The 144,179-nt window shown below is 44.4% G+C and overlaps 1 protein-coding gene across 3 annotated transcripts; it reads left to right on the forward strand.

The window, feature by feature from the left end:
- Positions 1 to 13,473: 13,473 nt before the first annotated feature.
- LOC138299196 (stonustoxin subunit alpha-like) lies at positions 13,474 to 94,463 on the forward strand. 3 transcript variants are annotated; one of them, XM_069237300.1, is made up of 5 exons: positions 13,474 to 13,627; positions 25,906 to 26,020; positions 29,846 to 31,885; positions 75,934 to 76,262; positions 93,033 to 93,161. In XM_069237300.1, exons 2-5 carry the CDS (start codon positions 25,918 to 25,920, stop codon positions 93,036 to 93,038), a joined length of 2,478 nt encoding a protein of 825 aa, XP_069093401.1. In that variant the 5' UTR covers positions 13,474 to 13,627; positions 25,906 to 25,917; the 3' UTR covers positions 93,039 to 93,161. The 3 variants fall into 3 exon arrangements, with proteins under 3 accessions (XP_069093401.1, XP_069093399.1, XP_069093400.1); XM_069237298.1 differs by having other exon boundaries at positions 13,476 to 13,627; positions 75,934 to 76,137; positions 93,033 to 94,463; XM_069237299.1 differs by lacking the exon at positions 75,934 to 76,262 and having other exon boundaries at positions 13,476 to 13,627; positions 93,033 to 94,463.
- The last annotated feature ends 49,716 nt before the right edge of the window (positions 94,464 to 144,179 follow it).

The following is a 144,179-nucleotide window of genomic DNA, read 5'->3' on the forward strand; positions in this document are numbered from 1 at the left end:
TCCGTCAAAGGCAATGTGATTGCAAGAATAGGAACATCAAAAACAGTATAATTAGTATGCTCAGGAACTAGAGTGTTGGAATCTTCTTCCCACGGACCATCACATAGTCAATCTATCTCCGAGACTGACAGTGATGGATGTCTAAAACCAAGAGCAGGGCTGGACAGTGTCTCAGTGTCACGGGGAACTTTCTGAAACAATAATGGATGCCTATTCATGGGTGGCCGTGCTAATGGATAGAATGCTTGAAGTCTGCACAGAGAGACCATACCGATTTCTGGATACGGTCTATCTGCATTTAGCGCGAGCTGCCGTACAAGGGCAGGGGAATCAAAATTGATGACAATACAATCCCCTGTGCCGATCTTTTCTAGAAAACCCACCCACCCAACCCTTCTCACCATTAGGATCGAGGATGACATGGAGAATGCGAACCCCGCATTAAGATGCAACCAATGGATAACCTTATTTTTTAGCTCAGTGAAAGATTCCGGGGATTTGGTTTTGAGTACGGGCACATTAGAAATAACCAAAACGTATGGGCATGACTCCAGGGGGAGTTGCAATGCTCTTATTTCAGCTGGGCCGGTGGACTGGGTCCTCTGCCAGGAACCAGAGGGGACATGATAACAGGTAGAAGTAAAAGTGCCAGTGCTAGAAGCTGGGTTTAACGGAAGGGATATCCTTTCTGGGGGATGGACTGGAGCCATCAGCGGAGAATTAATCGGGGTATTTGATACTCTGGCAGAACTGGATGGTTGGTTCAAAAAAGAAAGGCTCTTGCTCGTTAGGGCAGGTCGTCCATTAACACTAACCTGCTCATAGGTGAGGTGAGAATGGAGCGACGAAGGTTGGGTATCTGAAGTAGTAGAGGGTGCAGGCTTCTGGGTCTTAACAAAAACTTCAAGTCTCTCCTCTATTGCTTGAAGGCGGGTAGCGATTGGAAGAAGCAACTTAGAGATCTCTTCTCTTATGAGAACCCTAATGGACTCATTGGACTGTTGGTCGCTGGTAAGAGGCGAGGAGGATAGATCTGTGACCTTAATGGGGAGCTGAGTCGGATGGAGGGGACTCAGAATCCTGGTACGTTTATTTAAAATGGCGGGCTCCCTACGTTTCCTTTTACCCTTGGGATTGGAAGCGATGGTAGTGGGGAGCTCACTCTTTGGAGGGCACCTAGTAGGCGAAATCAGCAAGGCAGGTGGAATAGGGTCATTTGGCACTTCACCCTGAGACTTCAGGAAAGTACTTACTGGGGAAAGGGTAGGGGAAGGGGGGGACACTATAGGTAGAGATCCTAAGTGCGAGATGGACTGTATAGAGAGGTCGTCATGGGCTACAGAAATAGCTGGGGAAGGTGGGACTGCTAGACGACGCTGCACCAGCTCTATTTCTTTCTCTAGAGCCCCGACGGCCTTTTGTAAGAAGCCGTCTAGGGTTTTATTAGATCCAGGCTTCTCTTCGCCCCCGCCGACGACGCATCTTTCTTGCTAAAGTCTAAGAGCCTTGAGGTGAGACCCAAACTATAGGGAAAGAAACGAGACCCTCTTAATACTGTTAAGAACCCCACACCATATGATGGTTTGTACACTCCACAACCCCTGCTGCGGATGGCGGGCAAACAGAGGAACCCCCAAGTGCAGGAAGAAAGGGGGATGGCCCGGCCCGGACGCCAATAGTCACTGCAGAAACGTTTTAATGGGGCTGTCCCCGCCCCAGATACCAAGGACCAGTGAGCGAGGGGGGCTGGTTCCTGCCCTTACCTCACAAAAAGTCAGCAGGATCCTCTGGCCACAGAACCGGCTCAGCAGCAGGGAACAAACCTCTCCTTACAGCCCTTCGTGAATGGGGCATCAGGGGGGTGGCCCAGCCCAGCCTCTGTCAGGCGCTGCCGGGCGCAGGACGGGCCCGCCCTTGGCCCGGGCGCTGCCCGCGCGCGTCCCGCGGTAGCGGGAGCGCAAAATGGAATTTAAAGGGCTCCTGCCCTTTAGCCTCCCAGCGGTACCTCCTCCAGGAACAGGGAGCGCTTCCCGCGGCAGCGGGGGCGCAAAATGAAATTTAAAGGGCTCCTGCCCTTTATCCTCCCAGCGGCACCTCCTCCAGGAACAGGGCGCGCTTCCCGCGGCAGCGGGGGCGCTAAATGAAATTTAAAGGGCTCCTGCCCTTTAGCCTCCCAGCGGCACCTCCTCCCAAAACAGGGCGCGCTTCCCGCAGCAGCGGGAGCGCAAAATGGAATTTAAAGGGCTCCTGCCCTTTAGCCTCCCAGCGGCACCTCCTCCAAAAACAGGGCGCGCTTCCCGCGGCAGCGGGAGCGCAAAATGGAATTTAAAGGGCTCCTGCCCTTTAGCCTCCCAGCGGCACCTCCTCCAGGAACAGGGCGCGCTTCCCCCTCACTAATGGTGATGGAAGTAATTGTACAGCACATTACATAAATCTAAGAAGTGCTTTACAAATGGTTCACTCAGAATGGTATGTGTGACAACAAGATGAAGTTGATGATTGCAACAATGTATGTAAGGATATACCAGTTTAATCTTCTCTGTATCACAGCCTGAACACTCCCTTGCATCCCCTCACTGACACTCAATCATAGCACTGACTTAAAATGTCTTTTGGTTTAAAATCAAAGGCAACTATATGGCTTAAAATCCAATCAGGATATGTTCATCAGCTAGTTGCATCATCCATAAAAGACCATTTAAATGCTCCTCCAATTTAGCTTTACTCAGAAAATGCACCATGAGATGCATTTTGAGAGTGAATATTGCAACAGCGAAGCAATCCCTTTTAATACAAAAAACACTCAGTCTTTTATTTAAGAGAATTATACAAGTTACAGCATCTATTACTTTGTTTTGGATCAATTTACGAGTATATTTTGCAATTAGGTGAATAGAGTATATAACTACTTCTATTGCTTTATCTTGTTTTAAAGCATATGTGAAAATCTTGAAAAATAATACACTTTCTGATTCAAAAACACTTTCTATGTAGCCACGTAGGGGAGCTACATTTACAATAAGAAATGTAATTACTTCCCAAAAGCTCTCCAAGCACTATAGATTATTTTCTTTTACTTTTGTGTCTAATAGAAATGATATCTCCCGTTTCCACCCTCTGTGATGTCTTTGCTACAGCTAGTACATTAGGTTATGTATAAATGGACAAATCTACCAACATCTGTGACAGATGTCAGAGCATTTTTCCATTTCCAGAAACGATTTCTCATATAAACCGCATCCTTGTCATTTCTACCTTTAGTAAGCATGCAACACAGGAAATATAATCAAGCATCCAGCCATGGTCAGGTTTTGTACAAGTTTGAACTGAATGATATCTGACAGTTACCCAACCTACTTCGTTGATAAGATTTAAGAAAATATTGGGGAGGTTTATCCATATTTAAATCATGAGCACTGCTGCCAAAACCTCTGATGCTTTTCTTTGTCAACAAAGTCTTTATTCATGTAATACCAGCTGGGAAGATAGTTTTATGTCTTTTTCGCCAGGCATGGGGGGGTGCTGGTAAAATACATGAATTCACATACAACAAATTGTGGGTGGGGTTTAAAGAACCTCTCAGTATGTTGAATTTGTCCATGATGCCAGTTTTGTTTCGCAGCAACTAAAAAAAGAAAACAAGAAAAAAACATTGATTAAATATAATTGATCCATGAAACATCATGTCAAAATGCTTCAAGTAAAATTCCTTAACATAGAAAGGGTTACAGAATGTTCGCAATATAGCTACTACTATGATTAAAAAAATTCCTGAAGAGTGTGTGTATTTTGTATTGTCCCTAGAGAATTCTTCAAAAAGCAGTAATAAATTTCAGCTTTTTACAACTTAGGCATTATAAAATTATCTGAATACACATCACAGAACAGGCCCCTTTTTTTCTAGAGAAACAAGCCTGCCTTGAGTCACACATTTTCTTCAACATAAACAATATAATTCACCCAATTATGGTGCTATGCTGCTCAGACAATTATTTGAATATGCTATACATCAGACTCATTTCAACTCTCGCCTCCATCCAAGATATTCTGGGTTAGCAATATGTAAATGCATTGAGCTATACACAACTCTTTACAGATGAATGAGACAAACTGTCTGAGGTGTGTTTGTTCACTCCCATCTATGCCCTATTTATGGTCGAGCCTGCAAGAGCATACACTAGCACGTGTCTCACTTGCGAGACTACTGTTTACAAAAAGGGCTTGGAGCCCGCCCATTGCTTACCATTTATTGGCTACAATGTTGTTCTTACGTGCAGCTTCCTTAATTGGCCAGCGCTGGGCAAACGTCACTTCGGATCCCTTCAGTGGAGCAGGGACCAAGCACAAATTTGTCAAACTCAATCGGTGCCCGTCTACAGCTACCGACATGACTCAGGTGCTATTTTTTCCCGCTCCCACTCATGCTGCCTGCTGCTCCCTCAATATCGTTTTTTTCTTGTTTAACATACTGCACAGCAGTGTGACCTGCTGTGCAACATGGTTTTAAAAAAAAAAAGGCGTTATGACGCAGTCATGATATCACTTTTTTTCTTGTTTTTTTGGGGGGAGTGAGATATTAATACCTGCTTATTTTGACCGCCTGCCCTCTGCTTTTCAAGACACTTTTTTGTTGACTTAAGTTTCAATGCTTTTTTCCCTTCAACAACTATACCATAGCTCCCTGTCAGAGGATGCAGATTGTACGACAAGATTCTTAATTACTACCGATTTCACTAATGATTGATTTCTGGAAGGAAGCATTTTACTGTGAAGGTAATCCAAAGTTTCCCATTAGAGATGGTGAGTGGAGTATCTGTTGAACAAAATTTGCAAGGGATGGCTTGGTCACATTGAATCACAGGAACAGTGTTACAAGGATCGCTTTGTTCTTGTCCATTAAAAGGTATGGAACCAGGTAACACATTATCTCTGAACTGGTCGAAAAGCAAAGAATGCAGCGAAATAAACAGGAATATCATGGCAGGGATAAGAAGAAACCAATCGTATTACAAGGAGAGATCTGATTACAATCATAGTGTGACTTTCCTCTGGTCTGTAGCCGGAGTCTAGGTAGAAGTGAAAACCTCAAAATCTCCAAAATCAAAGGTCAGTGCTTTCTCAATGCCTCAAAGGGTCCGTGGTGTAGGTCGCAATGTAACTGCCTTACAGAATGGTTATATGTGGATCGGTGACAGAGTGATCAAGTGTTCTCTTGTCTAAAGTGGGCTGATTGTGACCCGTTGTCTGAGAGTACAAGAAACAAGCATTTGCAATGTAATGGGTCTCGCATTTGCTCGAATTGGAGCTATTAGTGCTGTAAATTCCTAAAATTCCTAACTGGACTTTTCTTTGCCTCTTAAATAAAAAATTAAAAGTAAAACAGTTGACATAAGCAAGACGATTCAAAGCGCCATGAGCGCGAAGGAGAGAGACAATAGAAAAAAGGAGGTCGCTTGCAGTCAAACGTATCAGCAATCGTGCAATTATATATGTAACGGGGCAGTCTGCAAGGTGGTAACAAAACCGCCCTAAGGAAGGACAAATGTAAAGCACTTACTAATGATAACAAAGGATTTTTGAAAGGCAAGCCCACGAACAAGTGAAAGTGAAGGGCGCGTGGTGGGCCCGGTTAAAAGCCCACAATACTTCCAACAGGTCAAAGCACTTGCACGCTCGGCCTAAAAATGGCACATACTGGCAAAGCCAATGGGTCTCATCCATGTGAGAGCTATTGCCTTTGTCAATGTCTTTTACCCATGGGGTACATCCGCGTGGTTGCTGCTCAGTATGGCTAAAAGTTAGTAGCATAGAGAAGAGCAGAGTACAGTAGGGTGGACTGGAGTTAAATAGAGTGGCATAGACTGTAGTGGTGTAGAGACATGGTGTAGTGTATATTGGCGTAGAGTAGAATAGAGTGGCAGAGTGGAGTGACGTACAGTGGCATGGTGTAGTGTAGAGTGGCGTGAATTGGAGTGCCGTAGAGTATGGTGCTGTACAGTGGCATTGTGTGGAGTGGAGAGGCATTGCATGAAGTGGCACGGAATGTGAGAATTACATTGGTATAGACTCACATGGTGTAGTGGCGTAGAGCAGAGTGGCACAGAATAGAGCAGAATGAAGTGGTATAGAGTGGCATAGAAAGAAGTGGGGTAGAGTGGCGTAAAATGGCATTGTGCTGAGTAGATTAGCCTGGAGTGTGTGTAGAGTACAGTGGAATGGCGTAGAGTGGGGTGGAATAGAGTTGAGTGAAATTTAGTACACTGGAGTGGCATAGAGTAGGGTGGGGTCAAGTGAAGTAGAGTGGCATTGTGTGGAGTGGACTTGCGTGGAATGCAGTGGCACACAGTGGCATAGACTGGAGTGGCGTGGAGTAGGATAGAGTGGCATAAACTGGAGTGGCATAGAGTGACAGAACAGAGGAGAGGCAGAGAGTAGTACTGCGTAGAGTGGTGTAGAATAGAGTGAAGTGGTGTAGACAGGAGTGGGAGAGTGGGGTGGAGTGGCATACACTAGAGTGGTGTCGAGTGCAGAGGACTGACAGAGTAGACTGGTGGAGAATGGCATTGCGTGGAGTGAACCAAGTACGTGTTCTTCTTCATCTTTGTTCTTCCTTGTCTTTTTGCAGTGCGCTATTTTTTATTTTAGAAGTGTTCCAGTATTATTCCTGGATGTGCAATGTGCTTTACAACTTTTAACATAGTCACACTGCTCCTTATGTCCTTTCACCCGATTAGCCGTCCCTACTGACGCTTTAGTTATGTACACGCACAACTGTACTATTCTAAGCCACTCCACTCTATGCTACTCCACTCCACTGCACACCATTCCACTCTACTCCACACAGTGCCACGCTACGGCACTCTGCACCACTATGTTCTACATCATTCTATTCCACTCCACGCAATGCCATTGTACACCAGTCTACTCTGTCAGTCCTCTGCACTCGACACCACTCTAGTGTATCCCATTAACTCCTTAGAATAGGTCTAAGGAGTTAATGGAAGCATTAAAGCTGCTTTAGCAATAATTTTGAAGTCCCCGGTGCTGGCAGAAGCAGATGCACTAATTTAGCTCTGGTGTATGTCTGAGCCCCCAGTACATGTCTGAGCCCTTGGGGCTGCCAGGGTGATAAGAGAAGGAGCCACACAGTGTCCTGCAGACGTACATAGGAGCTGACCTATTGCTTCTCTTACACTTAAGAATTTTAAAAAAACATTTTACTTGAGCTTTTTCACACTCTCAGGCTGTACATGATGTCCACAATACCCAATATTGCCTCAGGCAATTCTCAGTAAAGCATAGCGGCTACACATGTGTACAAATACAGAGTGCATGCAGTGTGATAAACAATTCATGAGTACATCTCAGTGTGGCTCCAGCTCTCCGCAAGAGCTGGATCCACAACCACTGAGAGGAAAGAGGAGCAATCAGAAAATAAAGTCTCTGAAAACGGAAGAGGGTAAATGAGACAAAGGCTTCCTGGGGCAAAAAGGAAGCTGGATGGAAGGGAGTTAATATAAGAAAGAAAGGACGCAAAATAAGGCAATTGATGGGAGTTTAGTTTGGTGTATGGATCAGGAAAGGAGGCTGGAAAAGTACCGTCGATGGGAGGTAAGGCTGCTGGAGTGAAAAGAAGGAGCAAGGTATTAAAAGACTGAGACAGGGGTCCAGGAAAATAGACGGGTCTGAGGAAGACAGTGGCTTGAGGCGGATGAAAGCTCATATACCCATGGCGAAAATAGATGGGTTTTAAAGAAGGATGGGGATATGTGGAGAAAGGGATAGCAGAGAGATGCGGGGACTATATTTGGAATGGGAGTTAAGCGCTGCACTCACCTTGGTTCCCGAAGATGGCCATAAGCCAGCTGAATAACCTTGGTTCCCGAAGATGGCCATAAGCCAGCTGAATAGTTGACCTATGCCTCTTTTCTCTACACCCTCACAAAGCCTAGGCCACAGAGGAGAGCTCCCTGAAAACGTTTAGAACTCCACCTTCAGCACCACCAACCAAGGTGCATGTTTTAAAGGAGCAGTCCAGCCCTCCATGGAAAAGTGTGGCAGGCCATGCCCACTTATGTGGAGATGGACATCAGAAGAGTCGTGGCTGGAGAATAAAGGTGAAATCGTGGGGATAAAATGTGTTTAATGCATTTAATCATTCATCTGAAGAGCTCGATTGTAAACAAAAAGCGGACATACGGAACTGTGTGAAAGGCATGCATGCAGGAAGAGCTGACGCTTGGCTCAGAGTCGCATGAATTCTAAAACACTGCATACAAGCATAAACATAAAACAAAGTTCCATAAAACTGGAGGACACTGATTATCATAGCCAGAGCAGTATCTTTGTTTAACAACCACAGCGCAGGCACTGTGTAAGCAAACAAAAACAAAAAAGTTCCACATGCCGATGAAAACAGTACTTGGTCCTCTGGAGACTGATAAGAGAAGCACACAAGGAACAACAGGCTACAGCCAATAGAAACAGAGGAAAAGCAAGTGGCATGCATGCGAACCAATGAAAAGCAAGGGTGTGATGCAAGCTCTGTTTAAGATTTATATTGAATGCAATAGATTTCACAAGCACAGCGTAGTGCTGTGCTAGCGAAATCTGAAAAAGGGATATATAAATATCTTGGGCAAGTGATGTGGTTTATATTGCAGCAAGCACTCTTTAATAGCTCAGCTATGCTTTGGGGGAGTTTCTTACTTTACTGTAGGTATATGAATATAGTCCTATCTTTGTGACTCCGTAGCCTGGCAGGAGCCCAACAACAAATACAGACCACTTTTAAAGTTCTCCCTTCAGCATTGCTCATTTTGTCTATCTGCTTCTGTATTATGCTCCAATAATGCTGCTGCTGAGGCAGGAGATGTCCGAATAACCTTAAATTATACAGACTTGCAGTGGAACAAACAGGCATGAGGCGTACATCACAGGCACTGTGTAGGAAAGTACCATCTTGCCTGGCATGTTACCCCCATTTTCACTGTATGTATGTTTGTTTTTGCCCATGTGTCACTGGGATCCTGTTAGGCAGGACCCCAGTGCTCATAATGTATGCCCTGTATGTGTTCCCTGTCTGGTGCCTAACTGTATCACTGAGGCTCTGCTAACCAGAACCTCAGTGTTTATCCTCTCTCTGCTTTCTAAAATTGTCACTGCAGGCTAGTGACTAATTTTACAATTCTCATTGGCACACTGGAACACCCTTATAATTCCCTTGTATATGATACCTAGGTACCCAGGGTATTGGGGTTCCAGGAGATCCCTATGGGCTGCAGCATTTCTTTTGCCAACCATAGGGAGCTCAGACAATTCTTACACAGGGCTGCCACTGCAGCCTGAGTGAAATAACGTTGATGTTATTTCACTGCCATTTTCACTGCATATAAGTAACTAATAAGTCACCTATATGTCTAACCCTCACTTGGTGAAGGTTAGGTGCCAAGTTTCTTAGTGTGTGGGCACCCTGGCACTAGCCAAGGTGCCCCCACATTGTTCAGGACAAAGTGCCCGGACTTTGTGAGTGCGGGGACACCATTACACGTGTGCACTACTTATAGGTCACTATACTCGTTTTGGGTTTGTGTACATATAATTTATGTATATTACCTCCTAGGTGAGGGTATCCTCTGAGATACTTTTGGCATATTGTAAACATTAGTAGGGCATATTTCACTCCTAGAGGCCAGGTTACTAGGATCCAGCCAGTTAGGGACAGGTCCCTCTCTGACAATTCCCAAATCTCCTCTGTGTCCAAACATTCCCAAGCCTCCCACCCTGAGGATAACTTAATGGAAAGGGAACTCAGAAAGCTGAGGTTGGAAGAGATCAGACTGAAGCTTAAACAGCAGCAGCTGGCCTTAGACAGGGAATCCCTGGATACAGAGAGGGAAAGACAGAGATTGGGGTTAGTTCCCCATGGTGGCAGCAGCAGTGTTTCAGATAGTAATCCTGTTAGAGAGCAAGATTCCAGAAACCTGCATAAGATAGTCCCCCCTTACAAGGAGGGGGATGACATTAATAAGTGGTTTGCTGCACTTGAGAGGGCCTGTATGGTACAGTTGGTCCCATAAAGGCTGTGGGCTGCTATCTTGTGGCTATCTTTCACTGGAAAGGGAAGGGATAGGCTCCTTACTGTCAGAGAAAGTGATGCCAATACCTACAAAGTTTTGAAGGATGCACTCTTGGATGGATTTGGCTTAACCACTGAACAATACAGGATTAAGTTCAGAGACACCAGAAAAGAGTCCCCTCAAGACTGGACAGATTTTGTTGACTGTTCAGTGAAGGCCTTGGAGGGTTGGTTGCATGGCAGTAAGTTATCTGACTATGAAAGCCTGTATAATCTGATCCTGAGAGAGCATATTCTTAACAATTGTGTGTCTGATTTGTTGCACCAGTACTTGGTAGACTCAGATCTGACCTCTCCCCAGGAATTGGGAAAGAAGGCAGACAAATGGGTCAGAACAAGAGTGAACAGAAAAGTTCATACAGGGGGTGACAAAGATGGCAAGAAGAAGGATGGTAAGTCTTCTGACAAGGGTGGGGACAAAAGTAAACATTCTGAGTCTTCATCAGGCCCACAAAAATCCTCTGGGGGTAGTGGGTCCAAATCCTCTTCAAACAATCAAAAAAAGCCTTGGTGTTATTTATGTAAAGTAAAAGGCAATTGGGCAAGTGATTCCACTTGTCCAAAGAAGAACACCAAACCTCCCACCACCACAACCCCAACTGCAACCTCTAGTGCCCCTAGTAATAGCAGTGGTGGTGGGAAGTCTACTACTAATAGCCAATCCAAGGGTGTAGCTGGGCTCACTATTGGTAATGTAGTTGGGGTTGGTCTTGTTAGGGAGACTACAGAGGCTGTTTTAGGCTCTGATGGTGGCACTGACTGCCACCCTGGTTGCTTGTCCCCTTAATATGGGTAAGTACAAGCAACTACCCATAATCAACGGTGTTCAGGTTGAGGCCTACAGGGACACAGGAGCCAGTGTGAGTATGGTGATAGAAAAACTGGTCTACCCTGATCAACACCTACTTGGTCAGCAGTACCAAGTGACTGATGCTCATAACAACACTCTTAGCCACCCCATGGCTGTTGTGAATCTCAACTGTGGGGAGGGGGGTTACTGGTCCAAAGACAGTGGGGGTAGCCACTGAATTACCTGTAGATTGCTTACTGGGGAATGATTTGGAGACATCAGCTTGGGCAGAAGTGGAGTTGGAGGCTCATGCAGCAATGCTGGGCCTTCCTGGGCATATTTTTGCTTTAACAAGGGCTCAGGCCAAGAAGCAAAAAAGGACAGGGAAACTTGGATCATGGAACAATGGACCAAGTGCTCCCAAAAGCTAGGGGTAGAAAGGGTAAATACCTGCCCACTATCCCTCCCTCTACAGAAGATTCCCCTTTCGAGGAAGAGGAATCCTCTCCCTGTGCAGAACCTACACCAGAGGAGCTGGCAGCAAAACTGCTGAGCTTTTGGGTGCAGGGGGGCCTGCTAGGGAAGAGCTGAGTGTGGCACAGCAAACCTGTGCCACATTAGAGAGTTTAAGACAGCAAGCTGTCAAACAGCAGAATGGGGATGTCAGTGATAGCCATAGGGTGTATTGGGAAGACAACCTCTTGTACACAGAGTCAAGGGACCCTAAACCTGGAGCTGCCTGGAGATTGGTCATTCCCTTGCAGTACAGAGAGTTTCTTCCTACCCTGGGACATTACATTCCTTTGGCTGGGCATTTGGGCCAGACGAAAACTTGAGAGAGACTTGTCCCCCTGTTTCACTGGCCTCATATGTCAGAGGACACTAAAGAGTTTAGTCGCTCTTGTGTGACCTGCCAAGCCAGTGGCAAGATTGGTGGCACTTCAAATGCCCCCTTAATTCCACTTCCAGAGGTTGGGGTGCCCTTTGAAAGGGTAGGGGTTGACATAGTTGGCCCCCTTGACCCTCCAACAGCTTCAGGCAATAGATTCATCCTTGTGGTAGTGGACCATGCTGCGATGTATGTTCTTTCTGGAGAGAGAACATACATTTGTATAGGGGAAGCTAGGAGTCAGCATAAGGTAGCACAGAGGGTTAATGTGTTTGCTGCAAAGAACGTGTAGTTGGCAAATCACAAGGTGCATGCATGCAATGTAAAAACGTCAAAATAACTCTAGAGAGAACATACTTGGGGGAGAGACAAAAGAAGTGACTCTCATTAGGCAACAGTGCTAACAATGTGACCAGCGTTCTTTCTGCGATGTGTGCACCAAGAGTGAGAAGTGGAGAGACAAAAGGAAAACGTAGTTCGCCCTTGCTGAAGTTTATCAGCAATTGTGCAATAATCCATGTAACAGGGTCAGTCTGCAAGGAGGTAACAAAACCGCCCCAACGCAGGACAATTTACCAATGACATCAAGGGATTTTTGAAAGGCAAGCCCACACACAAGTGAAAGTGATGGGCTTGGTTAATAGTCCACAATACTTCTAACAGGTCAGAAAGCACTTTTGCGCTTCATCTAAAAACGTCACAAAAAGGAAAAAACAAAGCAGTACCATAAAACAAATAGATACCCATTTAGGGGCTGATTTGAACAAAGTGAAATCAGATTCAGCTTAAAATTGTGTGATCTAATGTAAATATTTCATTTCACCAAAACTAATTTTCTTCTTTATACCATATGAAAGCACTTTCAAATATGTGGGTTCAGAATACCACAATACTTTGGGTCACCTACAGGGTTTACATGACAACTGTCTTGACGTTTAGTTCAATAATGGTTCAAGTTTAAAAAACTATCATGTTTAATAAATGCTTCTCAGTGCAGTGTTACAATGTGACATATTGTAACTATATAGTTAGGCATCGCAGTGCTTTTCGGCGAGTAGCACGCTACTCCGGCACCCAAAAAGATCAGTGGTGGATTAGTATGAATGAGTACAGTGTTAGTATTGGGAGGTGTGGGTGAGTTTGAGTTGAAGACATGTATGTCACAACTTCCATGTGTTAAAGAAATACACTTTTTTGAATTATGAACAGGCTTTACCATATTCTACGTGATGTTTGCCGTATGATTTACGTGTCAAACATATTCAGGACTCGGCTCATGCACGGGCTCTAAGCGCCGAGCCAGACCAGCATCCTTGACTTGTTTCTTTTTGGCTCGCCCACGTCTGCTTGTTTTCTGATCTGTGTACGCTCAAACAATCCCGACGTCTAGTGGCCACTTACCTACGGTAGTAATTAAGGAAAATTCGTAAATTGTCGGTATTTTTTAAGGGAGACAAATGCAGCTTCCCGAGATTTAGGTGAAACGTATGTGATTACAGCACCCATAATCACAAACCACGGGACAACTCTAGTATACATCCGGCTAAGTACAGTCCCACTCCCTGACTTTTCCCCACCTCCAGCTCCTGCACGTAAACTGTACGCTTGAGTCCTGCACAGACCAGCAGGAAGTGCTGATCCGTACGTATTACGTGATGACGAGTGGCAATGAAGGGTTATTGCTCCAATGAGGAGTATTCACACAGCTTCCTGGCAGGCTGTCTTTAAGAAACTAAGTTCTGCCTGAAGGCAGACACAGCTTCAAGAGGTGGGCGGAACCCTCCTGTCCGAGGGGACTCACCTCGCGCAGGTAAGTACTGGGTCGAGGAAGAGCATGAGTGTAACCCAGACTGGAAATACTGTTACTACTTCCGGGAAGTTGAAATGGGGCGGGACTCTTAACAGCGTCACGGTGACTGCTAGTAGTAGTGAGTTGAATACCCTGCATGGAGGGTGAGACTGAACCTGGGGGTGACTCTGCTCTGGCACATTGTTACCTCTGCAGCCTGTGAACGATTTCTCATACACCCCGTCGTCACAGATCAGGGATGGGAACCTGGCTTTAAATGGGATGAAAAAAGTGGGCGTCCCTAAAAGAGGAGTAGCCAAACATGTGGGAGCAGGAATGCTTCCTAAGAGGCGTGGCCACTGTAACTAAGGGCGTGTCGTCAACCAGAATCCTGTGCTTCCATACCCTATCCAAGCTGTATTTTGCTGTCTTTTTGGGAGCTTTACTATTGCAGCCAGAACAATGAGATAACTGGCATATTCTTAAAACAAGCCAGAATTATTGGCTTTGCCACTGCTTGGTATGATTTTGTTGTGATTAATAAGAATTATAAATGTTTCAATTATGAAATTATCACACGGTGAATTAAATATTATTATGGTCTGGAAGGTGCAGCGGTCTTCGGAGTGTTTCAGCCTGTTCCGTTCTTCCCTTAACACCACTTTCCTCTGCTGTGTCTTTGTGTTAATAATTGCGCTGTCTTTTTTCCTCACATCTTTCTGGAATCCCCTCCTGCATATCTCATCCCTTAACGCGTTCCTGTTCAACACCTTTTCACGCCTGCACACACCTCCTCGAATCACCTTCACTCACACAGAAAATACATCCACTCACATTTAAGCACCACATTTTCTTTTTACATTTTCTTTTTACATTCTCCCTCTCAATATTTCAACAGCTGTGTACATTCTTCACGTCTTAAATATTTGGCAGTTGTTACACATGATAATTACTATAGATGCACTCCTTAGTCAGACACAGGTTTGGATGGACATGGATTCTGGACACCTTTACGATTCTCCTTCGCCAGGTACTGTGAGAAACTTTCACTGCCTTCAGCCTCAGTTCCAGAGCTCTCTATTGTGTCCCATTGAAGACACCCACCCACAATCACAGAGTCTCAGTTTATACAATAATTTTATGCTGCATGACAAAATATAGAGACGCACAACATCCTGGAAAAAGCAAACACTCTTAGGGAATGTAAGGAACTGAATCGCTGACATAGATTACCTTAATGTTTTTTTACAGTTATTTTTCAGAAGTTGATTAGTATTGTTGCCTGCAAAGGGGATGAATATAGAGCCTGATAGGGACCTATTTCAATGTCAACTTTTAATTACTGCTAGGTCCTGCCCCACTTAAAGCCCTGAATGAGTAACTCACCCCCTTGTGTTCCTAGGATCTTTGCCTTTAGGGTCCCTTGCTAAGCAGAGCTGCAGGTTACTCCTACCCCATACACCTGATGTGCTCTGGATATTTGCAGCCTGTGGGTCTTACACCACATTTTGTGAGCAGAATTCCCTAAAACTATCTTTTCCCGGACACATCGTGTGCTGGACATCTGTGCAGTTGAACATCTTTAATACTGCTGTCACCAAAGGAAGCAGGTAGTGTATCTTCGCCTGGTCCCACAGTGTGTTTGGAATCCCTGCAGGACGGTTGGTCCACTAGAGGTGGGTGAGCAGAAAAAATACCAGGGAGAGCCAAGCCAGAGGCAAGTCAAGTCAAGCCAAGCCCGTGTATGAGATGAGCAATGAAACTGTTTTTCATGTAAATTGTGTAATACACAGTTATTTAAATGTAAGTATGGAAGTGCAGGTACTCACTACTTCAGGGTTCCTAAGAATTTCCGGAATTCTTTACACAGTGATTTAAATGTAAGTGTGAAAGTGCAGGTACGTACTACCTCAGTGTTCCTAAGAAGTTCCGGTATTCTTCCTTTAACAGTATTGCAGCAGTGCTAGGAAGACCAGGTACTCTCCCTTTCAAATTAAAGAAGTGCAGGTTCCCATTACCTGACAGTACATACTCAGTGAAAGCACCAGTAATACACGATATAAAAATGATAACATCTCTTCAACAAATGTTGTTCTTTAACATGAGAAAGTGTTCCACCTTGGCACATCAGATTATATAACTGCATTGATAGTTTTTACACATGAACTTAGAAACATTCATGTTAGAAATGGGGTCTCTAGTTGGCAGTGGTTTGCACCCTGTCCAAGTAGGGGCTCTCACTCTAGTCGAGTTAAGGGAGCCACACAGCTAAGATAACACCTGCTCACTCCCTTGGCAGCTTGGCACGAGCAGTCAGGCTTGTCTCAGAGGAAATGTGTAACATACATTGCCTCTGAGACACAGTAACAGAGTGAAAACACCATAAAAGTACTCCACACCAGATTAGAAAAATAGCCAATATTTATCTGAGTAAAACAAGACCAAAACAACAAAAATCCAATAGTAGTATAGCACTTAGAAACACAATTGCTCCAACTTATCACGACGTCTTGACGGAGTTGTTCCCAACAGTCCGATCCTACTTGCGAGGGAGTGTGGGTCAGTCACTGTCCTTCACAGACCCCGGGTACAGTACCTTGAAAAACGAGGAAACAAAGATGTTGGGGAGGTAAGGCGCTGCTGGAACCAGTGCTGCATTGGTTCCTTACTTCTACCAAGGAGGTGAGGCATTGGTTCCTTACTACTAGGCAGGGAAGGTGAGGCGTTGGTTCCTCATGGTTGAAGGGGTGGTGATGAAGCTTTGGTGGCGAGACGTCGGTGCCTTACAACAAGGCGGGGTCGATGACTCTAGCAGGTCAAGACGCAAGGCGTCAACTTCACAGTGTCTCAATCACACCACGGAGCCACAGGTGCTGTGGTGGAGCCAGAGTCATATGTCACGGACATCAGTGACACAGCACTCAGGGCTCAAGCTGTGGTGGGACTTCGGAGGCGCCTCAGCGGCGTCGTACCTGCAGCGTCAGTCACAGTAATTACACACAGCGGTGATCGCCGCTCCGGTGCAGGCAGCGGCACAGAGTCCGACAGCACCAGTTCTGAAGTCACTCTGGAGTCGATGTGCCTTTTTCTTCTAGGTTACACCGGAACACATGCCGAAGAGTCCAGGAACTGGATTTGGCACCACTTGGCAAGTCAGTACTCCCAGGAAGAGAACCCAGGCACTGGTAGAGGAAGTATTTGATGTCCTTGAGGAGGCAACTTCAGTCCAAGCCCTTGGAGAACCTTTGGAAGCAGGGTGTAGAAAGCCAAGTCCAGTACTTTCACTCCCATGACCGAAGCAGCACGCAGCAGGCCAGCACCGCAGAGTAACAGGCAGAGTGGCAGTTCCTCCTAAAGCATCCAGTTCTTCTTTGCAGATTGTCCTCAGTCCAGAAGGATTCTAACTTTGTGGGGTCAGAGATCCTGTACGTATACCCATTTCTGTCTTTGAAGTAGGCAAACTTCAAAGATAAGTTTTTGTAGTGCACAAGACTCTGCCTTTCCCTGTCCTGGCCCCAGACACACTCCAGTGGGTCGTAGACTGCTTTGTGTGCAGACAGGTACAGCCCTTTCAGGTGCAAGTGTCAGCTCCTCACCCCACTCAAGCTCAGGAAGCCCCATCAGCCTGGTGATGGGACATCAGGATAAGCAGGGCACACTTCAGCTCCCTTTGTGTGACTGTCTAGAGTAAATGCACAAACTGCCCAACTGTCATCCTGACCCAGACGTGTATTCCACAGACAGACAGAGGCACAGAATGGTTAAGCAAGAAAATGCCCACTTTCTAAAAGTGGCATTTTCAAATTTACAATAAAAAAAAAACAACTTCAACGAAAGCTGCATTTTTAAATTGTGAGTTAAGAGACCCTAAACTCTGCATCTCAATCTGCTCCCAATGGACATTTACACATAAAAGATACTTCAAGGCAATCCCTATGTTACCGTATGGGAGAGATAGGCCTTGCAATAGTGAAAAACAAATTTAGCAGTATTTCACTATCAGGACATGTGAAACACACCAGGTCATGTCCTTCCTTTTAAATGCACACTGTACCCTGCCCTTGGGCCTACCTTAAGGGTGACTTACATGTAGTAAAAGGGGAGGTTTGGGCCTGGAAGTGGGTGCACTTGCCAAGTCAAAATGGCAGTCTAAAACTGCACACATAGACTGCAGTAGCAGGTCTGAGACATATTTACAGGGCTACTCATGTAGGTGGCACAATCAGTGCTGCAGGCACACTAGAAGCATTTGATTTACAGGCCCTGGGCACATATAGTGCACTTTACTAGGGACTTACTAGTAAATCAAATATGCCAGACATGGATAAACCAGTCACCAATACAATTTAGACACAGAGTCTGTGCACTTTAGCACTGGTTAGCAGTGGTAAAGTGCCCAGAGTCCTAAAGCCAACAAAAACATATAGGAAATAGCAGGAGGAAGAAGGCAAAAAGTTTGGGTATAATCCTGCAGAAAGGGCCAGGTCCAACAATTAATGCTTCCCCCCAATCTAGACGACAATGCCATTACTGAAATAAGAGACAAGTCAGTTTTCAGATGCACTCTATGTGTGGCCTAGATTTTTATTGTACACCAAGTGACAGTATAGTCAATTAAATGAAACATGAGAGGTTTTTGTATCGCTTATGTTGATTTGTATTGCGCACTAAACACCCAAGAAGGTATCCATGTTTCACACTGTACTATTCAACCAATAGAGGGGTATCTCTGTCTCTCTACTGTTTCACATCAAATACTAATGTTTGTTGTTAATTCTTGGCCCACAAGGATGAAATGTTAGTTGCAAGCCGAAACCACATGAAAGCTCAACTCGTTTCAGGCTCTATGGTTCAAGAGGACTGCAAGCTCACCCAGAGCAAGGCATGTGAATCACACATTCAGTGCCCTGGCCACCCCTATATCCCACAAACATAATGTCCTGCAGGTGTCTCCTCTCTTGTGACATAATGTGTGAATGTTTCAAACACAGCTCTGGCAATGAGGAGAGGTGGAAGTGTCTCCTCAGGCCAGTCACACACTGGTTGCTGGGTGGTCTTTGCAGACCGTTGATCTCACTACAGGGCAATTGGAAAAACTGCAGTCCTCTTTTCTCTTCCGGCACAATTTGTGCTGTACTTTTGCAGATCATGATTCTTGGTTTGTGCTTTCGTGGCTCATATGGTTTAGATACACTTCTCCTTGTTTTGGTTTTAGGGAATCTTAAGTTGTACTCTGGTCATGGGGAAATATATATACACAAGGATTGCTTATTCTAACTACTTTACTACTCTACTATGAGCTCAGGGTTATTTACAGATGCTTCAACATGAACATTTCACACACATAAAACAGCAGTGCATATGAAGGATCATAAGCTGGAAGAAACTGCAATTATTAACTCAAACTTCTTGAAATTTGGCATCAAAATAGCAAGCATTACTTTGGTAACAAATAGCAATTTGTGAGAATTAGCAACGCCTTTATAGCACATTAAGTCATCAACTAAATGCAATACTCAAGACAAAACACAGTTGCATTAAAATTATCAGCACCACAATATCAAAAAATGCATCCAGTTACAATTACAATAAAAAGAAGAAAGAAAAGAAACTGGCAGCAAAATATTTTCCCTAACAACCGAATTACACCCTGTATCACGCCAAGGGGTCATGCACACCATCTGTGTCCCGCCCAGCGGTCCAAGCGAAGAACACCTCTCACTTCTTTCAGATACCAACAGTGTTAAGAAACCGATAGCATTGAGAAACCCTTTTAGACTAAAAATAAGATTGAGGTGTTGGCCCTACATCACACCCAGAGCCCATGCGTAGCATCTGTGTCACGCCCAGCGGTCCAAGCAATCAACCCCATATCACACACAAGCTCTCCTGACCACGTATCTTAGATTCAGGGTTGATGGAGAGTTCTTGTTGGGTGGATTAGCTAATAGTGATGTGATTTCATTAGTATATGTGGTCATGTCATAGTGCACACCGACATCGATGTTCCCAGTCAGTATTAACAAATACATAACAGCCATAGTTGCGAACCTGATGGCACAAAGGCAATCATAATAGTAGTAATAAGTCTCACAAAGAACACATAATTTATCGCTGAAATATCAGGATTACAGTATTTTGGAAATTCAGTCATTTTTCTCTAAACATCAGTTTACAAGTTCTAAAAATAGATTTTCGTCTCAAATACACACTTCTCAATTTTGGTATAAATATATTCTGCCAAACAAAAGCTTCTAATTTTATAGGCTGGGACGCATACAGGAGAGGTAATTACAGGCAGCTAGAGAGACTACAGTGGCCCATGAGCTACATGTAGAAGCGCAGCTACAGTCATATATATATATATATATTTTTTTGTTTAGCTTTTCTCATATAGGATCACATCTTGTCAAACTCCCTTTGGGCGTCAACATTGCACATACTTCCCTTACTTATTGCAATTTTATTCCTGAATTACTAGAGACATAGCTTAAAAATGGGTTGTCTACCCTTCTCAAGAGAAATAGACTCACACCGTTAACAGAATTTGGGGATATTCTGTAAAACCATAATCCCTCCCTCTCAGTGTGAATTACCGATCTGTGAATAGAAAGAGCTAAATGAACGCTGTTCTTCAAATAACAGTCACAGTAAGGATTGTGTTAAGCAGTGATTACATAAGATATGCCACATGGCCATTCAAGTTCACTTGTTTCTTGAGATCTCAATTGCATGCCATTGTCTATAAAAATAGTTTCAGGATAACCTTCTTTGCTAAAAACCTATATAAGGAAGTTGATGACAATACAAGTGGTGATATTCTCAGCAAACTTCAGGCTATTTTGAGTGGCTATCAATGAAAAAGAGGACACATCTCATTGAAGGGGATAGATTCCTAAATGGTCTAACTGCATCAAGCCCAACCTTCTCCCAGAGAGTCTGTGATCATTTAATGGACTGTATAGGCTAATTATTACATTTCACATATTTGTCACTATTCAAACAAACTTCACAGTCCCTACAAATGGTCTGCCTCAGAATCTATGTGTGGGCACCAAAAATGTGACCTGATGATACTTCGATGCAGACATACCCATGTGGCTGTGATGACTAGGCTTGAGGATGGAAGGTGATTCCTTTCTGGGGGAATACATATTCCTTTTCGGAACACCAAACCATTTTTGCACTATATTCCTCAGACAGTTGGTGATAAGAGTGTAAGGAGGCCTGTAAAGATTGTTTAGGCGGTAAACCATAATTAATATACTTCCTTCCCAATTGCAAAATGCAATTCTTAGCATCGGCTATCTTCCATATACCTTCAGTCATTAGTGGAATGAGGATAGCACATTCATCAAGAACACTTGCTACCACATCCACCTCCCACTCACTTTCCTCCTCACTCTGATCATTGTCACTAGCGCATGGAAGGCAAGACACTCAGCCATACAGTTCATTTTTCCAGGAACATACCTAACAATAAAACAGTACTCCTGCAAGCCTTCCCTCCTGGACAAGCTATAAACAGGGGGTTTGTTGTGAGTCTGCAAAATACATTTATTTCCTCATTGAAAAATGTCAAAATAGTTTACTGCCCAGACACATGCAAGTAGCTCGTTCTCTATGATTGCATATCATCTCTCAGCTCCATTTAAGGTTCTGGATGCATTTGCAAAAACCCAGGTGTCCTTGTTAGCAGATCTCTGGGAAAGAACAGATCCCAGATCATATGAGCTGGATCAACTATAATAATCCATTCTTTTCCCACAGAAACAGGTTTTACAGTGGGTACAGAAACAATTTGTTCCTCAACATCTTTGAAAGCGTTTTGGCTGTCTGCACCTTACTGGTAGTGATAAAAGAAGATCCCCAGGGGGAACATGAGATTATCCACCACTCAACACACTATGTCAACCACTCATTCACTCCAGTGATCAGTCTCAATAAAGGAATATACTAGAAAATTATTTAATAAAATCATCCCATATAATTATACGATAAAAATCACCATTAAAAAAACAAGCAAAAACGTGCTGCAAAAAATAATTAATAAAAACAATACATCTGCGAGACAGAACACAACATGAGGGAGACAAAACACAAGACATCAATCCTAGTCTATTATATTTGAGCTGTCCCAATTTTGGTATGTACAGGCTAATTGATTTTTGCACATAATCCCTATTCAACTAAATGCCCGTTGCAATGGGTCCAGCACTCCAGTTTGCATCAACGCAGTTCGGTGTTCTTTCAGAGTCCTTCAACTATCTTCTTCAGGACAATTGAATATCCTCCCAGCATATAATTTTCAAATCTGCATCCAATATAAGTCAAACAGACATGAGCTCGCTAATTATCACAAATCTGTATCCTTAGCCAAACATTGTCTTTTGCTTCACAATAGTCCAAAAACGGACCACTTCATGGAGTCCACTTGTTTTTCAAATTCACCTAAATAATTGGGAAGAGCCCTATGCGATCAAATTGACTACCAGTCTCTGATCTGCATTCATAATGAGTTATACAACACTTTAGTCCAGTTATTATAACTCCGTATACATATCCAAAGAGAGTTTTGTACTTCTTTTCTTTTATTAAAATGTTATTTCATTTAAAAGGAGCAGCATTCCCTTCTCAGCTTCCTTCTACAATGGATCCATTTTCTGTTTGACTTCCACCCGCCAACGCCTTCCGTATGTGGGGTACGGTGGCTAGTGCTTGTTGAGAGAAGCAGAGAGGTCTGGTGGGGGAGTAGGAGGTGATGCAGTGGTTGAGGTAGCAGGCCTTAGGTCGTGGAGGGCCTTATAAGCATGGTCGAGGAGCTTGAAATTAATTATTTTCTCAATGGGAAGCAGCTGGAGGTTTCTTAGGTGGTTGGAGATATGTTCGCAGCAGGGAATGTCCAGGATGAGTCTGGCGGAGGCGTTTTGGATGTGCTGTAATTTCTTCAGGTTCTTCTGGGTGGTAAGGCATTTAGGGCGTTGCCATAGTCGAGTCTGCTGGTAACCAGGGCAAGTGTTACTATTTTGCGCCAGTCCTTTGGAATCCATTTGTAGATCTTCCGGTGAAGTCAGAGTATGTGAAAGTAGGAGGATGCGACTGAGTTGACTTGGCGGATCATGGTGAGCGAAAAGTCCAAAAGGAAGCCAAGGTTGCGTTCTTGGTTTGTTAGGGTAGGGAGGGGTGCTGAGGATCGATGGCCACCAGGAGTTGTCCCAGGCTGATGTGGATGTTTCCAGGATGAGTATCCCGGTCTTGTAGTAAGCCCAATTTGCAGAGCCGTAGTAGCACGGGCCCTCGGACACCAGTGGCAGGTGACCTCAACCATCACACTTTGGGTACAAAAGCCCCTGTCTGCCCAGTTGTTCCACTAACGGAGTCTGACAGTAGTCTATAACAAACATTTTCTCATTGGTTAGGTATCACTCACTATGTGATATTGTCCACCTCAGGGTCCCAAGTGGCATTACATCCAACAAGATGTTCATGCCATCAGTGGAAAATAACCATGTTGCTGATACATTCCCGTGTATACTTCTGTGTGTACTTTATGCAGTAGACAATACAACAATACAATAGCAAAGCATCTGGCTTTGTAGTCACCCTTAAGTTTGATGTACTAAACCTTCTTATACGATCTTAACCCCTTCGCTGCCAGGCCTTTTTTTGGCTATTCGGGGCAGTTCGCGCTTAGGCCCTCATAACTTTTTGTCCACATAAGCTACCCACTCCAAATTTGCCTCCTTTTTTTCCAACTTCCTAGGGGTTATAAAGGTACTCAGAGTTTGTGGGTTCCCCCTTGAGGAGACCAAGAAATTAGCCAAAATACAGCAAACATTTTGTTTAAAAAAAAAAAGGGAAATAAGGGCTGCAGAAGAAGGCTTGTGTTTTTTTCCCCTGAAAATGGCATCAACAAAACATTTGCGGTGCTAAAATGACCATCTTCCCAGCTTTCAGGAATAGGCAGACTTGAATCAGAAACCACATTTCTCAACACAATTGTAGCATTTTACTGGGGCATACTCCATTTAAAAAAAAGTTTGTGCTTTTATCCTCCTTCCAGTTAGTTATAGAACTGGGTGTGAAACCAATTCTGGATCCCGGAAAGCTAAACATTTCTGAAAAGTAGACAACATTCTGAATTCACCCAAGGGTCATTTGTGTAGATCCTACAAGGTTTTCCTACAGAAAATAACAGCTGTAATAAAAAGATATTGAAATTGAGGAGGAAAAAAAGCAATTTTTCTCCACATTTTACACTGTAACTTTTTCCTGCCATGTCAGATTTTCAAAAGTAATATACTGTTACGTCTGCTGAACTTGTCTGGTTGCAGGGATATATTGGACTTGTAGGTTCATCAAGAACCCTAGGTACCCAGAGCCAATAAAGGAGCTGCACCTTGCAATGGGTTTTCATTGTGTACCTGGTACACAGCAATTCATTTGGTGAAATATAAAGAGTGAAAAATAGGTATCAAGGAAACCTATGTTCTTCCAAAATGGGCACAAGATAAGGTGTTGAGCAACAGTGGTTGTTTGCACATCTCTGAATTCTGGGGTTCCCATACTAGCATGTGAATTACAGGACATTTCTCAACTAGAGAACACTGTCTTGCATTTGGAAGGAAAAAATGTAGAGAAACACAAGGGGCAATAACACTTATGCTATTCTGGGTTCCCCCAAGTCTCCCGATAAAAATGGTACCTCACTTGCGTGAGTAGGCCTAATGCCTGCAACAGGAAACACAACATGGACACATCACATTTTTGCATTGAAAACTGACGTGTTTTTTGGAAAGTGACAAGCTATTGATTTTAGCCTCTAGCTCAGCCGGCACCTTGGAAAACCTACCAAACCTGTGCATTTTTGAAAACTAGACACCTAGGAGAATCCAAGATGGGGTGACATGTGGGGCTCTCACCAGGTTCTGTTACAGAGAATCCTTTGCAAGCCTCAAGATTTGGCACAAAAAAAACACTTTTCCCACACATTTCGATGACAGAAAGTTCTGGAATCCGAGAGGAGCCACAAAGTTCCTTCCACCCAGCGCTCCCCCAAGTCTCCCGATAAAAATGGTACCTCACTGGTGTGGGTAGTCCTAGTGCCCGCAACAGAAAATGCCACAAAACACAACATGGACACATCACATTTTCCCAAAGAAAACAGACCTGTTTTTCACAAAGTGCCTAGCTGCTAATTTTGGCCTCTAGCTCAGCTGGCACTTAGGAAAACCTACAAATTCTGTGCATTTTTGAAAACTAGACACCAGGGGAATCCAAGATGGGGTGATGTGGGTCTTTCACCAGGTTGCCTAAGCGGTCGCTATCCTTGCGTGAAATTTGCACAAAAAAAATCCTTGGTGTCTAGTGGTTTCTGCCTCCCCTGGGGGCAGATTGGCCTAAGAAAAATAGGCCGATCTGCCCCAGGGAAGGGGGTGGGGCAGAAAAGGCTTAATAGTTAAATGCCCCCCAGGAGAGCGACCCCTGGGGGCAAATTGGCCTAAGAAAAATAGGCCGATCTGCCCCCATAGATGGCCTAACTACTATTTGCCCCCAGGGGAACTACCCTTTCATAAGGGGCCGCTCCACACGTCTAAAATAATAAAAAAGAAAAGGTTTTATCCCTTGTGTCTAGTGGCTTCTGCCCCCCTGGGGGCAGATCGGCCTAATTTAAATAGGCCGATCTGACCCTGAGGGGCAGAAAAGGCCTAATAATTAAATGCCCCCAGGGGAGTGACCCTTTATTATAAACATAAAAAAAATCTCTGGTGTCTAGTGGGCATTTCTGCAGCCCAGCAGAAATGCTAAGAAAGAAATTAAAGAAAAGGAAAGGCCTTTCCTTTCCATTGATGCCTTTCCCGCCCCCACCTCCCGCACGGAAGAGAAATGCTTAGGCGATTCCCCTTCCATCCCTGCCCTGGGGGGGTGTGTGGGAGGCTCCAGTGCAGGGCAAGCTGGTTTCGTCCTGGGCACACTGGAACCGTGGCCGAGGATGCAGCCACCTCGCCTCAGCTACCTTTGGGATTAATTACAAAAAAATAAATTCAAAACCAACTATTATTCCAATGTGGAAGGATGGCATCCTTCTGTATGCATCTAAAGCTAATTGGGACCCTTCAGTGATCTCAGCACTGATAACTGTATTGCAGGCTTAAGAAGCAGCAGGGCTCTCCAGTGGTCAGGCAGATATGTTGGTGTCAGCAATGACAGCCCATTTAACCCCTCAGTGATTGTCTGTTAGCGTATGTACAGTTAAAGGAGATGTTTGTAATATTTACATATTTTCTTCTGATTGTTAGTCTGTTGAAAACATGGCACTGGGAGATCTACCTTCCATTGAGATTCTACCAGCCCTTGGTCGACCTTTTCAGCTTGGGATGTTATACGACTGTCGCAACCATGCTGTGATTCCAGGTAAAAAAACTGAATATGCTTCTGCTTGATATTTTCTAAATGCAAATAACTCATCCTCATGCAATCTCTCACCCTCTATAATGATAAGAATTCCCTGTCTTTTTTAAACACCACTTCATCAACTTTTGAAATGTACCAAAAACCACTCTTCTCCTGGCACTAACACTGTCAATAGGCAAATGCCTTACTTTCAGTACAAACTTTAAATAATTCCTATAAATCAGAATATGGTTCAGAAGTGCACAAAGGTTAGAAACAAAGTGATTTGTTGTAGTGGGTGAACCATGGTTTGAGAGACCTAGGAAAGTCTCATGCAGTAGTTTGTAAGACCTACCTTTTTCTGCAGCTATTCTTATTGTCCAAGACCTCCCTTTATTTTGAATTCTTTTGCATCTCTTTCACAGTAACCCAAGCTCTGTTTCATTCCTCTGTTCGCATCAAACCATATGTTAATTAGTTTGATGTCTGTAATGACTATCTTTGTTTCCATACTTCTCTCAGGATTAATGTGACACGCGCAGTAATAATCATTGCACTGATCAGGAAGTATAAATAACTTTATTTAACCTTTTCTCTGAATACCAGAATCTTTTCACTCATTTCGTTTTTCTGCATTTACTGTATAATGGGCACAAGAATATGATATGTTCCAGGCTTGTACTGAATGTGAGAAGAAAACAAATCTGAAAGGAAAGCGGTCAAGTTTAGTGGAGGGAAAATTGTTGAGATGGGGAACTCTCTCACCCTTGTGTTAATGTCAGGGCATGAATTAGAATAGCACATACTGTTTGTAGCGCTGCTGATGTGTGTGAGTGGAGTGTAAATCAAATGAGTCTGTGAATGCTTGGACCACAATGTCTCCTGCTTGGTATACTGCCATCTTCTCCTGCCCTGTGTGCCCAAAAGTGTGTGTCTCTGATATCCTGACTTATTTTGACCCTAGCTTCACTCTAATCTAGTGTGTGCACATAGGCTTAGGCCTATGTCTGACTATGTGAGGTCCTGGACCAAGAGTGCCCTCATTGCGGTCAGAGAACTACTTTCCAGTCTTGACTTTAGCATATAAAGCAGTGGTGGCAGCATGCCATGTTCTGGAGGGATCAATAGTGTGAACAGACCTTTTTACCTTGGTTACTAGCCTACAGGCTCAGTCTCATGTAAATTCCTACTGTTGTGTATATGCCGAGGATTTGTCTGTAGTACATGTATGGGTGGGTGTGTGTGTGTGTGGGTGTGTCTGTCTTACCACTGAAGCCAATGGGCCCCATTGTCAACACCCTTAGCCTGGCATAGGATACGATAGAGGTTGAGGGCTGTTATCCCAGACAGTGAAATTGTACAGTATGCATTTCCATGGCTAGAGGCGGGTGATCTGGACACAAAAGTGAGCAGAATGGAAACAGTGTTTCCTTTAGAAATTCCAACAGACTTTTTGTTATCAAGGAGCTGCTGATTAGTTCAGTCTGAGGTCTGCAATTTGGTTATGAAAGGTTAGATAGGTTGTAGGCCAGGCCTGACCTTTTCTCTAGCCCTGATTACTGTTTCAGGTGGGTTGATGACAGCCAAATACAGAAATATCACACTTCATTGTATTCATGTTGTGGGTGCTCTAGTCTGAAGACAACTTCAGTGCTACGTGCTGTGAGAAGCAACATTTCACATTCATCCTATGTCTGGAGACCAGTCTGAGGAGAATTCTTAAAAGTAGAACAACCCAAAGTCGGCTCTGCAGTTTGAAACAGTGGATCAACATCCTGTGACCAGAAAATGTGTATAAAAAGTAGGACCCACCCCACTGTATTCCAGTTCCAAGTCCTTCAGGGAAAGGGCGCTCCAAGGAGTACTCATAGGTGCTGTGCAGTGAGGGCTGGTGCCTGCCTGTCAGAGACCGTCTCAGAGGTGAGTGGACATAACCTGAAGTCTTCACTTTCTCCTTGAGAAGATGCTCATATGCCTGAAGTGCCTAGTAGCCACTCTGCCTGCTAAGAGAGGGAAGGAGTCTATCTGTTCTCTGTAGGTGAAGAGACTGTCCTGGAAGAGAGAGGCCCAGCATGTGCCAGGAACTGAGAGACATCAAGTGAGGTCTGACTATGTGAAAGTGGGCTAGGAGTGATCCATGCTGCAGTGCTGTCTGGCAAATGGTTCTTGGTGGGAACCGCTTAAAGTACTTATGACAGGGCTTGTGCCATGATCATCACATTGACCCGGTTGGAGCTTCATCTGCCATGATCATGGAAATGTCCTGATCAGGGTTGCAATGGCCACCATTGAAACAGTTGGGCTGCATCTGTTGGGCACTTAGCAATCGGCCTAATCAGGCCTGCTACTGTCCATGTCGGCCTGGGCAGAGCCTGCACCCTAACTGGTTCTGAAGGAATCCGCAGTAACCAAGGCCGCTGCACCACAGGACTAAGCTGGGTAGGGATGTAAATTGAGAAATGGCCCTCTCATTGCCTACCAGATGGAACTGGACTATCTTAATTGTGCATGGCCACTGCCTACCAGTCTGTACGGAGAAACTACCTGAGTCACTATCTTCTATCCACTACACCACGAGGTGGTAACAACTGCGAAAACTTTTAACTTAGTACACATTTGAATAGTAGAGAACTTAAGATTGCACCTGAGACTGATTCATGTTTTTACTTGACTGCAAGAGTAGGCACTAGCCTAAGAGGGGTCAGCGAGGTGGGACTAGCAAGGGAACTCAATGGTTAAAGTGCCACAAGAGAAGATTGTACCCAGGGTCACTGCCATGCATACTAAGTTGGACTGTGTCTGATTAATAGTACTTTCTTTTTCTTTAAAATGACAAGCTCTGTGCTTCATGTTGAAGTTTCTGTGGCTGGTAGTTGATTGTTGAGTGCTGAACCTGAGCCCCCCACACTACCTTCCTGGGAACACTGTAGCAGCTCACCCATGGTACCTTGAGAATCAAGTGCAGAAGGTGTTGTACTGGGACCAGTTTGTACAGCCATAATAGGATGAACCCCAGTACACCAGTAGCAAATTACCCCAACCCTCACAGGCCCAGTATCCCCTGTCTGCCTTCTGGCCCACTTCCATAGCAAATCTTCACAATAAAATGGGGACTGAGAGCGGGGAAATATGTTTTGCAAGATACAATGGTTGACAGACTGGTGGGTTGTCTAGCACTTGCTGGATTCCCAGTCATATGGGAAAGATGAGGTTGCGTGGCAGCATTTTTTTCTTTACAATCATTAGCTTGCGTCCTTGCGAGGTGAGATGTAGAGTAACCTGAGTGACAACATAGGCCATGGGCTTTTGGGATGAGGAGGCAAGTGAGGATGAGGATCATGGTTGAGAATTTAGGACCGGTACACAACTTGGACATCACATTCTTTCAGATGTGCCTTCAAGTAAGAACACCCACATATATTTGTGACATCTACTCAAGGATTCTGCCTGTATTTAAGGGCAAACCTTCCTCTAAGCAGTGGTTGTTGATGCTACTCTGATCCTGGCTCTCTACAAATAATCTTCAGTTAATACATTGTACTTAAGGAGATCATATTGCTTGTTTGTGTTTACTAGTGTATTGTCAAACGTTCTGATATCCAGTCACCTTATTTATCATCTGTGCCATTTAAGAACCATTAAAATAGTAAATGAATAATAGTGTCATGCATGAAGTTGTCTCATGACCACGTCTTAGAATCTTGTTTGAGAAGTTCTATATTGTCATAGTTGAACTTAGGGTTGGACTGAGTTAAGGTCTGAAATAGTTTTATAATTTTTGAAGCTGTAATTTCATGAAAATGGAATGCCGATCTTTTAGTGACCAGGTACTTGTTTGTGTTTCAGGAGTCAGTCTCTGGGACATTGAGTCCATACGTAAAGATGTGCGTGTCACACAGCAGCTAAAATCAGAATTCAAAATCATAGCCTCTGATAATATTGAAGACAAAACATCTGCACTCGGTGTTTCCGCCTCCTTAAAGGCAAGTTTTCTGGGAGGTTTGGTTGATGTGGATGGAGCAGCAAAATATTTGAAGGAAACAAAGACCTCCAAGCACCATGCCCGTGTTACTCTACAGTATTCTACAACAACAAAGTTTGAACAACTGACTATGAAGCATTTAGGACCTCACAATATTGCCTATCCAGGGATATTTGAACAGGATATCGGAACTCATGTGGTGACTGGTTTATTGTACGGGGCAAATGCATTCTTTGTTTTTGACTGTGAGGTATCTTCCTCAGAGAGCATGCAAGATATACATAGGGGTTTAATGGAAAATGTAAAGAATCTACAAATGTTTTCCATTAAAGAGACTGGAAAAGGCAGCCTAAATGAAAGGGGGAAGGTGAAATCTCAGAAGATCAAATGCACATTCTGTGGAGACTTTTCTTATCAAAACACCATGACTACATTTGAAGAGGCCATTATGATATATAATAGCCTCCCTTCGCTTCTTGGTACAAATGGTGAAAATGCAGTTCCTGTAAAGGTCTGGTTGTATCCACTAATCAACCTGGACTCCCGAGCCTCTCGGCTGGTGCGCAGTATTAGTCCTGTTCTTTTACAAGATGTCCAGGTTGTCATTGAAGAGCTAAGTGATATTGATATTCAGTGTAGTGACTTGATGACCAATTCAGCTGTTCTACACATCCCTCATATCAATAGTAAAATCCAGCTATTCAGAAATCTCTGCAGGCAGTTCACACTTGCCTTCCAGAAAGACCTTGCTAGAGTCCTTCCGGCTGTCCATGGAGGTAGAGAAGATGAGACTCTAATGTTGAACATTTTAACTGCCAAAGATGAATCCCCGTTCAGTAGCCAACAACTCAATAAATTTATTGAATCAAAACAGGAAGAGATCACCTTTGCCAGCTCATATCTTAATGTGCTAAAGGAAGTGAAGGAAGTTAAAGTTCTATTCTCTCAGTGGGAAAGAAACCAAGTGTTACAGGATCCGAAAGTTGAGTTAGTCGTCTCATTTACATTCACTTCATTACAAGAAGAGGACCCGCATTTATCAGACCTTAAACACTGGCTTCTTGTACAATATATGAATAAAAGTCCTCAGCCAACCTCCCCTAGTCCTGAGCTGGAGAAGACGAGGTCTAGGAGGTGGTTCAACAATGAAATCATCAATCAAGAAACAAGAACAAATGTCAAAGAGTTTATTGATTTTGCATGGGTTAATATCTTGAATAAGAAGATATGTTTTATTGTATCCTCAGTTCCAGATCTTCAGAATCCCGGGACTTCAATTTACTTGTATGACCACGGTGTTCTGATGAACACAGCTTTTCACCCCCCACGACTAGAGGCCCCTACAATTGATAGAATATCTCATGACAGTGTATGGATCACATGTACTCCAGGCCCTGATGGGCGTGATCCAATACTGAGCTATTGTGTGGAGTACAGACTAATGAGTGAACAAAGCTGGAATATCATTGAAGGAAAAGACACCAGTAAAGGGTTCACGGTGACAGGTCTTCATCCCAACTCTTTGTACCAATTTAGGCAATCAGTAGTAACAGCTCGTTGGGTCACCTTACCTAGTGATGCCACAGATATGGTACAGACTCTCCCTTGTAGTCCACCATGGAACTTGACAGGCCTGAATGAAACCCCAAATTCCATCATCCTCACGTGGCAGGAGCCCGACAGCATTGGTGTTGGGACACGGATAAATCACTACAAAATTGAATACTTAGAAGAGCCTAAAAACAACAACATCTGGCTGGAAGAATTGACTGGAAAAAAGACCGAGTCCTACACTATTGAGAGGCTCAAGCTTGACTTTTTGTACAGATTCCGTGTATCGGCGATCTGTGAAAATGCTGGAAGCAGTGCACCAAGTGTGGAGCATGTCTTTTCCACTTCTCTGGGTAAGAATTTGCAGTGGACGTCCTTGAATAAAATGTGCTTAGTTCTGTCAATATTCTTTTTTTTTTTTTTTTTTTTTTTTTACAAGGTAGGAGTTAATGTATAATAGCAGAAGGTATAAACATTTCAATAGGCATACTGGCAAGAATGTTCTCAGAACAACGTTTAGGAATAGGAAACACAAGGCAAAGGTATCAACTTCCCAGTCAGAAAGTACACTATTTAAAATATCCTAGATGACAATAGATCTATCAAGCTAAATATGTGCCCAGTTTAAAGATGCATTCTTAATTTAATCTGCATCAAAGATAACATAAAAATGTTAATTCTTTAGATGTATAATTATTTTATTGTAAGTTAGTGTGTATGCTAATAAGAAAAGATGACTGCCTGCAAGATAATTGCATGTAAACTGTTCATGTAGCTTCATGTTAATAGCAACAGGTCAAGAGGGTAACAAGTCATTAATACCTCTCTGAAAGCTGAGAGGATGGATTGGTTCCTTATGCATGTTCTCAAGGCATTCCAAAATAGGGAGAAGCTCTCTAAAGGTTTAGATACTGCACTTGGGATTCTGTAGGTTCAGTCAGACTCTTTCTGTTTGATTCTGTGCACCTGTAGCTAAAGCTTCTGAATTGTTTTACTTGGTGTTACAAAACGTACTACATAACAGCAGTTTAGCAGAGGAAGGATGAAAGCCCTTGTGCATTTTACAAGGTGGCTCTATTGGGGAAGTGACATTCTAACCACCGCCAAAGGTGCAAAGCCTTCTGGCAGGGGACCCAGGACCCCACTCTGCCCTGCTTGTTGCAGTATCATATGGCTGTGGTGTTGCCCTGTACCCACCTAATCTTGATGGGCGATAGGAAGGCCTTAAATGACTGACAAATGGCCCACAACTCCAAAAGATTAATATAGAGCCAGGTTTCCTCAGAAAAACTCCACTGATCTCCACTTCTCCCAGATGGCATCCTGAATAGTGCGGCCAGACATCTGTCATCACCGTTAGCTCTGGGTGTGGAAGGGAGAGGGGTCTGGTTCAAGTTTCATTGAGCAACCACCATGCAGATCACAAGCAACCTTCTCTGAAACCTGGATGACACCCAGCAGGTTTCCTTGGGGCTGGGCCCACAGACTTCAGTTCCCACTGCAGAGCCCGCACATGCCACCTGGCGAAGTGGACCAACAGGATGCATGAGGTGAACATGACAAAAAGCATCAGAGCTGCTTTCCTCATGATCCAGGACCAAAATTAAAACATTGGGAGCATAGCCTTAATGTCCAGGACTTGATATGACAGAGGCACTGCACCATGTCCAAGACAGGTCCTGTAAAATGAAGTCTCCTCAAAGGTGTCCCGTGTTACTTTGGCTCATTGATTGAGAACCCCCAACAATGTCAGGATGTTTGTGGTCATCCTGTGATGTTTTGTAACAAGCCCAGTTTTAGTAGCCAGTTGTCAAGTTGGGAGAAACTAGTAATTCCAACCTTCGAAAATAGGGGGTGACCACCACCATCACGTTTGAGAATATCAGAGGGGCACTGGTAAGGCTGAAAGGGAGCATAGCAAACTGAAAATGCTCTTGGCCAGCCTTGAAATACAGGTAGTGTCTGATTTGATCGCTTGAAGTATTAAAAAAAAGTGATGGATGGAATGCTTGACTCAACCTCAGCCACTGTTAGCTCTCTCGCTCTTCCTAAGTGCCAAGAAGTTAAGTTTAGTCCAATTCCCATCTGATTGTTTAATACTTTCTGTATTATCAACAAATCTGAGCAACCAAGAGAATAATCGTAAGGGCCACTTCTAATTTTAGACAAGCCATCCGGATGGCTTTATTAAAGGTAGTTTCCTTGCTAACCCAGATTGAAACCGTCCTAAGTAAAGGGCGATTAGCAAGAGTATCTGAGATGTAAGCCAATCCAAGTTCCTCAGGGGCCATAAAGGCCACATTATGCTGAGGAAAGGACCACAGACCACAGCTGCCTCAAGACGTTATTCTCAATGGTCTGTAAACTTGATGTATCAAAATAACCCCAGATGTCCACCCCATATGATGCAACAACTTAACACCTGATAGAGCTTAACTATAATTTTAAGTGTCTTTGAACCCAATCTAAATGCAAAATTCATAAGTCCTGAGGCAACTGAACCATTCATACTTTCATATTTTTGAGAAGACAAAGAAGTAGCCCAGGAGCCATTCTGATCAAATAGGTCACCTTGATAAGGGAAAGCAGAGACCTTAATAATTTCAACCACTTTGAGGACCTCTCTTACAGATTTAGTGGCCATTGACGTACAACCATAACATGAGATATTTTTAAATTTGTGGAAATATCCACTGAAAGTCACAAAAGCAATAATTAGACATTGTAAGCCAAGAGAAGTATGTGCTAACAAAACAGCATCGTCAGCATATAATAATGCCAAAATTAACCTGTCATCCACTCGGGAAAGTGGTGAGGGGGGGGTTACTTCTAATTGATTAATATGTAAAGTAAATAAAAAGGGAGCTACAATGCAACCTTGTCTGACGCCCATCAAAAAAGTCTGTAAATTGGCCCTCTGAAACATATTGCACAGCAGTTAAGGTGTCCTTGTGCAGGGTCCATACGAAACTGTTTTACCTTCTTAGTGAGGGTCTTTCTTATGGGAAAGAGTGGCGCTCAAGACTACGAGGTGAATATAAGTTTAGAGCAGTTATGACACGGTGCACTCTAAGAGGACCACACCCCTGATCCCCAACTTTGTGGTGAACCAAACAGCTACAATTAGTAAACAAACAAGAGGCACTCGTTGAATCAACATTAGTATACCAAATAGTACAATAATATATGCCAAAGTTACTGCAAATGTCCTTTGTAATATGGCCCCATGCCAAGTAACATAGAAGTGGTGTGGAGTACCAATATACAAATTGAGAGGTGAAGCAGTCTCCAATATGTTCCACAATTCTTATAATTTAATGTCAGTGTCTCCTTCCAATGTAATCAGTTTAATCAGCGAAAATTTGCCATGGGCGATGCTCCAATCCATGGGTACTCACAAACATTATTCCAGGGGCCAAAAGGTATTGTCTGTGATGTGACAGAGAGCCGCATTGATGCCAGCAGGGTGGCTGTACATAGGATGCACTGATATAATATAATGTGATGTACTAAGGTGACACAGTTCTGCATGTTAACCCCTTAGCTGCTGGGCCTTTTCCCCCCCAGTGCTGAGCCCTTTTTTGGCTATTTGGGGTAGTTCGGGCTTAGGGCTTCATAACTTTTTGTCCACATAAGCTAACCACGCCACATTTGCGTCCTTTTTTTCCAACATCCTAGGGATTCTAATGGTACCCAGAGTTTGTGGTTTCCCCTGGAGGAGACCAAGAAAATATCCAAAATACAGTGAAAATTTCGTTTTTTCCAAAAAAATGGGGAAAAAGGGCTGCCGAAGAAGGCTTGTGGTTTTTTCCCTGAAAATGCCATCAACAAAGGGTTTCTGGTGCTGAAATCACTATGTTCCCACCTTTCAGGAACGGGCAGACTTGAATCAGAAAACCACATTTTCCAACACAAATTTGGCATTTTACTGGGACATACCCCATTTTTACTATTTTTGGTGCTTTCAACCTCCTTCCAGTTAGTGACAGGAATGGGTGTGAAACCAATGCTGGATCCCGGAAAGCTAAACATTTCTGAAAACTAGACAAAATTCTGAATTCAGCAAGGGGTCATTTGTGTAGATCCTACAAGGTTTTCCTACAGAAAATAACAGCTGAAATAAATAAATATTGAAATTGAGCTGAAAACAACAGCCATTTTTCTTTATGTTTTACTCTGTAACTTTTTCCTGCGATGTCAGATTTCTGAAAGCAATATACCGTTTTGTCTGCTGGACTCTTCTGGTTGCGGGGATATAAAGGGCTTGTAGGTTCATCAAGAACCCTAGGTACCCAGAGCCAATAAATGAGCTGCACCCTGCAGTTGGTTTTCATTCTATACTGGGTATACAGCAATTCATTTGCTGAAATATGAAGAGTGAAAAAGAGGTATCAAGAAAAACTTTGCATTTCCAAAATGGGATCAAGATAAGGTTTTGAGAAGCAGTGGTTATTTGCACATCTCTGAATTCCGAGGTGTCCATACTAGCATGTGAATTGCAGGGCATTTCTCAAATAGACGTCTTTTTTACACATACTCTTATATTTGGAAGGAAAAAATGTAGAGAAGGATAAGGGGCAATAACACTTGTTTTGCTATTCTATGTTCCCCCAAGTCTCCCGATAAAAATGATACCTCACTTGTGTGGGTAGGCCTAGCGCCCGCCACAGGAAATGCCCCAAAACACAACGTGGACACATCCCATTTTTTGACAAAATACAGAGCTGTTTTTTGCAAAGTGCCTACCTGTAGATTTTGGCCTCTAGCTCAGCCGGCACATAGGGAAACCTACCAAACCTGTGCATTTTTGAAAACTAAAGACCTAGGGGAATCCAAGATGGGGTGACTTGTGGGGCTCTGACCAGGTTCTGTTACCCAGAATCCTTTGCAAACCTCAAAATTTGGCTAAAAATACACATGTTCCTCACATCTCTGTGGCAGAAAGTTCCGGAATCTGAGAGGAGCCACAAATTTCCTTCCACCCAGCGTTCCCCCAAGTCTCCCGATAAATATGATACCTCACTTGTGTGGTTAGGCCTGGTGCCCGCGACAGGAATAGATCACACAACGGTCAATGATGGTCCTTACGTGAGGCAGCTGTTGACCCTGGGGTGATCCATTCCTGACACAGGCACTAGGTTTAGGCACTCAAGTGGGGTAGTGTTTTTATCAGGACAGGTGAGGAGTCACTGGGTGGTAGGAATGTTGTGGATCCCAGCATATTCCTGTAGTTTGTGTGACAGAAATGCAAGAAAAATTTAGTTTTTTTCCCAACATTTCAGCTTTGCAGGGTATTCTGGGTAAGAAAACTTTGGGGAATCCACACAAGTCACACCTCTGTGGACTCCCCCGAATGTCTAGTTTCCAGAAATGTTTGGGTTTAGTGTGTTTCTCTATATGGCCGCCGAATCCAGGACCAAAAACACAGGTGCCTGCCTTACAAAACCAGTTTGTTTTGCCATAGATAATTTTGATGTCTCCACAATATGATTTGGGTGGTGGAATTTGGGGCTGAACTAAATTGGGGAGCTCCCAAGAGAGCACTCTCTCTCTCTCTCTCTGCTTGCCGCCGCATTCACCTGCTCTCTGGGTTGGCCTAACCCACTATTACCCAGTTGCACGAACAGCTTGCGAAGGGACAGCAGGACTGTCCTCATCACCTCCCTCATAATGTACTGGAAGAGGAGTTATCGAATGGGACTCCTCTGACTGAAAAATCACTCCCAGAGTCTGCACCATTGTCCTATCCCTCAGATGCTGTCTCAGTATCTGATGTCTCAGTCTCTGATCCTATGTCAGAGCGGTCCTCTATAACCCGAGTGCAGGCAGCAGTCATCCATCAAGATGCCATCTCTGCTATTGGCTAAACTGTTGCTCTAAAACACTAGCCTACGTAGACAGTCACAAAATCGATGGTGTGTGTGAGATACGTGCAACAGTAGAGGCCACCTTACCTGTGCTTCTTCCCTCAATCAGCACGTACTTTCAAGATACTCAAAAACACCTTGTCACATACCATTCGTCACAGTCTTTAGCACCTCCTGCGCCCAGTCCAACAATCATTATTGGTGCTCCCACTCCCTCCTCCTCGGATTCCCTCATTACCACCCAGCAAAAGTGCCCTTCATCTCTCCATAGCCGCCCTCCACCCCGCACATACATTTCATTGGTATTATAGCGCAGGTAATGGCTGACTTTACTAATGTACTCAGCTATTTACATAAAATACAGATTTGCTCTTTGCAGTAGGCATATAAACCTTCTGCGCTTCTTTATGGCACTAAAACTGCCACTAGACAAGTCGGACCCTTTTCCCCCCAGGGAAACCACACACATATTGACAAAAGTGATATATATATGACAGCCAACCACCTGAAACTCAACTCAAGCAAAACCGAAAGAATCCTCTTTGGCCCACACAAAAATACCTGGGACCCCTCATGGTGGCCCACCACGCTAGGCCCTGCACCCACCCCGCCAACCACGCACGCAACCTCAGCATCATCCTAGACTCCTCCCTCTCGATGACCCAACAAATCAACGCTCTCACCTCCTCATGCTTCAACACACTCCGTATACTGAAAAACATTCAAATGGATCCCCACAGAGACCAGAAAAACTGTCACTCACGCACTCATCAGCAGCATGTTTGATTTCGGAAACGCCCTCTACGCCGGCACCACTCTAAAACTCAAGCGCAAACTACGCGCATCCAGAACTCAGCAGCACGACTCCTCCTCGACCTCCCCCGACACGAACACATCTCTCCACACCTCAGATCCCTCCACTGGCTCCCCACTGACAAAAGGATCACCTTCAAGATCCTCATCCTCGCACACAAATCACTCCACAACACAGGCCCTGCCTACCTCAACGAGAGTCACCTTCCACACCCCCACACGAAACGTCCGCTCAGCTGACCTCTCTCTCGCCTCTGTCCCCCGCATCAAACACACCACCACTGGGGGCAGATCCTTCTCCTACCTTGCACCCAAAACCTGGAACGCCCTCACAACCCACCTTCACAAGACCTAAAACCTACTTCTTTTCAGGAAGGGCCTCAAAACCTAGCTTTTCGAACAGTGAACCTCCCAGCCCCTTTCCCTCCCCCGTCCCCCCCTCCAGTGCCTTGAGACCCTCACGGGGGAGTAGCGCGCTTTATAAATCTTTGATATATATATATAGATCTACCTCTATATATATATATATATATATCTACCTACATAGATATATCTATAGATATATATCAATGTAGATAGATATATCTATCTACATAGATATATATATATAGATCTATATATATATATATATTTTTTAGTTGTTGTATGGTTTCCTTGGGGGCCAAAATGTCCCCCAGGGAAACCCTACAACATCTAAAAAAAAATATTGCCACAGGGGGTCACCCTGCCCACGGGCGACCCCCTGTCATTTTATTTGTATTTTATTTGTTTTTATTTTTTTGGGGGGGAAAAAATAAAAAATTCCCCTGGGGGCACCTACCTTTTTTTTAAATAAAAAAATATGCCGGGGGGGGGGGTGGCCCGTTTTCCGAGGGGGCCGCCCCCCCAAAGTGAAATCCCTGGCGTCTAGTGGTGTTTCCTGGCTCGGGGGCCAGGAAACACTTTCAGAAGGCCTCGTAAGAAAGGGGAGACTCTCCCCTTTCTTACGAGGCCTTCCCGAACGTGGGAAAGGCCGTTTTCCCCATCAAAGCAGGAAGCGGCCGCAAGGCTTCTTCCTGCTTTGATGGGGAAAACACCTTTGAAACGTCAGCGCGCCGTCACAAAGGGGCGGGTGGGGGGCGGGGGGAGACACGGAAGCTTCTGTGTCTCCCGGGGGAAGGTTTAAAAAAAAAATCCTCGGGTGCGTTTTATTAATACCCTTCCTGGTGTCGGCCACTGGTCGTGACCCGCACCAGGGAGGGTGTGTGGGCGTCGGCCAGTGGCCGACGCCCGCATCTAACAGGTTAATGAAATACTCTTTGGAATTTTAAATACCTTTATTACATTTTTGCTGCAGGATGCCTTTAGAAACACACTTATTTTTAAAGTCGGCTGGTGCGGGATAACTTAGTTGCTTCCCTTTTTTAACTTCAATTAACCTTTAAATTAAGGCTTGTCTTTTTAGTTAACTTCCTTCTCAGTGTTAGTGCTGAGATAAGAAAGCAGCAGGCCAGTGCTCCTGACCAGGGGCCGCATGTAAAGGTCACGAAGGCCGCATGCGGCCCCCGGGCCGTACTTTGAGTATCACTGCTCCAATCCGACCCCGCAGTCAAATGTCAATGTCCAAATTTAGTCCAATAAGTTCTTCTGCGACAAATTGCCAGAAATTATGATCCAACCTGATTACACAGCCAACACGTGTTTCATCTGGGGGATACTCCAATGACTTCGTCAGGGCTGCAATTGTATCAAAAAATGAGCCTAATAACCAATTTAGAATAGTTATCATATGCTAGAATAATGTATAAACCCATAACCATATAAAAAAACGTGGGATGGATAGATAGTAAAATAGAGTTGTTTAAAATAGAATAGAAACCCTTCTCTGTGTGAGCCCGTGAAGGTGTCATCAAAACGTGAATAGTCTCTACACGTTTTCCAAAAAGAAAACCCAAAAGTGTAAAAACAGTTATGTTTGTGATGTGAGCTAAAACATTTTTGAGTGTATGAAGGTGATCCAAAGGTAGAAAGAAAAGGCCTAATAGGAAGTATAGTCTGTACACAAAACATACAGACTGACAACTGTAGAGGTTAAAATAGAAAAAATAGTAGCGTAATTACCTGTATACACAATTTTCGCATGTTTCAACAGGCATCAGTACGTGTAGACATAGTTCATCTATGGATCAGCCAAAGTATACCTCCGCTTCACAAATCAATCTCACTCATATTATGAGTGAATCTGCTAAATGAATAAACATGTACCACTACTATTAGTATGTGCTATACAGCTCCATCTATGCTATTTTTACCGCAATGCATGGAAAGCCACCAAAAAGCCTAAATCACTGGACAGATGCCGTCAGCAACAGAACCCATCTGTATCTGTAGCAAAGAATGGACCGTATCCATACCGAACGCAAATATGCGTCGGAAATGCTTCCCGCCGATAGTTTTATCTTAACTGCTGAAAGTGAAAAGAGGACTAACGAGCTCCTCTCTGTTATAAAAAGTCCCCACGTAAGCGGAACGTACGCGTGATGCCGAAACAGTGAAAGGACTTTCTTACTAAGTGAAAGGACGTTCTAACTAAGCGCGGCCATCGTGCAAGGAGTATCCTTAGTGTGAATCGAAACAAAGCACTCGTATTCATGTTAGCGCGACCATCTTATAGAGTGTTTATATAGGCATTAATCCAAAATTCAGCCCTTAATAAACATACAAAAATGGAAAGTACTACTCTGTGCCTTCATGGTACCATGATGAATTGGTGAATGCCAGAAAAGATTAAATATGTGAAAAGATAATAATTTGTGTGAACAAGCTGTTAGTACTATCCCTACACCCAAAAGAACAAGTTCTAATGAAAGATATTTGCCTTAAACAAGCTTATTTTGAATAGTTAAAGAAAAGAAAGGTGTCCACCCTAGAGAATGATGTTGCATAATGTTCTTGTCATACTTAAATTGTTAATAATAGATAACAGAAGTAGAAGATAAGATAAGAAAGTATTAAACCATGCACATCACAAAAGAAGTATTCAATGGCTCAATCAGTTTGTCAAAGCCAATATGTAGACCCATCATAATCTAACACAACAATGCAGAGTTATCAGATTCAGATTATTTCAAACTAGATAACAAATGGCCGTATTTGTCAGCATGATTAATATGACATATCTTTCCAAATATATTAGTACATCTAATTCACTCGTTAACAATAGCAGAGCATTAATACACATAGCTATACTGGTCAGGCTATTTCGCCAATAATCGTAAATTGGTCATGTGTAATTCCAGTAACCCAGGGTTTCATACTCATTCTTAGTATGATTGGTGACATGTCTCATATCTTAATCTCCTAAAAAGTATTCTAATTCCCTTTCCGTATTGAGACCTGTTTCTACCGCTCTGAGGTGTAGTATCCATAGTGCTTCCTTTCTGCGTAGAGCTAGTTCTCTGTTGCCCCCTCTGGGGTCCATAGTTACGTGTTCAATACCAAAAAATTCAATGGTTTTACGGATACCTTGTGATTCACATGACATTATGTGTGCTCTCAGTCGGTATCTATAATCTTCATGTATAAGAGCCCTAGCATGTTCTCCAATCCTCACTCTGAGCGGACAAATTGTACTCTCTACAAAAACGGTTACATTTGCAGGAAACAATGTACACCACAAATGGAGTACTGCAATTAATGATAGATCTGATCTTGAAGGTCTGACCTGTATTGCCAGTATATTCCTTTTTGCCATGGCAGGCCCATTTACATAGTCCACAGTGTCCACAATTGTAAAAGTCCATCCTATAGGTAGATAACCAATCCTCTCTATTACGCATTGTTGGAAAACTGGGGCTAATAATACTCCTGAGGGATTTATCCCTACGATATGTAATTTCAGGTTTATCGTTAATAATATCCCTCAAAATATCATCCTGTTGTAGGATATGCCAGTGCTTGTGGACATATTTCCGCAACTGCTTTGAAGTTTCGGTATAGTCTGTCACCAGTCTCACTTTATCACAATCATCCCGTGTTGGGTGCTCTCTAGGTTTAAGTGTATCATCCCTGAGAATAAGTCTAATTCGGCGCTGTGCTTTGTCAATGATATGCCTTTTGTAGTCTTGCTGTTCAAATCATTGACTCATTTCAACAATGCATGTATCAAATTCATCATTTTTACTGCAGTTATGTCTTGCCCTAACCATTTCTCCAAAGGGTATTGAAGTAATTTGATGTGGGTGGGCACTTTCAGCATGTAAAATCGAATTGCACGCAGTAGACTTTCTGTATAATCTACTATGTATTCTGTTATTTTCTGTGAACAATTGTACACCAAGAAATTCTATAAGATTGGCACTATATTGGTAAGTAAATCTCACATTCAAGGCACCCCCTACCGCCATCCTGTTCATGGCGGGTTTCCCGCCATGAACAGGATGGCGGTAGGGGCTGTCAGAATCCTCATGGCGGCGGAGCGCGCTCCGCCGCCATGAAGGATTCCCCCGAGCAGCGGTAAGTCGGCGGGAGCCCGCCGACTTGCTGCTTCTGACCGCGGCTGAACCGCCGCGGTCAGAATGCTCGTGGGAGCACCGCCAGCCTGTTGGCGGTGCTCCCGTGGTCGGTGGCCCTGGCGGCCACCGGCCGCCAGGGTCAGAATGACCCCCTTAATCTTTTCTGGCATTCACCAATTCATCATGGTACCATGAAGGCACAGAGTAGTACTTTCCGTTTTTGTACGTTTATTAAGGGCTGAATTTTGGATTAATGCCTATATAAACACCATATAAAATGGTCGCGCTAACATGAATACAAGCACTTTGTTTCAATTCACACTAAGGATACTCCTTGCAAGATGGCCGCGCTTAGTAAGAACGAGTCCTTTCAGTGTTTCGGCATCCCGAGTTCGTCCCGCTTACGTGGGGACTTTTTATAACAGAGAGGAGCTCATTAGTCCTCTTTTCACTTTCAGCAGTTAAGATAAAACTATCGGCGGGAAGCATTTCTGACGCGTTCGGTATGGATATGATCCATTCTTTGCTACAGATACAGATTGTTTCTGTTGCTGACAGCATGTGTCCAGTGATTTAGGCTTTTTGGTGGCTTTCCATGCATGGCGGTAAAAATAGCATAGATGGAGCTGTACAGCACATACTAATAGTAGTGGTACATGTTTATTCATTTAGCAGATTCACAAATAATATGAGTGAAATTGATTTGTGAAGCGGAGGTATACTTTGGCTGATTCATAGATGAACTATGTCTACACGTACAAATACCTGTTGAAACATGCCAAAATTGTGTATACAGGTAATTAGGCTACTATTTTTCTATTTTAATCTCTACAGTTGTCAGCCCGCATGTTTTGTGTACAGACTATACTTCTTTTTAGGCCTTTTCTTTCTACCTATGGATCACCTTCATACACTCAAAAATATTTTAGCTCACATCACAAACATAACTGTTTTTACACTTTTGGGAATTCTTTTTAGGAAACTTGCAGAGACTATTCACGTTTTGATGACACCTTCACGGGCTCACACAGAGAAGGGTGTGTTTCTATTCTATTTTAAACACTTTTATTTTACTATCTATCCATCCCAAGTTTTTTGATATGGTTATGGGTTTATACATTATTCTAGCCTATGATAACTGTTCTAAATTGGTTATTAGGCTCATTTTTTTATACAATTGCAGCCCTGACTAAGTCATTGGAGTATCCCCCAAATGAAACACGTGTTGGCTGTGGAATCAGGTTGGATCATCATTTCTGGCAATTTGTCGCAGAAGAACTTATTGGACTATATTTGAACATTGACATTTGAATGTGGGATGAGATTGGAGCATCGCCCATGGCAAATTTTCACTGATTAAACTGATTACATTGGATGGAGACACTGACATTAAATTATAAGAAATGTGGGACACATTGGAGACTGCCTCGCCTCTCAATTTGTATATTGGTACTCCACACCACTTCTATGTTACTTGGCATGGGGCCATATTACAAAGGGCATTTGCAGTAACTTTGGCATATATTATTGTACTATTTGGTATACTAATGTTGATTCAACGAGTGCCTCTTCTTTGTTTACTCCATACGAAACTGAATAAAATTATCCTCCACACTGATAGGGACAAACTGTGGGCTTTGTTAACCTCTATTTACCCTCTCAAATGCAGAGATAAGTTCTATAAATGCCATATGCAGACTCCCTTCTTTGACTCAAACATATTTGTTGATAATTAAATGCAGATTTAAACATTAGTCGAGAGTGCTCTGCCCAGGTCTAAAGCCAAATTGAAGGTCACAAAAGATTGCATTGTCCTCAGCTCAAGACATAAGACGAGACAACACAACACTACCGACCACCTTTACTGGTGAATCTATCACAAGAGGTCACAAGATCAGGGAATACCTGTTCCAGCAGCAACTTTAAAATTGTGGCTAAGTAGGGGGGCCCATAGGGCTGTTTCCATGGTATAACTGTCCAAAGGGACCCTATGAGAACCGAAGGCTTTTTTGTTGCACAACTATTTAAGAGCATCAGAAACCTCATCAGTATTGTAAAGGATGCTTGCGGAACCCCTACAGGGGCAGCGTCCAAAGTCACCTGGTGGTCGCCAGGTGACAGACCTATATAAGCCCTTGAAATGCGAGAGCCAGTAGCTCGAAAATATGAGAGCAAACAACTTTCCTCTCCCCTGGTGAATATAATGGACTGTTTGCTCTTTCTCAAAACAGTGCACACTGGTGGAGCGTATTAGCCTGCAATTCCTCCCTTAAAAATATCTTCCTCTTCTTTAAAGCTGACATATCTTAGAATGCAAGCTGCCACTACGGCTTTACCTGTAGGGGCTGCTTTTAATGATTTCTGAAGCTCTCTGTAAGCCTTAGAACACGTTAAATCAAACGATCTGCAGGAGGAAGCGGTTGACCTTGGACTACTGCATGTTACATTTTTTCAGGTTTTGTTACAAACAACCTGTAATGCTTCCAGAATGGATCTGTCAGAAGACTCTTCCAAAAGACATACAGCAAACTCCAGAGTACAGAAAGTTATCAGGTTTTACTGAAAATATCAGGGACTACTTTAGACCACTTGATCCTGTGGCCCTGATCTACTGGTGTTAGTCTGCCAGCAGCATAGTGGAGGAGCTCCTGAAGTTAGGTAATCCAACCCCCCTCCTTATTCTCCCACTCAGCAAAAGAGATAAAGTATTATGATCTCTAAAATTTTACACAGAAGTCTTAAAAAGCTTAATCAAAGGGACAAGGGGAGCAGATACAAAATATAATCAATAATTGTTGAAGATCCCACCACCGTAAAATAAGGGTGTCTGCTGCTAAGCCAAGTTATCTCCTCTTGTTGGCAGTGAACTCTTAAGTTAAACTCATTCAAGATAAAATTCAGAAGCTCTCCCTGTTGAGTGTTCCATATTTTCTGTTCTGCAGGGAACCCCCCCCATTAGACTGCACCAAACCCTGCAGCCAGCCACTAACATACAGATGAAGATTAAAATTACCTGCGAGAACAACTGAGATGTAGCCACTGGAGTCAGCTCTAATACTCTCCAGCAATGCCCGAAGGGGGTGCAAATGCTCTTAGAAGTAAGAAACAGATAGTTATATTAGTTCATCAGTAGCAAGCTATGCAACCTTGAAAAATAGTGAACAACGGGTTGAGTATGGGGAGAACCATAGTCCAGTTGTCTTGGCTCACAGTAAGCTTCAAGGAAGTAACAATAATTAAACTCCGTTTAGCTCGCCCTAAAGGATCCTGGCTTGCAGTTAAGGTAAAAAGATATAAAACCATACATATGTTATAACTGCATACAGAATGAAGACAACACATATAACTGACTTTGCGACCTAGTCCAGCAATGTCCATACTTAAAGGGTCCTAAGAAATCAGATCCCCCGGTGATCAACCTCTAGACAACTCTCCACAGTTATACGCTCAGTAGAAGCCATTAATTATCCCAGTCAGACCTGTTGTAAGTATTGTGGGCTTTTAACCACGCCCACCCCACGCCCATCACTTTCACTCTTTCCTGGGCTTGCCTTTAAAAAGTTCCTTCTTATGATTGATAAATGCTTTACTTTTGTCCCTCCGAGGGGCAGTTTTGTTACCGCCTTGCAGACTACCCCTGTTACATGGATAATTACACAACTGCTGATAAGTTCGACTGCGAGCGAACTTCTTTTTCTTTTTGTGTCTCTCCTTTGTGCTCATGGCGGCCATGGCACTATGTCAATTGTTTTACTTTTCAATTTCAATTTAAGTGGCAAGAAAAGTCCAGTTGGGAATTTACAATGCTAATAGCTCTAACTCGGGCAAACGTGAGACCCATTGCATTACAAATGCTTGTCCAGTCTTCCTATTTCGCTATAAGAATTGGACTATATTTGGTACTAAAAAAAAAAAAAAATCCTACGTTGCAGCTCAGTTGTTTGTTCTTCATACCTTGGATTCTTGGAGAACCTGCAACCCCTACATATCTCGGCACCCAGAAGTGTTTAGCGAACGTTATGGTGTTCTGCTTTTGTCAATCAGCCATTGTGAAAAAAGGTTACAGGTGAAAATGTTGTCACAAATGCCAATTGTTTTCCTACTCATTTTCGATATTTCTTTATTTCAACAGTTATTTTACTTAGGAACAATCTTGAGGGAGCTACACATACGACCACTTACTAAATTCAGAATTTTGTCTACTTTTCAGAAATGTATAGCTTCTCAGGGTCACCCATGGGTTTCACACTGGTTTCCACCACAAACTGGAAGCAGATGGTAAGCACAAAAATAGGGCAAATAGGATACCCCTAAGAAAAATGCTAAAACTGGGTACAAAGTTAGGTTTCTTGATTCAGCTCTGCTTGTTCCTGAAAGCTGGGCAGATGGTGACTTTAGTACAGCAAACCCTTCATGGATGCCATTGTTAGGGAAAAACGGACACTTTTATCTGGAGCAGTTTTTCCCAATCAAAAAACTCAAACCCAGCATCCCATATCTGTCATTCCTTCCAGCATAAAAATGAGCAAGCAAATATTGCTTTTAAGCTTGTAAATGACAAGTGCCGTTTTATAGTGAAGGCTTTGCTGTTCTCAACCAAACTTTGGACCATACTTCTTAAATTTCAATATTTAAATCCTCTGCCAGTTATCCAGGATATATGTGTGGTTTTCTAGTAACTCATAGAGGTATAAAGTGTCTGACTGAATGTTTCATTAAGTGTTTTTTACCATATCTCTTTCTCCTTAGCTTCCGTGATCTGACTGATGCATCAATTGTATTAAGCAATAATTATCATTGGCCAAGCTTTGATGCATGATTCATTGATCTGTATGACACTATTGGTGAAAGGTTCATGCAAAAATTGTGGTTTTCCAGTATCATCTCTTGAAATGTATGTTTACACATTGTAGTCATTATGGTTAATGGATAAGTTGCTACATTTCAGTTCCTAAACACGATTTTCAAGTGTACCACAAGTATCGACAAAGAAGTCAGCAGCTTGTGAACCAATAGTCTCTTGCTATGAGGCAACTAATAAACAAGGTGTATAGTGATTCCCAGCTTATAAGAACAACCAACATCTAAAGAGCTATATTCAGCGATTGCACCATTTCCATTGCAGGAAGGTAACTTTGTTACATAAATATATATTTCGACATTGGGAAACCCCAAACCTCCTTCCGACATTTTAATTTCTATATTGCGTTCCCGGCCAGCTTAGTCTTTTGTTTTTCCATTGTTTTTCCATTTGTTGTATGTATTAATTGTTCAGTAGTTTTTCTTGCCTCTTCCTTCTCCTCCTGTATTTCTCAAGGGTCTTTACACAGAGGTCATCTATTTCCCGGACATCTTTGCAGAGGAACTTAAGATTTGACAGACTGCTGGTGAAATTAGTCTTCCCAAAACCTTGGCCTCTTAGGTCATGGCTAGGATGTTAAATCAAGACCCACGAGATCTAGAAATTTATCTTGACATGGGCACCAGGACTTGTGATCTCTAACAAATCACGCTAACCATGTGGCAGTTCTTGTGTCAGTCTCTGGTTCTGTGGCTACTTTGTCCTCTAATGAGGGTTGTGGACGCTTCTTTAGTGTTTCCCTAAACTACTTGTCTATATGTTTTTCAGCCTTCTGGCCACATGCTGGTTCGCCTTTTCTGCAGGACCTGAGTATTAGATTTCCTGGGGGTCCAGCATGTTGGAGTGTGGTGCTCCTTTTCATTCTTCTGACATAGCCTTTTGTCTAGTTTTAGCAATTAATTTCCTGAGATGGCAACCAAGACCTGCTACCAATGGATCTTCATATAATCCTCCTAGGGAAGTATACCTGTCATATCCATCATTGTCCCATGCCAGAGGCGTGTCTATAAGGAGCAAGGTATCCCAGTTAACCATGTCACCATAAGCACTGGTTCTCTCAGGCTCCCATGTGGAGGGTATTGGTTGCACGGATAATTATTAGTTAGGAATGCTTCTCCGAGCCTCTCAAAAGGATTTTTCATTCTTATAGTGCTTTGTAGGTATATGCCAGGGCCCTGGGTTGTTGAAGCCTCAGGGATGACGTTAGTATAGTGACTCATGTAAATGGGTTCTGGATGACTGTCTACCAGCTTCAGGATCTGCCTTGCTAAAGGGCTCAATGTGTCCTATGCCACCCTGTGCACCAACCACAGTAGGGTTTCTGCCGAGCCTTTCAGCATCAGGTAAAAAGTGTGCCCCTCCTCATAATCACTTCATCCATAACCAGGCCCACTGAGTCTACCTACCCCTGTTAATCAGCTATGGAAAAGAGGGTAGTATGACACTCCTCGCTTTATATCTATGGGGGTGCTGCCTATGCCAAGTCGCTCAAAATCTTGTAATACATGCCTTTGTGGGCTGCATGCTTCCATGATGGGGTTATTCTATGGGCTGTACACACAGCACTTAGCAATAGATCTGGGTGCAACAGTATGTGAGCGGGTGACACGATGTAAGACTGGAATAGCACAATTGCAACTGCTCTCAAAGTGAGAGACCATGCACTGACTTGACTCTTTCTGTCTGATAGGAAACAAGCAGTTCCTCTATCCACTTATCAGTATGGATTTTGTCAGGTTGCTTCTCTAGTCCCTTAATGGTCCTTACTCCTAAGTTAGCCATATATTGTTAAACACATACATGATAGCTGGCTAACTCATCTAATGAGTAGGAATGTGTATTGATTTTACTGTAACATTGATGATTCTCAGCTGGTTCTTTGTCTTCATTCTGAATCTTCTATCTTTTTGCCCCTTTTCCAAAGTTGCCTTAAGGACATTGTCACCTTGGTGAATACGTATCTTAAACTATACTTTAGCAAGATCAAGACTATTGTTTTTGGTTCTTTAGCAACAGTTCTGTCGAAACAATGATGACCTCACTGTATGGGAAAGCCCTCCATTTCTATTCAGATGGTTTGGAATCTTCGAAATATGTTTAACCATGTGGTATCCTTCAAACTGCAGCTCTGGGAATTGATATCAGTTTGCTCCTTGGCTCAGAGGACACCATATCTTGCCGAAAGACTGTCACTCCTGACTTTATGTTTTCATGTTATGCTCACACTAACACAGTTTATCTGGCCTTTCTCAAGGGTAGCATCCTGCCCCTACAGTTGCCACAGAACATGACCACTTGTCTCATCCTCTTAGAGCAGTACCATATTTCTAGCTATTTCGGACCATTGCTGTGGCTTCCTGTAGCTCATCACATTCTATTTAAATCTTAACACGCCTTACACAAAATAGTGTACAGTTCAGGCCTTGACTTTTTGTCTCACGCATTCTTTGTTATTCTTCCTCATGTGTTCTTCAATCCTGTTCATCTAACCTCTTGTTAATCCATGCTTTCCTTAAGATTGGCCAGTAAAGCCTTCTCAGTCATTGTTGCGCAAACTCAGAACTCTTTCTACCACCTTATATTCTGAAAGGCATTGACAACTTGGTAATTCCATAAAAGTACCTACATTTTGGTTCTAAGGTCGAGCTAGGCAGCTGTTAGAAATGTGGTCTTTGGTTGGCAGTCAGGTTACCCCCTGTCCAAGCAACGACCCACACTCTAGTCACGGTAAGTCACACACAATCCAAATTATTCTGTGCCCACCCTCTGGTAGCTTGGCACTGAGCAGTCAGGCTTAACTTAGAAAGCAATGTGTAAAGTATTTGTGCAGTAAATCATACAATAATACCATATAGCACCACAAAAATACACCACACAGTGTTTAGAAAAATATATAATACTTATCTGGATATTTGCAGGTCAAAACGATAAAAGATGCAATTAGAAAATGTAAAGATATCACTGGGAACTGATATAAGGTGTCTTAAGTCTTTTTAAAAGCAAACAAAGTCTCTCTCAAGCACAAAGTACCTGGTTTGAGTGAAAAAATCTCTGCAAAGGGCCGCAGAGGAGGAGATGCATGGAAAATAGTGTGTGTGTCGGTTTCGCCCCTTAACACACGGACTTGCGTTGTTATTTTCCACGCGGGGAAGACGTTGCATCGATTTCCGGCGTGCGGATGGGCCTCCTCTTTGGGTTGCAGGGTTTTCATACGCCCCGGGGTCTGTGCGTGGAATCCTGGGCTTGTTGGCAAGCTCTGCGTCATTTCCGGTGGGCGATGCAGGGAAATTTCTCCCTCACGGCAGGTGCTGTGTCGATTTCCCCTCTGGGATTCGGGCGGCGTCGTTCCAGGTCGGCTGTGCGTCGATCTGGTGGGCCATGCGTCGAAGTTGCGGGCACGCCGCAGGCGCCGCGCCGATCTTTTCCTTGTGAAGTCGAGCGGCGTTGTCCCGGGTCAGCGCGCAGTGAATTTTTCACTGCGTAACAGGCTGTGCGTCGTTTTTAGCAAGCTGTGCGTTGCATTTTCGCCGCACAAGGAGTCCAGTTGCAAGAGAGAAGTCTTTTTGGTCCTGAGACTTCAGGGAACAGGAGGCAAGCTCTATCCAAGCCCTTGGAGAGCACTTCTGAAGCAAAGCAAGAGAGCAGCAAGACAGCAGGGCAACAGCAAGGCAGCAGTCCTCTATAGAAAGCAGTCAGGTGAGTCCTTTAGGCAGCCAGGCAGTTCTTCTTGTCAGGGTGCAGGTTCTGGTTCAGGTTTCTTCTCCAGGAAGTGTCTGAGGTGGTAGGGCAGAGGCCCTGTTTTATACCCAAATGTGCCTTTGAAGTGGGTGGACTTCAAAGAGTGGCTTAGAAGTGCACCGGGTCCCCTTTCAGTTCAATCTTGTCTGCCAGGGTCCCAGTAGGGGGTGTGGCAGTCCTTTGTGTGCGAGCAGGCCCTCCACCTTCCCAGCCCAGGAAGACCCATTCAAAATGCAGATGGATGCAAGTGAGGCTGAGTACCCTGTATTTGGGGTGTGTCTGAGTGAATGCACAAGGAGCTGTCAATTAAACCCAGTCAGATGTGGATTGTAAGGCACAGAAAGATTTAAGTGCAGAGAAATGCTCACTTTCTAAAAGTGGCATTTCTAAAATAGTAATATTAAATCCAACTTCTCCAGTCAGCAGGATTTCGTATTACCATTCTGGCCATACTAAATATGAGCTCTCTACTCCTTTCAGATCAGCAGCTACCACATCAACAATGTATGAGGGCAGCCCAAATGCTGCCTATGAAGGGAGCAGGCCTCACAGTAGTGTAAAAACGAATTTAGGAGTTTTACACTACCAGGACATGTGCACTACACAGGTACATGTCCTGCCTTTTACCCACACAGCACCCTGCTGTAGGGGTTACCTAGGGCTCACCTTAGGGGTGACTTATATGTAGAAAAAGAGGAGTTTTAGGCTTGGCAAGTACTTTTAAATGCCAAGTCGAAGTGACAGTGAAACTGCACACACAGGCCTGAGACACGGTTAAGGGGCTACTGAAGTGGGTGGCACAACCAGTGCTGCAGGCCCACTAGTAGCATTTAATCTACAGGCCCTGGGCACATACAGTGCACCTTACTAGGGACTTATAGGTAAATTAAATAGTCCAATTGGAGATGATCCAATGTTACCATGTTTAAAGGGAGAGAGCATATGCCCTTTAGCACTGGTTAGCAGTGGTAAAGTGCGCAGAGTCTAAAAACCAGCAAAAATGAGGTCAGAAAAAGAAAAGGAGGAAGGCAAAAAGTCTGGGGATAATCCTGCAAAAGGGCCATTTCCAACAGGAGCGCACAATTGTTGTCTTCGACATCTTGTAATCTACATCCTGAAATCATGTATTTCGAGGTCCTCGTCTGTGATAATGAAGAAAAAAGAGGAAACGTGAAATTAAACAATTGCCTAGACTCACGCAATTTGGTAAAGTGGGGAAGCCAGAATTAATCACAAGTTTTCTGGTTTCACATTGTGTAATTCCGCAACTAGATGTAAACGCTTTGCTTCCCCTACACCCACCTTACGGCCTACCCCCTCCCAGCCTGACCGCACCCTGCTGGCATCAATGCGGCCCTCTGTCACATCACAGACCAAACGTTTTGCCCCCTGGGAAAATATTTGTGATTACCCATGTCCTAGAATAACTGCTTGATATGCTGCTCTTAAACTCTGTGTGAGTTTTGCAGTCACTTCTGTAAACAATTAAAATTGCTGTGTTCCATGAAATGAAAGCATTACATCAGACCTCGGTGAAACGGATACCCATGCCAAATGTGAAATTGGAGATATGGACGCAAAGAAACTATCATCTCGAAGGCCCATCATACTATCTGAGTCCGCAAATTTACCTAACGTTTTGATCAAATGAAACTACTTTGCTGTAGTGCTCCCAAATGCAAGTGAGCATTTCCTGTTTGCGTACAAGGGATGGTGCTCTGTATATTTGAGGGTTAGCCTACAGCTGTGGTGCCCAAACTAAGTCCAGGAGGGCTGGATCGATGCATATGAGAAGGTATTCCAGTTAGATTTATTGTGTTTACTTGTGTTTTATGTCGTTCACCTGGAATTCTGGTAAGGTCCTAGGTTGGGCAGCCCTGGACTAGACTGGCCAACCAAGTTCACAGGTAAGTAATGCCCGACACCAGACTTACACTGACCAACTTGGGAACCGACTTGAGGCCACCTCCCATCTCCATAATACTCACCCAGTTCCAAAATCTACACAGTAACAGCATATATTTAGTAAATAAAACCGCAGCCCTCTATGAAAATCTAGTATAAATGCAGCAAGCCAGGAGCACCACTTTTCAGCATCAACGTGCTGTCCAAGCTAAGAGATGCTGCACAGTGGGATAAATGCATGGGTCTGAATCTCACAAAATCCTTAAAGTATTTGGAGCTGTGTTAAAATATGCCTTGGAAGCGGAGATAGGTGTATTGATAAGTTCATGTGACTTGTGCGTAGGCATTTTCCCTGTACGTAACTATACACATGGTGCAATTTGGCTTTGGGGAGAGACAGTACTGATGTCTAATTGCACATCCGCAAAGAAAATATTTTTCCTGTGGTGAGATCTCTTTCCTTCCACCCATGCGAACTTTGGGGTGTTTGCTGCCTCCTTCCAACCCTGGTAAGAATCATACTCCAGCCCTGCACTGCTATAATTCTCTGCCTGTTTCTCCTATACTCTAGCCCTGCACTGCTATAATTCTCTGCCTGTTTCTCCTATACTCAAGCCCTGCACAGCTATAAGTCTCTGCCTATTTCTCCTATACTCCTTTACTGCAGCCCTGCACTGCTATAATCCTCTGCTTATTTCTCCTATACTCCAGCCTTGCACTTCTGTAATCTTCTGCCTATTTCTATGGTGGGAACAGTTCAAAGGTGAGCTGCGAAGGTTTACTGTGCTAGTGAGTGTTCATAAACCTGCAAGAATAGCCATGGATAGTAACGTCTACTACTTTGCAGGATTTACTCTTGCACAATTGTGCATAATTGGAAGCAGTCATGGGGTGAAATTATGTAGAAGTAAATGGATTTATGATGGCTAACTATTCTTTCTTTAAGCCCCCCTCAACCTGTATTTTCAATTACCCAACCTACAATAGGCAGGGCTAGGCACACTCACCTGCTCAGCACCAGAATACCCTCGCGAGTGACAGTGCACTTTACAAATACACATAACATTTTATGAGTAATGTATGAGGCATAAATCCAGCCCATTTTATTAAGAAAAGTAGGTATACAACCAAGAAGCATTTTTTTTTTTTTTACATAGAGCATAGGCAAGCAAGCGCTCTTTCAACATGTAATCTACATATGTGGGCTTGCACCACGCCCATCACTTATTCCTTCCTTGGCATACCTTTCAAAATTCCCTTGATTTTGTAGGTAAATGTTTTACGTTTGTCCCGCTTTGAGGCTGGTTTGTTACCGCCTTGGAGACTGACCCTGTCGGCCGGTCAGCCATATGCTTTAGTGTGGCTCACTACTTTTTTCTTTTGCCTCGCTGCTTCGCGCTATGTGGCTGTATGTTATTTCTTCCTCTTCATTGTTTTGGCCATGCCATTGTTTCTTTGTGGTGTCTGCACACAAAAACTGCAAGCTAGAGGGGTGCTCTTTTTTTATTGATTGATTTTTTTTTTTTTAAAGATTTATGCAGCGCAGACCCGATAGGAAGAGCACTTTACATTAGGATGTGAAGTTTTATATAGAACAAAGTCGATCAGAGGAGTACTTAACAGGACTATGTGAAGTTTCATACAGCGCGACCTCAATCTGAGGAGCGCTTTACATGAGTAAAAGTTAACACGTTTAGCAGGTGAAAAATATACGAACTGGAGCATTCAACATAGAAAAAAACATAGAAATCCTCAAAGCGGCTCTCCCAGAACAGCGGCAGAGTCGATACTACAATATTCACTGCACTCGGGAAACTTGTCCCATAATACTTTACGCGGCATTTCTTTTTCAAAACATTTTTGCCCATAACTCATCCTTTGGTGGTCCTACGACAATGGGATCATCACCAAACCTTTCAGCATGATGCTTCTGTCTAGGCCATCTCTGGGGCCCCACATTGGGTTGGGGGAGGGCAAAGTAGTAGCCTCTCCCAGCATTCAAAGTCCTTTTAAGCTCTCTCATGGCTGGAACTTTTGTTTTACAGTTGAGAGAAGTTTGTGTTTTAAGGGTCTTAATTGTAATAGTATTGCAGTACGCCTGCCAGGCGTGAAAATGTGTAAGGCACTACACCCTCTAATGGTTACATATATGGTTATACTTCATTACTTTCTGTCAATCTGTTTTCATGTTTTTATGCCCTCTAGGGTCTGACTATATGTTTACATGACCATGTTTCTTACAAATCCTATATTTATTATTGTGTCCTCTAGGGGCTGTTCTGAGCATTACAATTATGATATTACAATATCTGATGCACTCAGAAACTTGCCCCATAATGCTTTGCAGGGCATTCCTTTTACAAAACATTTTTGCCCATAACTAGCCGTGTGGTGGTCTTAGGGCAATGGTGCCACCATCAAAATGTTCAGCAGGACCCACCCTTTCTTTCATTGCTGGGCCCCCACACTAGGTTGGGGAGGGAAAAATAACATTCCATCCCACCAGTCTGTTTCTTTTTAAGTTCTCTTATGGCTGGAACTTTAGTTTTACAGCTGGGAGTAGTTTGTGTTTTAAGGGCCTTGTTTGTAATATTATTCTAGTAGGCCTGAAAAGCCTGCACATGTGTAATGCACTACACCCTTTAGGGACTAAATACATTTTGCTGTTCTGTTTAAATGTGGTTATGCTCTCTGGGGCTGAGTATATGGTTATATGACCATGTTTCTTACAAATGTTATTTTTATAGGGGTTCCCTAGGGGCATTCTGAGTATTACAGTCAGGATACTACAGTATTTGCTGCACTTTGCTGGGCATTCCTTTTAAAAAACATGTTTGCCCATAACTCACTACACAACGTGCTTTTTCTGTCTTGGTCATCTCTGGGTCCACAAACGAGGTCGGTGGGGGGAGCAGGGGGGGACCCAAAGTAATAATATAAAAAATATAATAAATAATGCCAATATTTTCATTTTTTACTGCTGATAGAGGAAGGAGGTAAATGGAAGTGCTTTAGTTATATGGAAGACCACTGAAATTATGCGGCAGAGAGGACCAAATTATGCGGCAGGTTTGACCAATTTATGTGGCAAGAAAAGTCCAGATATGCATGTACAGCGCCAATAACTCTAACCCAAGCAGATGCAAGACCTATTGCATTACAAATGCTTGTTTCTACTGTGATTCGCTCATGGACTCTTGATACCTCGATGAGGCCACCCTGCCTTTTGAAAAACTCATTTAATCATGCATTTATTCACCAACACAAAGATAGATTCAATGTCCTAAGTATGAGGGCATGTTATTATGTTAAATGCTGACAAGTTGCGGAGGTCAGAAGAGAAGGTGGTTTGGGGATTTTGAGCTTGGTAGACAACTTCTCACAAGCACGAGGAAGCGTTATGATTTTATACTTGACTTCAATTCATGTTGGAGTCTATCTCTCCTCCCGGCACCCATGTCACAGTTCAAGTGGAGTATGCGGTCATTGGTGGGTATCAAACCACTGAGGTTATGTCAGTTATGTGAGTTATGTCATGACCATTGGGGATTGGAGAGTCAACTAAGAGCTAAATATCAATCTATGCTAGGAAATGAGCCGAATTGTTGTTATTTAAACTATGGCTATTTTGAAACCTTGTGGTACTGACTTAACATAACAAACCCGATTTCTTGTTGGAAATTCGGATACTTTTCCACATCAAATCTGCACACACAAGATATCCTCACTGTTATTTTTTAAGGCTTTACTTTAAGCCAATTTTAGTGCAGCAGAAATTTTACAAAATAAGTACAGAAATCAATAATATTGTAGTAAGAGCACAAAATGTATAATGAAATCGGTCAACATATTGTACGGTGCATATTTAAGGATCCCTGCATGCTTAATCAAGGCTTAATGAGGATTATTGTGTTTATAAAGCTAACAAATATTCATACCTGAACTGTTTTCCAGTCTCTTGGCCTTTCTCTGACACTTTGCAGATGAAAAGCTTTGTGACAAATGGCCCAGATGGTATTGGAAAGCATGAGCTCGGAGCTACCCCGCTCTGTGAACAGCTCATTTACAGGGGTTGTGATGCTGTCTAGCTAGGGGGCTGTGTTTCTGCTGTGCTCTGCTCCTTCCTGCAAATATTTAAATATTTGTGAATGCTTTTTGAGTGGTGCTTGCCTGTAAGATACATGATCAGGCAGTGAAGGCAACCCTGACCATTTTATGGGAATAAATGACAAGAAGCACAGAAACATTTAGGATTTTTCAGTAGAAAAGAGAAGCCATCCTATGCAGCTACCTCCTGACAAAATATCCGACCATATGGGTGAAACTGCTCAGTCCCATGGAACTTGACTCTCTGCTAAAATGGCTAAACTGCTGACTGAAATTTTGATAAATAGGCTCTTATTGGTATAAAACTACGTTGGATGCAAAAAACATTTGAATAAGGTCTCGGTGAGACTTACTGAAATGGAGGGCAGAGTGAAGGAAGCTGAAGATTCATTGCATGTACTTGAAGGGAGCTCAAGACTTGAGGGCTGCTCAGGTTAAACTTGAGGAGAGTGCCTGGAAGAGTAATGTACACATGTGGGGTACCCTTTATGAAGCAGGTAATTAACAGTCTATTTCCGAAACCTGCTCTCAGATGAATCTGGTTGAGAGAGCGCATCATTTCTTGGGTATCAGACTGAAGCCAGGGGACAACACTAGATTCACTGTTGCCAAGGTTTTGAATGACATGAACAGGAACTCAATATTGAGGTCACCCAAGTATGCTGGAGACCTGTACTTTGAAACATCAAGGTGTAAATAAACATCCTCACCTCACTGTGGCGGTTCACTGTGCCTGAAAGCATTTTGGTCAAATGTAGGATGTAGTTCAGACTAAGGAAGTAAAGTATGTTGTGTTGCACCCCTCCAAATATAAAATTATAGTTAAGGACAGATGACACTTCGAAGATGCGGAGCCTGCGCCCACTTTTGCGGAGCAGTTTGCCTAAAGATACGTTGTGGGTATATTTGGACTAATTAAGTGAATCCATGTTTGTGGATTTATTGATGCTTTTATGGTACACTTAATTCTGGATTGTTGGTTCATCTGGCTTCTATGCACCTATTGGTTACATTTTGTAAAATACATCTTGAGGAGATGACACTATTGTATGCTGCTCACAGTGCAACCATTATAATGTAACCTTGCTCTTTTACATGTCTTGATGGTGCAGGGTGCCAAGCCACCACAGCTACTGCTTACTGCCCTTGCGATGATTAACAACATATATAGGTCGAGATAATGAGGCAGGACCTTATCAGGGGTGGCTCCTTCACAATGGCGAAGGAGGGTCCCCCACCCCCCCCCCCCACCCCACCCCTCGGCTGACCCAGGAACTGAAAGATAAAACAATATTTCTTAATAGTTTTAACTTTCAGCTGCTGGCTCAGCCAGGAGCATGGGAAGGGATGGCCGGGCTAGGCCATGGGAGGTGGGAGGGGGGTGGAGGAGAGAGCGCATCCATGTGTGTTCGGCCAGCAGTCTTAGGCCGGCCAAACGCACATGCACACTTAAAATTCTCCAACCCAGCTGTGTTGAACAGCCTGGCTGAAGAAACTGCTCAGACCCCACGGTTGTGTCTGAGCGGCAGTCCAAGCTGCTCAGACCAATCCTGACGCTGCTTTCATGCTAGGTTTAGCATGAAAGCGGCATCAGGATTGCTGGGGAGCCTGTGCTGGTGTCTCAGTGAATGCAAAATGTAGGAGGTGGCGGCGGCGGCGGCAGCGACAGGAAGAGGTACGTTTAAAAAAAATATATAATTTTTTTTATTTTATTTCCCGTCCCTGCCCCTCTCCCCGCCTGCCCCTCCCCTTAAGATTTGCGTCCGCTGCCGCAGGACCTTACAGTGTCCTGTGGGATGCTTCCCTCTGTTTGCCCTTGGAGAGGCACTTCCGGCCGTACAGAAAGTGCCTCGCTATGGTTGCCTGCTGACTCCAGCAGTGACGTTGGGAAGGGGCCAGGCCTACGCTGGAAGCAGGAAGCATCTATACAACAACCAAAACTCCCTCGATTGTATGGACTTTGTAGTCTTGCACCATTAGGCAATCTGGATAAGAAGGAAAACTTTTGTGGATTACTAGACAGAGCGAGCTGGATTGTGGTAGGTGTTATGTCATAATGCTTGATGTGGGAAATAAGACTTTCTACGCAGTGGAGCCTTCCATATTCTGTATACATTGAGTTGTTCATAAGATATTTGAACTGTTAGAAAGTCATTTTATGATGCTGGATGTTTTACTACGTAATATAAGGGTCAGCATATGTTGGCGGTGTTTTCAACAAATGGTTTCTAGAAATACTGTTAGAGACCTCAACAAGTGCACCAGCTCTTCTGGATGATACATGTACAACAGTGATGCAGAATAGTCACTCGTCTTGGTCATCCACAGTACAAATGCTGATGTCGCAGCTGTAGAGATGAGCTTTGACATAGAGAAGGTGTTAGTTTCTGTCAAACATCATTTTCCGTCCGAGTAGTAGTGCGGACATTGAGGGTTGGAAACTATTTTCTTTCCTTTGTAAAATGTGCTACATAGTGAGGTCTCCCAATACATTCTGGGGAACTGGGTGATATTTGATGACTCACTGCTTGGTCATGGCACTAGGAAGGGATACCCACTTTAAACACTTCTTTTCGCTTTGGGGACAGAGCCCCTGCATGCTTTATTCTTGACAAATACCCTGATAGTGGGATTAAGTTATTTTCCCACCCAGAAGTCATCAGTGTTTTAATTGGGGTACTCAGAGTTATTTCCAAATAAACCCAGCCACAAAACTAATCCAGTGTGGTTTCCCTTTTCAGGGGTTTCCTTAGTCAGTACTCCACTTAGGAGTAACAATCTCTCGAGATGACATGGTTCAGTTTGACTTGAATTATTGAAGATTTGTTGCATATGTCTCACCAACTTGGTGGTTTTGCCTAAGCTTCCTTATATATCTTATGACATCCTAATTCTAGTACCCAAGAGCTACATTAAGCATTTGTGTTCTGTGATGATGTGCCTCATTTGGGCAGAGAGTTATGAGTGTCCTACAAAATCTTATGTGGTTCCAGACCTACTTTCGAAAATGAATAACACACCCAAATAGCACTAACAAATAGGGCATGTATGTTATGTGTTAATGTTAAGCCTGCCAGGTTTCACAGGATAAACTCAACAGTCCTTGATAGGCTTTGGCAGCAGATTTCTTACACATAGCGTGACCTTACCCTCCTATATACGATTTCTGGCTTTCTGAGGTGAGCCCAAATACGAGAAAGTGTTTTATATTTTATGTAGCTGTCAACACTAATTAAAATAATTAAGAGGTGTTGAGACGTAGGATCGGGACTGTTTGAGGTTTCATAAGACTTAGTCCAAGCCAAACAAGCCTACATGAGACAGAATTCCAAGTTAAACTTTATAGGTTTAGTCAAAATTATTATCCTTACAGACAACACAAAGATAGTTAATCAGTTATGAGTTAGCTCAAATAAAATAGTCAAATTCATATGGGCAGTGTTCGAAGCAAGTCAATAGCCAGAACCAAATATAATGCAAATGAACAAACTCACAGAGTTTGCTAGGTTAGAAAGCCCAAAATGCCCGAAGCATAAATCAACAAAGAGGCTAGTGCAGCGTCTATCAAGTCTACAATTCAAAGGAATTCCGGCAAATATCCCAAAAAACCTAATCTTTTATATGGTTTTGACAGAAAAGCCACACACATTCAGTGGTGAGTTATGACACAGTAGGGTTGAACTAGCAATGTATCATTCTATTAAGCCAATGGAAATTCTAATACATAGAATATATTCAATCAGATGCATCTAAAAACACCAACTTTACTTCATATTAATGAATGAGTGTTTGCATAGGGTGTGAAGGAAATGACAAGGCGTTTAAATAATACAGTAGGGTAGACAGTTCAACTGAGGACCTTGACAGGAACATCCGGAACATGATTTACATGTAAGGAAAACAAGTTAACACAAGTTAATAATTTATGAAGACAGAGTTCATGGATTAGGTGTCTATTTCTTCGATTTTCTGAAATGGAAAAGCACACAGCAGATATGCCAGTGGGAAAGTTAATTAATATACAATAAAAGTGCTCATTTCATCCTGCAAATAAAAACAGATGTCAATGCAAGCTGGCTGGGGACATTTTTAGGAATTATTTCTCTAATTAATACAATCACTATAACATAGTGAGTGGTTTTATGTTGGCTGCAGGGCCCAATTCATGAACTATCAGATTGGTTTAAGAATTTAACATACCTAATTGACATTGAAGGTACCCATTGCCCTTTACTTATTAGGGCTTTGAGACCAAATATCTGGCCCGATTCTACGGACCCATATTATACGTAGAGCTTTGGGTGTTGGAGTGAATGCGGATGTTTACATTTACAGGCCACAATGGTTATAATGTGAGATAAAGATCGTAAAGAATTTGTTTAATTCAATTAAATGTTAATACTGTAATTATTGAGTAATTACATCTGAGCGTGTGTCATACCTCTTTGTGTACAACTTTAGTTGGTTTACTTTGTTAAACAGCTCTTTTATAGCATCCACAGCATTTATTTTGAGAAAAATAAACCTTGTGATTGTGATGTGATATGAGAGAAATAGCATGATAAATCTCTTATTTGTACAAACTAATGCTATATATTCATGATAAGCCTAAATCTCTTTTGCGTTCCCCGAAGCACCACATGTTAAAATACATGCATTAATACATGAACTAGAAGCAAAACACAAACAAAAAACTATAGCATGCTGCTGGGCGATGATGAAAATAAATACATTAGCTATCTACTTAGATGGCCCAAAGCCTCTATGAACAACTAAATACAAACATGGTCTAGAAGAACATTTAATAAACATATAACAGCAGTGAACAACAGCGAGTAGGAGTTCCATCATGCCTTAAAAATAGAAGAGATCTGAAATGGTGATTTGTTCTCTGTTATCCGTTGCTGCGTTAAGTCTAAAAGCATTGGTAGGGCCAATAGATCTCGATTAGCAAAATCAAAAGGTCAGCCCTATTGGTTTTGACAGCACTTTTTAGAAGGATGCAGATCATCATCATCTGGGTCTGAAATTTTCCTTGGAGGGCTCATACATCTCTACCATTCCCAATTAGCATGTGAACACTGTAATGGTTTCTGAAGAGATCAAATTTCTGACTGATTGTGGTTCATTTGAATGTATTTATTTATTGTGGTATGGTAGGATTTTTGTAGCGTACTACAACCTGCTTTGAAGGCATTCTGGAGCACGGTACTTCTGTATTCTGCGGCTCTGTTTTCTGTCCTGTACCCGTCTTGTAAACATTTTCTGTGTGTTGTAAAGAGGAATGGGATGTGAGTTTGTAGGGATTTCACCTGCTGCTTTTGGAAGCCTCAGACCAAAGAGGATTTCCAGGTGCAGTCTGGTTAATTCCCACACTAACTTGATTGTTTTCCCAAGAGTTTTATTGTGCTAAAAGCACTAACAAAGAAAAACTGTTATTACTGTGCTAAAAGCGTAGCAAGTAAATAGTAGACAGTGACCCAACTGGTGTAAAATGCACCTTCACACCTTAAATTGCTATTCCAGGTTACTCCGTAATCGCGAAACTAGAATACAAATATTTTTCACCACTTTTTTCATTTGTCTCAGCAGTACACGCTTATAAAAATGTGGCTGTTGGACTTTGGCTTATGCAGGGTCATCCCCAGACCTTTTTGCCTCCTGCCTCCTATTTTTTTCTGACCTGTTGCTGTTGGCTTTTCAACTCTGAGCACTTTACCACTGCTAACCAGTGCTAAAGTGCATATGCTCCCTGTTTAAAATGTGTACGTAATTGGTTCTCCATGATTGGCATATTTGTTTTACTGTTAAGTCCCTAGTAAAGTGCACTAGAGGTGCCCAGGGCCTGTAAATCAAATGTTACTAGTGGGCCTGCAGCACTGGTTGTGCCACCCACACAAGTAACCCTGTAATCATGTCTCAGACCTGCCACTGCAGTGTCTGTAAGTGTATTTTTACACTATAAATTCGACTTGGCAAGTGTACCCACTTGCCAGGCCTAAACCTTCCCTTTTCTTACATGTAAGGCACCCCTAAGGTAGGCCCTAGGTAGCCCCAAGGGCAGGGTGCAGTGTATGGATAAGGTGGGACATATAGTAATGTGGTTTATATGTCCTGACAGTGAAATACTGCCAATTTCGTTTTTCACTGTTGCAAGGCCTGTCTCTCTCATAGGATAACATGGGGGCTACCTTTAAATATGATTAAAGTGTAGATTCCCCTAGAGAGTAGATGGACATGTGGAGTTTGGGGTCCCTGAACTCACAATTTAAAAATACATCTTTTAGTAAAGTTGATTTTAAGATTGTGCGTTTGAAAATGCCACTTTTAGAAAGTGAGCATTTTCTTGCTTAAACCATTCTGTGACTCTGCCTTGTTTGTGGATTCCCTGTCTGGGTCAGTTTGACAGTTGGGTTGTTTTTCACCTCGCACTAGACAGTGACACAAAGGCGGCTGGGGTGTAACCTGCATTTCCTGATTAGCCATCTCTGCTAGGAGGGGGGGGGGGGGTGGAGTGGTCACTCTCATCTGAAAGGACTGCGCCTGCCTCTGACAATGCCGGCTCCAACCCCCTGCTGTGTGTCTGATGCCTTGCCTGGGCAAGGCAGGATTTCACAAGTAGGTGTGAGTCCCCTTTGAAGAAAGGTGACTTCAAAGACTAAAATGGGTATAAGAAGGGCACCCAAATCTACAGACTTTAGAAACACTTCTGGAACCAAGAGGAACCTTTGCCTGGAGAAGAGCTGATAGCTGAGGAAGAAGTGCTGCCCTGCCTGTGACTGTGCTTTGTGGAGCTTTCCTGCAGTGCTGCTTCTGCCAGAGTAAGAGGGCAAAGACTGGACTTTGTGTGCCTTCCATCTTGTGAAGAAATCTCCAAGGGCTTGATTTAGAGCTTGCCTCCTGTTGTTTGAAGTCTCAGGGACAGCAGAGACTTCTCTCTGCCAGCACCTGGAGTCTCTGGAGAGACTCCTGCTCTGACAAGTGGTGCCCTATCCAGTCCCTGGGCCCTTGGAAGGAAAGCTGGTGGAAACCCAAGGAAATCGACTTCGGACGACTCCGGACCGACGCCGCTGCTGAATCCGGTAACGCCGCCTGCACCTGACGCCGTGACCTTCACTGGAACGCGACGCTCTTCGCAGGCCCGACACCACTGCACCCCCGCTGAAGTCCGCGACTCCGTGGAAGTCGCCGCACCACGTCGTGACCGACGCCGATGGAAGTGCAGGGATTCAATGTTTCGCACAGACGCCACGATCCCCGACTTCACGCATCGGCTTGTTTTCTCTCTTCACCAAAGGTACTGTACTTGGGGGTCTACACGACTCCGTGTCCGGCGCCGCTGGTGTCGGCTTGTTGGGAACAACTACGTCACAACACAGTGTTAACATCTCATCGAAGCATTTTTGTTTCTAAGCGCTATTTTCGAGTTTAATCTTTAAAAATTCATAACTTGACTTGTGTATGTCGGATTTTTGGCGTTTTGGTCTTGTTTTGTTTAGATAAATATTTCCTATTGTTCTAAACCGGTGTTGTGTCATTTTGTAGTGTTTTCATTAAGTTACTGAGTGTGTTGGTACAAATACTTTACACCTAGCACTCTGAGGTTAAGCCTACTGCTCTGCCAAGCTACCAAGGGGGTAAGCAGGGGTTAGCTGAGGGTGATTCTCTTTTACCCTGACTAGAGTGAGGGTCCTTGCTTGAACAGTTGGTAACCTGACTGTCAACCAAAGACCTCATTTCTAACATTGGTGATCAGCGGTTGGGATTTGGACTTGTATTTGTACTTGACATACAGTGATTAAGTGTACACTACTGTTTTGAGTTCAGACCACTACGTGACCACATACTACTTGTCTTGTGATTCTGCTTTTTGTTCTCTGATGTCCTCCTGGAAGTATTGCTAATATTTTTGGACTTTGGTTTTTGGTTGTGAAGCTTTTGCAGAATGGAAGTCAATTTCTGGCACCTATTTATGTATAAAAAGTGGCAGCTTAAAGCATTCTGCATGGAACGGGGACTGGCTGTGAACAAGAAATCCAGAAGGGAGGATCTTGAGTCAGCCCTGTTTCAGTATGAATTGAAACGTTGTTTGGCAACACCACCAAATGAGTCTGAGGAGGATAACTACTCTGAGGAGGAGGACTACTCTGAGGAGGAGGGCAGTGGCCCTGAGAAGGGAACAGAAAGAGATGATTGGCTCCTAGCTCGAATCCAGAGTCTGGAAGAGCTAGATGCAGAGCTTGAGAGGGCTGAGGAGAAAAGAGCCTTAGTCCGTGAAAAAGAAAGGATTGCAGCTCAAGAGCTGAGCTGTGAAGAGCTGAAGCTGGAGGCCATGAGGGCTGAGTCCAGTTCAGATGGTGGCAGCAAAAATCTTGTATCCAGTACTGCTGAAGAAGTGCACATGCCCAGAGATGTGGTGCCCTACTTGAAGGAGGGAGTTAACACACGCCAGGAGGTTCAGGGGTATGAGGTAGCTCCAGTGATGCACAGGGTCCCTGAGGTGGATTGGGGAACTGGCATGGGGAGTCATATTCCTACTGGTGGGAGGAACACTCTACTGACTCTAGCTGAGAGTGACAGGGAGAGGGGTTCCCCCCAGGTAGAAGTCCTGGTTATGGAGTGTGAAGACATCCCAGAAGAGTGTGGGTTGAGTGTCAGGGACAGTCAGGTACTGTCTCACCAGTCTCAGGAGGGTGATGTGGGGTGCTTTTTCAAAGCAGAGTCACTGGATGGTTGGGTGAAGGGTACTTTGGTTAATTCATGTAAGGGGCTGAGTGATGTAATTGCTGGAGAGCATATGTCTAGTCCTTATTTTCCAGAGCTACGCCAACACCAGGTGGGGTGTGAGTTCACTGACCCCAGGGAGCTTACAATGGAGGCAGACCTCTTGGTGAGTACCAGAGGGTCTTAAGAGGCATTTGGGGGGCTCCTGAGAGGAGTGGTCTAGGTATTTCCCAACCAGGTGAGGTAGGGAAGGATTGTAGTGTCCCAGGTAGGTCCCAGTGTAGTGGGATGGGTGAGGGACCCCATGTCCAGTCTCTGAGGAGAGGGAATGGGGATGGGCTGAGGTCCAAGGTGCCCGAGATCCGGTCCCAGGTCCTGGAGGGTTCCATGAGGGAACACCAGGAGGGGAGCCTAGCCTGTACCATAGGGCCATCTGTTGAGGGAGATCCTACAGTGTCAGGAGAACTTGGGGGGGGGCGTCTGTAGCCAGCGTCCCACCAGTTCTGGTGTCTGGCAGTACCACTCCTAGTGAGGGGGTGCACAAGTCCAGACTGAGGGTTGAGAGGCGGTTGCGGACCCCAGTGGAGAACCTGGAGGATCAGGGGTCAGCTCTGAGAGCAGAGCCCCCCAGGAATGACCTTGGTAAGACCATTTCTGGGTTGGGGGGAATTCAGACTCTGTCAGATGGGCAGAGGTCAGGAGATCCGCACCAGCCAGACTCTTGTGTGGCCCTTGGGGACAGTGTGTCCCTTGAGGGGGGTAAGTGTGCCCCCCTGGAAGTCCTGGTGTGCCAGGCAGTGGTTCAACCGCAGGGTGGTGACTCTGGGTTGAATGATCAGGTTCAGGAGGTAAACTCTGACCTGGTGGGGGGTAAGTGTGCTCCCAAGGAAGTCCTGGTGCGCCAGGCAGTGGTTCAACCGCAGGGTGGTGACCCTGGGTTGGATGACCAGGTTCAGAGGGTAAACTCTGACATGGTGGGGGGTAGGTATGCCCCCCAGGAATTCCTGGGTTGCCAGGCAGTAGTCCAGTCTGTGGGTACAGACCCTGGACTGGAGGATCAGGTGCAGGGGATAAACCCTGAGCTGAAGGGGGGGGGCTGTTTGCCCAATCAGCCCCCCTGGTGTGATTTCAAGGGGTACTCTCCCTGAGGGGTGGGTGTAGAACCCTGATAGTAGGGGAAGGGGAGAGAAAGACTCACTTCTGACCCCAGAGCAATCTAAGGGTACAGACCCTAGATTGGAAGGCCAGGTTCAGGGTGTCCCCCCTGACCAGGAGGAAGGGGCTACTGCTAACAGTGCCCCTACCATGTTGTCTTCTGGGGGGGCCACTCCTAGTTGGGTGGTTCAGGACCCCAGAAGAGAGGGCAGGGGAGGGAAGCCTCACTCCTGGCCCAACCTGAAGGTACAGACCCCAGGTTGGAGGATCAGTTGCAGGTTAACATCCCTGCACTGGTGGAAGAATTGTGCAGGACTGCTTCTACAAGCACCCTGACAATTTTTTACTCTGGGGGTGCCGCTCCTGGAGGGAGGGTACAGAGCCCCAGAGGGGAGGACCAGGGTCAGGTTATCTTCTCTGACCTGGTGGAAGGGAGAGTGGTCAAAGGGTGTCAGGCACCTGGGGCTACCGCCCCCCACTCTCCACAGTCACAGTGGGTGGAGAGGCCTGAGGTCAGGCTCTCATCCCTGACAGTCATCAGGGGTCACTGTGGCTTGCTGTCCTGGTGGACAGAGTTGCCCCTGGGTGTGGGACGAGAGTCACACCCCAGGGGTGGAGTGGGCAACACCACTGTGTTGGCCCTGGTGGTACTATCTGCCCATTGCAATACATCTGTGAGCAAAGTAAAGTTAGGTGCTGCACAGATGGTGTCTGCAGATGTGGAGAAGGGTTCCCCATGGGTTAGCTTAGTGGGCCCTGAGGGTATGGACAGAGGGATCCAACTGGAGTCAGGAAGGCGTAGAACTGGAACATGCCCCTGCTGTTGTGGGCCTGGTTCCTTGTTCTTTCGCCCCAATCAGGGAAGTACATCAAGGTATTGATTGTTCTCCCCTGGCTTTAGGCTGGTAGGGGGTCGTGTTGGACTTTTGCTTATGCAGGGTCATCCCCAGTCTTTTTGCCTCCTGCCTCCTGTTTTTTTCTGACCTGTTGCTGTTGGCTTTTCAACTCTGAGCACTTTACCACTGCTAACCAGTGCTAAAGTGCCTATGCTCTCCGTGTAAAATGTGTACGTAATTGGTTCTCCATGATTGGCATATTTGTTTTACTGTTAAGTCCCTAGTAAAGTGCACTAGAGGTGCCCAGGGACTGTAAATCAAATGTTACTAGTGGGCCTGCAGCACCGGTTGTGCCACCCACAAAAGTAACCCTGTAATCATGTCTTAGACCTGCCACTGCAGTGTCTGTAAGTGTATTTTTACACTGTAAATTCGACTTGGCAAGTGAACCCACTTGCCAGGCCTAAACCTTCCCTTTTCTTACATGTAAGGCACCCCTAAGGTAGGCCTTAGGTAGCCCCAAGGGCAGGGTGCAGTGTATGGATTAGGTGGGACATATAGTAATGTGGTTTATATGTCCTGACAGTGAAATACTGCCAATTTCGTTTTTCACTGTTGCAAGGCCTGTCTCTCAAATAGGATAACATGGGGGCTACCTATAAATATGATTAAAGTGTAGATTCCCCTAGAGAGTAGATGGACATGTGGAGTTTGGGGTCCCTGAACTCACAATTTAAAAATACATCTTTTAGTAAAGTTGATTTTAAGATTGTGCGTTTGAAAATGCCACTTTTAGAAAGTGAGCATTTTCTTGCTTAAACCATTCTGTGACTCTGCCTTGTTTGTGGATTCCCTGTCTGGGTCAGTTTGACAGTTGGGTTGTTTTTCACCTCGCACTAGACAGTGACACAAAGGGGGCTGGGGTGTAACCTGCATTTCCTGATTAGCCATCTCTGCTAGGAGGGAGGGGTGGAGTGGTCACTCTCATCTGAAAGGACTGTGCCTGCCTCTGACAATGCCGGCTCCAACCCCCTGCTGTGTGTCTGATGCCTTGCCTGGGCAAGGCAGGATTTCACAAGTAGGTGTGAGTCCCCTTTGAAGAAAGGTGACTTCAAAGACTAAAATGGGTATAAGAAGGGCACCCAAATCTACAGACTTTAGAAACACTTCTGGAACCAAGAGGAACCTCTCCCTGGAGAAGAGCTGATAGCTGAGGAAGAAGTGCTGTCCTGCCTGTGACTGTGCTTTGTGGAGCTTTCCTGCAGTGCTGCTTCTGCCAGAGTAAGAGGGCAAAGACTGGACTTGGTGTGCCTTCATCATGTGAAGAAATCTCCAAGGGCTTGATTTAGAACTTGCCTCCTGTTGTCTGAAGTCTCAGGGACAGCAAAGACTTCTCTCTGCCAGCACCTGGAGTCTCTGGAGAGACTCCTGCTCTGACAAGTGGTGCCCTATCCAGTCCCTGGGCCCTTGAAAGGAAAGCTGATGGAAACCCAAGGAAATCGACTTCGGCCGACTCCGGACCGACGCCGCTGCTGAATCCGGTAACGCCGCCTGCACCTGACGCCGTGACCTTCGCTGGAACGCGACGCTCTTCGCAGGCCTGACGCCGCTGCAGCCCCGCTGAAGTCTGCGACTCCGTGGAAGTCGCCGCACCACGTCGTGACCGACGCCGCTCGAAGTACACAGATTCAACGTTTCACACAGACGCCGCGATCCCCGACTTCGCGCATCGGCTTGTTTTCTCTCTTCACCAAAGGTACTGTACTTGGGGGTCTACACGTCTCCGTGTCCGGCGCCGCTGGTGTCGGCTTGTTGGAAACAACTCCGTCACGACGCCGTGTTAACATCTCATCGAAGCATTTTTGTTTCTAAGCGCTATTTTCGAGTTTAATCTTTAAAAATTCATAACTTGACTTGTGTATGTCGGATTTTTGTCGTTTTGGTCTTGTTTTGTTTAGATAAATATTTCCTATTTTTCTAAACCGGTGTTGTGTCATTTTGTAGTGTTTTCATTAAGTTACTGTGGGGGTCATTCCGACCCTGGCGGTAAAAACCGCCAGGGCCGTGACCGACGGAAAGCACCGCCAACAGGCTGGCGGTGCTTTCCTGCCCATTCTGACCGCGGTCAGAAAAGGGGATCCGGCGGTTTCCCGCCGGATTACCCCTGGCTGGGCTGAATCTCAAGCAGCGCCGCCATGGAGATTCCGACCCCCTTCCCGCCATCCTGTTTCTGGCGGTTTTTACCGCCAGGAACAGGATGGCGGGAGCGGGTGTCGTGGGGCCCCCTAACAGGGCCCCAGCATGATTTTCACTGTCTGCTTAGCAGACAGTGAAAATCGCGATGGGTGCAACTGCACCCGTCGCACCCCTGCAACACCGCCGGCTCCATTCGGAGCCGGCTCCTGTGTTGCAGGGCCTTTCCCGCTGGGCCGGCGGGCGCTTCCTTGGCGGGCGCCCGCCGGCCCAGCGGGAAAGTCAGAATGGCCCCTGCGGTCTTTTGACAGCGGGGCGGCCATTTGGCAGTTCCCGCCAGGCGGGCGGCGACCCTCTGTGTGTGTTGGTACAAATACTTTACACCTAGCACTCTGAGGTTAAGCCTACTGCTCTGCCAAGCTACCAAGGGGGTAAGCAGGGGTTAGCTGAAGGTGATTCTCTTTTACCCTGACTAGAGTGAGGGTCCTTGCTTGAACAGGGGGTAACCTGACTGTCAACCAAAGACCCCATTTCTAACAGTGGCCTTCTCTGTTTATTGTGAAATGGTGTACTATGCACCTAAACATAGCTGAGCGTGAGTGAAGATTGTATATGTGTGTTTAGATGCGGGCCAGCTTTAAAATCAGTAGCCTTGTTGGTTCTTCGTATGACCTCTTTTGTCCTTGAAGTTATGCCTTGTTTAAGGTGATGTCAGTACCCTGATTGCAAGGAATGACAGTCATCCTTAGGACAGGCAGTGCATAGTGGAAAAAGAAAACAAATGCACTGAACACTGAGAGGGGGGACTACGAGTCCCAGACTGCATTTGGCCCCAGGAGGCGGGCATTTGTTTGCTCCAGCTGCCCCACTCACCTGCCAGCAAGCGCTATAAAGTGACAGAGGGACATCGCAGCGCGGGACACGCTGAACACTGAGAGGGGGACTACGAATCCCAGACTGCTTTTGGTCCCAGGAGGCGGACATTTTCTTGCTTCAGCTGCCCCTACTCACCTGCCAGCAAGCACTATAAAGCGCCCGGGGGACATCACAGCATGGGACCTGCCCGGGCCATGGACGGGCCTGTCCCTACCTGTCGGAGCCAGAAGGAGGCAGGGCTGGGCCACCCCTTTAACATCTATCATCAAGCAGTCCTCGGTACTCTACATTACTTTACATTGTATTGCTGTATTCTTCCTCTGGGTTCTATTGCACTCAAGTCAAAATGGGCAAACAAAAGGTGAGCGCTATGACTTCCTCTAAAGATACTAGCCGCACAGCTACCATAGTACCATACCTTACCATGCCCATGTCCGCATTAAACACCGAAATTGAATCGGTCGAAGAAAGACTGGGGGTATCAAGGAAAACACCTGCTTCCCTGCCCCCTCCGATGTCCAAGACAAGTAAGACCATAACTATGGGAGGGGAGGAGGGCGGGAACCCCCTGGAGGCTAGTAAGGCAAAGGGGCGCAAGATATCAAGCATACAAAAGGGGTGTGTCCTGTAGGACGAACTAAACATCTCCTCTAGTAGAGAACACAACCTGTCCATTAAAGATAAAGACACCATTGTGTGTGTGGAAGATACTGCTTCTCCCCTATAAAACTTTCCCGCTTAGTTTCACACTGCTTAAGTATCCATTCTAACTGTTGTGGATTTTTTTTAATGTACTACAACACAATCACCTATGAGACGTTTCTTACTGTTACCCAGCCAAAGTACCCTCCTTACTCCAATAATACCACTCCAAAGGCACTCACTGCCCCCCCCAGTGTTTTATTTAGCCAATGGACTACTTTATTTTTGAGTTGGTCATCCTGCTCATTACTATTGAGTGACAGGGTTGGGACATTTTCCAACACAATTACGAAAGGGGTACATTGAGGGGGAAGTTGGAGAATTTTGTAGGTTCTTTCCCATAGGCGAATTGTGTGCTCTAAACTCCATCAGCCCTGTACTCCCAGGGGCCTGTCCTCTCCCATTATTCCCTAGAGGTGGAGATCAGGATTTAGCTGGAATTCTATTGCAATTGGTGGACTGTTCCATAGGAATGTTTATCAGCTTATTCGATCCTCCTAATCTAAGATGTTGGCCCTTATGACGTACTGCAGCACAATATTCTGGTGCTGGGCCTCAGGAACAGACCACCATGTCCGGCTCTGTGTTTGGGGTAAGGGTTAGGCTACACCTCGTGGATTCTAGTAGGTGTTTTAGTGTGGGGTCTATACTCTGCAACAAGTTTACTATAGGTTTAAGGGCTTTCTCTAACAAGGATTCCATGTAGGCTTTGCCCCCACAATTGGCCTCAGGATCTTGGGGACCCACAGGTTCCACCCTCTGTTTTTTCCCAGCTATAGGTGGCTTACAGGCCAGGGAATTGCCCGACTTAGACCCGTTAGATTTGGAGACATTTGGCTTGGACATGCTCAGATTCCCAGGGGTGGACTTCAACCTTTGTCCTCCCTCCTTCAAGGTCCAGTGCCATTAATGTCCCGATTTTTAAGAAGGGAGACTGTAATGATCCTGCTTGTTTATCATCTAATTTGTGTGATTGACGCCACCGCAAAGACTTTTGGGAGAATCCTCCTGGACCATTTGGAAGCCTGGGCTCTTGACAATAACATAATTTCCAAGTCTATGATGTGGAAGCTAAGGTCAGATTTGGGCAAGAGGGGTAATGCACCAGCCCCTTTGATGATAGGAAAGGGGTAAGACAGGGTTGTGTTCTTGCACCCTTCCTCTTCACGTTCTATATAAATGGTCTAGAGGAAGCTCTGATTGACGAAAAGGCAGATCCTCCTAAGATTGCCGACAGACCATAACCGGTATTAATGTATACCGATGATTGTGTCCTGATGGCATGAACTGGAAGGGGCTTCCAAAACCTTTTAAACAGATTTGTGGATTTCATGACGGCCTTGGGATTGTCTGCCCAAGAACTGAGCTCCTCAGGTTTATATTGAAGGCATCCAACCGAGCAGTGTGAATACCTTCACGTATTTGGGGATTCCCTTTGATAATGGGTCTAACTGGAAGCACCTTAGAGAAATGAGGGTCACACAATACAACCAAGCAGTGGCAGCTTTATGCAAATTCATTATCAAACTAGGCTGTGCACCACTAAAGCCCATCACCACCATCTATAAGGCAAGGCATAGTTCGATTGTCAGATATGGTGCTGGGGTATGGGGCTGTACGGGCGCATCATCTCTGCAAATAAGAGAAAACACATTTCTGAGAAGTTTACTCACACTCTCACAGAGCTTCCCGCTACAATTCCACATGGAGAATTAGGTCTCCCTTTCCTGGAGGACTTGATTAAGTTAGCCCCTTTAGCCCTCTGGATGTCTGTTTGGACTAGGCCGGAATCAGCTCTCACTCAGACACTGCCTGTGGACTGCATGAGGCTGGATGGAGTACAGAGATGTCCTTTGATTATGTATATTAAAGAGTCCCTGAGCAACCTTAACAGATCAGACTTATTCTTTAACCCTGGGGCCATAGTCAAGCAGGACATCCCAGTAGTAAAAAACTAATTTCAAGAGAAATTGGCTACTGGTAGAGGCACAATTTGGGGAAAGGCATGGTGATAGCTTATCTTCCCTTATGTACCCCATATAAAATCGAACCCTATCTTTTAACTGTCCCGCAGCACCATAGGTTTTTCCTGACAAGGTTTTGCCTGGACCTGGCCCATTTTTTAATGGCTTACTCCCCTAAGGTGTACCACAATAGGGTCCTAATATCCTGTCCATGTGATATGCATACAGAACAATCACAAATGCATATGTTTTTATTCTGTAAGCTGTACAAAGAGCAGAGGAAGGTCTTTTTAATGCCACTTTAAATCACTAAATATCAGGAGGTGTAAGGAAGCTATTTTTCATCTGCAGTTACTCCAGTCTGATTTGATATGTATGGTTATTTATCGCTTTATTGCTGCAGCGATAAAAGAAAGGAAATAATTTGCACAGTTCGGCAAATAATATTTAGATGACCAAATGACTATTTGATCAGGTATGCACATTTTTAGAGGTTCCAATTATGGTAATGATCATCTTATGTACATATAGCCTTTTGCTATTTATTGATGTTTCTTTTTATCTTTTTAACTTATTAATTAACTTTGTGCACATGCTCATTTATGGATATCCCAGAAAGCACATAAATAACACAATCCTTGAAAGCTTTGCCAACGAAAAAGGAAAAAAGCCTTCCCCATCCATAAATACAGCACAATGTGAAACACGTTTTAAAGTTTCACCAAAGACAACAACAGAGAAAGCTTTGCTGGCAATGAACGAACAAAGTAGCTTACAGAAACACATGTAGAAAGCAACGAAAAAAATTGTGCTAAAAAACAAACATACAAGCTCAAAAGTGTAAGGTTAGTAATTGGGCCGTGCTCATTGGGAGGTAAGAACACACCAAATGGAGGGACTTTTACGAAAGATTCACCACATGCAAACAAGCATTTTTAAAGGACACTCGGACAAACACATGAAAAGAAATGGGTGGGCTGAAGCCCACAGATTGAACACAACACGTCTCAAAGAGGCAGCACATGCACTGTCTAGGTGAGACCTAAAAAGGCAAAATGTTGTCCTATTATAGTATCTGATTGAATTCCATGAGTACTGGAAACCTATGACTGTCTGAATTATTCCCTACATAATATTTGCTGATGCTGAGCTTTTACCAGGTAAAAATACAGTATACAGAAATAAAATCCAATTGAGCATTAGCATATGCATTAGTATTAGAAACTTAGCTTTAGTTTTTATAATTTCCATGCATGGATAATGTACTCTACTAGTCTTGATTCTGTAAATTCATGTATGAACATTCATCCTCATGAATCAGTTTTTTTGTGTAGATAAGTTAGGGGGAAAGATCATTTTTTAAAATTGGGCCCATATTTATTGGTGGGTGAAAAGTCCTGCACCACAGGCAGAGTTCGCAGAGCTTTGCCCACTCCACAAACTGCCATGTAGTGGAGTTTTTTTCTCACGTGTGGCTCGCCAACATTAAGTTGGCAAGCGTGAGCGAGAATTTGCGGCCCCTAGTGAGATTTTCTGGCGCTTAAATGCCTCCCGGCGAGATTTCTCAACATGGGTGGTTGTGGCAGGTCGAAACCGCTAAGGATGAGAAAGCTGCGACTTGACTAGAAAATCTACTCGAGTGGCAGAAAGAAGCATCATCCTGTGGTGCTACGTTGTGCAGTTCACTCCACTTTTACAGTGTGGAAGAAGCTCCCATTGCTGAAAATCAGCAAGAGCAGCGCAGCATGACCGGTTTACCCACTTGCGAAGCTCTGTAGAATCTCGCAGAGTTTTTATGTAACTCTGTGGAATTTCACAGAGTGAAACTTCGCGAGTTCCACCCAGGCCTACCCATAATATTGTTAATAATTCAATCACTGGATGTCTTATGTTTGTTATTAAAGATAAACGGTTATAAATATTGGTGCATGTCAAGAAGTATTTGAATGGGCAGCTACTTAGTAGAAATGTCTATTGTGTACATTTCTTTGTTCAGGTGTAGCTTAAGTAAAACTAAAGTAGTTAATGTTATATAAAAGTGTTGTATAGGCATTTTAAAGCACTATTGGTCGCCCTGATTGCTAGTAATGTTAGATAAAGGGGGTATTGCTTTTCAGATTTTCTTGAATCTTAACTTCTTTTAATGATGCCTTTCTTGTTTTCTTAGGTTTTGACCGGAATCGTCACATATATTGTTTTTTATCCCATTTCATTGATAATCTTCACCCACCCGAATGGGTAATTTGTACTCAAAAGGGAGTCTCTTTCAGGATGGACAATGGCATGTACTGGAGTTCAACACCACATGGGATCAAAGGTCAAAATGAGAGAGATGACACCTGCCGGTTCCAAGTGAACCTGCAGAAGTCCGGTAAAGTTGAAATCCTAGATTACAAGGACGAGTACCTACATCCCGATATAGGTTATTGTGTCCAGACAGTCAAGGACAGGAGTAAACCCTTCACAGATTATGAAGTTGATTATAAAAATGAGAAGGTGATTTTTAGGGCCTCCAATGGATTTTTTTTGTCAAGAATTTACTACACTGGTATTGAACATACTGTAGAAGCTCGAAAAGAAAGACTTGATGTGTTCTGTCTTTTCCAGCTGATTGTTGCTGATATCTAGGACTTGGCTTTAATGATGTTATAATAATTTTACAGACAACAACTATGAAAATGCATTGGGTAAACTTTAAAATACAACACAGTATATGCAAATTAGATGAATCATTATCAGATGGTTTGAACTTTAGAAGTAACATTAGATAGGAGCCTCCAAAAATGGTGTCAGGTTCTCTAAAATGGTTCATAGGGCCGTACAAAGTGATTTATCAGTGCAAGCTCCTTAATGCAATATAAATAAGGCACACGTCTTTAATCTTTTTCCATTTTGTATAGTAGTCTTCTTTATTCTCTCTTTTCACTTCAACTTCAGCCAAGCCAACACGTGTTTCATCAGTTATGTAACCCAATGACTGCCTCAGGGCTGTGAAAAACATACATATACAACACTGTAACATCCGTTTTAAATATGTCCCATTATTTTATTTACGTTATTTCATCAAGTCAGTGCTTGTTAACTTGAAAGGCTCTAAATCTTTCACTCATTACATATCCACGTGTTCAAATTTCGCACTTCCATATTAAGTCCCCATATCCCCAAATATATCCCCTCTGTGCATATTATTGAAAAAATACATAAAAATGTCTCCCCATCATCACCCATTATATCTCTATATACATATTGTGTCCTTGCATGCACGCACATTTGGAACTGATCCCTAATAAGGGACACCCTTGTCTGTTGTCCTTATTTCCCAGTTCATTTTTCATTAACCTTTAAATCTGTACCTTATCGCTTTATGAGTTAGAATCTGTCTTTCTGCTCTTTATTCAATGTACCCAAATGCTGTTCTTCGAACTTCCAGGTTTGTTATAGTATTAAGTATCTACTGTGCAAAGAAAAGCCATAGTAATTGGAATGTTTTTTTTTAAATATTAGTTTATCCTCCACTCCAATAGGAATTTTGGGGGTCATTATGACACTGGCGGAAGGCGGAGAACCGGCGGTAAGACCGCCAACAGGCTGGCGGTCTTACTTTGTGGAATTATGACCATGGCGTCATCCGCCGGTTCTCCGTTCCGCCCACCAGGGCGGAGACGACCACTGGACTGGAGACCTGGGTCTCCAGCCCGGCAGCCGTCACTAGACCGCCGGCGGTATTTGGACCCGGCTTACCGCCATGGATTTCCAGCGGTTTGAACCGCCATAAAATCCATGGCGGTAAGCACTATCAGTGCCAGGGAATTCCTTCCCTGGCACTGATAGGGGTCTCCCCCACCCCCACCCGACTCCCTCCCCTACCCCTCCACCACCCCGGCCACCCCCCAAAGGTGTCAGGGCCCCCCTCCCCACCCTGACCCCCAACATCACATCCCCCATACGACACGCACGCAGGCACCACCTACACACTTACACGCACACACGCTGACATACATGTCTACATCCACACACAGTCAGACACGCACACCCACATTCAAACATACACGCACACATCCATACAGACATACCCACAGACATACACGCCTTCATTCCCATACACACAACACCCCCGCAAGCATACACGCACTCACACACCCCCTCTACATACACACATGCACACCCCCATGCACCCACACAACAACCCCTCCTCCCCCCTCCCCTCACGGACGATCAACTTACCTGGTCCAACGATCCTCCGGGAGGGGACGGGAGCCATGGGGGCAGCTCCGCCGACACCACACCGCCACGGCGAATCACAGGACGTGATTCGCTGGGCGGTGTTCTGTTGGCGTGGTGGTGGAGGTGGAGCAACCTCCACTTCCCCGCCTCCCGCCAGTATGGTTGTTGGCGGCTCTCCGTCCGTAAAAGGACGGAGAGCTGCCAACGGTCATAATAGGCCGAGCGGAAAACCGCCACCACTGGCGGTCTTCCGCACGGCGGTCCCTCGGCGGTCTTCAAAAAAGACCGCCACGGTCAAAATGACCCCCTTAGTTATTAATTGCCCTCCATAATATGCTTACTCCTTAATGGTAACATATTTTTAATCAGTTAAGGTCCCCATAGGTCTAACACTAGGAACTTATTTTTCGCTGGTTACTCCCACTGTTCTTAGAAGAATTGTCTTGCCTAATATCCTTTTGGAATATCCTGGCTTATCTGATCATTCACCCACCTTATGTCCAACTTGTGCTTTATGGTACTGATCTTGTCCCAGCTCTTCCACAGGTACCGCAGACAATAGAGCAATATAATCTAGTGCCACCTAGACTAAAACTATGTTAGACCTAGTCAGCTATCTCTCCTAACCAAATAAACAAATATATGGTTCCAAGTCAAGTGGTGCAAAGTGGGTTAAATATCAGTGACTTAGATGAAAATGTAGTTTCATGTAACCTTTAATAGCTCAACTCATGGTTGTCTTGGAATATTGCTGTGTTGTCACAGCTGTGTGACCCTAAATCCCATAATTATGCTTAACAATCTACAGGAAGGTAATCTGGAGCTGGTTGAAATTTATAGCTCACATGTGGATGCAGTCAAATCTGGGCACCGGCCAAAACGGTGGTTATGCCATTGATGTCAATAAATGTTTATGGTTCAAGGCCACAGAGTTGTAAAGAAATTGTGCAGTGTGCCTTGACATCCATGCAGTGCTCATGTTAAGATTTTGAGCTGTATTATATTTATTTGTAAGTAAAAAGTTAAAATAAGTTCTTCAGTGCATGTGAGTGCTTACCCAATACATATGCTTCTTTACGATACCAATAAGAATCTAGAATAGGAATCTGTGTATGTAGTGTTCATGAGCAGTGTTGCCATTTAATGACGAAAAGAAAATATTTATATTTTTTTACGGCTCATTTTAGCCCAAGGCACTCCTAAACAGTTTTTAGAAGTTGCAGTAGTAATTAGTACATCACATTGTGGGGGTGATTCTGACCCCGGCGGTACAAGACCGCCGGGGCCAGGGTCGGCGGGAGCACCGCCGACAGGCCGGCGGTGCCCCGCAGGGCATTCTGACCGTGGCGGTTCAGAAGGGGTAAACCGGCGGTCTCCCGCCGGTTTACCGCTGCCCTTAGAATCCCCCATGGCGGCGCAGCTTGCTGCGCCGCCATGGGGGATTCTGACACCCCCTACCGCCATCCTGTTCCTGGCGGTTCGCCCGCCAGGAACAGGATGGCGGTAGGGGGTGCCACGGGGCCCCTGGGGGCCCCTGCCGTGCCCATGCCAATGGCATGGGCACGGCAGGGGCCCCCGTAAGAGGGCCCCACAAAGTATTTCAGTGTCTGCCTAGCAGACACTGAAATACGCGACGGGTGCAACTGCACCCGTCGCACCTTCCCACTCCGCCGGCTCAATTCTGAGCCGGCATCCTAGTGGGAAGGTTGATTTGCCCTGGGCTGGCGGGCGGCCTTTTGGCGGCCGCCCGCCAGCCCAGGGCAAATGTCAGAATCACCGCAGCGGTCTTTCGACCGCGGTGCGGTGTTCTGACGGCGGTACCTTGGCGGATGGCCTTCGCCGTCCGCCAAGGTTAGTATTAGGGCCTGTGTGTTTGGTCTTTCACATACACTACATTACTGATGCATCTAATGTTAAAATGGGTGTAAAGGACTTGATACTCCATATATCTAGGGAGCTGCATCTGTATGATCCACATGAGTGTGGGAAAGGTAAAATAGTGTCTTGACGTTAACACTTACCTCGACTAGATGGCAGTGATGCTTTGCCTCTCCTTTTCACATATATGAAATTAATTGCTATCATAAGGCAGCAGTAGCTTATTGGCTAAAATATGTAAGGCTTATACATAGTACCATTCTACATAGAGGAGGAGGTGGTGTTTTCAATAAATAGTTATGTATCTTGTATATTGCCATGACAAAGGGTGTGACTGTTGAAGGGTTGAAGTCAGTTCCAACTAGGATCAAGAGCCAACATACTTTTGGTGAATGGATTACCATGGACTTCACCTTTATTATATTTATTATATGAGAATGATTTGCAATCCACACAGGACACATTGTGGGTTGTAAATTACTTTCTGACTCAAAGAATATCCTTTCCAACTGATTGCAATAAATAGGAGGAGGGAGTTTTAATGGGGCGTCCCCTCATCCAAACAAATTCCAATTTAGTGTATCAACAGTTTCAACCCATTGATCTGATACTGACAACCATCAAGGCAAATGCATTTAATCTGCATCTTGGAAACTGCCCCAGTGGCACAGCTTCCACCTTGTGAATGTGTGCATATTGTATTAAGGGGAGCATGTATACTGTTCCCTCCACTCTTGCCCTCATTATCTTTCAGTGAATACCAACAGTTTATTTTTGAATTCAGCCTGTGTCTCTTTAAAAGACAGGGCTGCTTTAAACAAATGGTAATTACGTCCTGCAGTGTTCCATCCGTGCATTTGAAGCCATTTGCAGTGAGTCACAAAAAGTTGCTTTATCAATATTATTAATAATGTAGGCATCTTTATAACTCTAAATGGATTTTTGTGATGCCACTTGATCAGTCTACTTACAAAATAAAGAAGGAGGGGTCATATACCAGTCATTGTCCATAAAACGCACACTGCTTTGCAACTCAACTTTAGTTAATTGTGCCCTTACTTATAGCTTTCACAGATGCTTTATGTATAAATGAGTAGGTTAACAACTAGATTTTCTGATCCCATTTTAGGCATTATGGGGTCATTCTGACCCTGGCGGTCTATGACCACCAGGGTCGCGGATGACGGAAGCACTGCCAACAGGCTGGCGGTGCTTCATAGCCCATTCTGACCGCAGCGGTAAAGCAGCGGTCAGAAAACCGGGGCCGGCGGTTTCCCGCCGTTTTTGCCCCGGCTGGGCGAATCCGCCATGGCAGCGCTGCAAGCAGCACTGCCATGGGGATTCTGACCCCCTTACCGACAGCCTGTTTCTGCCGGTTGTCACCGCCAGGAAGAGGCTGGCGGTAACGGGTGTCTTGGGGCCCCTGGGGGCCCCTGCACCGCCCATGCCACTGGCATGGGCAGTGCAGGGGCCCCCTAACAAGGCCCCGGACGGCTTTTCACTGTCTGCCTAGCAGACAGTGAAAAGCGCGACGGGTGCTACTGCACCCGTCGCACGGCCGCAACACCGCCGGCTCCATTCGGAGCCGGCTTCTGTGTTGCAGGCCTCCTTCCCGCTGGGCCGGCGGGCGCTAACATGGTTAGCGCCCGCCGGCCCAGCGGGAAGGTTGGAATGCCGGCAGCGGTCTTTTGGCCGCATAGCGGCCAAATGGCGGTTCCCGCCTGGCGGGCGGCTACTGCCGCCCGCCAGACTTGGAATGACCCCCTATATGTATTGATATCGTGGAGGATGCTTCTCAGCCTACAGACGTGACCAGCTGGGCATCACAGCCGATAATCGCATTAAACAGACTAGCCAAGCAACAGCACCCAGGACCTGAAATGTAAAGAAGGGAAAATGAATCACTTAGATAAACACAAAAACAATCATGTAGCTGCAGTTAAGAAGTATCTTAAATGTAGCAAATACAGTCTTTGATGTAAATTTCCATTCTGAGGCAATATAAGTACTTGTGTAGATATAAAAACTGATGTGGTACAGGGAAGTTTTGGAAATTGATACAAAGAACACTGGACTTGAAGATGGGCTAGGAGACCTTGTGCCATTTTTGCTAGTGACCGATGTAGGGCAAAGATGTGTTATTGAAGCACATGAAAACATAAATGATGATTTGAGGCCTCAAGCATCAAGAAACCAGTACTCATGGAGTATATCAGCTTTAACTGTACAAAATAAAATGTGTGCATCACATCGATTCCCGTCCTAACTTACCTGACATTATCTTGCATCATTTTCTTGACGTTTGACTCCAATTGCTTGTAGTTCACTTATGTAGTTCACCTATAGCTAACTGTTGATTACTCTGTCAAGGGAATGGGGATGAATGGTAAACAGCCTCTAAATAATGGTACTAATTTGTATTGGTTTATTTGTCTTACTGAAATGCTTAGGAAACTGTTTGCCGAATATCTTCTGTAGTGTGGGCAAATGATCATCAGTTGCTACCAGGCAGCCAGGGCGTTTTTTCTGAAGGGATTTTTTCCCAGGTAGGCGAGCAATAGTGCTGTACTCATAAACATTTCTAACAGTTGTACATGTGCTAGGTTGATTTTTTTCCAGTACCTTCTACCATAGTAACTAATATTATATGAAGTGGAAATCTACACTATTTAACTTACCACCCTGGTAACTCAACACACATACACAACTCTATTGACTGAGTACTGTAGCAAACTATACATAGCAAGGGCATCTTAAAACAGTGTTGCTTCATGGTCCACCATTTCTAGAATTCATCCTTTTCAACCAAAAAGTGTGGAAGAGATTTTCATATAATAATGTTGAATGATGGTCTTTTGAGTGCACTAAGGCCTTTTTAGACACAGAATGGTTTACTGTATTTTAAGGAAGAAAATTATGAGTGGTTCCTGGGTGACACTGGCCTAATAGAGGAGCTATACAGTTTTAGATATTCATGGATAATTTGCTTGAAAGCTGGTAACATACTAATCAAAATGAATAAAAAACTAAAAAAGTACTCAATAGCTAAGGACAATATTAGTATCACATTATGGGATACTCCATTTCTGTTCCAACTCAGTACTTGCTAGTATGGCATCTTAAGTTGTCATGGACCTCTTGCATTTTTCCAGTTCTTCTAATCTATACAGCTATACATGTATTTGTTTCTTCCTCGTACCTAACCATTTTGTTCCCCCATTTTTTCAAAAGTAGCCTGCAACTGTATTACATTTATTTTCAGATCTATGAAAGATATGATTGAGAGTCTTTTTGCCTCTGGAATACCTTTTCATTCAATCCAGTACTTAATCCCCTGCCCTTTTTAATTTTCATTTCACAAAACATTTGTCTCAGATGCTAATCTAACATGACCCTGTCCTGATCAAGACCTATGGATTGTTACATCCAGGTTGAAACATGGAGTGTGTTCAAGTGCCTTAGCTACATCCTGTGGATACATTTACAGGCGTACCAAACCCAAATCTGTTTACCATTTGGCTCTACCATTCACTGTGCACTGCCCTTTTCACACTGCACCAAAGCTCTTGGAAATGATTATCTATTTTTTAAATGTGTTTTAATGTGTATTTAATAATGTTGCTATCTCAATATGAACACTGCGTTTTTAGCAGTTTCGTTTTTCATAGAACTGAAATGAATAAAAGCATGGTGTACTTTGAATATTGTGTTGTTTAAATGATTTTCACAAGTGTTCAAGAATGAAGAACCCCTGTTGCGTTATATATACTTCATCTTAAATGTCATGAGTTACCAGGGCACACCAGAGCAGTCTGTCTAGCTAAATCAAAACATGCGGTTTAGTAATAAGGGTATTGATCACGTCTTGAAAGTGTAGTAGATTTATTCTTTCCAAATTGTGATATATCCAAAAAAAACAGCTGACAAGAATCTGCAACCTATAAGAAACAGTTTAAAGATATCATGCAACCAGTCATCATGACAGAGAGGGTCTAAAAATATACTATGTAAATTCTTTGAAATTAAAATGTGACTATGGTGCAAAAACTGTTTATCTGATTTAAATTGATCACAGAGCATGTAAAAATGGATGCTTTTGTCGTTGATAGAATTTGCCATGCCATTAGTGGCATCACATAATAAAGGAATCGCTGATGCATTTATTATCAGCCAACTTACTACAGAATAAAGTTAGGTTGAATACTGTAATCGCGTGCCGAAAAAACTTCATGTATTTAAAGCATGTGAACATGAAAGAACTTTAAATACTCTGTAGGTGCATTAAACACTAGAACTGTAATTATGGTTTGGGAATTGTGATTTAGGGTTGTACAGCAGTTGTTTTGTTTATACTGTGTACCTTTACATTTTTGTTTCAGGACTTACCTTTTGGATACCTCTAAGTTGCCACCTTCTGGAGGAACGAATTGTAGGAAGCTCAGTAGTTCTTGAAGATGAACAATATTGCGATCATAACAAAATATTGTTTAATTTTTGTATTCCCTTTTAAAAACTATATTGCATTAAACTGGTATTGTGTGTGTGGGGGGGGTTTGTGTGTGTGTGTGTGTGTAGGCATGTATGTATGTATTTAATATCACTGAATATATTATATAAGGACACCTTTTTTTTTTTTTTCAACAGACTTCTTGAATATGATATACCCTTAAAAGACATTAGCTTATTTTTGGAAGTAGTTGATATTTCCTTCTTCTCCGATAACCAATTACCATAGGTGGTCTGTCAAATCCCTGCAAATAAATGGGTTTACTCATTTTAATTTCTATTCTTAATTTGGATACTCAGGTGGAAAGGGGTTCTATTATGAATAAGTCCAATTCATCCCCTGTCGACGAAGTATGGATGCAGTAACAGGAGCAATTATAAGTGCTAATAATGGGAGGGCTCCAGGCCTGGGGGGGTCCCGATTGATTTGTTTAAATCAAATATAGCCTTTCGGGGCACTACTTTAGTTACTAATGTCTTGAGGGCAGCCACAATGAGTGATTTGATCGCCTCATGGAGGGAATCTGTAATCGTCCCTATCTTTCAAGAGTGTGTGTGATAAGAACTCCCTTAGGTGTTACCGACTAAGTTCTTTGCTTGATTCTACAGTAAAGGTTCTTGGCCTTGTCAATTTGGGAATCCTGGGCAGAGGCTAACTCCTTTTTTAGCCCTTTACAGTACGGGTTTCGTCCACGTTTGGGCACAGTGTAGCATGCTTTAAACTTAATACTTTTAAGAAATAAATATGTTTTCGCTAAGAGAGGGGTTTTGCACATGGCCTTCATGTACCTCTCTTGTGCTTTCGATCTGGCAGACAGATAATTGTTATGGGATCTGATTAAACAGACTGGTATTGAGCCCACCTTATTAAGTATAATGAAAAGTCTACCTCAGAATTCCACAGCAATTGTACTGCTCCGATAGAGGTGACAAGGGGGTGTCAGGAAAGGCTGAGTTCTAGCCCCCTTTCGCTTCCTTGTTTATATTAATTCACTTGAAATAGCTCTAAAGACCTCTAGTGAAGATGTTCCTAGGATCGGCTCCCAAGCAGTCCCCACGCTATTATATGCTTATAATGTGGTTCTTTCAGAGTGCACTGGGAATGGGCTACAAAATTGTTAACTGGTTTTAGTGCTTTTATATATGATTTGACTCTAAAATTAAATCAACAAAAATCCAATGTCTTGCGGGCCTAGAAATATTAATCCCAAAACATTTGTTCTTGAGGGAAGTCCAATTACATAAGTTCATATTTTTTATTATTTAGGAATTAAATAGAAGGGGGCATTGGGACAGGCTGTTGGTTAACAGAGCACACAAAATGGAGGTTGTTGCCAGTGCCATTTTTAGGTTCACAAAAAGGCTGGCGCAGACTCCGGTTAGGGACTTTGTCCATCTCTAAAAAAGTTAATGTCTTGCAGTGGGAACATAAGGAGAAGGAGTATGATGCAACTGGGAAACTCCAGGCAGCTGAAAATAGTTTTATGTAAGCACCTGGCCTTACCTAGATCCACTGCAAGCTTTATTACACACACTGAAGTGGGCCTGAGGTTTACAGAGGATCAAATTAACCTTGCACCCCTTTTGCGATGGCTAAAAATATGGAATACCCCAAATGCCAACTTTTATAGGCAAGTGTTAGGTGATTATGTTACTTAGAAAATATGTTTGCCATTAAATGGTTGTTTTATATTAAAAAAGCTTTTTTTAGTTTAGAGCATAAACATTTTTTGTTAGCCCCAAAACTATTGATAAAATTTGCAGTCGCAACTTAAAGCAGCCTTTGTGTCTCATTGAGATGAAAAAATATTTTTAGGTGTTTTGAATATGTCTTTAGTAAGGGGCACATCTCTCCAAACAACAGGCCTGGAATCATATCTGGTTTGGATAGCCAATACACAACATAGATTTTATCTTACACAATTTAGGCTCAGTTCTATGCACTTTTTAGTGGGTTTTCCCCCCGGTGGATTCTTGGCATGCTTCTCTTCCTTGCTGCCCCTGTAATACAAATAATGCCCTATCCACTTTGCATTTCACTATTTTACACTTTATATGAATCTTTGCAATTACGGTTTTTGAGACCAAAGGCCACATGTATCAAAGTACTGATTCGCATTTCGTAAATAGCGAATAAAAAAAATAGCTGTTTGGGAAAAGCAAAATGGTACGTAAGAAAATAGCGATTCCCTAATAGCGATTTCTTTAAATTCGCAATCACAATTAGGGAATTGCAGTTAGGGAATGGGACTCCATTCATCCTTATGGGCTGAAGGCCCATATGTGCGAATGGTTTTGCATTTCCTAATTTGCGAATTCCTTCTAGGAATTCGCAAATTGGGTAATGCAAATCCAAGGGTGCTGAAGGCTTTATGCCTCCTTTGGTGCAATAGAGCATATGTAAAGCTCACACATGCCCTAGGGGCATGTGTGCGCTACATGGCACTTTTAAAAATGCACATGGTTACCACTAAATTGGATTTGGTGGTAATTGCATTTCCTAAATGCCCAGTTCGCATTTAGTAAATTCATGTTACATGTAAATAGGAAATCGCAAATAGGAATTCTTTATTTGCGATTTCCTATTGAGGGAATCGCAATTTTTGATTCCATATTTCAGAGTCGCATTTTAGGGAATTGCTAAAAATTGCAGTTCCCTTAAATTGCACTGCAATGCCTTTCATACATCATGTAAGGCGATTTTGCATTCACAAACGGTGGAATCTTAGGATTCACACCGTTTGCATATGCAAAATTTCTTGATACATCTGGCCCCAATTCTTTTAAAATCTTTTACCTCCCATAAAGATGGGTTTTATTGCCTACAGTCTCTCTCTAATATTGAAACCCGTACTGCTGTTCTCAGTTTTATTATTACTGCTATTAAATTGAGAATATTTAGGTTATTGATACTAACGTCCTTGAAACTTGTACTGCTACTCTTAAGTTTATTATTGCTGCTATTAAATTGAGAACACTTTATGCACTTTAGGCCATTGAAATTAATGTCATTGAGGGATGTAGCTATACATTTTATTAGTTTTAATTTATTTTGTTGTTTTAAATATATATTATATCATGCCAAATTAAAAACTCTGATTTATGCTCAAAGTATTTTGGCTGAATAAAGATTATTTTGACTTGATATACCTTCACTGAAGACATGCATTACTGAGCGATCAAAACAGTTTTTTTACAGCCTAATATTAAAAGGGTTTTGCAGATTCACTGATCAACCTAGACAGTTTTTTTTTTAAAGGAGGATATTTAAGGGTTTTTTACAGACTGACAAAAATCTTTTTTCAAGCATCACCTCCTGAAATTGTGGTCATTATGGTTAATGGATAGGTTGCTACATTTCAGTTCCATTAATACAAGATGTAAGTGTTCCACAAGTACAGACAAGGAAGTCAGCAGCTTGTGAAGCAATAGTCTCTTGCTCAGGGGCAACAAAGGAACAAGGTGTAGTTGGATTTCCAGGTTATATTTATAACCAACTTCTAAGAGCTATATACGGCAACTGCGCCTAATCCAATGAAGGAAGGTAACTTTATTGCAAAGATATAGCTTTCAACACTGGGAAACCCCACACCTCCTTCCAACAGTGGTTTGTATATGGCGTCCCTAGTCAGCCTTGGTCTTTTATTGTTCCATTTTTTTTTCATTTGTTGTACATTTTAATTGTTCAATAGTTTTTCATGCTCCTCCTGTATTTTTCAAATAGTCTGTCACAAAGAAGTCACCTATCTCCCAGACATCTTTACAGGGGTACTTAAGATTTGACAGCCTGCTGGTGAAATTGGACTTCCCAAAACCTTGGCCTCTTTAGTCATGTACAGGATCTTCGTCAAGGCCCCACAATATCTAGTAGTTTGTCTTGACTATGGCACCACGACTTGTGACCTCTTACGAATCGTGCTAAACATGTGGCAGTTCTAGTGTTCATCTCTGGTGCTGGGGCAACATTGCCCTCTACTAAGGTTGTGGACACTCCCTTAGTCTTCCCCCGAACTACTTGTTTGTGTGTGTCTTTTAGCCATTTGGCCACATACTGGTTTCCCTTTTCGGTATGACTTTGAGTGGTAGATATCCCAGGGGTCCAGCACGTTGGTGCGGACAAAGCCTTTGTTTAGTTTTAGCCATTTATTTCCCCAGATGGCAACCAAGACCTGCTCAGACTGGATTTTCACATGAACCTCCTGGGTAAGTATTCCTGTCATATCTATCATTATCCCATGCCAGAGGCTCCTTTATGATTAGCATGTTATCCCATTTAATTCTGTGACCATAAGCACTGGTTCTTTCAGGCTCCCAGGCAGAGGGTATTGAGTGTACGGGCAATTGTGGGAGAGGAATGCCTCTCCGCACCTCTCAAAGGCACCTTCCATTTTTTTTAGGCTTGCACCTTCCATCTTTTTTTTAGGCTTGCACCTTCCATCTTCTTTTAGACTGACCTGTTTAGGTGTATGCTGTGGCCCTGGGTTGTGAAATTCTTAGGGGTGACATTATCATCTTCCCTCATGTAAAAGGGTTATAGATGGCTGGCTATCATCATCATGATCTTCCTTCCCTAAGGGCCTAATGTGTTCTGTTGCACCCTCTGCTCCAAGCCTACTGAGTCTACCCATCTTAATCATATAGGCCTGCTCCTACTGGGTTCCCATGAAAAGGAGGGGAGTTTAGAACTCCTTGCCTTAAATGTAAGAGGGTGCTGCCTATGCTGAGGACTCAAAATCTTATACTGCAGGCCTTTAGGTGCTGTCTTCTTTCCTGGTCTGGATAGGCTGTGCAGATAGCACTCCGCATCATATCTGCAACAGTGGGCGAGCCAGTGACTTAATGTATGCCTGTGATGGCACAATTGCAACTGCTCTCAAGAATATTCCCAGTGGGGCCATGTGGAACAATGAAGTTCTGTACCCAGCAGACGTGTCAATGACTGGATACACTGCACAAGAGCGCAGAAGTAGAGAAAGGGTTAAGCTTGCGACTTGCCTGCTTGAATGTGACAGGGAGGGCTACCCATGTAAGAAGGGTGAAAGGAGCTGGAGTCAGTGATGACTGCTCTGATTACATCTCTAGTCATGCCCTCCAGGTTAGTCCTGGGAGGGGTTAGGCAATCCCTGCTGTGTGGTTCCCGATGATGGCTCTGATGTATCAATGGCCAAAAATGTGTAACAGGCTGCCTCAATTTAGGAGTTTGCCTGCACTCTTAAGGGATCGCCTACCAACAGACTCTATATCCCATCTTGAGAAGTGAACAGAGTTTATCCCCCAGTGGGTTGCAAGAAAATAAAATGTGTGCCAGGTGAGACTGCACAATTAAGAGTGATATGTCTGTATGCAAGTAATAATGACGTCCTTGGGACTGGACTGCATTGTATGACTGTATATGTGAGTAAGCCTGTTTTCAGGCCATTTTGTAATTTTTTTCACGTCTTTTACAAATTTCGTTTTCAACTCAAACTAGTTCTAATTCTTTATATTTGTAACATCTGCACTACAATGTACCACACAATCGCCAGCCTGAAACTAAACAAGCAGCAAGTAGGTTGTGTACAGGCCATCTAAAGGTTTGCTAAGAGGACAGGAGAACCTGCTGATGGGTTCCAGTAGGTGACCTACAATGATGTGGACCTCATTACCCCATTGAAAATATGGAATCAATGTACAGGAGCCTAGATAGTGTGCTCAAATGGATCCAGCCACTGGTAAGTAAACATTATGAGAAAATAAAAATAGAGGCCTTCAACTCCTTTAATCAGAGGATTCCATTTGGTATATCTCATCTATAGAGCATCAATATCCTCCCTCTGTACAAACTTATCAACCTGCACCAGCCTGATTTTCAGATGCATGTGATTTACAAGTCCATCTGTGACTGTTAAAACGAGGTAAGAAATCAGGCAAACATCATGAGTGCTTGGATCATACATTGAATCAGGAGCCTTGTTTTCTTCTTCAGGACAGATGCAAAGGTCCTAGTTCAGGAAATGCATAGGACTGTGTGACATCCCAGATTTATGTGGGCTAGCTCATTAAGGCCAATGTGGTAATTTAATGCATACATTTCCAACTTTCCATGCTCTGGAACTTTCTATTGCTTCTGCAAACAAACCACTGTTTAGAACATTCTAGATCGCTACTAATTAAAAGGCAGAATAACTGCATGATGTTGTAAACAGACCTCCCCACACGATAATAGACTAGTTGCACCTATGTACCAGGCAGCGATACTAGCCCTGTATTGTATTTTATTGTATTGTATTATATAAAACATTTGTAAAGCAAACTGTGACCAAGAAAACAGGTATCCTGGCGTTGCAGCAAACTGTTTTACACAGAAAAGGAAACAAGTTAGGCCAAGGGGACCAATTACTAATTTGGGAAAAGCCATGGTTTCAGGGCTTTCCTAAAATTCAGCAGCTCAATATGCCCCCTCAAAATCGTTGGGAGCACATTCCACATATGTGCTGCTGTAACAGAAAAGGAACGTCCACCAAGGCAGGCTCTGCGGAATCTAGGTAGAAGGTTAGCAGATGCAGAGCCTACATTAGTCCTCGGAACATATCTGTTTAGTCTATTTCTGAGTGGACGTGGACCTTTCCCATGAAGAGCTCTGTAGACTATGCACATAGGTTTAAAGTGGATCCTCTATTTAAATGGGAGCCAGTGCAGGTCACTAAGGGCGTTGGATGTGGTTGATCTTCAAGACCTATTCAGTGCCGACTTTGCCACAGCCGATTGGACTCGAGTCACTTAATCAAGAAATCAGGGCTCCCAGCAGGATGGCTTCACAACAATTCAGCCTACTTAGTATAGTACTTTGGACCATTAATGGTTTGGCAGATAAAGTAGGAATGGGAGAAGTTTTCTTGCAGCAGGGCACAACAGACACCGGCAACTTTATTTACAAGTGTAAAATGAGAATCAAAAGTTACCCCAAGATTACAAACTGCTTCAGATGCACACAGTTCCATTTCCATAGGAAGTGGCCAGAGATTAGCAGGTAATGAATGTTGAATCTTAAGCGGGGAGCAACAAAGAAATTCCGTTTTGTCCCCGGTTAATGTAAATAATTCATTTTCATCCATTTTATGATATATCATCCATTTTTTAAAAGAGGTGACTAAACATTCTGGCTATGGGATTGAATCAATTGAGTGTCGTCAGCATAATTGATCACCGGGAAGTTATGCTGTTTTATTAGAGAAATCAATGTCTTCAGATACACATTTAACAAAATTGGGCTGAGAGTCAATCCCTGCGGTACCCCATGTTTGATACCTCTAAAATCCGAACAAAAAGGGAGCAGTGCCACTGCTTGGCAGCAATCCTGTAAATAAGATTGTATCCAATTTAAGGCAGCGTTGCCATCACCCATAGAGGACAGCCTGGTCAAAAAGATTTTACGATTGACAGTATTAAAAGCTGCTGACAGATCAAAAAGAACTAAGACAACGGTCTGAACATTTGTTGGCTCTCTGTTGTAGATCGTCCAAAGTACACACCAAGGCTGCCCTCAATCTATGACCTTTTAAGTCTGGATTGAAAATACTATTGGCTTTCTGTGGCATGTAGGAATATGTTTCTGATTTTTTGGACGATGCAATAGGCACACTGGACAGGGGTTGGGACAACCTGCTGGAACTCGATCATGTGTATCTAGATAGGTATGAACAAGCCCTAACGCGGAGGACGTCTGTAACATAGATTAATATGAGAAGTAGAGATTCATCATATTCTCTCTTTATATCGCCACAGAAAACATTCAGTTAGCCATTTAAGAGAAGCAAATCAACCTCCACATTAGATACTGTGCCATTTACGTTCACAAATTACCTCACAAATTGCATTCTTTACAATAAATTTGAAATCGGGGAATATCATTCACAAAAGGAAATTTGAAAAGGCCAAATTTGTCCTAATAGTTTTTGCAAACCATGGGGTAATGTTATCTGTTTGTTACAGAAATTCAAGAGTACTTCTTGAAAAATCACAATAGTCATGTTTCTAGGGCACTGACATATGTTGCTCATGCAGAATTTCCAACCTGCTTAAATGTGTGCTTATGGAAGTTCCACAGCATATTTAATCTTTTTTATGTTTTTTCCAGAGGGAAAAAAGTTTTCCCGGTGTGGAACCGCACCCTAACCTATGTTACTTTTGTGGGGTTCACACTCTAGCATTTTTTCATGTCTAAATGCTTGGATTTATGCCCATACACCTAATTTTGCTACTGACTTTCTTGTAATGCCTACAAACCCTAACCATAGGATTGGGAATGCGTACATTTCCCCACACCTGAAGAAATCTGTAAACCCCATTTGAAAGGGTTACGTTCTTGAAAACGTGATTCATAGAAAAGGGATTGGTAATTTACACTTGCAAATGGATTTTGTAGTTGAGCTTATGTGTGCAAAAAATGTCCTGTACTGTCAACATTAATGTAATCCCTTGTTGCTTCACGTAGAGCATTAAAGAGCAAACCAGACAGCAGATGTGCAGCTGCCTACTTCCATCAGATGTCTGTGTAAAATGAGTTGAAAGATATGAATTATTTAAAGTTCTATTTAAAACACCAAACAATAGTGTTGCTCTATGAATTGTTGGAAACATTCAAATTGATTTTTTGTAACAATGTTTCTGTTTTCTCAGGTTTAGACCGGAATCACCATGTGTGTAATTTTTTATCTCATTTCATGGAGAGTCGTCAGCCACCCGAATGGTTAATTTGTACACAAAAGGGAATCTGTTTCAAAATGGACAATGATATGTACTGGAGCTCAACACCTGATGGGATAAAAGGTCAATATGAGAGAGACGAAACCTGCCGGTTCCAGGTGAACATGCAGGACTCTGGGAAAGTGGAAATCATGGATTACAAGGACAAGTACCTACATTCAGAGACGGGTCATTTTCTTTGTGCCATCCAGACGGTCAAAAACAAGAATAAACCCTTAACTGATTACGAAGTCAACTATAACAATGGGAAGGTGTTTTTCAAAGCGTCAAATGGCTTATTCTTGTCTAGAATGTACTACGCTGGTATGGGGATACACAGCGTAGAGAATCGAAAAAATACACTTGATGCATTATGCCTTTTCCAGCTGGTCAGTGCAGATCCCTTGATGTTGTGATAAATTTGTGCCACAGAAGTAGACAAAATGCAATGGATATAAATTAAAATGCAATGTAACACTTGCATATTTAGAGACATGCTGTTTAATCAAATGAGTTGAGATTTTAAGTAGATTACTGAGGTTTTCAAAATATTGGCGATCAGCCCGCTAATATGTTTTGTAAATGGATAATGGTATTTTGTAGTGATCAACTAGCTCAAGCACCAAAAAGGTACTTTTTCCCCGTCAAGTTGATGTCAGAAGCATACCCTCAGTAGGGCTGTTAACCTGTTATTCACATTGTGGATATTACTAATGTGTCTCTTAATAACCTTCTGGAATGTTGTCTTGGAAATTCTGACTGATCTGATCAATTACAAAGTGTAAAGCTAACCTATGATTTTCAGTGCCAATGGTGTTTGTAATATCAAGGGGTATGATATAGAGAAAAAATAAGTCACCCATCTCCCCCATTTGAATTTAAAACACTATAACACTATTATTCTGGGTCATGCATTACAGAAGTGTCTCTAAACACCAGCTGATGTTGAAATTACTATTGTCTGTAATTATTCCTAGCTCAAGTGCTTTTGTTAGCCTGATGCCTTGGAATATGGCTGTGTTGCCGCCGCTTCCTTGTGACACTTAATTTCATATTGGCATTGAACATTTTGTGATAATTGTCCTACACCAACCCAGGTTAGTTGATGGCCTGGAGCTGATATCTCAGACACAGCGTGCTATTAATTGCGGGTTGAAGACAGAAGGGTGGGTTGGTAATTTATATCATGATTTATGATGTGAGAGCACCGGGTTTTGAAGAAACTGTAGAATGCCTTCCCAACCATGCAGTGCTCCTAATATTTTAATCCCTATTTTTATAGGTTGAGAGTAAGATTTATAGATAGAATGTGAATTTGAGTTCTGTTACTGACAACGGAATTAAAAAAGTAGGGTGCACAAAAAACAGACTCTTGGTTTTAATGGTATTAGAGATAATCTTTATTTTTCAAAAGTACAAAAGCTGTTAAATATTATTTTCCCTTGCAAAACAGGTATATAATTCATGGCACATTTCTTGCCTGGTGCACACTTATGTGTCCCTTTCGGTATGTGTAACATTGTGGTAATTAACGAAGAGAGCTTGGACTAGCAGATAAATAAGAGAACCTTGTACTACTATTACTACTGACTGTCTTTCATCAGAGCAGTGGAAAATATAAATAATGATTGAAAGCTTCATGAGTTAAGAGGTAGGCCTTTGGACAGTATCAGTGCCAACAGTACAAAAATCTATTTCTACACATCGGTCCTGTCCTACCTGGCCTGATGATATTGTATATAATTTTCCTAAAGCTTAACTTAAGTTGAGCAAAGTTCAACTGTGTACTTTTTTTCATACATACTTAATTTGTATGTAAAAAATGAATATAATAGAAAAATTATATAAATTGTTATAATCTGTCATTATTTCACAACAGCTTGCCAACCAATCTCCAAATTACCATACTTTTTCAAACTAATGGAGAGCACTGTTTATTAGCAAGTTATAGAAATCATTTAGATTAACGAGCTTACACCCGTATAAGCAATATTCCATGGGTACTGTGGTAAAGCTACAGGAAAAGTAGTAGCCCTTGATAAACTGAGAAGGCTGACAGATGATGGCCAGGCAGCAAGCAACACTTGTTCTATTCCATTTTATGCTGCCTTCACCTTTGTATATGTAAGCCTTTGTTAATATGCATAAGTGATATTGTTGTCAAAGGTCTGGTTCTAGCATAGCTTAAATAGTTCCAGCCAACCTAAAAGGTGGCCGTAGATAATGGTCTGCCCACCTCAGAATGACTTAGTTCCAGAAAGCCTCAATGTCCTTTGTCTTGCCCATCTAATTGAGCCATTTGGGTATAAGTTTTCTTTATGTACACTGATGATACTTAAATAGTCCTGAGGGAGAACAACAATTTAAATACCAGCCTAGACAGATTTCAAAACTGGCTAGACACCATTAATTTATGGATGTGTAGGAATTATCTAAAATTAAATGTAGACTAAATTGAGGCACTGCAGCCTGTGGTGCAATATACTTTAGTCATCTTGAAATTAATTAAATTCAAGGCAGTTTGTCATGTTTATCGAGTGCTGTATTTCTACTCGCGCTCCCTACTCTTTATTTCTGTTTGGTGCTAACAACTTTGTCTTGAGCTTAGATCTTCCAACCAATTCCAGGTTTGGGTCTTTAATTTAGGCAGATGCTTGGGTGGAAGAGTGTTTGATGATGTAGCAGCTTCTGTTTGGAACACTCTGAAACTGCTTACACAACGCAAGTCCAACCTTATGAATATCAGGAAAAGTAAAGAAAAAAATGGTATTTCCATTAGTAACAGACGTGCAGGTCTTTGGCTGATATGGTGACAAATCAGCCATTATCAATAATGCACTGAATCCTGAGGTTGATATGACTGTGCTTTACAAACACATACAACTATAACAACTACTACTAAAAGCTCTTATGTTGGGACATCATAGCCTTAAACTTAAAAATTTGTTTATCCATTGAAAGACACACAAAATAGGAAAGAGCCTATGGTAGCATGTAGTTTAACATACTCTAACAGAATTAAATGGCTAGAATTCATATCAACCTATTTTGTTTCCAAATAAACATCAAATTATTGGGTGTTTTCGTCACTTGTATAATTTGCCATACCATTATAATTATGTTGGTGAAGTCAGATAGTAAAATAATGTCTGATACTTGTATTAGATTGGCCAAAGTACCACAAAGTTAGGTTGTAATTGCTTTCCTAAAAATCCTAATGTGAAGCTAAAGTCATAAAACGGCTATAATTATTCTCTAGTATTACGGTTGATGAACTCGGGGCCTGATTAATGAAAGGTTTTCAAAATTTCTGTCGATGGGAAACCATATTGTTACACATAGGCCTTGATTATGCAGAAGTGAAATGAAATATTGTAAATATGAAGGAATTTTAAATACTGAGCAGGCAAATTAGTAATCAGAGCAAAAACAACAAGTGATGGACGGAATGCTGAACATTGTCAAACACTCACCCCCAGTCACAGATCTGGGTTTAATCCATCGTTCTTTTGCTCACCATGCCACCCCAGTTTGGACCCAGCCATATGGAAATCAGTCTTGATCCTGTTCCTCATGGGAACAGTCCAGCCCGAACTGCCAAGCCAGGTCCTCACTGGACCGGAAACAAGCATCCTGGGACCGGTTTCGGGGTTTCACCCCTCATCAGCCAGGCTAGCTTGAATCCAGTGGCATGGGAAGCACGGGACCCACGTCTGGGCATACCCTTCCCACTTAGGGCGACAAAGCAAAAACAACAAGTGATGGATGGAAACCGGTCCCAGGATGCTTGTTTCCAGTCCAGGGAAGACCTGGCCTAGCAGTTCGGGCTGGACTGTTCCCATGGGAACAGGGTCAAGACTGATTTGCATATGGCTGGGTCCAAACTGAAATGGCATGGGCAGCAAAAAAACGATGGATTTAGGCCCAGATCACTGTACTGGGGGTGAATGTTTGACAATGTTCAGCATTCCGTCCATCACTTGTTGTTTTTGCAAATTAGTAATCAGAATCATGTATTTTAAGACTATCATGTATGTGCGATTAGACTGAGTAATTAATTGTATATTATAAGACTGTTGTGTTTCTGAATATAGAACTAATTTATGTATTAAAATAGTACTAAGTATGTACGATTAGAGACCTGTAATTCAATTCATAAGACAACTGGATTATCTAAACAAATATTTTACTGAAATATTTTAATAGAATTCGGACCTTTCAACCTCTGTTTCAGAACCTGTATTCTGTAAAGCACTCACCTAGTATTTACAGAGTCTGGTAGTAAATGCATTCAAAACGCAAGGCAGTGCCTGCCACAAGATCTTGTGGTAATCCCATATTGTGTTGCTAACACAAAATTATTGTTCTCTTTCAAAAACAATTGTTGTGGAGTAAATATATTCACAATGTATGTGTTAGACCTGACAGCCTTAGAGTGGTCACCCATGACCTTTTGCCTGCCTCCCTCCACTTTTTGGACACTGTTTTTGCTGGCTTTTAGACTCTGCGCACTTTATCACTGCTAACCAGTGCTAAAGTGCATATGCTCTCTCCCTTTAAACATGGTAACCTTGGATCATACCTGATTGGGCTATTTAATTTGCTTATAAGTCCCTAGTAATGTGCACTATATGAGCCTAGGGCCTGCAGATTAAATGCTACTAGTGAGCCTGCAGCACTGGTTGTGCCACCCACTTAAGTAGCACCTTTACCTTGTCTCAGGCCTGCCATTGCAAAGCCTGTGTGTGCAGTTTGACTGTCACCTCGACTTGGCATTTAAAAGTACTTGCTAAGCCTAAACCTCCCCTTTCTCCACATATAAGTCACCTCTAATGTGTGCCCTAGGTAACCCCTAGAGCAGGGTGCTGTGTGGGTGAAAGGCAGGACATATACCTGTGTAGTTTACATTTCCTGGTAGTGTAAAACTCCTACATTCATTTTTGCACTACTACGAGGCCTGCTCCCTTCATAGGCTAACATTGGGGCTGCCCTTATACAGTATTGAAGTGGTAGCTGCTGATCTGAAAGGAGTAGGAAGGTCATATTTAGTATGGCCAGAATGGTAATACCAAATCCTGCTGACGGGTGAAGTTGGATTTAATATTACTATTCTAGAAATGCCACTTTTAGAAAGTGAGCATTTCTTTGCACTTAAATCTTTCTGTGCCTTAAAATCCACGTCTGGCTGGGCTTAGTTGACAGCTCCTTGTGCATTCACTCAGACACACCCCAAACACAGGGTACTCAGTCTCACTTGCATACATCTGCATTTTGAATGGGTCTTCCTGGGCTGGGAGGGTGGAGGGCCTGGTCTCACACAAAGGACTGCCACACCCCCTACTGGGACCCTGGCAGACAGGATTGAACTGAAAGGGGACATGGTACACTTCTTAGCTACTCTTTGAAGTCTCCCCCACTTCAAAGGCACATTTGGGTATAAAACGGGGCCTCTGCCCTACCTCATCAGACACTTGCTGGAGAAGAAACCTGAACCAGAACCCGCATCCTGCCAAGAAGAACTGCCTGGCTGCCTAAAGGACTCACCTGTCTGATTTCTACAAAGGACTGCTGCCTTGCTGTTGCCCTGCTGCCTTGCTGAACTCTTGCCTTGCTGCTGAAGTGCTCTCCAAGGGCTTGGATAGAGCTTGCCTCCTGTTCCCTGAAGTCTCAGGACCAAAAAGACTTCTCTTTTTCATTTGGACGCCTTGTGCGCCGAAAAATTCATCGCACAGCTTGCTCCGCGGTGAAAAATTCACCGCACGCCGATCTGGAAAGAGGCCGCTCGACGCGACGCCTTCGGTGCGACCGGGACTTTGACGCACGGCCACGCCTGGACAACGCCGCCCGACTTCAGAAAGGAAATCGACACAACGCCTGCCGTGAGGTAGAAGATTCCACGCACAGCCTCCGGAACGACACGCAGCCGGTAAACAAGCCTAGGATTCCACGCACAGACCCCCGGGACATCTGGTAATCCCGCGAACCACAGAAGGAGACTGTCAGCGTGCCGGAAAAACGGCGCACGACTTCCCCGCGTGAAAAATAACGATGCCAGTCCGTGTGTGCAAGGGAGAATTTGACGCACACACCATTTTTCCACGTATCTCTTCTTCTGCAGCACTTTTGCAGAGATTTTCCACTTTAAACCAGGTACTTTGTTCTTGAAAGAGACTTTGTTTGCTTTTTAAAGACTTAAGACACTTTATATCACTTTTCAGTGATATCTCTACAATTTCATATTGCATCTTTATTCGTTTTGACCTGCAAATATCCAGATAAATATTATATATTTTTCTAAACACTGTGTGGTGTATTTTTGTGGTGCTGTATTGTGTTATTGTATGATTTATTGCACAAATACTTTACACATTGCCTTCTAAGTTAAGCCTGACTGTTCGTGCCAAGCTACCAGAGGTTGGGTACAGGATAATTTGGATTGTGTGTGACTTACCCTGACTAGAGTGAGGGTTCTTGCTTGGACAGAGGGTAACCTGACTGCCAACCAAAAACCCAATTTCTAACAGTATGTAATAGAGAATCAGTTACACCAACCTACTCACTGACAATTACAAGAAGAATTTGTTACTTCAATCAGCATTTGAAGCCAAACTTTTGACGATTTCTATGAATAACAAAAATAATGGTCTAAATGGTTCATTTCAAAGAAATGTTTTTATACCTCATTGCTCTCCGAAGCCTCCATTGATTTTTTCACTTCGCACCACATACAATGTGTAGTTCACTCTGACTGATTCCTTCTCTTTATGCCACGCCTGCAATATGCAGTTGTTTTTAGTACGTTTGTTCTAGGAATTTTTAACTCCATGCCAATACCATTATTCCAGTCCTGGTCTTAATTTTTAGTCTACATGGCTAAAGTGCAGCAAATAACAACTACATCTCCCCTAATCCACTAATTTGATACAAATTAGCCTACAAAGGGAAACAGGTTGTCGACCAGACATTGAGCGATATAGTAACAAGAGTATTTCAAAAACCTTCACCATTGCTTGATGTGTTTAGTGTTCCTAGAGAAGATGAAATGGAATTGTACAGCATAAATAAACAAGCATTTGCAATGCAATAGGTCTCGCATTTGTTTGAGTTAGGACTATTGGCGTTGTAAATGTATAACTGGACTTTTTTTGCAACATAAATTAGTCAACCCTACTGCATAATTTTGTCCTCTCTGCCACATAATTCCAGTGGCCCTGCATCTAACTAAAGCACTTCAATTCATCTTCTTCCTCTATCTGGAGCAAAAAATTAAAATATTGCCATTATTTATTATATTTATTTATATTACACACACATATACACATAGAAGTAGATTACAACAGTCGTGAGACAGCGCATGCGTGCTGGCTAGGCTTGACCTAAAAACCTGGACTGAGTGAGATAAAAGGGGCACTCCCTGGTCAATGCTTTTAAACGAAAGCATTTACTACTCACCGGTGCAGGCCTGTACTGCTTGCAAGCTACATCCCGTGCAAGGCAGATATTCAGTCCTGGCAGTTACCTGGACCGTGCGTACTCCAAAGTTATATTTATTGCTTTATCAAATACTGCTAAAAAATCTTGGTCCAAGATGTGTCTAATTGCATAATAATCATGTTATCGACCTCAGGAAAGAGCTTGCGACTTGAAAGTTGCACTTGAGCATTTGCCAAAGTTGAGACACCTTTTGTTTACATCCAGCTGTTAATCTGCACTGGAGGGTCCCTCGTGATGCCCTAATCTATGACTCAGACATGTGGCTGGTTTATCCTTGATGCAGAGGCTCAGCCAGGGTGATGAGCCCGCTGCCTGCCGACTCTTAGCGCACACTGCGGTCTCCAACTAGTCGCAGATGGTGCCTAGGGAGCCCTGGAGGTGCTGTGGTGGGAGTCGAAAGTGCGGCGCTGGGTACGCCTTAATGGTGAACAAGCTTTACTCCTACATTATGCATTATTGACCCTAAAAGCGCTGAATTATCTGCTTTTACAAACTATTGGCTTGACGAGTTAGCATTTCTTGTTCTCGGATGTAGCCTGTCTTGGGGGCGAGGTGAGCTCCGGCCATTAAGATACTGCACTTCAGGAGGAGGATGTTAGAGTCTCCAGCAACCTGTTTGTGCCTTGTCTCACTGTGTGATCTTGGGCAAATTGTTTCACGTGGGCCATACAGTAATGGAAAGTTAGAAAGATGCTTATAAGCTGTGATCAAATCTTATTTATGTCTGTTTAGTATTATGTCGGCTACATCCTGTTTGAATTCAGAACACTTTACACAGCTTGTAAACATACAATACATACTTAGAAATAGCACTGTATACAGGAAAATACCAAAGGAGAGAAAAGTCAAAATGGCAGTTTAACATCTGCTTCTTCAGAGTGTTTCTTTACGTCGTGGGAAATGCGATTATGGTAGGAGGAAAGAGTTTTCGACTCCTGCGCATATAAACACCTATTATTTGCACGTGAATGCATGTTTAGCCTCAGCTCTGCTCCCTCAGTGAAGGGCTGCTGACATCACAGGCCTGGCAAAGTTCTGCCTGGGTTCGACTGTCCGTATGTGCACCGCACTGTGACGTGCTTAATGACTTCAGCTAAACAAACAAGCCCCCAAACCAACCAAACTGATGGGCGTGACATGAGCATGGTTAAAAGGCTATAAAGAGGGGGCTGGTATATGGTGGGTCGAAAAAGATGAATGGAGGGATGAGGCTGGGTCAGAGCGACGGAGAAGATGGACAATAAGCAGATGATACGCTACAGCGAGGTGCTATTTAAGAAACAGAGGAAATCTGATTCATAAATAACAAACTTGCCAATGAAAACATATTGCAATAAAATGCTGCGTCGTTCATTAGCAACCTATGTCTTGGTGCAGAAATCGGTGATCCGTCCATTCTACCCTATCCACAACCATTCCTCTTTCAACAGTGTACAAACAAACATCATATAATGATAACATTTCAGCTACACTGCAATTAACATGCAACGTAACAAAGGTAGTAAACACGCCAAGAGTGGGTTTTGCTGCGTGATCTCTGTAAAAGTAAACTCAAATTGTAGGCGGAGACAGGGCCAGCTCCAGCTGAGTGGCGGTTCCCTAACCAGATGTAAATCATGGAGCAGACAAGGGCTATTAAAGGACGCCCTTGCAGAGGGCAGAGTCAGCCGAAGGCAAACGGCACTACACTGCATTGGTGATGGGTGCAAAGGCCGAGACCCCGCCACTGATGCCTGCCGCCCCCGGGAGGAGTTCTCTGATACTCACCAGCCTCCTGAGCGGGGCAGTACGGGGCCGTGCGCTGTGTGCAGGGCACTGCGTGCTCCTGCCTCTGCTCTGTCCGCCGCGCGCGGCCTCCGCTTTGAACAGAGAATGAAATGTCGCGCGCTGCTCACCCACCTCCTCCTCCTCATGGACGGGCCTCCGAGCAGGGTTTCCCGGAACCCTTCACAGGAGCAGCAACGTCTACAGAGGACTGCGAGGGGAGCCAGAGCTTCTCCGCTGCCTGTTTCACTTTTGGAGCGCAGTTCAGAGGTTTTTTGAAAAAGAGCTCTGCCGCATTGCAAATATTTATTCACGCAGTTTGATATAGCGCAGAAATTACACAAAAGTGTTAGGGTGCTTCACTGTTGTGTGGCCCTGTCTGATAAGCGGGCCTGCTACGCAGCGCAGAAAAAGACAGAGGATACGTTATTGAAGTGCGTTTCCAGAAACTGCCACGCGAACCTCGCGGCTCTCCTTTTATTTAGAGCACGCCTAACTTCAGGCACGCAGGAAGAGAGCGAGAGCGAGCTGGCCCTTGAAAAGCCCCCCTCTGTTTTTATTATGTTTGCAGAGGGAGTTGGTTGGGAGGAGGGACTGAACAAGCACCCACACTGTTGAGGTGAAACAGGCAAATGCCAAAAAACACCTGCAAACCTCATCTGTGGAGTACTGCAAGGATCATCCTTGAGCCCCACCTTCTTCACCACATACAAGAACCCTCTAGCCAGCATCATCCGTTCCTAACCAAACTGCCTCACCACCCACGCCACGAACTTCGGGATCCTCATCGACAGGTGATTCAACATGACCGCCCACATCAGTGCTGTCACCACAGTATTTTTCTATACCCTGAAGATGGTGAGGAATATTTTCAAATGGCACCCAATCAGCACCTTGAAAATGGTCATGCAACGCCCTGGTCACAAGCAAGCTGGACTACGGGAGCACCCTCTAAGCCACGATCAACAGAAGATGTGAGAAGGCTGCAGACCTTCACTTGCTCCCCATTCACAAACAAGAACAGTTCAAACTCTTCATCCACACTTTTAAGGACTACGTAACACTGGCCCAGCATACCTCAACAATCACACCTAATTTCACCAACTTTCCAGACACCTCCACTTGTCTGGACTCCTACTTGCACTCATCCCACGTGTATGGAAAATCAGATCCAGCGATCAAGCCTTCTCCTACATCACTCCTAAAGCCTCCTCCTTACTTCTTGAACTCCGCAAGAAGCTAAAGACTTGGCTTTTCGAATAGTCTCATTAGGCCCTGGGTGTGGCTAAACACAACTGCTCAGTGCCAGGATACCCTCCCAGGTGATAGTGCACTACAAATCTGCATCACAAAACATAACATCAGAATTCTGTCTTGAAAACATCCTTTCTACATTTCTAATATATAAAGTTTGCCTTGTTAAATACTGGGTCTTACAATGTTTTTGTGCAATGTAGATCTGTCTTCTATATAAAACCTACAAAGAAGGCACATTTGTAAATCAATGTTTCCATCATTACATTTATAAATATCTTTAGCAGGAAGCAGATGTTACTTGGAGCCATAAATGATTTTGCAGTGATCCAACTTCCTGAGCCCTAGAAGCTATAAAGAACAGCCTGTTTCTCAGGCGAGGATCCTTTAGTACATCAAACACACTCTGAGTATAAATAAAAATGTAGCTATGTGATGACAATCCCACTCCTAATACAATTAAGTAATATTTATAAACACATTCAACCTAAAGTCACATCACTGGTTTCCAGCTTAATCTGTCTTTGAAAGATCAAACAAAGTATGAGGACTCTTTTCCATAATTCATCTGCACAAGAAGTGACATCACTCTTCCCCTCCCAGGACCTTCTTAGTATCTGTTACAGTGGGAACCCCAGTGAGCTCGCCAAAGGCTAGTCTGCCTGGGCCCATCAGCGCTTGGACCATGCCCAGTGGCACAAACCCTGCTCCTCCCCCCTCCTGCACTATCATGCTGCAACCCTCTCAGCCTTCATCCCCCAACTGCTGCTTCACACACTCCTTCCTTGCCGCACCACACAACACTGAGGGAGTATTCTCATGTGCTTCCTGCAAATTCCCATGCACTTACCAACACCCAACACTGACTGTACCAACAGCACCCAACACACCACTTCCTCATACTGTCCTGCATCCACCCACACAACACTCCACCCTTGCATGCATGCTCCTCAAACCCATCCACTCACCAAACAGACCTCAGAGATCTGGGACTGGTTCTTTTACAATGCCCCAGACCTATTTTTCCTCACAGAAACCTGGCTGAATCCTACATCAGCACCTGATATTACCACAGTCATCCCCCACACCTACGAGGTGGCCAAGAAAGACTGTACTTTTTAAGCCCAGAGGCTTAATTGCTGTCATCCACCAGAACACCATCAGCTGTACCACATCCATGGACCCGTTATCCTCCAACACGGAACACCTGTCATTCAAGCTCCACATCACAGCCAACTTCACACTAATCAGCACTCTCATTTACAGACCATCAGGACCGTGCATTAGGTTCCTGACACAATCACAGGCTTTGTTGGACCACTCGCCCTCATTGCTAGCAATTACATTCTACTTGGAGACCTAAACTTCCATGTGGAAGATCATGCCAACACCAACTCAAGAGCACGCATCAAAGACTTTGGAAGCCTGGGCGTCGCCCAACGAGTAAAGAGACCTACCTACATCACCAGAAAACCTCCTGCACCCTATTTTAACCAACTTTGGCAACATCATAATCAGTGAGCCCACACCAGTCTTTTGGATAGAGTTCAGCATCCCTGTCCTGGTCCAATGCACATGCACCACCTCCAGCCCAGCAAAACTGAGACAGCATCACTGACAAGGAATGGAACACCACTCTCAACACCCACCAACGCGAATACAGCAGCAGCCTCCCCAAAGGCGTGAAGAATTTAAACAATTGTGTCACCTCCTATGCCGCTTCTTTGCCCCTCCCCCCCAAACACAGCATTACAACAAGATCCAGACCACAGGCCAGTTGGTACACAGAAGAACTCAGACTGATGAAACACCATTGCATATAACGGCAGAACAAATGGAGAATGAGACACGACAATGTAGACAGGCGTTGTTGCAATCTCTCTGTAAGATGCTACCCAGTGATCCATACCACCTATTCACCACTTTGGCGGACCACAATGATGTCAGCACCAACAGAAGCAGAGAAGTCTTTGCCATTGTGAAACATGTCACCTCATCAGCGGCTGACTCCAACTCGATTACCCTCTCAGGACCTCTGCAACGATCCCTCTTAATTCTTCAGCAACAAAATCAGTGCCATTTTACAGGAACTTCAAACTGCAACTGGACCTGACAGACCTGGCCAAAAGCCTCCTGATCTTATCCAAAGAACCAATGCTAACCATATGGCCTGTCATCACCCCAGAAAAAAAACACCACCAGCATCCACTTGGGGGCCCAATCAGACCCCTGGCCCCACAACACCTACCACAGAGGACTACAAACGATCAGCTCTATGCTCACACCCATTCTGAATGCTTTCATATCTTACACGACCTTCCAAGATGCTTGGAAACCTGCAGCTGTCCTCCCATGGCGAAAGAAACCCTTCAACACTCGCCAACTACAGACCGATCTTCATGCTACCATTCCCGGCCAAGGTCTTAGAGAAACTCATCAACAGACACTGCACCAAGTACCTCAGTAACAACCATTTCCTCAACATCACTCCACCTGGTTTCAGACCCAACCACAGCATTAACAGTGACCCCATTGCCACCACGGATGATATCTTCATGACTCTGGAAAGAGGAGACAAGGTTGCCCTAATCCTCCTGGACCTCTCTGCAGCATTTGACACAGTCTCCCACCCCCTCCTCATCCAACGCCTACAAGACATCGGAAACCAGGGACTTGCACTCTGATGGATCTGCTACGTTATTCCAGATTTATCAAACAATGCAGGGCCACGCAAGGTAGCCTTGCATGCTGCAAGGACAACGCTAAACCTTGGTAAATATGGGCCCCAGGGTAGAAAAGATGACAAGAGGAAGCAACAGTGGCCCAGGCATTATAGATACCTCTCTGTAGCGGGAGAAGAGTAAAGCCGGACAAGCTAGAGAAGAACTGATAAAATTCAGCAGAAAAGCAGAAGTTAGAATTACAGCTGGCTGGGCAGACTGCTAAACTCTGGCACTGGCAGAATAGGTAAACCTTACAACAAAGCAGGATTAGTCAAAGCAGGGTGGATATGAGAAGATTAAATTAATTCAGTCTAGCCCTAATTGACACTATCCGAAACATAATTCCAGTCCATTGCACCCATACTGCCGAGCCCCCCCAATGTCAGTGACACACAGGGCATCGGACGCATATTTCACTACTGAATGCAGTGCCACTAACCCCCAGTGTGTTCAGAGTCAGCTGAAGCAAGCAATAGGGAGATATGCCATCACAGGAGGACTGAAAATCGTTGTGAGTTCACACCCTGCCTGCTGTAGTGCTGCATTGCCAGTGTGTCAGGAGATTCTGGCTCCATCACAAATTTATCATTAGTCAGCAGCCCTGTCTCACAGAAAGTGTGAGGCTGAGGGGCTAGGATGCTACAAGATGATATATTGTCTGCTTGGCGACTGCAGTTACCAAGGCAACCACCTCTCCCCAACTGTGAGGGCAGAGCTTGCTGGCAGAAGCTAAATGCTGGTTCTGGTCTGACAACCGATTTATGCATGCAGGCACATCAAAAGTTACTTTAAAGGAGCACCTAACTGCATGACAACAGGTATCAATGCTGTAATGCATGGACTATGACTACTTTGCATTAGTGATGATTGGTGTGCTGTACTTGACTGTATTTACTGTGTAAATGTCATGCATTGAAGTGGGTTAGAACTTTGAGTGAAAATTCTGTCCCTGCAATTTTGGGAGAATGTGAGGTTTGAAATTAGGGGCATTTAAACCTGGGCCTGTGACTGGCTGGGGTGTTCTCAATAAAGCTCCACTTGAAGTACACTATACCTCTGTGTGGGAGCAGTTCTTACCATGTTACACTGGTGATGAGCGTACAAGAAGGTAATGGTGAGTACAGTAGAACACCTCACTGGGAGGAAAAATCTATGGTGTATAGTGATAACGGAAAACTAACCGTAAGTCAGAAAAAAGATGGCGACTTGAAGGAAAAAAAAAAGCATGCTGTGCGATGGACCGGCGGTATTGTACAGATGAGGAGCGTGGAGACCCCGCATTTCATCACTGAACCAGGAAGGAAAAAAGGCCACCCACCATAGAAACAAAGTCAAGAGATGTTGTCAGCAATCTTGCAAGAGAAGCACATAAGAGTTTTAGTGTATCAATGACACAAGCTCTATTGGTTGCCAAAACAATTATGTGTAAAGTCAGTGGCCATTTTGGGAGCGATTTGTACATACAGAACACCGCAACGGGAGTGAAAAATCTATGGTGTATAGTGATAGAGGAAAAGTTACTTTAAAAAAGATGGCGACTTGATGAAAAAAAAAATCAAGCCATGCGATGGACTGAGTGTATTGTTGTAATGAAAATTGATGTTTTTGACCGCTGACTTTGTGTTGCACCACTTTGCATATTAGTTGTTCAGTGTTCACCAGTTCCAGATTACATTTTGTATTCAGTTTCGCTGCCTATTGACTTTATCATGGTGTTAGACATTGCAGTTGAGCTGTGTTTTTCCACATTTTAAACTGAGCTTGTTTTTTTTTGTATTTTCTTCCACCGAACAGTTAGTTAGTCAACATGATAAGAAAGGACAGTGCAGGGAACAGTTCGGCCTTGGGAGGAGAGCCTTGAAATGTTGGCCAGTTTTCCACGTTTTTTTCCCAATTCTGACCTATAGTAGCCAGCATGTTTGAATATTTCCATCTGAGAGGAGGGGTTTTCTCCAGGAAGCCCTTTCGTTTTTTTTAAAGGTATAAAAAGGTGGCCCTGCTCAGTAGCGAGGGAATTTCCAAGACCTCGGTCAGGATTGGACATCAAGGGGCATATTTATACTCCGTTTGCGCCGGAATTGTGTCGTTTTTTTTTACGCAATTTCGACGCAAAACTAACTCCATATTTATACTTTGGCGTTAGACGCGTCTAGCGCCAAAGTCCATGGAGTTAGCGTCATTTTTTAGCGTGGACACCTACTTTGCGTTAATTATATGCAAGGTAGGCGTTCCCGTCTAAAAAATCGACTCCGAGGCATGTGCGTCGGATTTATACTCCCGGGCAAAATTCACGCCCGGGAGTGGGCGGGTCAAAAAAAATGACGTACGGCCGCTTTTGCGCCGTTTTTTAGCGCCTGCAAAAGGCAGGCGTTAAGGGACCTGTGGGCTCTGAAGGAGCCCATAGGTGCCCTCCCATGCCCCCAGGGACACCCCCTGTCACCCTTGCCCACCCCAGGAGGACACCCACGGCTGGAGGGACCCATCCCAGGGACATTAAGGTAAGTTCAGGTAAGTGTTTTTTATTTTTATTTTTGTGGCATAGGGGGGCCTGATTTGTGCCCCCCTACATGCCACTATGCCCAATGACCATGCCCAGGGGACAGAAGTCCCCTGGGCATGGCCATTGGGCAAGGGGGCATGACTCCTGTCTTTGCTAAGACAGGAGTCATTTCTATGGGGGTTGGGAGTGAAAAGAAATGGCGCAAATCGGGTTGAGGCGAAAAAATTGTCTCAACCTGACTTGCCCCATTTCTTGACGCCCAAGCCCCATATCCCCCTACGCCGGCGCTGCCTGGTGTACGTTGTTTTTTTTAACGCACACCAGACGGCGCCGCCGGCTAACGTCATTCAATAAATACGGCGCCCGCATGGCGCTTCAGAATGGCGTTAGCCGGCGCTAATATTTTTGACGCAAAACTGCGTTGACGCAGTTTTGCGTCAAAAAGTATAAATATGGGCCCAAATGCCTGACACTTGTCCCATAAGGGTGGATATCTCTTTCTTTTAGTTGAACAAGGTAATCTTCTTGCTGGCATGAGAAAGATGAAGAGCTTGCCAGGCCCTACGGTCATGAATTTTTACTTTATTCTTTGCTTTGCAATTATGCTATAATATAATCACATATATTTGCTGTGTACATTGCAGTTGAGAATCATTTTGATATATTTTCCTTTCATTGCTGTGACTATTTTTAAACATGTGCTTTCGACCTACTAATCTCTTTTTAGGAACCTCATGGTAAAGTAATAATAAATGTCTTCTTTGAACTAAGAAAGGCATTCCAGAGATTTTTGTTAGCTCGGTCATTAGTGAAAGCAAAACAATTGTATAGATGAGGATCATGGAGAACCCGCATTCCATCAGTGGACCAGGAAGGAAAAAAGACCACGGATCATAGAAACAAATGTTAAGAGACATTGGCCCTCATTCTGACCTTGGCGGGCGGCGGAGGCCGCCCGCCAAAGTCCCGCCGTCAGGTTACCGTTCCGCGGTCGAAAGACCGCGGCGGTAATTCTGACTTTCCCGCTGGGCTGGCGGGCGGTCTCGTTCAGACCGCCAGCCAGCCCAGCGGGAAAGAGGCCTCCACGATGAAGCCGGCTCGGAATCGAGCCGGCGGAGTGGAAGCTGTGCGACGGGTGCAGTTGCACCCGTCGCGTATTTCACTGTCTGCGCAGCAGACAGTGAAATACATGTAGGGGCCCTCTTACGGGGGCCCCTGCAATGCCCATGCCAGTGGCATGGGCACTGCAGGGGCCCCCAGGGGCCCCGCGACCCCCCCTACCGCCATCCGGATCTCGGCGGTCCGACCGCCGGGATCTGGATGGCGGTAGGGGGGGTCAGAATCCCCGCGGCGGTGCAGCAAGCTGCGCCGCCGCGGAGGATTCAATGGGGCCGCGGTACACTGGCGGGACCCCGCCAGTGGTGCCGGTCCGACCGCGGCTTTACCGCCGCAGTCGGAATCCCCATTGAAGCACCGCCGGCTTGTCGGCGGTGCTCCCGCGGTCCTCCGCCCTGGCGGTCAAAGACCGCCAGGGTCAGAATGAGGGCCATTGTCTGCCATCTTGAAAGAGAAACACATAGGAATTTCAGTTGATCAACGATACAAGCTTTATTGGTTGCAAATAAAATAATGTGAAGCGTCAATGGCCATTTGGAAGCAGATGTTTGTGATAAAAGCAAGGCCTGTCACAAAAGATACATTGAACGACATTGGCAGCCATTTTAATGTGCAGAAATTATATGTACATGTTCCCATAAATTGGCTACAAATTTGTACGGATCTCATTCAATTTTAGTACAGTATGACAAAAAGAGATATGCCACTCTATCAGTGACAGGCATGCCTCATAAAATAATTTTAAAAGGGAAAAGTTGTATGCACTCCTACATATAGACGTTTTACCTATTTTGTCTTTGATAGGCATGTGGTAATGCGGAAAGTGTACTGCATGTGTGTAGTTCATGTATTTCAAGACTTCTGTGTTAAAGGTTTAGATTAGAAACTCCTCAAGAGTGCCTGTTATCCATCAGTGACAGGCCAAATTTCTTCTGGTATTTGTTTCAAATTAGAAAGGTTGCATTAGTTGGTGATAAAGTTGCAAAATATGTTAACTCCTCAACTTTTTTCAAATAGTAACCCTATGATAAAATGTAACATATGGAAGAAGATCTTCATAAACTGTGCAAGGGTCTGTGTCACAAACTCAAATGTGAAAAGAAAATACCCACTCTAGTTACATAGTTTAGGAGGTGAAGGGCAGGATGTGTTGTAAACTTTACCAGAATTGAGTGCTGAGGAGCAAAGGAACCTAAGTTAATATGAGGTTTTGTGTGTAACTTACTCACCCTGACTAGAGTGGTGGGTTCTGCCTGGCTTCGGTGCATACTAGAAACCCTGTTTCATCAGCGGTCAGGATACAACTTGCGTTTGTGTAATACCACAGTGACTTATTTTTGCACTACAAACTCTGCACTTAGATCATTACATGTAGTGTTTTGTGATTCTCCTGTTTTTCTCATATTGGTCATTTCATTTCATTGCTTACTCCTACTTTATTTTCTTGCACTTGGGTCTCTTGTTGCTTACACCAGTGTTGTTACTTTGCCCAGATGGGGTCAATCTTTAACATAGACCACCTGTTGTGTTGCAGTTCAAGAGAATTAAAGGGGTTATGCAGGGAGAGGAGCCTAACTCTGCGTGAGGAAACTGACAAGTGAGACATTCAGAAAATCTTGTTTGATTTTGAAGAGGCACAACGGGAAGCAACTGAGAAATGAGACCAAGAGGGTGGTGATTCTGAGGGAGACCCTGAGACCCTAAGGACAACCCTGAGAATGGTGAGGACTCTGAGTGGGAGGGTTCCCCATCCACACCCCCAGAGGGAAAGTTTGAGGAGGAGGGAGGAAATGACCAGGCAGGGACGCCAATGGAGAGCGAGGACCCCATAGATAGGGAGTCCCTTGCTCGGTCTAGTGCCAGGAGCGGTGTCACTTCCCATTTTCTGTCCCCTGAGGAGCTCAGAGATAGACGGGACCTGAGGTTGCAGCTAGCGCAGTTGGCTGTGGAGAAGAGAAGGCTAGAGTCTGAGAAGGTCTTAGTGTAGGAGAGGATGACAGAGACTGATAGGACCTTTGCCAGGGAAAGGTTTGCCTTTGAGGAAAGGAAGCTGACCCTTGAGCATAGGCATTTTGGAGTATAAGTACATGGGCTCTGGCCCCAGGATTTTTAGAGCACTTTTGGAACTGGGACTGAACCGCTGTCAAAAGGACTACTGAGCTGCAAAAGGACTCATCTCAGCTGCTCATCTGGTGTTGCCCTGCTGCCAGCTGAGTGACATAAAGGACTCACTGGATTGCTTTGCTGCTTGTTGCCCTGCTGCCATTTGGTCCCTGACTCTGGACCACTTCAGCACTGCTGCACTGCCAAGAGGAACCGCCATTAAGTGCCCTATTGTGCTGGCCACCCGGACCACTACTGCCTGCCTTGTGTCCCCCTTAGTGTTCTTCCAGAGGCTGGCATGGGATTCCCATTGTTCATTTGCTGATTCTGGTCCTGCAACTATAGCATCTGGGGAGCGCTGTATCTGGGGCCTTTATTTGTGCTAATATAGCACCTGCAAGGTGCTGAAACTCTTGTGACACCTGGGCAGGTGTTTCGCCAACGACTGGCACTTTCCTGGCCGAACTGATGCCCTTTTGGAGCCTGCGAAGTCCATAAAACGCCTAGGACTGGCAGGCCTTATGGTGACCTGCATGGCACACACCGTGAAGACGCAAGGAGGGCCGCCTTGATCCTTCCGGTGTGGCCGAGAGAACTATGAAGGCCAGGGTTTTCCTCTACTACTTCCCAGGGTTCAGCTAATGGCTGCCCTGCAGGAACCCCCTTATAGGGGCCCGCCAGCTAGACCAACACTCTGACCTCCGTGCTGCACGATTGCAGGGAGTTTGCGTTGCTCCGAACCCAGCGTGGGTGAGACAACAGCAGCCCAGACCCCGCTTGAGTGGCTCCCTGGCCTTTCTCATGTCCCCTGGAACCGTGGTGAAACTAGAGGAAGTACTGTATTTGGGGGTAGCCACCCAGAATGGGCAGAAGGATGTAGGCGGCTGCCCCACTCTCTTGCTTTGATATTCCTGATGTTCCCCCACAAGGTCCTGCCGCCAGCCCCAACAGGGTTTGGTTTTCCTCTATCTCTGTGGCGAGAGGACCGGGGGGGGGGCACATCACATTTGCCTAGCCATTATGGGCGGAGTCCTAAATGGAGACCCCCATTGTGGTGCTATAAGAACAGGGACAGCAATTACCCTATAAAACGTAATAGGGGTAAAGATGTTTCTGTCATCCTATGGGACACATTCTTTTACAATCACATCACTGAGGAGGTAATTGTTCCCTTCGTGTCTTTCCTGCCTTATTCTGACCAGGGTCACGAGGGCAACTCCTGTATCTGCAACACATGGTCGTAGCACGTTTTTCGCAAGGTGCTTCTCGTGCAAAATTCAGACCTTAAGCACCCACTGATGTTATGATGCATATCAAGTGACGCTTTGTAGTTTATGTGTTGTTGTTACCTTGTGACCCAGTAGCCCCTAGGGCCATGATGTTGTAACTCACTGATGATTACTGCATAGGCCCAAATAACAAGTTCTATGATATAGTAAGCATAGGATTTATGATTTATGTCGTTTTTGCCCAGCATTGGTGACGAAAACAAGATTAATTATGATGACTGCATAATATGCAGGGTATTTATGATACATGGTGATTCATGTTTTCTGCTATAATCTACCTGCTGAATTCCATGCAATGACGTTGTGAAGTATGGCAACTTTGTTCTTGCCTAACCAAGATAATGATTACTGGCTCAAGGTTGGCACAGGTGCACACAGTATTTAAGACTAATGTTATTTTTGTCTATGTTTTATGAGTAATATATGCCATATATTTTTATATAACCCTGTGTGGAGTCTCTTTTGTAGTGCACATGTTGTGTCACTGGTGTGTGTGTGTTGTGCAAATGCCTTACACGTGACCTTTGAGCATAGGTCTGACTGCTCGGTGCCTAGGTACTAATGCGAGAGCACAGGTTATCTTTGGTGTGTAACTTGTTCGCCCTGACTAAAGTGGTGGGTCCTGTCTGGCTTAGGTGCATGCCCTAGCCAACCAAAAACCCCGTGTCTAACAGTTGAGACCTGGACCTCTCACCAGCTGGCATGTTCTAAATAAAGCTCCTCTTGAAGCATACTGTAACCTGTGTGTGGTAGCAGTTCTTTCTATGTCACACTTAGCAGAGCTGTCTGCCCTGCAACCCACTATTGCCCTCTATCATCCTAACTCTGTGATACCTGGAGTTTTATTCTCTTGCATATGAAGAACCATTTGTCTTTGACTGTTTTTGGCTGATATTTTATCCAACAATCAGTCCTTCATGTCAGGCATAGAAGCACCTCCTTCATTAGCTGGATCTGCCTCTTAATCATTGAGTGTTACTGTAAGTACTTCCTGGCACATACATTGTTGGACGGGGTCCACCTACCTTTAACTTTGTAACTTTGTAGAACTGTGTCTTTGGGCATTATTTATCTAACATCTAGTGTGGATGATGAGCACCACCTACCTCTTATTTCAAAGAAATGTGGCACACTCAACTCCATTAAAGTTGCTCAAAAGCTTGCCATCAGCGAACCACATTTTTCTGTAGCTTCAGTAGCCCAACACCAGTTTTAAAAAAAACATTTACCATCCTTGACACCTGCTTGCTAAAAAAGGTGAAGGTAATGATTACCTGGATCAATACAGCAAAGCCATAACATGCTTGGAAAGTAGGTTTGTACTCAGCCAAGCCCCATTTTCTCAAGGAAGTAGCAACAGAATGAAAGCATTGACTTGCATTGTATTCATTAGTATGTTGGCTGAGTCTTGTAAGTTCACCAACTTAAAAGACTAGTTAATTTGTGATCAGTTCACTACAGGATGTTATGACAAAAAAGTGCAGGGGAAGCTCTTAGGTTCTAAGAAGCCATCCTTAGCTGAGGCCATAGGCATAAGCAAGAGTGTTGAGCTATGCATGCATGCAACGCATCCAAAACGCCTCGGCCCGCCTCATCCTCGACGTACCCCGCAACAGCCACATCTCCGCACACCTGAGACACCTGCATTGGCTCCCAGTCAGCAAAAGGATCACCTTCCGTCTTCTCACCCACGCACACAAAGCCCTCCACAACAAGGGACCGGAATACCTCAACAGACGCCTCAGCTTCTACGTCCCCACCCGCCCCCTCCGCTCCGCTGGCCTCGCACTTGCTGCCGTCCCTCGCACCCGCCGCTCCACGGCGGGTGGGAGATCTTTCTCCTTCCTGGCGGCCAAGACCTGGAACTCCCTCCCCACCAGCCTCAGGACCACCCAGGACCACTCCGCTTTCCGGAGACTCCTAAAGACTTGGCTGTTCGAGCAGCGATAACCCCCCCTTTCCCCCCTAGCGCCTTGAGACCCGCACAGGTGAGTAGCGTGCTTTATAAATGTTAATGATTTGATTTGATTTGATTTCGTCTACAAAATAACTGAGTTTGCATGCTGCACCTTGGGTTATAATGTAGATTTTCCTAGTTTTAATGACGGAAAGTCTTAATTTTATTAAAGACACGGAGGCGAGTATTATGTGTTCTTTTCTTGCTTTAATTAAAATAGCAGCAAGTGAAGAAACTACAAATCCCATGGGCATAGAGAAAACGAGCCAATGGGAAACAATTTGAAGTCCATAAACAGTAACCAATGAACATTAATGTAAGGTATTATGACGTAACTGGACTGTGAACAGCCCTCTTTTCTTGCGCTTAACACTCAGCTGGTACGAAATAAAGGAAAAATAGAAGCCAAAATGAGAACAGCCATAATAAAAGATAACAACTCGGAGCAAAAGTTCATAAGTCCAGGAAACTGATGGTGGAGAGAATCACACTGGTGATCCGCCAGGCAGAGAAGAGGATGAGGATATGGAAGATGTTGATGGAGCATCCACATCATGACTGAAAGGTTTAGGTAGCAGGTTGAACCGACCATGTTGACACTAAGGGGATGGGAGAAATAAAACAGAAATAGTTACTACAACCAGGGTGGGATAGTACTCGCCTCCGTGTCTTTAATAAAATTAAGACTTTCCGTCATTAAAACTAGGAAAATCTACATTTTATGACAAGACCGGAGGCTCCTATTATGCGAGTTTAAAGCAAATTAATGACATTTGAAGAAACATTATCTACTGGTTTACAATAAAATACTCTAAAAACATTGTCATTAGACCAATCTGCAGATCTAAGAATGTCCTCAAGACGAGAACCCGTCCAAAAGGCTTTGGAAGCCATAGGTTCCTCTGGAGAGTGAGATCCAAAAGTGGAAGTGTCAATCCTAGCCAAAGACTTAATCCACTTAACCCAACGAGCCAAGGTGGCCGAAGACACCGGCTTATAAGGTATCCTGAAGGAGATAAGCAATTGAGTAGTAGAGAGCGTTCTTACATGAGCAGTCATGAGTTCATAAGCTTTTAAACACTGTGCAACACATAATTTAGGACGGTCGGGAAATATGGGTAAAAAACAGACTGTAAATTTGTTTTTGTTCTTCGAGACACAGTAAAAAGCACACCGGACGGAGTAAACTGTCTTGCGGAGATATTTAAAGCTTTGACATCAGAAATTCGTTTAATAGAAATAAGGCACAACAACATGGTGAGTTTAGCCGACAACATCTTCAAAGAAAGGGAAGAATTGTCGGGCCATGAGAGGAAAAAATTCAGAACTACATTAACATCCCATAAAAATCTGTATTTAGGTAACGGAGGATTGGCAAACTTTACTCCCTTTAAAAGACGACAAATAAGTGGGTGTTCACCCACCGGTTTTCCGTTGACAAACTGGTGATTAGAAGAAATGGCTGACCGCTACAGATTAATAGTACGATATGCTTTGCCCTTACTGGCCTCAGCGGCAAGGAAATTCACTATAAAGGAGACATCTGCTGAAACGGAATCAATGTGTTTTCCCAGACACCAGCTATGCCATAAAGCCCAAGCTGATTTGTAAGCCTTTGTTGTTCCAGGAGCCCAAGACTGTCTGATGTATTCCGAAGCTTGTGACGAAATGAGAGGGAAATGTTGGGAACTCCTGAAATTTTCCATGCTGAAAGAGAGAGGACGTTGTCGAGGATGAGGTTGTGCGGGCGTTGCAGGGGATCCAAAAGAAGGTCTGGGAAAGAAGGGATGAGAAAAGGAAAATCTATGGATAATTCCAGAAGAGTTGGAAACCAAATCTGGGATTGCCAGAAAGGGGCAATAAGAATTAAAGTAGCTTGCTGACGGCGGACCTGAGCTAACACTCTGCTGATCATAACAAAGGGGGGAAAAGCGTATGAAAGGAACTTGGACCAATCTTGAAGGAATGCATCTGAGGCCAGGGCCAAAGGATCCGGACGCCAGCTGAAGAATTGAGGGAGTTGTGTGTTGAGACGAGATGCGAACAAGTCGATCGTCATGGGCCCCCATTTGTTCTGAAGGAAATGGAAGATCATGGGATGGAGCATCAAATCGCTTGTGTCGTGGAGATGACGAGAGTGCCAATCAGCAACAGAGTTGAGAATTCCCTGAAGATATTCTGCATGAACCGAAATTTGGTTTGTAAGGCAAAATTCCCAAAAGCTCTTTGCTAATTCTGCTAGGGGTTTGGATCTTGTACCTCCGAGATGGTTTATCTAACGGACCGCTGAAATATTGTCCATCCTGAGAAGGATAGCGCAACAGACCTTGTTCTTTGCGAGGCTTCTGATTGCAAAGGAGCCTGCAAGCATCTCTAAACAATTGATATGCAACTTGGACTCCTCTAACGACCATGAACCTCCAGTCGAGATTGAGCTACAACGGGGCCCCCAGCCAGCTAGGCTTGAATCTGACTCTAATACAAGATCTGGGGCTGATGGAAAGATAGTTCTCCCGTTTCAGGCATCTAAATGGTCTGTCCACCATTGCAACTCTGTACGGGAATCGTAGTCTAGAGGAATAACGTCTGCGTAGGAAAGCCCTTTGCGTAAATGTTGAATCTTTAGGCGCTGCAGAGCCCGGTAATGCAAGGGACCTGGAAATATGGCCTGTATGGAAGAGGAAAGGAGACCGACGATGCGAGCGAGAGTTCTTAGGGAAATGGATGAATGACGTAAAACTTGGAGAATCTCTGACTTTATAGATTTTATTTTTGCAGGAGGGAGAAGTAGGGTGGCCGAAACTGAGTTTATTAGAAAACCTAAGAATTCTATACTTTGGGTAGGAAGAAGAATAGATTTCTCCTTGTTGATAATGAATCCCAAATCCGATAGGAGAGTATAGGTTAGATTGAGGTGCGTTGTGAGCAATTGTGGCGATTGATTCATGAGAAGAATATCGTCTAGATAGATGAGGAGCCTTACACCCTGAGCTCTGAGGTGTGCCACCACTGGTTTCATGAGTTTGGTGAAACACCATGGCGCTGAGGAAAGACCGAAAGGTAGAGATGTAAAGTGGAAGAATTGATCAAGCCATTGGAATTGGAGAAACTTCCTGTGTTCTGGATGTATCGGGACGACCAAATAAGCGTCCTGCAGATCCAAACGAACCATCCAATCGCTCTGCAATAGGGAATCCCTGAGATGGAGGATGGTTTCCAGCTTGAAGTGGCGGTAAACAACAAACTGGTTGAAAAACTTGAGATTGATAACCGGTCGCATCTTCTTGTTCTTCTTTTGAACCAAGAAAATGGAGCTGGTGAAGCCTGCAGGATCTGGGTGGGTGAGAGCAATAGCTTGCTTCTGGAGAAGGGACTGAACCTCCGAAGAAATAAGAGCCGACATGTCTGTAGAGAAATGAGGAAGAGGAGGAGCAGTGTATTGTACTTGGATTGAATAGAATTATATCATATAACCCTGAACAGTGCTTAGAACCCAAGGATCTGAGGTAATTAATAACCAATTTGGTAGAAAATGACAAAGACGGCCGCCCACGGAGACATGAGAAAGGAAAAGATTTACCTGATTGGTTGGTATTTCTGGTATTTTTGAAGCCTCTGGAGCGAAACCCTCTGGTTCTTTGCAGGTAAAACTGAGGTCTGAATTCTTGGTATCCTGCGTTGAAATTGCCACAGGAGCCTTGATTGTAGTAGGAGCGGCCGGCAAAGCGGCTCCTGCCTCTGCCGACCCTGACAAAAACCCGCTGATGAAATACTTTCTTTAAAGACTGTTGAGCCTGTTCGAGCGATGTGAAGGTGGCAACGTATTTACCTATTTCTTTAATAAAATTAGCACCAAACAAAAAACCCTCTGTTTTTACCTGAGGTTGGAGCGTGGCGAGGTGGACCAGTTTGGGATCTAGTTTGAGTAGAATGCCTTTGCGCCTTTCCTGAGAAATGGCCGAATTAGCGTTTCCCAGAAGGCAAACCGACCTCTGGACCCATAAGGACAGTTCTTCGGGATCAATAAAAGACCCATTAATCCTGGCAGATTCAGCCATGTCAAAAATCCGGGTAAGAGGACCAATGATATCCAATAATTTGTCCTGGCATGAGGACCAGGCTTTATCGATTCCTTTTCTAGGATCTTTGCCAAACTTAGTGAAGAATGTTAAAATGGGTTGGTCTATAACAGGGGTAGTGGAAGACTTGTGCACCAAAGAGGGACGAGGACACTCTGATCTGAGCTTGGCTCGAGTTTGTTTGTCCAATGAACTAAATAATTTGGCTGACACATATCCTCCAACATGAGTTGCTGGATACCATTCAGTTGAATTGGGATGTAAAATAAAGGAGGGATAAAACATAGGTACACCTTCGCAAGCTAGAAGTGGGTTTGAGGTGCCTGCGTCAGAGGAGGAAAGTTTAGACTTTTTAGGAATGGGCGAGGAATCAACGTCATCATGGTCAGATGGATCAACATCTGAATCTGCATCAGGTACATCGTCATCGGTGGCAGGAATAGAGGAAATGATTAAGGGGGATATAACATGTTTAGTTTTGACCTTGCGCTTTTGGACTGTACCTTCTGAAATTTTATTCTCCTTACTTAGAGTCTTTTGAGGAGCTGCGTCTTCTGCCATGGGTGAGGGAACTTCACAAATCTTTAGTGCCGATTTTTGTTAATTTTTTTACCTGGGGGAAAGGCGCTGTATGCAATCCCCTGCAGACTAGGCAGATAAAGTCTTGTTTAACATCTTTAAAATGGAACATTCTAGATTTTTTGATTATTTATTAATAGAAGTATTGACAGCTTGTTGTACTGAATTCTGAATAAACATATTAATATCTTGTTTAATGGCAGACACTTCCTCCTGGTCAACCTGAAGTGAAGTGGAACTGCCAGACTCCATCTTTACTAAGCAGTACTAAAGGACGAAGAAAAATGAAAACAAACTAGTCAGAATGGGCGCTTAAGGGTTAATGAACAAGGAGGGGGAGTTGTAGAATTCAATAAGCCCTGCCCCGGGGTGGAAGCTGAGGCGTCTCACAAGCAGGCGAGAGAAGGCAGGAGAACACGTCAGGACAAGGAGCCAGTTGGTAAGAGAAAAACACTGCAGACGCGCTGAAAACAGCTGACTGACACACGCGTAGGCAGCAAACTCCTATCTCCTCAAGCACGAGCCGAAATAACGGCTGAACGCTTGAGGAGCGAGAGAAACTGCTGTAGCAACGCAGCGCACGCGAAGGAAGCACGCGAGGCCCCAAAATAAAAAATTAGCCAAATAAACATGCGGCAACTTGCCGACTGTGTAGAAAAGAGAAAGGAGACAATAATTAGTGTAGCGGGCATAACAACATTACCAAATATTAAAACCGTAATTACTATATATAACAAATAACACAGAGAAATAAAGGAAAATGACTTAACTGGCTGCGAGCAGCAAGAAAAGAAGGCTGTTCGCAGTCCAGTTACGTCATAATACCTTACATTAATGTTCATTGGTTACTGTTTATGGACTTCAAATTGTTTCCCATTGGCTCGTTTTCTCTACGCCCATGGGATTTGTAGTTTCTTCACTTGCTGCTATTTTAATTAAAGCAAGAAAAGAATGCATAATAGGAGCCTCCGGTCTTGTCATAAAATACCAGTAATGTACATGTGATCAGTCATGTTAAGCCAACCCTTGACAGTAGCTAGTGGAGGAAAGACATGTTAGAGAGGTGGATCGTTCCACACCTGGTGTACTTCAAAGATGTCCAGGAGCAAGAACAAAATGCAAGATATGTGGACGTAAAGCACACTTTGCTTATGTGTGCAGGCATACAAATAAGAACATGGTTAGTGTTGACTGTGTAATGGAGTACGCTGATACCATGGTTCAACCTGACAAAAGAAGAACTTATGTGGCTGTGAACAGAGTGGATAATCATCCAGATGAGGAAGAGAGAGCAGAAAGTTGTCAAGCATGATGATGACAAAGTTGTGTAGAGTGACCCTTAAACTGATGCCACCATTGATGGGAAGGTGGTGAACTTTTTCTTGGACTTGGATTCGAAAATGACCTTTCTTTCAGACAAAAGATTGTTCTATTCATGGCCTACAGGAGGTGACTTTTTCCCCTGTGATGTTGATCCCAGTGCTAATGGGAAGCAAATATTGGATATGCTGGGATATTTTGTTGCAGAGAATTGTCTTTCAAATAGAAGAACTGAGGAGGAACGCTTATGTTGCCAAGAAGGGGATTGACATTTTTGGGTGGCTACATCAATGGAAGTTCAAGTTGACAATGTGGCCATTAAAATGTGTTAAACTTATTAGATAAAAGGTATGAGAGAACTGGTTGTCAGTCTATGAACTAGCCCGTTGAATAGTATATTAACACCAATAATGTCTGCCGGTTCCCTGAAGTGTTTGCAAATAAGTTGAGAAAGGGTCATGAAGTGTTGCATAAAACGGTGGTTTGAAAATATTCATTGATTGATGGAAATCATACCATTTTGGTTGACAATTTCCTGTGGCCACGAATTGTGGATTTGCTCAAGAACATGTCTGGTGCCAAGGTTTTCTTTGTAACTTGATATGTGATTCGCCAATCACCAGATTCAAATGACTCCATTGTCTCAACACCTGCTCATATTATTCACACTAAAGGTTATACTGGGGATGAGTGGATGTTTTTGTGGGAGGTACAATATTTGGGTCATCTGGTTTCCTATAAGGAATTGCTGCCTATGCCTAGCCTGGTGGCAGATATTACAGAAGCCAAATCTCCTAAGAAAAGAGAAGAGCTAAAATCCATTCATGGGAGATCTACACAAAGTTCATGCAAGGTTCTGCAGACGCCATAGTCTTGAGCAAGAAGTTACTTTGCGTTTATACTCCTTGTCTAAGAGAGCTTTTTGCCTTAATATCACTTGTAAGCAAGTTATCTTCTGCTCCTCTATGAACAAATGCTGCATATCTGCCCAAGTGCTGAACTGCTGACACTGTTCAACTGAATGTGTTTCCCTTTGGCTTGCAATCCCTTGAACTAGCCGGCATACTTGAAATATTTTCAGTAGTATTTAGAGGCATGAATATAATGCTCCACATTGGCCCATTGATACTGCCTCAAGTGCCACAACAATAAAGAATTCCTCCCATCGACCATGTTAAATGATAGCCATACTCACAAAATATGAGGCTGCTATCAAGAAGGTGGAAGGTCCCACTTTGTGGTTGTTTCTAGTAGCTTTGGCTTGCAAACCAAAAACGAGGAAGTCTTGAATGGTGTGGAGATAGTCATGCCTATCAAAGTAATAAAAGGAACAAAATATCACTCACATGCTGATGTATCATGCAGCAGCAGTGAACTAATGGAAATGTTTCTTGAAAGAAGATTTAAAGGTAAATACTGACAGCTGATTAGTCCTGAAGATATATCATAGCCTTCTCCAGTCACAACAATCTCTGTTGTTACAAACGTTTGAACTTTGGAATATCAAATATGATAGAATTGTATACGAGAAGTACCATCATGCCTACCACGTCTAGTAAAGCACTGCTATTTTGGTCTTCACGAAATCCATTAAACAACACCAACACTTCTGTGAGTTGCTCTCACCAGGAACAGAGAAAATTCACTGACCTTGCCTCAGAAAAGGTGCAAATTCCTGAAGTCTGAAATTGAATTATTTGAAGACTGCTTCACCGCTGATAATTTTGATCCCACCACAAGAAAAGCCCAAGTTGTCAAGAATGCCTCTCTGCACACAGTGTATCCAAGGTAGTTAGTCTCTTGATGACTGTGACATACTGGAGTTGCAGCAACCAGAACCTGACATCACTAACTAAAACACTGATGCACCTGTTCAAATTTGAGGCTACCAAGGTCAGAAGAACAGTAAGATGTGTTTTAATGCTCCAAGGATACATTATATGCTGACACTAATATGAAGTTTTCCGAACTGCTGAAGTCCAAGAACAACCAGTTGATGATAGCCCTACAGGCAGAGTGACTGCTCGTGTCTAGGTGCAAATAAATGAGGAGTGGATGCCCGTCACACGTGGTAGCCAAGCTCATACTGACACAGAGCAGCTATATTACAATATTCAAAAAAGGCAATAGCGAGTCTAAGGGGCTGCTGGTATTTCTGTACACGTCTTTAAGTCAATCAGATTCAAGTTTAGATTGCCCATAAGCCAATAATACTTTAGCCACCCCCAAGTAATGTGAAGTGGAATTTACCTGTGCAAGAATATTCCTTCAAGGTAGGATACAAACCTTGTCACGGCAGTGCAGATGACTACTTGTCACAATAATCATAGGAAGTAACAGGTCATGAAGCTGAATGAATGAGAACAAGGAAAGTCTGACTTGTGATGAGCAACTCATGAACATGTCCTATTGCACTTGAGAATATGATAGCTGCGATTGTCTCAACATAACCAAGACTGCCACTGAAACTATCTCTTGGAGACTAACAATAGAAAGACCTTTGTCTCCGTCAGTGTCATCAATGTACACTGGCCCTGAGACAGCTCACACACCCAACATATTTGTTGGACCTGGCTTTTTGACAGGGACATCCCCAAACTTTTTGCCTCCTTCCTCCTATTTTTTCTGACCTGTTGTTGTTGGCTTTTGACCTCTGAGCACTTTACCACTGCTAACCAGTGCTAAAGTGCATATGCTCTCTGTGTAAATTGTACTATTGATTGGTTTATCCATGATTGACTAGTTAATTTACCTGTAAGTCCCTAGTAGAGTGCACTACATGTGCCTAGGGCATGTAGATTAAATGCTACTAGTGGGCCTGCAGCACTGGTTGTGCCACCCACCTCAGTAGCCCCTTAACCTTGTCTCAGGCCTGCCATTGCAAGGCCTGTGTGTGCAGTTTCACTGCCACTTCGACTTGGCATTTAAAAGTACTTGCCAAGCCTAGAACTCCCCTTTTTCTACATATAAGTCATCCCTAATGTGTGCCCTAGGTAACCCCTAGAGCAGGGTGCTGTGTAGGTAAAAGGCAGGACATGTACCTGTGTAGTTATATGTCCTGGTAGTGTAAAACTCCTAAATTCGTTTTTACACTACTGTGAGGCCTGCTCCCTTCATAGGCTAACATTGGGGCTGCCCTCATACACTGTTGAAGTGGCAGCTGCTGATCTGAAAGGAGCAGGAAGGTCATATTTAGTATGGCCAGAATGGTAATACAAAATCCTGCTGACTGGTGAAGTCGGATTTAATATTACTATTCTAGAAATGCCACTTTTAGAAAGTGAGCATTTCTTTGCACTAAAATCTTGTTGTGCCCTTCAATCCACGTCTGGCTAGGTTTAGTTGACAGCTCCTTGTGCATTCACTCAGACACACCCCAAACACAGGGTACTCAGCCTCACTTGCATACATCTGCATTTTGAATGGGTCTTCCTGGGCTGGGAGGGTGGAGGGCCTGCCCTCACACAAAGGACTGACACACCCCCTACTGGGACTCTGGCAGACAGGATTGAGCTGAAAGGGAACTTGGTGCATTTCTTAGAGACTCTTTGAAGTCACCCCCACTTCAAAGGCACAACTTAGTATAAAACAGGGCCTCTGCCCTACCTCATCAGACACTTGCTGGAGAAGAAACCTGAACCAGAAACTACATCCTGCCAAGAAGAACTGCCTGGCTGCTCAAAGGACTCACCTGTCTGCTTTCTCCAAAGGACTGCTGTCTTGCTGTTGCCCTGCTGCCTTGCTGAACTCTTGTCTGGCTGTGAAAGTGCTCTCCAAGGGCTTGGATAGAGCTTGCCTCCTGTTCCTTGAAGTCTCAGGACCAAAAAGACTTCTTCCTTTCACTTGGACGCTCCGTGCGCCGAAAATTTCGACGCACAGCTTGTTTCGCGGCGAGAAAAACGCTGCACACCGACGCTGATCGACGCGACGCCCTCGGGACGATCGAGACTTCGACGCACAACCTCGCAAGGACAAAGCCGCCCGACTTTCCAGGAGAAATCGACGCGACGCCTACCGTGAGTGCGAAACTTTGACGCACGGCCTCGCAAGGACAACGCCGCCCGACTTCCAAGGAGAAATCGACGCGACGCCTGCCGTGAGACCAAAATTTCGACGCACGGCCTCGCAAGGACAACGCCGCCCGACTTCCAAGGAGAAATCGACGCGACGCCTACCGTGAGATCGAAACTTCGACGCGCAGCCCCGCAGAACGACGCGCAGCCGGAAAATAAGCAGGAGAATCCACGCACAGACCCGGGACATCTGGTAATCCCCGCGATCCACAAAAAGAGACTGTCTGCGCGCCGGAAAACGACGCCCGACTTCCCCCGCGTGGAAAAGAACGACGCAAGTCTGTGTGTGCTGAGGAGAAATCGACGCACACACCCCTTTTTCCACGCATCTCTTCTCCTGTGGCCCTCTGAGGAGATTTCCCACCAGAAACCAGGTACTCTGTGCTTGAAAGACACTTTATTGCTTTTTAAAGACTTAAAGACACTTAATATCACTTTTCAGTGATATCTTTACAAATTCGTATTGCAACTTTGATCGTTTTGACCTACAATTACCCAGATAAATATTCTATATTTTTCTAAACACTGTGTGGTGTATTTTTGTGGTGTTATACTATGGTGTTGTATGATTTATTGCACAAATGCTTTACACATTGCCTTCTAAGTTAAGCCTGACTGCTCGTGCCAAGCTACCGGAGGGTGAGCACAGGCTGATTTTGGATTGTGTGTGACTTACCCTGACTAGAGTGAGGGTTCTTGCTTGGACAGAGGGCAATCTGACTGCCAACCAAAAACCCCATTTCTAACAATATTGATTCCAGCAACTGACTTTCTTGTGCATTGTAATTACTCTGAATTCAATGTGCAATGTTAAAATATTCACTCAGACCAAATTCTACCCATTCACTGAAGTATCTGGAGGTTGCGATGCATTTGGATTTGTTGTTACTTCTTTTTCTTAGTCGATGTTATTCTTCTGTTTGCCAACCTGTGTGGAGTAGGTGTGTTATGTGCATAAATAAATATAGCTGTGTGCCCTAGAAAACTGTGTATGTGCGGCAAAGAGGTAGTGTGAGGTCACAGAATGAATATAAGACTGTGAGGTGCAAGCTAGTGTCTTCCTGAAACCATGTGTCTAGATCTTCAGGCATCAATGTATTAAGCCTTATGCTATGCTTATGCTTCTTTACTAAACATGTTGTCATGATTGCACTTATAAAGTCCATTGTGAAGGTACACATATATATTGCAATTGTATACGCATTACCAGGATTCACGGGTATTCAAACTTTCTATAGCAATTATTTTATGCATACGTGTGCTTACGATCTAAACTTGTGCGGTGATATGTGCCTGTAGTGAGCTTTTTAAGGCGTGGGGCTGGTGGAAGTGATCACAGCATGAAAATGCAGAGACACGTGCTAAAGAAAAACCAACGGAGCTGCCCAGGCTAAACAGTGCGTTCTTGCACGTGCCGCTCACGTAACCGCGTGATTCATCCACGTGCGGTTGGGAGCGGCCTATAAAACTCCATCCAAACCGCCAATGCTGAGTCTTTCTTAGAGATTAGTTTTACGTGTCAGAGTTTCCCTGAGGCTCCCAATGCACCTCCAGTCCTCATCAAGGTGCCTGCAAAAGGAAAGAGAAAAGACGATTAACAAAAAGAAGGTAACACAGAGCGCCGGCGCTGCGCAGGGTCAGTGTGGAGCTTCTGGTTTCCGTGACGCTCGAACAAGGAGTTATGTGTTAAGTGTATTGGGAATTTCTATAACAAAGGAATTTCTAATCCTTGGAACGGAATACAAGCGGAAGAGTCACGTGACTAATCATCGTTAACCTTATTAACCAAAGACTTGTTTTCAAAGACTGATTGGTATTAACAAGAGACCGTTTTCAAATACTAAGTTTTGCAGTTTGCGTGACTGTGTAAGCAAGTACTGATGTGGTATCGAAGTGAGTCAACTTCGTGTAAACAAGAAAGTAGAATCCAGGATGATGAGTATGTAATACAGGCTATAGTAAATGCACAGTTACCATATGTGTAGAATAGAAATGAAGGGATCAGAACATGTCTTAATTTTGGTGTTGGTTTATCAGGTTTAGACACTGACAATCTACTTGAACCTCCAGTCCCCTGGAAGACAGGTAGTTTTTTTGATGACGTCTCACCTTCTATAAGGCGGCCTTCCAGTCATTCGCAGATAATGATTATTAGAGGTCTAAGGGAGGGTGTTTTGCCAGAAAGGATAAGGGTTTAATAGAGAACAGCCAGTAATTAGTTACCTTTTCTTTAAGGTCGACGATCGGAATAAACACTGTGAGGACATCATCCTCGGAAGCCCTCCTCCCGGAATCTTATTTAATCTTCCGTAGTTAATCACACCCCTGACGATAGGTGAGTCCCTATCGTCTCTGCAACGTGGTGATTTGCTTCTAAGAGCATGCCACAGCACCCTCTCATGCAATAATCACCACATGCACCTTAGCACTGAGCTACTAAGGCGTGACACAACATTTCAAGCACTGCACCTCCCCTTTGTGGACTGAGGTGCATATTTTCACTGGTGAAACAGCAGCACTCTGACAGGAAATACTTCACATAGGTGACCTAGTGGATGTCAAGTGAAATTGTTTCAGTATTCACCTATGGTAATGCTTTCACTCAGAAAGAAGACTTGTGGCCATGCCCAGAAAAGCCACATTAGGCTTAGGCCTGCATTCGCTGTTCACCATCGCCTTCCCACCGCCAGCGTCACTGTGGTTTCCAACTCGTGCAGTGCTCCTTTAGCACACCCAATGATACATGGTGGTAGGACTTTTAAGTAGAATGAAAAACTGGGGGAGTCTTTAAAAGGGGTGTGACAAATTGGTTAAAGAGATGTGCCCAACATAATTAGTGCTGTGGCATAAATCATGAGAACTAGAATCGTGTGCCTGTGAAATTCATAAAATCAAATTCAACAAATGATAATAAAATAGCAAAAAGGTTTATTTATTTACCAAAGGCAATAAAAGCAAAAACACATTATGAAAATGATTTAGATTATTTAGAAACCTATTGTATTTGATAGGCAGCACAGATTTTCTGTTGATTACACCGATCACTCACAGGCACCAAAGGCAGCTAAGAGATCCTCCGCTGGTAGCCATCTTACAAGAACCACACTGACAACTGACATCTACAGAGGGTTCAAAGGATCACACCACCCACAGCAGCGCTTTCTCTCAGGTTATACATATATGTATGTATATAAATATTATTGCCAGACAGCAGCTAACTCAACACAAGCACATGAGAAAGCATGTTAATAAGTTAGGAAACCCACATGGAGGGAACACACACAGTAGTCAAAAAGGTAATTATTCATGTATCTGTAGGTTATGATTATTTTTTTGTTCCTTTCAAGATCTGTTACAAGATGGGAGCCATAGTGTAATGTTCAAATTCCTTTATTTGAAATCTTCACAGAAAACAACTCAGCCCAGCCAACGAGTTTCGTCCTATACGGTCTTCATCTGGGCTAAACATTAACATATAAAATGCACTTAAAAACATACATAAACACATCTTATTGTCATGGAGACATAGCCATCTACGATCGCACTGATCATTATTAAATTTAGCAGAACAACACCACTGCTCCTACTGCCCTGTCCCACTTTTTAACATGAGAAATTCCCCAGATGGTATTCATTTTGCTCATTGGTCATAAGTCAACATAATAAAGTTCTTTCTCTTTATTACCGTTCCATAAATATTGCCATGTTAATAAACTCATAATATAGGTATCAAACGTTTAAACTTAGTTTTTATTACTCCAATGAAAATGCCATATTCAACCTGCACCCTCCTTTGTACTCTAGAACAGTGGTTCTTAACTTTTGAATTCTGTGGACCCTTACTTAATCATAATTGGAACATGGGGACCCCCACTTAATCTTTTTTGGGATTCAGGGACCTCCACTGAGTTATTATTGGAAGCTGTGGGCACTCAACCTTAATTTTCAGCCTCAATTTCAAAGTCCTTCAAATTTACAGAATATAAAAATTTTTCAATTGTACATTTAGCTTCTTTATGTGCATTTTATTGATCTATTAATATTATTTCATTTTCTAAGCAATCATGGACCCCTCTGAATATGCTTTGCGGACTCCCTGGGTTTCCCTCACCACAAGTTAAGAAGAACTGTTCTAGAACGTTCTAGAAGTGTCATGGTGCTGTTCCTCCAAAAGTTTTCTTCCAGGCCTGCGTCTTTGACAGCTGCCATGCCGTTGGCGTAACATGAAATTATGACTCCCCCATCCACTGCAAAAAGAGCCCCTGGGTATCCGTATCGGAGAAATGTATTGACCTTGGAATGAATTAGGCCCCTCTGAAGGCCTGGGGCCCTCTGAACCCTCTGAAGGTATGCCCCCCTTGAACCACAGGGGCTGCAGTAGTCTGTGTTGTGTCATTGGCCATGCGCACTACATCGAGTGTGCCAGCTAGCAGAGCTATGCCTTATTGTGCTGTGCTGATCACAGCACTTGTGTTGACTTGTGGAGCCCGGTGCCTGAGAACTGTCTTAATTGTCTTAAGAAGTAATCTCAGGAGGAATGTGACACGCATAAAACCCAGAAAACAGAGAGGCATAATGGGTTCAACTCCAGACTGATGTGTACTACTGTAGGAAAGCTAGGAGACTTCCAGGCTGTGGGCGAGGGCTTATATAGTTGTTCACATTCTGTGCAAAAGTTCTTTGCCACTTCTTGGGTTTCCAGCCTCCCTGTCCTTAGCAAAGTCTGTCCTCAAATATTGACACAAGGTACCTGCAGTGAGAACAGGAGTTTTGGAAAAGATTGGGGCTAATTGATAGGGGTGATTGTTTCCTAACTCAGGTCTGCAGTTTTATAGAAAATACAAACACTTAGAGTCTAAACGTGAGGTATGAATTGTGTCAGGTAGTAAATTACAGTGGGAAAAGGAAATTACTCCCTCATAGGACCTCATTGTCCCAGTCGCAACAGATGTGAGGCGGTCCCGCTCCCAGTCAACAGGCACTTCACACATTAGTCATTTAACACTTCCCCTCACCCTCCCCCCCTTTAAAGGCTGATCCCTACCTCACAACGACCTGGTCTTTTTCCTCTCCGGAAACAGGTAAGTGTCTCTCTTTTCTTTGAGTAACTGTAATGCTTTTTATTACAGCGAGTCTAGACAGCGCACATGCACTGTCTGGAGGACCTGTTGCATGGAGTATAGGCATTTGCTCCTGCCTGCCGCTTCCTGCGACTTCTAATAGGTTAAAGGCAGTGTCGCTCTTGTGCGCAAACATTTCTGTTAAAGGTTTACTGTGCTGCACATCTAAATATTTATAAGGTCCCAAATGCGAGGTTGTCAGTATTATCATTTACAACGCCAACAGCTCTAACTCTCGCTAATGCGGGACCTAGTGCATTGCAAATGCTTGTAATCTTCTTATGCTTTCTGTGCTATCCATCCATGTGCTGGGCAGGGACCGGGCAGTTTGTTGCAAAAAGCTGCAATGCAGGCATTTTTTGTTTCCTTTCCCCCACTGTCGAACGCCCTTCCCATTCATGTGCGAGGATGTGCCTGGAAACGTTTTACAAAGCGATTGGTGAGCAGGCATTGCAGGAGCCATATTCTGGTGGCTCACCGTGCTAGAAGCAGCACTCTGTGATGTGCTTTACTTCCTGTGAAGAATGCTGTAGATAGAAGCATTCAGTGTTTTGGCCTTTATTCCTAACAACAAAATCTTGCGAGAGGAGGGAATTCGGTGCTACGAAACAGGTTAAATGGGAAAGTAGTGCTGACTGCCCTGTGTATTTTGTGTTTTTTCTGGGCACAGTGCCTTACAATGGAGTTAGCTCAGAAATCCTCTCCTGGAGGGGGTAGAAAGGCGGCACAAAGAAGGAAGAATATGGAGTAGTTGGAGAAGGCTGACATTTTGTAGCTATCTAAGGCAGATCTGCAACAAATGATTGATCTGACTGTGGATGCAGCTCTCAGTGATCCCCAAGCCATGCACAAGAAGTGTAATTCAGAGGATGACTAGCATGTTCCCCCTAAAGGTTTTTATTCCCAGCTGAGTGGAGTCGGGCAATTGTGACGTCCTCGCCGACGTGCAGAGCTAGAGAGAGAAGTTTCTGTTGAATGTTACGCATGGGGTAGAATTCATTAGGTGAGGAATCCACAGGTAGCTAGTGTATCCACCAGAAAAAGCATTACCGAAGGTAAGTAACTTGCTCATTTAGATGACTGGTTAATCTCTGCTTCCTCTTCCCAACAGGCTCAGGAAGCAGTGCCATTGACTGCTGGTGTTCTCCAGCATTTCGGTTTCAAGTTCAATCTTTTGTGAACACCTCAGAATCCGGTCCAGATTCTCCAATATATAGGGCCAATCTTCTACACCATGCATGGGGCTGATTTTCTCCCACAGAATCCCCTCATTACAGGTAACCCTCCAGCGTATGCTATCACAGAAGGAAGATCCTTCCAGGCTCTGGTTGAGAGACCAGGGCTTATTCTCAGCAACAACGGCAGTTGTCCCATCTTCTCACTTCCATTTCAAACCATTGGTGACTTACCTGTTGAATCACTGGAATCTAGACTCAGCCAGTTACAAAACCGTAGTACAGTTGTCATCTGCATCTGCCTAAGAGATGCAATGGTGTCTGGATATGTCCAGCTAGCAGAAGGGAATTCCGTTTCATCTCCTGTCACCAGTGCAGTTGATGACGGGTGCCAGCCTATGGGGTGCAACCCTGGGAGAGCTCAAGTGCAATGGACAATGATCACAGGAGAACAGAGTCCATTCTTCCAATTGGAGGGAACTGGCAGCAATTAGGGAAGCAGACAAAGGGCCTCATTACGACCCTGGAGGCCGGCGGTGTACCGCCAGTGTATTATGACCGTGGCGCATTAGCCAAGGCCATACCGCCGGCCCCTGCAACTGACCGCCAGGCTTCCGCCAGTCGGTCATAATCCCCAGGGCAGCGGTGCAAGCACCGCTGCCCTGGGGATTATGAGTCCCAAACCGCCAGCCTGTTTACCCCCATAGAAAGGCTGGTGGTAAGGGGGACTCGGGGTGCCCCTGTGGGCCCCTGCACTGCCCATTCACTTGGCATGGGCAGTGCTGGGGCCAGCAGGCACAGCCCCATCGCGCATTTCACTGTCCGAATTTCGGGCAGTGAAATGTGCGACGGGTGCTGCTGCACCTGTTGCACATCAACATTGCCGCCGGCTCTATCATGAGCCGGCTGCATTGTTGATGTGACTTTTCCGCTGGGCCAGCGGACAGAAATGCTGTTTCTGTCCGCTGGCCTAGCGGAAAAGTCATAATAAGGAGCCACAAATACCACCAGCACTGGCGGTATACTGGCGCCCGCAGATTCAGCGGTCTTTTTGTAAGACCGCCGAATTTGTAATGAGGGCCAAGGTTTTTTATCCCCAGCCTAGAGGCAGGAACTTAGTGGTCTGAACAATCCGGTAGCAAGGTCTAATCTTAATCGGCAGGGGTACCAAATGTACTCTTCTGAACAGTTTGGCAAATCTGATTTGTATTTGGGCAGAGAAAAATCTAATTTCAATGAGAGCTCTGTATATTCAGAAGGGGGGTTGAATTTTCATGCAGAGCGGTTAAGTCGCAACCTTTCGTCCCCTGGGAGGTATCATCTTTCCAGTATCTGTTTCTTCTGTTTTGTCAAATGTTCAGGAATCTTTGGATAGACTTGTTTGCTTCCCCTCACAATTCAAAGTTGCCAGTCTTTTGCACAGAGATGAATCGTCCACAAGCTTGGGCAGTAGATACTTTGGCAGTTCCTTGGCCCCAGGGACTGTTGTATGCCTTCCCCCCAACGATTCTCCTCTGCCTGAGGGAGGACAGGTTTTTAGTGATATTGATAGCCATCTTCTGGCCATGGTGTTGGCTTTGTCCAAGGGTAGTTATGTCAGACTTCTGATATCTCCACCTCCTCTCCAGTTCTCTCTGTTGCTTTCGTGATACTTTCTGAAACTAAGTCTAATGACCTGCAGCTTGAGAGGTTAGTTGTGGAGAATATGGGATGTTCTTCCCAGGTGACAGAAGATATCCAGGTTTCTCATGGGAGATCTACCTTGTCTTCCTATAAAAATAGTTGGTGTTTCTTTGTGAAATTATGCTTTTTTAACAGTTTTGACACAGTGGCAGTGGATCCTTCTCAAATTCTTGAGTTTCTGAGGGATGGTTTTCTTAATCTGTCTCCAGCAATTCTGGCAGCTCAGTGGGTGGCTGTTAAAGCCTTCAGAGGTTCTAACTGTTATCTGGAAAAGGTTATGCCTCTGCCTCTTCGATTGCTGAGGCTGTTACATTATGTAAGCCTGTCACTCAGTCTGTTGTTCCTACATGAGATTTTCCTACTGTTCTGATGGGATTGCAGCTTCCTCCATTTGAGCCTTTGGATGAGGCAGGTCTTCTCTGAAACATCTTCCTTACTAGCGATCGTATCTGCTAGGCATCTGGGTGAGCTTGGGTCTCTAGTTATGTCTTTTCCCTAATTACATGTTCTTCCTGATAGAGTAGTGCTTAAGCCTGATCCTGAAAGTCAAAGTTTAGTTTGCAGCAGGAGATACTCTTCCTGGTTTTTCGAGAAAGTAATAATCAGCTTCCTTCTTTTAGATGTTAAGCATACTTTATTGATTTATTTACACTGTACAAAAGAATTCGGGCTGTCCAATTCAACTCCTCTCTCTTTTGGCAGTGCAAATTGTTGGACTTTTTGCCTTATGCAGGGTCATCCCCAGTCTTTTTGCCTCCTTCCTCCTGGTTTTTCTGACCTCTCGCTGTTGGCTCTAGGACTCTGAGCACTTTATCACTGCTGACCAGTGCTAAAGTGCAGGTGCCCTCCCATCTAAAGTTGGTATGATTGGCTTAAACCTAATTGGCATATTTAATTTACCTATAAGTCCCTTGTACAGTGGTATCTCTATATATACCCAGGGCCTGTAAATTAAAATACTACTAGTGGGCCTGCTTGCGCCACCCACTGAAGTAGACTTTCAAACCTGTCTCAGGCCTGCTAGCGCAGGGCCTGTGTGCACAGTTGTCTGCCACAGGGACCTGGCATCTAAACTTACTTGCCAGGCCCAGAACTCCCCTTTTACTACATGTAAGTCACCCCTAAGGTACGCCCTAGCTAGCCCTATGGGTATTGTGCCATGTATGTAGAAAGGCAGGACATGTGCCATATTGCATGGCCTGTCCTAGTAGTGACAAACAGCCTAACTTGGTGTCTCACTGCTGTGAGTGCTGCCTTCTCATAGGATTGCATTAGAAATGCCCTGCCTTATGTGTAAAGGGTATTGTCTGATTTATGAGGGGTTGCGTAGGGGTGTTTGGTATGGTTGTGATGGTGATAATAAATACTGCTTATTGGTGTGGGTGTATTTTTTATTAATATCACAGAAAGTCCACTTCTTGAAAGTGCGCATTTATCTGTGCTTATGACTCTGGTGTTTTGAAGCTTGACTCCAATCCACGTCTGGGCAGAGTGACAGTTGGGGCTTTGTGCATATTTTTCAGACAGCATATACACAGGGAGGGTGGAGGTGTCACAGAGGTGCATCTGCATACTGAATAGTCTTCCTGGGCTGAGAGAAGGGAGAGGCGGGGCACACCTGCATTTGTAAAGACTGTGCCCTGGCCTCACACAATAGGGTCGTTAACCCCCCACTGATGTTTGGAGCCTGTGCTGAAAGGAGAGAGGGGGCACTCCCAGAACCAGTTGTAACTGGCTGGAACCTCCTCTCCCTACCATTGTAAAACACTGTAAGAACTGACTATAAGTACAGGTGAATTTTCCCCACAATTTGGAGACTCTTGGAATCATCTTGGAACTGGACACCAAAGGCTGAAAGGACTCACCAGGAACCGCCATGGACTGCTGCTGCTGTGCTGACGTGTGACCTGCCTGGTCACTGTGAAGGACTTGCCACTTGCTGCCTTTCCCTTGTGCTGGCATGTAGCTGGGCCCTCCACCTGAGGACCTTGTCTTAAGATTCTGCTCCCCAGGGGCAGGGTGCTGTGGCCCCTGACCCCTGCATCCATTTCATAATGAGGGGTGCTTCTCCGTGGTTGCGGCTGCCATAGCGCTGATTGCAGTGCACTTATGGAGCCTCGGGAGCTCGTAGGCTCCTTGCTGCATTGTGCCCCTTCTAATAAGATCACTGCAGCGGCCCGGGAAGCTGGAAGAACACTTCTGCACCGCATCGGGGGCAGGCGAGTGTCTGCTCGGGCCCCAGGAGGGGTCTGACCTTCTTGTGGCTTCACGGCAGGACCAGGGGAAGGCGCGGGGAGTGCCCCTTTCTCCCTGACCTCTGCGTTAGGAGCAGGACGCTCCTTTTCTGCTGTTAGGTAAAACGGGCATTATTGTGCCCCCCCCCCTTGGTTGAAGGGCCAGTGGAGGCCCAGGGGGGCCCCCAGAGATCACGGGTCCCGGGAGGGGCCTGTCATTAAACCGGAGGAGGTGTGTGGTGCCCCCCTCCTGCCCTAAGTTGTTTTTGCTGGCTTTGGCCCCCCTCGTGATGGCCGGTTGAGGCCTTGGGTGGCCCCCAGTAATCACGGTCCCCAGAGGGGCCTTTCTATAAAAGAGAGGAGATGCATGTCGCCCTCCTCTGACTCCAGAGTGTGTTATGTGTGACTACTGCTAGTTTGCAGAGTAACTAATGTGTAACGTTCTGACAGCTGCTAAGGTAGCAGGATAGTACTGATATGTGATGTTTGGTCTGATAATTGCCTTGTGTATAATACAGTATATTTTCATATAATCTGGTGTTGTGTTTCCTTTGTGGTGGGGATATTGCGTCACGTGTGTTGTGTGTGTTGTGCAAACGCTTTACACATTGCCTCTGGGTTAAGCCTGACTGCTTGTGCCAAGCTACCAAGGGGGTGAGCAGGGGTTATCTTGGACGTTTAACTCCCTTGCCCTGACTAGAGTGGGTAAGTTCTGCCTGGCTGAGCTGCATACCCTAGCCAACCAGAAACCCCATTTCTAACACAAATCGAGGTAAAAAGGTTGCTTCTGCTACTGAGCAGATGAGTGCGTCACGCAGTTTGCCAGGCTTACAAATCTCTGGGTCAGGTTTTCGCTTTTGGAGTTCAGGGTGATTCTACTAAATCTTTCTTTGCCTCTTGGCCAAAAGCAGGTAGTGTTTTAATTCAGGTGATTTGTAGGGCAACCACTTGGGCATCCACATCACACATTTGTAATCACTATGGGCTGGTTGTGATCAATTCTACATCGGGCAACATTGGTTCTGGTGTTGTTAAAGCATCAATGAAGTAATTGTTGTTTATTAAAAGTTACACTGAGCATTTCAGAGATGGTGTAAACATGGGCTTCTTTGCTTGTCGGTTCCTCAATCTGTCACGACTGCGCCATGGAGGTGTCCTGTGAGTGGCTAATGAAATAATTACTTACCGTTAAACTTCATTACTCTGATTATGGTCCTCTTTATCCCTGACGGAGTCCCTCACTGCATCCCTATCAGTTTTACAACTGTTCTGGATTTGTTAACAAGAAGGCGTTGTGAGGGAGGGAGGAGCATTTAAGGGAGGCACAAGAAAGTGTTAAAAGACTAGCGTGTGAAGTGCCTGTCTGGGGGCAGCACTGTCTCAATCGGTTATGACTGGGACGAGGAGGACCTTAATCATGGTAATGAAAGTTACTGGTAAGTAATGATATCATTACAGTGGAGGAAGAGACTGGGTGGTGGGCAAAATAGAGATGGGAACTGAGACAAGAAAGGCAGACTTGGGTCTAGAAAACACAAGAATTGCTGTACAGACCCTGCTGCTAGTACTTGTGGGCGCTGCTTGTGCCTGTAAGCTCTGCTACTTGTGCATGCTGACCGTGCCTAGGGACCCTGCTGCTCGTACCTGTGGAACCTGTTGTGTGTGCCTGCAGGTGCTGCTTGTGCATGCTGACAGTGCCTGTAGACTATGCTGCTTGACCCATTGATGGTGATATCTGTGCACTCCAAGTGCCTGTTCCCTCTGCCAAGTGCCACCCGTGACTCGCCTAAATCTGGCCCAAACGTCCAGCACCAAAGGCCAAAGAAATTAGCAGGTTTGGCCCCAGGAAATCACACAGGACATCTGCAATGGGCTCCAAAGCAGAGTAAGGAAGGATGGTGGGCCAGGATGCCTTTAAAACATCCTCCTGGGCCCTCATCTTCTGAATACCTTTCTATTTTTTGGTTTTGTTGGACAAGTGGGAGTGTTACATGTGACCCACACCATGATGCGTGAGCCATGTTTGTATGGACCATGCCTGGTTAGGGCTGTCCAACATAGGCCTTAGAAGTAGGGGTTCTGGGTGTACAGCTACACCCCCCAAAAAACATGTAAGAGTTCCAAGGTGAATAAGGAATAACCCCTTAGCTGCTGCCCTCCTCCCCAGTGCTGATCCCATTTTTGGCTATTTAGGGTACTTTGCGCTTAGGCCCCCTTAACTTTTTGTCCACATAAGCTATCCATGCCAAATTTGTGTCCTTTTTTCCAATAGCCTGGGGATTTTGAAGGTACCCAGAGTTTTTGGGTTCACCTGGAGGCACCGAGAAATTAGCCAAAATACAGCAAAACTTTAGGTTTTTGGGAAAAAGGGAACGAGTGCTGCAGAAAAAAGCATCTGTTTTTCCCCTGCAAGTAGGATCAATAGAGTTTGCAGTGCTAAACTCACCATCTTCCCAGCTTTCAGACACAGGCAGACTTTAATCAGAAAACCAAACCAAATTTTTCAACACAGTTTTTGCATTTTACTAGGACATACCCCAGTTTTACAATTTTTTGCGCTTTCAGCCTCATTCAGCCTCATTCCAATTAGTGACAGAAATTGGTGTGGAACTAATGGTGGATCCTGGACAACCAAACATTCTGCAAGGTAGACAAAAGGCTGAATTCTGTAAGGGTTCATTTGTGTAGATCCTTCAAGGTTTTCCTATAAAAAATAACAATTGAAATAGAAAGAAATGTTGAAATTGAGTTAAAAAAACAGCCATTTCTGTCTAATGTTTTCTTCTGTAACTTTTTCCAGCTATGGGAGATTTTTGAAAGCAATATAGTATTACGCCTGCTGGTCCCTTCTGGTTGCAGGGATATGTAGGGCTTGTAGGTTCATGAAGAACCCAAGGTACCCAGGGCCAATAAATGAGCTGCACCTTAAAATGAGTTTTCCTTGTATACTGGGTATGCACAAATGTAGAGAAAGACATACGGATTCTGCCAATAAGCCTTGGCACACGTAAAACTCACGGTTAGCGGAAAGTGGAGCTGCCGGGGACCAGGATGGACCACGTGGACTGTACCCAGGAGGGGAAGTCAAAGGTGGCCCTGAGCAACACAGAGACCACAGAAGACCAGGCAGCACCCACAGGAGTCCCACAGGATGTAGACACAAAGGTCGAGGAAGAGGCCCACGCAGCACTGTGATAAAGGTTCCCACGCCGCCGGGGAACCACTCCGGAAGCTCTGCATCGCAAGATCGGGTGCTGGGGGATGGAGCTTCACAATGCCTGAAGATCTTGTGAAGTTGCCAACAAGCCTTGGCAACTGCAAAGAACGCAGTGCACAGGGGTACTGTACTGCATGGGCAGGCAAGGGCTCACCTCCACCCAAGGTGGAAGGGAGGACAGTCGGGACCACTTCAGTCCACCACCTGTGATGCAGGATCCATGCAACTCAGCAGGAGAGGGGATCCATGCAGCAAGTCGTCTATGCAGTTGGTGCCTGCAGAAGCAGAGGAGTGACTCCTTCACCCCAAGGGAGATTCCTTCTTCCCTCTGATGCAGGCTGAAGACAGGCTGTCCTCAGAGGATGCATGACTGGGGAAATGTTGCAGTTGCTGGAAAGAGCCCTTGATACAAATTTGCAAAAGGCGTCTTGCTTCTTTGTTGCAGCTTGCCGGGTCCTGATGCATCAAGATGCAATTGCTTTAGTCAGACGTCAAAGTGAAGGGTGCAGAGGATTCCTGCTTGAGTCTTGAAATATGAATCTGAGGAACCACCCAAGAGAGAGACCCTAAATAGCCCTGAAAGGGGGATTGGTCACCCATCTGTGTGACCACCTATCAGAAGGGGGCTCTGACATAACCTGTTGGCACTGGCCACTCAGATGCTCCCAGAGTTCCCTGTCAACCTTCAATTCAATTCAAGATGGCAAACCCCAGGGATCCTCTGGAGGAGCTCTGAGCACCACCCCTGGGGTGGTGATGGACAGGGGAGTGGTCACTCCCCTTTCCTTTGTCCAGTTTTGTGCCAGAGCAGGGACTGGGCGTCCCTGAGCCGGTGTAGACTGGTTTATGCAAGGATGTGCCCTTCAAAGCATTGCCAGTGGCCTAGGGAGGCTACCCCTCGCAAGCCTTTAGCACCCATTTCCAAAGGGAGAGGGTGTAACAGCCCTCTCCCAAAGGAAATCCTTTGTTCTGCCTTCCTGGGCTCGAGCTTCTCTAGCAACAGGAGGGCAGAAACCTGTCTGGGAGGTGGCAGCAGCTTGGGCTGCCTGGAAACCCTCAGAAGGCTGTAATGGCAACACTGGGGGGTCCTCTAAGGATCCCCCAGAGTGCATGGGATCATACAACCAGTTCTTGCAAAAGCATTGGGGCATAATTCCAACATGTTTGATATCAAACATGCCTAAGTTCGGAGTTACCATTATATAGCTGGACATAGGTATTGACCTATGTCTAGTATACGCATAAAATAGCGTCCCCGCACTAACAAAGTCCAGGAAAATGGGCCTGGAGTTCATGGGGGCACCTCTGCTAGTGCAGGGGTGCCCTCGTTCACAGGTACTTTGCACCCTGCCCTCTGGGCTGAAAGGCCTGCCATAGGGGTGACTTATAAGTGACCTGGTGCAGTGAAAGTGGCAGTGAAAGGGCGCTTGCTCTGTTTCACCAGGCTGCAATGGCAGTCCTGCAGACCCCTTTGCTTGGGCTCCCTCTGGGGGTCAAAATATATGCTGCAGCCCATAGGGATACCCTGGAACTCCAATGCCCTGGGCACCATATACTAAGGACTTATTATGGGGCACCAATGTGCCAATTGTGTGTGAAATACAGTTTTGGGAGAGAGAGCATAATCACTGGGGTCCTGGTTAGCAGGATCCTAGTGAACACAGTCAGACACACTGACATCAGACCGTAAAAAGGGGTAACCATGCCAAGAAAGGGGGTACTTTCCTACATGCCTCTTCTGGTCCACACAGATCATGCAGAAGTCATTCCAGGGAGAGGCACAGCTCGATGTACCCAGTGCCTCTGCACAATATTGAGGGCCGATACCTTTGGTAGAGAGACAGCTTCAGCTCTAGTGATGCACATAGGAAAGGCCTTTGACAGCCTTGAATGGCCCTTTGTATATGTCATAATGGAGCGCTTGGGTCTTGGTGAGGCATTTATTTCCTGGACTTCGTTACTCTACACAGCACCAACGCTAGAGTTCGAACGGGGTGACAGATAAATGCAGCTTATAGAGTGGAGAGGGGCACTAGATAGTGGTGCCCACTTTTGCCCCTGTTGTTTGCCATGGCCACGCAGCCATTATCATGCTGGGTCCGAAGGGGAGCGATGTACCAGTGTCTAGAGGTAGATGGTAGAGAGCAATGTACTGCACTCTATGCAGATGATATGCTCTTCTTCCTCCGACATGCCCAGGTTGATATGACCGAGATATGTTGGAGATATGTTGGAGCGATATGGATAACTATCAGGAATCCAGGTTAACTGGAGCAAGACATGTTTGTTTCTGATGGATACAACTACCTGTGGATTCCTCACCTAATGAATACTCCCATGGCGCCAGCCTTCGACGGAAATCTTCTTCCTAGCTTCTGCACGTCGACGAGGACATCACTCTAGCCCGCGCGACGCCGTCTGACGTCATACAGGCAATAAGAGGTCCTCGCCGACGTCAGTTCCCTTTTTTCCGTGCATTCGAAACGGTTATCTTCGAGGGAGCTACTGTTACTTTCATAGCTACAGTGTATTTTCTGCTGCGAAGATCTTCTCAGCGGTAATAATGTCTCAGAGGAAGTCGGGTTTCAAGCCCTGTCGAGAGTGTGGGGGCAAGATGTCCGTTACAGATCCTCACTCCGACTGTCTATGGTGTTTGAGCTCCGACCACGACGTCGTGACTTGCGATTCATGTCAGCACATGAACCCGAAGGCCCTCAAAGAACGTGAGGCTAAACTATTCATGGCGAAGTCGAAGAAAAAGGAAAAACATCATAAAAAGTCTTCTTCGTCAAGGTCTCATCGGCGTCATCGAGATTCCCGGCGCCGTAGAGATTCACGGTGTCATTCCAGCAAGGAGACTCGTTCGAGGTCGCCTTCGGCTCGGCGTCGGAGAACTTGGGAGGTCAGTCCCACGGTCACGCCGCATCCATCGACGCCGTTGCCCTCTCCGGCGTCACCGACTTCGCTTGGACAGGCGTCTGTGATTGAGGTGATGCAGCCTCTGGTGTTGTCTCCGGCGTCGCAGACGTCGAGGCCGGCGTCGGGGTCGCCTTCGATCCAGGCACCCCAGTATCCGGCTTTTCCCACCCCTGGAGCCGATAGTACCGCATTCCTGAATGCGATGTATACCATCTTTCAACAGATGGGTCCAGGGGGTGCTCCGGCTGGTCCTTCGGGGCCTTTGGCCTTATCATTGGGTGATCCTGCGCCTCTACGGCCGGCACCCTTTATGCCCTTTCTCCCTTTTGGGAATGTGGGCTCGGCGCCGGTGTCGGCGCCGGTGGCCGCTCCGGTGGCTTCAGAGGGATTGGCCCCGGAGGTTTCCATCCCGTAGACGTCAGGATTTCGTCCTGTGACTCCGGTGGGTCCATCGGCTCCAAGATCTCTTCGTCCTGCTCCTTCAATGGCGCCGAAGCTGCCTGTGGCGCCGGACGCGGCGTCAGATACTGCTGGAGATCGGCGCGATCTTCGACTTCGGCGGAGGCCATGTCGACTCCGCGTATCGAGCAGAGATTACATTCGAGGAGGCGTGCTCTCCGTCTTTTGGAAGAGCAGGAGTACCAACGAGTCCTGGAGGAAGGAGAGGTTGAGGACTCTGGAGATGAATTGCATGGTCTGGATACGGCCATTGGGCTGGATACTTCCCCTGAGTGGGACCTTTCATCTCCAGGGGAGTATACGGAGGAGGCTGCTACCTTTCACGCTGTGGTAAGGAAGGCAGCTAACTTTCTGGACCTGCCTTTGCCGGTGGCGGAGGCGAAGCAGAATTTATTGACGGAGGTATTGCATCCGGCCTCTGCTGCAGCGGAGCCTCTCTTGCCGTTTAATGAGGCTTTGCTTGATCCGGTGTTAGAGGTGTGGAAGAAGCCAGTATCTTCCTCGGCGGTTCATAGGGCTGTGGCCAGGAGATATCGAGCTGCACCATCTGACCCTGGCTTTCTTTCTAGACACCCTACGCCGGAGAGCTTGGTGGTGCAAGCCTCCTGTTCATCGAAGTCAGCGCCTGGATCTTTCCCGACGGTACCTGGAGACAGGGACTCCAAGAAGCTGGATGCACAATCCAAGAAAATATTTTCATCTTGCAGTTTGACGTTGAAGGCCACCAACACAACTTGCATTCTGGGGAGATACATCCATGCTCTTATGGACGATATTTCATCTTCATTTACGGAGCTTCCCCAGGGATTCTTGGATGTTGTCTCAGACGCCCAGGCTGCCGCAACCCAGATTATCCAGTCTGGGCTGGACACGACTGACTCGGTGGCTAGGGCGATTGGCACGGCTGTGGTGGCAAGGAGACAGGCCTGGCTCCGTAATTCAGGGTTTTCTGCGGACGTGCAGTTGACCCTATTGGACCTCCCATTTGATGGGGACAAACTGTTTGGAGCCAAGGCAGATTCGGCCTTGGAGCGATTTAAAGAGAGCAGGGCCACAGCCAAATCGTTAGGGCTGCAAGCTCCTTCTTCCTCTGCCTCTTCCAGGTTTTTCAGGAGGTTTCGTGGATTTGGGCGTGGCTCTTCCTCGTCTTCCTTTCGGGGGAGATTCCAGCAACCCGCCTCTTCCCACCCTTATAGATCATTTAGAGGGAGAGGTAGGGCCCGCACCAGAGGAGCCTCTCAACAGCACTCTGCCTCTTCCTCGTCCTCTGGAGGGGTGCAGCAGGGAAAGCAGCCTTAGGTTTCCACCATTTCCCACTCACTCCTCTCCTGTAGGGGGAAGGTTACGGCATTTTCTCCACAAGTGGGAGACTATTACAACGGACACTTGGGTTATCAGTTTTGTGGGAAAAGGATACACCCTTCCCTTTCGGGAGTTTCCGCCCCCCATCCCGCCCCGCCCATCTTATTGTTCAGAAGAACACCTCCTGTTGCTAGAACAGGAGGTTCAAGTCCTCCTTTCAAAGGGCGCGGTGGAGTTGGTCCCAGAGCAGGAAAGGGGTCGAGGTTGTTACTCAAGGTACTTCCTGATTCCCAAGAAGGATGGTCGGTTGAGACCGATCCTGGATCTGAGGATCTTGAATTGGTTCCTCAAACAGGAAAAGTTCAAGATGCTGACCCTAGCACAGGTGCTTTTGGCGTTGATCAAAGAAGATTGGATGGTGTCTGTCGACTTGCAGGACGCTTCTTTTCATATCCCGATACTCAAGTCACACAGGAAGTATCTCCGGTTTGTGGTAGGGTCGCAGCACTATCAGTTTGTGGTCCTCCCGTTTGGTCTTACTTCAGCACCTCGAGTTTTCACGAAGGTGATGTCGGTGGTTGCGGCAGAGCTCAGAAGGAAGGGGATAGCAGTATTCCCTTACTTGGACGACTGGTTGATCAAAGCCAAGTCTCCGGAGCTTGTGTTGCATCATCTGCAGTCAACAACCCAGTTGTTGTTCGACCTGGGCTTCTCGGTGAAC

This window comes from Pleurodeles waltl, chromosome 6 (assembly GCF_031143425.1).
Source record: "Pleurodeles waltl isolate 20211129_DDA chromosome 6, aPleWal1.hap1.20221129, whole genome shotgun sequence".
Taxonomy (NCBI): Eukaryota; Metazoa; Chordata; class Amphibia; order Caudata; family Salamandridae; genus Pleurodeles; species Pleurodeles waltl.

What these genes read in the sequence shown, in the direction of transcription:
- LOC138299196 (XM_069237298.1), top strand. Translation starts at nt 25,918, where the DNA reads ATGGCACTGGGAGATCTACCTTCCATTGAGATTCTACCAGCCCTTGGT. An exon ending in TGTCTTTTCCACTTCTCTGG is followed by an intron (nt 31,886 to 75,933) that starts GTAAGAATTTGC and finishes TTGTTTTCTTAG; the next exon opens with GTTTTGACCGGAATCGTCAC. An exon ending in AGTGAACCTGCAGAAGTCCG is followed by an intron (nt 76,138 to 93,032) that starts GTAAAGTTGAAA and finishes CTGTTTTCTCAG; the next exon opens with GTTTAGACCGGAATCACCAT.